Source organism: Neltuma alba, unplaced genomic scaffold (assembly GCF_004799145.2).
Source record: "Neltuma alba isolate B1F8T4 unplaced genomic scaffold, ASM479914v2 tig00011756_pilon, whole genome shotgun sequence".
Lineage (NCBI taxonomy): Eukaryota > Viridiplantae > Streptophyta > Magnoliopsida > Fabales > Fabaceae > Neltuma > Neltuma alba.
This window is the reverse complement of record NW_021636384.1, coordinates 279519-404493: the sequence shown is the minus strand read 5'-3', so window position 1 is coordinate 404493 and position 124975 is coordinate 279519. Positions and strand designations below refer to the sequence as shown.

Below are 124975 nucleotides of genomic sequence, written 5' to 3'. Positions count from 1 at the left end.
GTCCCGTCCCGTCCCGGTTTTGTCCCGGTCCCGTCGGGACCGGGACGGAACCGGGACGGGACGGGACGTCCCGTTCCCCTCCCCCTTTTTTAAAAAAAAAAACTATAATTTTTTATATGAAATTTTTTTATATTATAATGCTTATTTTTTGTTAGGCTTCTAAAGATAAAAACATTATAAAAAATATTATGTAGAAAACTCAATTATATAGTATAAAAAAGGTGTAAAAACAATACTGTAAAAAAAAATACGATAAAAAAAAACACTATATAATGGCTTTATGAATTATTTTATTGAGGAAGGAGATATTGTTGAGATAATATTACAACTTAAGAGTTAAAAATCACTATAAAAATAATTATTATTATTAATAAGTAAATTGAATAATCTAATAATAATTATTAATAAATAATTTTTTAAAAAAAAAATATCCCGGGACGGGACGGGACGGGACAACCCCGTCCCGCGTCCCGTCCCGTCCCGGTCACTGTCCCGTCCCGTCCCGTACTTGTCCCGTCCCGAAATTTTTTTTGTCCCGTCCCGTCCCGTCCCAAACTCACCGGAACCGGGACGGGACGACCGGGACGGAACAAATTGAACACCCCTACTCCTTAGTGACGCCAAATCTCTAACAAATTATACATATACATTGAGTTCAACGTATACACTTCCTCAGTGCTAAAAGAAGAAGAAAAAAATGCTCTGCCTCTGCATTTGATTTATATATATGATCTTTTGGAAACTCTCAATAGTTTGTTCCTCGAACTCTCTGGAGAAGCAGAGAAAGATGAAGAATGTGTACTTATGTGTCGTTCACTTTTTATATATCTCAGGATCGGGTTGTATATTGTGCACACACATGCTTTTTGGTTCTCACTCATGAATGAATATATAATAAAATTGTAATGGAAAAGCAACTGGAGAAATAATCTTAAAAATCATGATAGAGTAACTCTTGAGAACTCCAGCTTTTTAGGGGTCAAGTTAGTAAACATGGTATTCACACATAAGATGGGCCTGTCTTCTCCAACCGGACAAATGCTCCAGAAAATGTTACTCTATTTTTTGAAGCAGAAAACAGGGCAGTGAGTGGCCCTGCAAGAGACTTTCTAAAATCGATTGGGTTGGAAGTTCAATAGTTCCTTTGCCCCGAAACTGACCCGCAGCGCAGAACCCATTGATATTGCGGGCGGGAAGGCAGACCAAGATCACATGAGGGTGCTTAATCATATTTTATTTAGGCCACTTCATCCATCCTTGCTAACTCAAATGGCGTTTGCAAGGTTATTTGAAAGAAGGACTACTGGCGGAATAAATATTAAGGATGGAATAAAAAGAAAAAAAACTATAACGACTTTATTCAAAATTTGATAAAATTTTAAAAACTGGTAAACTAATTTTCCCGTACTTCTATATAAAACGTTTGGTGAAATCCACCTGAAGATATAAGTAGGATGTCCATATCAACAAATCAATTTTTAATTCCTTTCCCAAACCCAAAAAAAAAAAAAACTTCTCAAATAAAATAAGTCAAAACGTGCTTATGATTTAATTTTTTAATTTATCTTTATTTTTTACTTAATTCGATTGCAATCTGTCATCTTAATTATATATATATTTTTTTCGCTTAACTCCGTTGTCGACTCATTTTGATTGGTATTGAAAAATTACTTTTTATGTCATTTATATGGTTCACTTTTTTCAATATTAATTTAGATTAAGTCTTACAACTCAACAAATATTTAAAGAGACATTTAGATCTTATTTAGCTCTTTTTCTTTTTGCCAATTACATCTAATTTAGCTCAAAGAATGCTTAACTTTGATAATTAAGGATGAGAAGAACATACCAAATTCAGGGATAAGTATAAAATATAATAAAGCAAAACGAAAAATAGAATAAAATTAAAATACTAAGTAATATTAAATCAATAGCAAAAGAGTCAAACGCACATATAAATGTTTGGTAATGAACTTCAAATTTGACGAACTCGAGCATTTAGCTACCCGAAAGGCGAAAGCGGAAAGGTAAAAGGCAGATGGTATTGGCGCAACCTCCATGAAAATGACCCGTAATTAATTTTTTATCCTTGTAATGTCATTGTATGTGCAAAAAAGTAGTAATAAAATAAAAAATAGGTGGAAGTGGATGTGGCTACGAACTTAAGGACAAAATGTTCTAAAAACCAAACGGACCAAACTGAGGCACTAGTTCAGATTTATTTGTTAGGCTCTCATCCATGTGTTCGTCACAAAAAATCCTTGGAAAAATATAATATTTCTCCGACTTTTAATATAAGACTTAATTAACTAATTTGAGTTGATTAAATATGCTAATTAAATTAGTTAATACGACATATTTTTTCCAGACCACCCTAAACATCTTTCTTAATTCATTTCCTTCTTCTCCTACTTGATTATTGTTGAAGAATATTAATAAGGTTAATTTCAAAAAATTGATAAACATATTAAATAGGTTTTATGTATAAAACTAATATTAACTTCCCAATTAAATCTTATACTAAGAACTGAAAAAGTATATATGTGTGTGTGCACTCACGTCAAAAGTCATAAATTAAGGAGCCTCTACTCAATTTTCTTATGCCTTCCCTCTTGATCCCTAAAGAAGCCCTCACCTGAAGATTGTAAAATGCTTCCCATAGTCCTGTTTATAAGCTTCTTAAGAAGAAATATGGTCTATTTTATCAGTTTTAATTTAGATTTGTCTTAATATATAATATATCTTTTAATTTTACTCTTAATTATTTATTTTCTCTCATTTGTCATGTTTTCTCATGTCACATTTTTTCACATAGTCCCTTTCATATTTTTCTCATTTATTATAAGGACATATTTAAAAACAAAAATATATTTCTAGTTTATTTATTATTTTTAACTAATTATTTATTATTCATGAATTAGTTATTTGAAACTTATAATAACAAAGTAACATGGATGAGATTTGAAGTTCAAAAAACGAAAATGATAATTCAATTTTGTATTGGTAAATTGATTTAAAACATGTATTAGTTCATCAATAAAATTCTTGGAAGATAAACTTCACAAAATACAAGCATAAAAATGTTGATGCGCCAAGCTTCTTTTATATTCTCCCCATTCTATTAACTGGAGTCATAAGCTAACCGTATCACCACTTTTTAACACCTGGACACTTCAAAAATAGCTCTATCATGACTATTGAAATACATGATCGCCTTGTTCTTTTGAATAGTAAGTTGTACAGTTTTTTTGCATTAAAACATACGTTACCATGAGAAAATAACAAGCTCATCACTCAAAGATCCACCATGATTCAAACAATTCAAACTCCAAAATAAATTTTAATACTAATTCCTAATGTAAAAGCTAGATAATTAATTTATAAATATTAAAAAAATTAGTTAATTTAGTTATTTATAATAAATGAGTATTTTCTTCTCTAAAATACCATTGTTAATCATGGGACCCGGTTTAAATGCTCATTACTTTGATGAGTACCCCAAGTTCATCAGACCTCGACCGTTCATATCTAATTTGGATAGTCCAGATTTGATTTCTTCTTTGTTTTTATTTGTTTAAAATAATTATTTTAATAGGTATAGAATCTAAAATAAAAATAATATCTCAACTATCATTTTCTTTAAAAAAATAATTTTTTCTACTTAAAATAGTTAATTAAAATTTTAAATGCGGACCGTGTAGATAAGATTTGGACGGTTTAAATCTGATGAGTTTAAGTGCTCATCACATTGATGAGTACTTGAATTGATTTCGTTAATCATGTACATTCGAACGAGAACTCTTTAATATGTGTAATTACCATAAAACTACTTTTTAAAAAAAATAAATATGAAAAAAATAAATTGAGATATTACATTTATAATTAAATTAAATATTTAATTAGCTCTTATATTTATGTCGGGCAGTTAGTGTGTATGTATTTATGTTTATACATGACGGACGAACTTTGGACCCATTCAAAGTCCAGGACATATACTCAAGTCAAACCATCTAGCCCACGAGGAATAGGCTGTCACACACAATATATCACAAATTCTCGAATAAAGTCCAATCATCAAAATAGATGGCTTCATATGGATCCGTGCTCGACAACAACCAAATCATATGGATCCGTGCTCGAAATCACAAATCATTAGTCATTCCACATTATTATCCAAGTTAAAGCATAATTTTGATGCTTTCAACACAAATCATGCTAAGTATCTTAAAAGTATAAGTAATATAATAACCTTGCGTCCCTATAGTTATGTAATAAAAAGAGAGAGACACTTTTTAGTAATAATAAAAGCATAATAGGTAAGTCTTTTTATTATTACATTCCTTTTTACTATCTTTAAGCTCCCAACATGCATGATTAAGACGAAATTTGAAACGTGAGGAACAATGTGGGAAACCTGATTTGATTTTTTTTTTAATTGATCTTTAAGTTTGCTGGTGTGCTTGTTGGCCCCCAACTTTTGAACATCTCACATATGTGTTTATTCTAAAGAAGATTGGATGTTATTGATTTCTTTTTTCTTCCCTCCTCCCCCCAAAAAATTTTTTTTTTATCCTTTCTTCATTTTTCTTATTATTTTCAATTTGTATGTCACCTAAATTTTTCACATATATGTGTGCATATATATATATATATATATAAAAGATATACAATTATATATTAAGTATTTTAATTTACATATCATGTATTTAATTTGCACATCAGATGTTTGTATTTGGCATTATTTATTTTATTTAATCCTTGGTGATTGACTAGGTTTATTTTAGATATGACTTGAACACTTCTTTTTTGGCATGAGCATGCATTTAAGATTTTTTTTTTTTTTACATTGGATAAGAATATAATCTAATTTTTTCTGCTCAATTTTGTTCTTCGGAATTGTCTCACTTAGAACTGTTGGCAGTAAATAGTCAATTTGAATTTTTTTTTTCACAAAATAATTATTGCAACAAGAAATTAGAAGTTGATACTATCTATATGGCAACAAATTTAAAAGATCTTTTTCGATTATAAATATCATCAAGAACCTGAAGCAAAACAGTATTGGACATAAATGGTGAAGCAATAATCATTTGCTTACTTATATAAAAAGAGAAGTTTTTTATTGCACTAAAAATAAAAATTTCATTATATATCACTGCTGTTTAGATGGTTTAAAACTTTACAATGTGTTTGAAAAATTTTTATCGTTAATTTGCAATGATAGATATAGATCATGATGTTAAAGATGAAGATCTTCTAGTACTTGGATTGCACTGGCAAATAGCTGAAGATCTGGGAGGCTAAACAAATAGATTTACTATGTGTTAGAAAAAATAAGTTTCCTAAAATTATAAAATTGCTAAACAAATCAATTCTAACTGACACTTCCATGAATATGAATTAATTGCTTTAATGGTTATATATATATATATATATATATATTTATAGTTCCCCTGCTCTTTCAACAAGCTAATTTACATAGATCAAGAAATAATAGTTATATCATTGAATGTGTTTCAAAACATATAAAATTTTCCAAACTGACCCTTGTAATAAACTTCGAGGGGCCAATGAAAAATTATTTACATGAGCAATAATAATTAGTAATTGGGGGTACATTAGGAAAAAAAAATTCATTAATAACCCTGTTGATCCCTTATAATAAGGACCAAAATTTTCTTCTAGATAAGGATCAGAGGAGTAAATGCACACACACACATATCTATATGCAGTAATCTCATTTGCTCTCTTGCGTAGTCATATTGGAGTTCTTAATGATGATGTGCAACATTGGTCTTATTAAATCAAGGCATAGAAAAATATGTGACGAAAACTATAAATTGATAAACACATCACTAATTAACTTAATTACGCAATATTTACTTATTGTTTTGAGTTTGTGTTTATTCAAAAGGTAAAACAGAAGTAGACTAGGGGAACACATTAAGTACGAAGACTATAATACACCACACATCATCATATCGTGATGATCTTATTTTCAGTTGACATCTCCAACATAACTTATACAAAGCTATGGAATGGAACTAGAAACATGTGATTTTGGCATGGCAAGCTCCTTACATACTTGCTCCATGGTTGGGCGAGTATGTGGATTTTCATTCAAGCAAGTAAAAGCTATTCTTGCAATCAACATCACCTTCTCAACCATTGAGCCTCGAGGATAAGGTAGCCTTTGGTCTAACACTTCCTTCAAATCCAAATCATGAGCAATAGTTGTTGGCACTGCACCGGAAGATGTTGACGAGAAACATGACATTATGAGATCCCTTGGATGCTTTCCCATAATTATTTCCAGAGCCAACACTCCAAAACTATAAACGTCACATTTCTCGGTAACTTCCATTGTGTAAGCAAGTTCTATACCAAAACCAAAAAGATTATCATGAAAAAAAAAACGTTGTAAATGATAAATTTTTAATTGTTCAAAAATGGAAACATGAAATATAACACCATGCAAACTAAAAGTAATGAAAATCACATAACATAAAAGATCCTTAACCTGGAGCAGCATAGCCAAAGGTGCCAGCAAATGAGGTCCAATTGGTAGAATCTGGGTACAAAAGCTTGGCTGTCCCAAAGTCAGAGATATGAGCCTCATAATTCGAGTCTAAAATAACATTTTTGCTTGATAGGTCACGATGAACTATCGAAGGTGAGCATCCATGATGAAGATAGTATGAAGCATTAGCCACACCTTCAACAACTTTGATTCTTTTTGTCCAATCCAATGCAATTGCTTGTGTCTCTTCACTTAGTATCTTGTCCATAGTATCTTGTCCAAGCTGCCTCCTTCTAGGAATTCATAAACCAAAAATGAGACCTTCGAATGCCAACAAAACCCATATAGCTTGACGATATTATGATGCCTAGTTTCTGTTAAGGCCCTAATCTCACTAATAAAAGCTTTCTGGTGGCGCATATCCCTGTCTGGTACTGAATGAAGCTTCTTCACAGCCACAACTTGACTTGTGGATAATTCTGCTTTGTAGACACTTCCAGATCCTCCCTCTCCAATGAGATATTTTTCATTGAACTCCTCTGTGGCTTCAATAATATTTTCATATACTAATTTCCCATCATAACTCCATATGGCAAATAAATTTTGAGTTTGCACTTCTCTTTCTTGACTTTTTGTTGTCCTTGCTTTGTGATGGAAAATAATATATGAAATCATGGTGAAAAATGTTGCTAGCATCACAGCTCCCAAACTAAAGGATACAACATAGATAACCACTTTCCTGCTCTTGGAATGGCTTGAGTCAAAATTTGTTGTTGGGCAAATTGGTAGGCCAGATAGACTACCACATAAGCCTTTGTTGCCTATTAATCTCTCCATTGTAGCTGTACGAAAGGCTGAAATATTTGGAAGTGGACCTTCTAATTTATTGTGTGATATGTCAACCATAGTCAAGCCTTTCAAATTATCAAAAGTTGAAGGAATTATTCCAGAGAAATTGTTACATGAGAGGTTCAATGTCTCCAGTTGTTGTAGCTCTCCAAGCATTGCTGGGATTCTGTCGGTAAATGAATTTTCACTAAGATCAAGAAACTGAAGATGTTGCAATTGACCAAAACTAATGGGAATGCTGGAGAACTTATTTCCACTTAAGTTCAGCTCCCATAATCGGGTCAACCCTCCCAGTTGTTCTGGAATTGAGCCACTTAAGTAATTGTTAGCTAGACTTAATTTTTCAAGTTTCGTCAATAATCCTATCTCAATAGGAATGTTTCTTGAAAGTTGATTGTTGCTCAGACTAAGTTCACTCAATAATGACAAGTGGCTCAATTCCTTTGGAATATTTCCTGTCAAGTGATTTGATGAAAAATTAAGTCGTTGTAACTTTTTTGCTTGACCTAGTTCTGGTGGTATGCCTCCCGACAAGTTATTATAAGAGATCTCAAGGTTTTCAAGGTTATGGCACTGCCCCCACATGGGTGACAAGTGGCCATAAAGTGCATTGCTACTTAAATTAACATAGTCCAAGTATGCATATATACCAAAAGCTTCCGTGACATTCCCTGTAAGTTGATTACTGTCTAGCCTGACTCTGATAAGGTTAGAGCAATTCTTCAAACTTCTTGGAATTGGACCAGTGAATTGATTACTAGTTATAGAGATATTTGTAAGTAATCCTCCAAGGCAAATGTCTTGAGGCAAATGACCTTTGAAATTATTGTATCCAAGTTGTAAGTTTCTCAACTTCCTAAGGTTATTCATTTCTGGTGGAAGATTGCCGCTAAGTTTGTTTTGAAGTAGATATAGTAAGGAGAGCTCAGTCATGTTGCCAATGCTAGAAGGAATGGATCTAGAGAGGTTGTTTGGTCCTAAATCTAGCGTGTAGAGCTTTGTCAAGTTTCCAATGCTTGAAGGAATAGATCCTGAGATTTGATTAGAATAAAGATAAAGTAGTACTAAATTGGACAAGTTTCCGATAGCAATAGGGATGCTGCCAGAGAGATGGTTATTTGACATGTCAAGTTGCACAAGTCCCTTGATCATTCCCATCCCATGGGGGATAGAACCAGAAAAATTGTTGTTTTCTAGGGCAACCCATGATAAGTTGGTCAAATTTGCTATAGCTTCAGGAATATGGCCACTGAAATGATTATCATTTAAGCCTAGAGCACCAATCCTAGTCAACTCTGTGATCCAACTTGGAAATGCTCCAGAAAAATTGTTGCGACCAAAATAAAGAAAGATGAGTGAGGAGAGGTTGGCAATACTTGTTGGAATGCTACCAGAGAACTCATTAAAGGAAAAATCTATATAACTAAGTTTAGAGAGTTGACCAATCTGGGGAGGGATGGTCCCATGAAATGAGTTGTTTTTTATATCTAAGAATTGGAGATTGGACAAAGATGAGAAATTGAGACTATCAAGCGTACCTCTTAGTCCAAAATCTAGAAGAGATATATTGGAAATGGAGTTGAGCTCATTGCATGCGATTCCAACCCAGTTGCAAGGATGACTGCTATTATCTTTCCACGACGATAACACAGTTTGGCTTTGGTGGTCAAGGCTGGCTTTCCACTTAAGCAAAGCATTTGCTTCACTGTTTAGTGAGATCATGAAAGAGGAAACAGGAGATGGGAGCAATGTTAAAAAACCAACTAATAGCACCCACCAAAGTGTTAACTTCTCAAAAAATTGAGATTTTTTGACTGGGAACCCCATGGCTATGAAGGAAATTTTAAACAAATTGAGAATGGTGTAAATGCAACATATAGTGAGAGATATATATAAGGAGATGAATTAACAGTCATTTATTCACTGACTTGACATCCTGAAAACTACGCTTGCATGCGTGTAAACTAGCTAATTAAGATATTTTAAACAGTAAATTATTTACAATGATTCAGATTCATTTGCCAAAATAGCATATGATGGACAAATCAACAACATGCGTGACTGTACATATAGTCAAGCTAATTGTGAACTTTTCTTGTGACCTGCAAGTTGGAGCAACTTATCAAGAAACCAGCTTAACAGCTAATCATGTTGCCATAGAAAACAAAAGTTAAAGACTATGAAAAGTAAGAGTGGATGGACCATTTTAATTTACTATAGGGCCAATGAGTTAGGGTGGAGGGGCCATTTTATTTAACAGTTGAAACATTTGGGCCATTCGAGAGAGACCTCATTTGAAGAGAAATTCTTGGAGGTTAACTTGTAAATTGGCAAAGTTTGAGCTGTAATTACTAAGTATCAATATTTGAAAAACGTTGATTTATAATTCTAATAAGTTCATTTGTTATTAAATCGATAGTTTCCTTGTCAATCAAAGAAGTTTCTCTGTCGACAAAATTATAGAGTTTCAGAAATAATATTAAATTGGCAAATACGTGAGATATATTTATAAATAACTTACGTATGGTATGATCCTATTTATTAAACATTTCTAACATATTTCGCAGAGATTAAGAAAAACTTTAAACTACATTAACTCTCAATTAAAATATAACAATTTGTTTAACTTTACCCTTATTTAATATATACACCTTACAAAAAGAATAATTATATACAATATAATAAATTAAGAAGAAAATATTACATTTATTATAACAATTTAATGAGGTGACTTATAAATAAAATCAAGAAAAATATTTTTTCTCTATCTTATAAGCAAATTATATAAATTTATATAGAATTCTTTATTTCCACAATGGCATTACTGTGCATCCTTTTTTGTTGGCTTTTTTACTTCTTATCATATGTTCTTGTGTGTTTAAATTCGGCATAAATTTATTTGTTAACAAATATTATGGTGTGAAAGAATGTAATACTTAATTTACATGACATGAAAAGTATTATATATGTTGGCACGAAAATGTGTCATATATTTATTAAAACTTAAATCTTTTAATGGATAAAAATATTTTATTTTTGCCCAAAAAAACAATCCCCAAAGGTCCATTTGCCATTTGGGATCAAAATGAGCAATCTTAGTTACAAATTTAATTTACACGAAAACAATTAAAATTTAAATAAAACCGAGCGAACTTAAAATTGATCTTTCTAGTGAGCCCCTTCCATCCTAAACTTTGTGGTTTGCCTCCTCAATTTTTTTTTTTTGAAAAAAAGTATCATAGCATTTTAACTTTCTTTCTCGCTTAGTATTTTAAGCTTCTCTGTTAAGTTTTTAATACATACTTTACATATAGTCTGAAATCATATTTCATATTGATCTTTTTGATATTAACTTTAAAATAATACTCCCCCGGTCCTATTCAATTACTAGTCACACAATATATAGAAAAATTATTTATGATAAATTCATATTAAAAACTAAACTAAAAATAAACTCCCTATAATCTTGCATATAAAAACTAGTTCAGAAATTTGTTTTGATCTCAAATATAAAATCTCAATTTGTTTTTTTCCCCAACTATTTAGCTAATCAAGCACTCCTCTTAAATTCCATTTATGTGTAGAAAGGACTGGCAAAAAGAAAAATTACGTGTAGAAAGGAAAGAAGAGAAAGAGTGATGGTGCTCTAAGAAAGACTTGGTCTTCTGAGGCTTTATTTTCAGCTTGCGCTTTCGACAACTTGAAAAATAACTCTTGGAAAAATCAACTAATGTGTGTGGGAGTTAGGGGCCTCTTGAATTAGTTAATGATCGATAGTACATCTCGAGAGAGTGATGCCCAAATCTGTACTTTTCTCATAGTTAGTTAATTATGTGTTCGCAGTTAATTTGAGTAGTTAAGCCCAATCTGCATATGAATTTTAAGGGGGAAACCATTTTACAAGTATGTGTACTTTTTCTCAATTTTTAATTTGGCACATGTACATTTTTTATTAAATCATCATTTAACTTTGCTTTGTGAGCCGTGTACTTTAACAAACACAGTGAAAGGATGAATGGAGGAAATAGCTAGATTTTGATTTTAACTGCAAAAAAAATCCAACATCGTGTGTGGCTGTGAATGTAGAAGAAATTATAAGCTAAGTGGCGACTTCCCGTAACTTACAAGCTCGGGCAACTTATATTTTCCAAGTGGAAGACTTTGAAATGTAGTAGTGGAGGGGCCATTTTAATTGGTGATAGACACATTTGGGCCGTATTACAAGGGAGACTTCATCCTAATAGAACTAGTTCAAACAGCATGATCTCAGTAGGCCCCAACATAAACTACTACCTGCATTTTTTAATCTTTTTTTTTTTTTTTTGCCTGAGACAGGAAACTACTGTTGAAAATGCAATTTAATGACTAACATATCATATTCGTAACTTTTTTTATTAAGTTTTTAATACATGCTTCACATATACTATGAAATTATATCTAATTTTGATCTTCATGATATTAAAATATACTAAAAAAATTGGCTTTCAGTGACGATTCTAAAAAGTTGTCTTTGAAACTTGACTTTTAGTGGTGATAATTTAAGTCGCAACTAAAAGTATGACCTTCTGTGATGATAATTGAAGTTGCTACTGAAAGTTGTGACTGGAAGTTTGAGTTTCTCCGGTAACTATTAAATTGGCCACTTAAATAAAGTGACTTTCAGCAACAACTTCAATTGTCATCGCAAAAAGTCATACTTTCGGCTAGTGTGACTTTTTATATTTCTTTCTCACTAACAAATATATATTATTTAAATATAATATTTAACATCTCAAAACATTAAATGTATCATTTTATAATAAAAAAATAAAATAAGGTAATGATATTCTATTTTCATAGGATTTATATTTAAATCAATACTTTTCTTAATAAAATGTATTATGCACTTACAACTATACACTATATACTCCTCTGATCTTTAATATATGATCTAATTTTAGAGTTAATATTAGTCCTATATGCAGAACTTATTTCATATGTTTATTAATTTTTTTGCAATTAACCCTATTGATATTCCCTCAATAATGATCAAGTAGGAGGGGAATTGAGAAGGATGCTTAGGGTGTTTTTCTTTTTTTTTTTTAAAATATCATATTAACTAATTTAACTAATATTTTTAATTTACTCAAATTAATTAATTAGGTCTTACATTAAGGATTAAAGGAGAGAGTATATGTATAAATGATTTTATTGCTTTAGTGTCTACCTAAAAACAATTGTTCTACTAATTTTGATAGATAAATTTTAATATATTGTATGTATATGTCTATAAAATAAATTGACAAAATGAATTTTAACAATTTTACAAATGATCAAAAGAAAGTTTTTTGACTAGGAACCACATAGCCATTAAGGAAGTTTTAACCAAATCGAGAATGGTGTAGAGATGAATTAACAACATTTGTTTATTGAATATCCTTACCAGCAAGTGGGTGCGTAATTGATGCGGCATGACGTTTCTCAAAACTACGCGCCTCTGTATGCAAACTAGCTGATTAAGATATTTAAGACATTAAATTATTTATAATGATTTCGATTCATTTGCCAAAACAGCCTATGGTAGACAAATCAACGTGTGCGACTGTACATGTAGTCAAGCTAATTGTAGACTTTTCTTGTAACTTGCAAGTTGGAGCCACTTAGCAAGAAACCAGCTCACCAGGTAATCATGTTGTTATAGAAAATAAAAGTGAAAGACTTTGAACGTAGGAGTAGATGGACCATTTTAATTAGTGATAGAAGCATTTGGGCCAATGTATTGGAATGGAGGAGCCGTATTATAAGAGGAGTCTTCGATAGTCAAATCAACAACGTGTGTGACTGTACATGTAGTCAAGCTAACTGTGGACTTTTCTTGTAACTTGCAACTTGAAGCCACTTAGCAAAAAAAACCAGCTCACTAGGTAATCATGTTGCTATAGAAAACAAAAGTGAAAGACTTTGAAAAGTAGGCGTGGATGGACCATTTTAATTAATGATAGAAGCATTTGGGCCAATGTATTAGAATGGAGGGGCCATTTTAATTAGTGCGAGACAGGCCGTATTATAGGAGGAGACTTCGTTAGAACATAAAATAGCAACACAATATGGGGTACTGTCACTCCCCAGACAAAGACCTTGGCGCCTTGTTTGGTTCACAGCATTGACATTTGATGAATTAGGATTGAGATTGAGATTATAAGTGAAAATGGGATTGATGCCTTTAAAGTTTAAGTAGCATTTAGTTAGGAGTTTTTAGATAAAATGTTTGTATTGATATTATCTAAAAATTAGTTTAAAAAAAAATCCTTCCAGTCCATAATATAATTTTTTCCACAAACTAAAGAATATTAGTTAAATCATTAAATATGTTTTGAATTGATAAAAGTTGCTTAGGATTGCTGAAGCTGTCATATATATTAAACACGACAAAATGAATAACTCCAGAGCCAATGTTAGTGCCAACTCTTCCAATGCTGTGTATCAAAAAGGCCCTTATGATACTGTTTTTGGAATGAAATGAAGGGAACATTATATGCTTCAATTTTGATTATGCAATTGTAATAAAAGAATTTCACTACATTCAAGCACTTTATTCAGTGCTTTTTATTCCAGTTACACAAAGTATATTATTGATGATTATTAAGTCATTTCTTTTAACTTTGAATTCAAAATAAATTACTTAGTCATCAATAGTATACCTAGGGCAGAAGGTAAAAATAATGCTTTTAAATACAAAAATAAATTTTTTCTAATTCGGTTATTTACTAACGTAGAAATTTAAAAAACTACATCACTGGATTACATGTCTCCCTTGAAATGATGTTAAAAATATAATTCTTCCTAATTGATGTTAAAATTGTTTCACTTGTCCCAAAATTAATGTAACAAATCATTCTTAAAAATAATATCAGAGCTTTTATTATGAACATCTATATTTATGAAATTTGTTACTTTAATTTATTTTATTGTTTATTTATTTATGGCATTTGATAGTTTGTCAAAAATAATGACAGATATGTGGAAGACATATACTGAAGGAACCCTGATCAGCCTTGCCACTTCACAAGAACTCTCCCATTCAAGGAGATATCAACAAGGTCATTACTTATGGAAAAAGATCAGATATTTGGCGGAGAGAAAATCCTAGGAATTGAGGAATCTATGATTTATATATATATATATATATATATATATAACTCAACTATTAGTTTTTTTATTATTAATTTCAAGACTACAAATTAAGAGAGAGAAACTATTTGTTGATTTTTAATAATAGGTTTTAACTGTTTTAAAAAGGCTTTCTTTCTTTTTGAGCTAATCAATCACTCCTCTTGAAGTCCATATTTTTACGTGCAGCTAAGCCAAGAAGAGAAATGATGATGGTGCTGTGTATATATTGACTAAAGATTAGTGAACAAGAATTGGTCTAGTTAATAAGAAAGTGGCTTATAATTCATAAGATTCTGAGTTGTTCAAATCCTGCTGCTGATGTGATGACCTTATTAGTGAATAATTCATAAATATATTCGTAAGCACTCTTTAAATGTGAAGATACGTCTTCATCCTAGTGAGTCCACAGGGCCAGCTCACTTAATCTCTCCAATACCAAAAAAAAAAATATTGACTGAAAAGTACAAGAATATGGTCAATAATTCCGAGCCTCTGCGTGCTCCGAGGACTTTACTCTCAACCTGCGACTCGGACGACATGAAAATTAAGCATTAATACGTGAGTAGTGGATGGGCCATTTATAAGAGAGACTCTTCAAAGATGGAAAAATCAACCGATGTCTGTGAGAGAGCGGGGCCTCTTCAATCAATTTATCACTGATATGCTTCATTGAGGATGCCCAAATCTGCACTTTACTCATAGATAATAATGTGTTCACAATTGTTGGCAAAAAACAAAAGTGTTCACAATTTATTTGAATAATTAAGCTTAATCTACATATGAATTTTATGATGTAATTTAATTCCTTCATGTTGTTAATTTTTTCGGTGAAACAATTCCTTCATGTTTTTATTAATCATCAACTTTTTGTTTTTAGTACTCATCATCCATATATAACAATTTCAGTACTCATTTTAAAATTTTTTTCATCATTTATATATTTAATACTCGTTTTCATGTTCGTTTAGCAATAACGTTTAATTTTTTTTTCAGTACTAAAACAATAAAATAAGGAGTACCAAGCTATCAAATATTAGACTGGCAAAAAAAAAAAAAAAAAGAAAGCTATCAATTAGCAGTACTTAAAATATTAAAAAACAAGAGTATTGAAAAGATCAAATATGCCAAGTTGTCATTTAATGTGTTTTTATCATTTTTGCCCCTAATTGATTTTATACATTGCATTAATTGAAAGGTTGACAACTTGGCATATTATCTTTTTTTTTCATACTTTCTGTCATTATTATTCTATTTCTCTCTCTTATTTAACCCCCTCATAAATAAAGGGTATACTTGAAAAGAAAAAAGGTTCATTTTTTGCCTATTTATTTTTTAACTAAATTTAACTATTTTCTTAAACCGTATAATTCAATTATCATGCTCTTATAAAAACGACCATAGGGAGTAATATACAAAATCAAAGATTTAGTTATTAATAGAGCACAATAATGCCATATAATTGGTATAACCAGTCCCATCTAGTGAGATAAAACTTATTGTTGTAGTAATTGTTTTTTATCGTTTAGCACCTTAGTGCTTTTCAAATTTTTGAAATTTAGAACTCTTAATAATCAATGCTCCATAAGGGCCATTGATGATATGAGTTAGATAGGTTAAAGGAGGCAAACCATCTCAAATTGTGGGTTGACAAGCTCATCTAACCCATTTTAATTTTTTCCAAATTAACCTATTTCAGTCTAGCAGGTAAAAAAGAAAAATAAAACCTGATTTACTAGAAGGGTTAAATTAAAGAAAAAATTAACATTCCAGTCTTATATATAAGCTTCAAATTTAAGGAGGCGTGTGGTTCAATTTATAAGCTTCAATTTGGGTTTGTCTTGATATTTAATGCATTTTTTTAAAAAATTTTTGCCTTTAATTATTTATTCTCTCTCTTTTATCATAATATCTCATCACATTTTTTCATATATCTTTTTCTTCTTTGTTCTCATTTATTATAAGAGCATATTTGAAAACAAGATTATATTTTAACTTATTTATTACTTTTAACTAATTTTAACTTATTATTCGTTATTTAAGAATTAGTTATTTGAAACTTATATATAGGACAAAAGGGAGTAATTAATACTCCATCCAGTCCTTATTATAAGCTTGAAATAACATATGGTCTGAAATCATATTTCATATTGATCTTCATGATATTAACTTTAAAATAATACTCCCCCGGTCCTATTCAATTACTAGTCACACAATATATAGAAAAATTATTTATGATAAATTCATATTAAAAACTAAACTAAAAATAAACTCCCTATAATCTTGCATATAAAAACTAGTTCAGAAATTTGTTTTGATCTCAAATATAAAATCTCAATTTGTCCCCCCCCCCCCAAATATTTAGCTAATCAAGCACTTCTCTTAAATTCCATTTACGTGTAGAAAGGACGGGCAAAAAGAAAAATTACGTGTGGAAAGGGAAGAAGAGAAAGAGTGATGGTGCTCTGAGAAAGACTTGGTCTTCTGAGACTTTATTTTCAGCTTGCGCCTTCGACGACTTGAAAAATAACTCTTGGAAAAATCAACTAATGTGTGTGGGAGTTAGGGGCCCCTTGAATTAAGTAATGGTCGATGGTACATCTCGAGAAACTGATGCCCAAATCTGCACTTTTCTCATAGCTAATTAATGATGTGTTCACATTTAATTTGAATAGTTAAGCCTAATCTACATATGAATTTTAAGGGGAAAACCATTTTACAAGTATGTATACTTTTTCTCAATTTTTAATTTGGCACATGTACATTTTTTTTTATTAAATCATCATTTAACTTTGCTTTGTTAGACATGTTCTTTAAGAAACACAGTGAAAGGATCAATGGAGTAAATAGCTAGATTTTTATTTTAACCGCAAGAAATATCCAACATCGTGTGTGACTGTTCATGTAGAAGAAATTATACGCTAAGTGGCGACTTCCCGTAACTTACAAGCTCGGGCAACTTATATTTTCTAAGTGGAAGACTTTGAAATGTAGTAGTGGAGGGGCCATTTTAAGTAGTGATAGACACATCTGGGCCGTATTACAAGGGAGACTTCATCCTAATAGAACCAGTTCAAACCGCATGATCTCAGTAGGCCACGACATAAACTGCTACCTTCATTTTTTAATCTTTTTTTTTTTTTTTGCCCCTGAGACAAGAAACTAATGTTGAAAATGCAATTTAATGACTAACATATCATATTCGTAACTCTCTTTATTAAGTTTTTAATACATAGTTCACATATACTGTGAAATTATATCTAGTTTTGATCTTCATGATATTAAAATTTATTACAAAAAACTGACTTTTAGTGACAATTCTAAAAAATTTCTTTTGAAACTTGACTTCTAGTGGCGGTAATTTAAGTCGCCACTAAAAGTGTGACCTTCTTTTATGATAATTGAAATTGCTACTGAAAGCTGTGACTGAAAGTTTGAGTTTCTTCAGTGACTATTAAAGTCGCCACTGAAATAAAGTAACTTTTAGCAACAACTCCAATTGTCATCGCAAAAAGTCATACTTTCTGTGAATGTGACTTTTTATAATTTTTTTCTCATTAACAAATATATATTTTTATTTAAATATAATATTTAACATCTCAAAACATTAAATTTATCATTTTATAATAAATAAAATAAAATAAGGTAATGATATTCCATTTTCATAGGATTTATATTTACATCAATACTTTTTTTAACAAAATGTATTATGTACTTACAACTATATACTATATTCTCCTCTGATCTTTAATATATGGCCTAATTTTAGAGTTAATATTAGTCCTATATGTAGAATTCATTTCATATATTTGTCAATTTTTTTTGCAATTAACCCTATTGATATTCCCTCAATAATGATCAAGTAAAAGAAAAACGAAGGGAATTGAGAAGGATGCTTAGGGTTTTTTTTTTTTAATAAAAAAATATATCATGTTAACTAATTTAACTAATATTTTTAATTTACTCAAATTAGTTAATTAGGTCTTACATTGAGGATTAAAGGAGAGAGTCTATATATATATATATATATATATATAAATGCTTTTATTGTTTTAGTGTCTCCCTAAAAACAATTGTTCTACTAATCTTGATAGGTAAATTTTAATAGGTTTTATGCATATGTCTACAAAATATAATTGACAAAATGAATTTGAACAATTTACAAATGATCAAAAGAAAGTTTCTGACTAGGAACCCCATGGCTATTAAGGAAATTTTAAGCAAATTGAGAATGGTGTAGAGATGAATTAACAGCATTTGTTCATTGAGGATCCTTACCAGCAAGTGGGTGCGTAACTGATGTGACTTGACATTTGTCAAAACTACGGGCCTCTGTATGCAAACTGGTTGATTAAGATATTTAAGACATTAAATTATTTATAATGATTCTGATTCATTTGCCAAAACAACATATGATAGACAAATCAACGTGTGCGACTGTGCATGTAGTCAAGCTAATTGTGGACTTTTCTTGTAACTTGCAAGTTGGAGCCACCTAGCAAGAAACCAGCTCACCAGGTAATCATGTTGCAGTAGAAAACAAAAGTGAAAGACTTTAAAAAGTAGGAGTGGATGGACCATTTTAATTAATGATAGAAGCATTTGGGCCAATGTGTTGGAATGGAGGGCCATTTGACTGTACATGTAGTCAAGCTAATTGTGGACTTTTCTTGTAACTTGCAAGTTGGAGCCACTTAGTAAGAAACCAGCTTACCAGGTAATTATGTTGCTATAGAAAACAAAATGAAAAACTTTGAAAAGTAGGAGCGGATGGACCATTTTAATTAAAAATGATAGAAGCATTTGGGCCAATATATTGAAATGGAAAGGCCGTTTTAATTAGCGAGAGAGAGGCCGTATTATAAGGGGAGACGTCGTTAGGACATAAAATGGCAGCACAAACTGCGTAATGGTCACTCCCTAGACGAAGACCTTGGCGCCTTGTTTGGTTCACAGCATTGACATTTGATGAATTAGGATTGAGATAGAGATTATAAGTGAGAATGGGATTGATGCCTTTAAAGTTTAAGTAGCATTTAGTCAGGAGTTTTTAGATAAAACGTTTGTATTGATGTTATATAAAAATTAGTAGGAAAAAAAATCCTGTCCATCATATAATTTGTTCCACCAACTAAAGAATATTAGTTAAATCACTGAATAAAGTGTTTGTATTGATATTATATAAAAATTAGGAAAAAAAAATCCTTCCAGTCCATATAATTTTTTTTTTCACAAATTAAAGAATGTTAGTTAAATCATTAAATATGTTTTGAATTGATAAAAGTTGCTTAGGATTGCTGGAGTTGTCATATATATTAAACACGACAAAATGAATAACTCCAGTGCCAATGTTAGTGCCAACTCTTCCAATGCTGTGTATCAAATAGGCCTTTAGGATATTGTTTTTGGAATGAAATGAAGGGAACATTATATGCTTCAAATTTGATTATGCAATAGTAATAAAGGAATTTCACTACGTTCAAGCATTTTATTCAGTGCTTTTTTTTTTTCCAGTTACACAAAGTATATTATTGATGATTATTAAGTCATTTCTTTTAACTTTGAATTTAAAATAAATTACTTAGTCATCAATAGTATACCTAGGGCAGAAGATAAAAATAAAGCTTTTAAATACAAAAATAATTTTTTTTAAATCGGTTATTTACTAACGTAGAAATTACTTAGTCATCTACATATAACATTTTCAGTACTCATTTTAAAAGTTTTTCATCTTTTATATGTTTAATACTCGTTTTCATGTTCGTTTAGCAATAACCTTTAATTTTTTTTCCCAGCACTAAAACAATAAAATATTGAGTACTAAGCTATCAAATAATAGACTGGCAAAAAAAAAAAAACTATCAATTAGCAGTACTTAAAATATTTATTAAAAAAAAAAGAGTATTGAAAAGATCAAATATGCCAAGTTGTCATTTAATGTGTTTTTATTATTTTTGCCTCTAATTGATTTTATAGGTTGCATTAATTGAAAGATTGACAACTTGGCATATTATCTTCTTTTTCATACTTTCTCTCATTATTATTCTATTTCTCTCTCTTACTTATCCCCTCATAAATAAAGGATATTTTTTAATCATATTTATAGGACACTTCCAGCATGTTTCACACAGACCAAGAAAAACTTTAAATTTTATTAACTCTCATTTAAAATTTAATAACTTTCCAATTTTATCCCTATTTAATATTCATTATATCTCATGTAAACAAAGTCAATACAATAATAAATGAAGGGTAAAATTGTATATCCATACAAAAAATTTCTCTCCATACCCTATAAATAAGACAAAAAAAGATCTTCTCTCTCTACCCTATATATAGGAGCAAAGGAGTATAATTGAAAAAAAGTTCATTTTTATATGTTTATTACTTTTAACTAATTTTACCTGTTTTCTTAAACCATGTAATTTAGTTATCATGCTCTTATAAAAAGGAACATAGGGAGTGGTATACAAAATCAAAGATTTGGTTATTAATAGTACACAATAATGTCATGTAATTGGTATAGCCAATCACATCTAGTGAGATAAAACTTATTGTTGTAGTAATTGTTTGTTATTGTTTAGGACCTTAGTGCTTTTCAAATTTTCAAAATTTAGAAATATTAATAATGAATGCTCCATAAGGACCATTAATATGAGTTAGACAGGTTAAAGGAGGCAAACCATCTCAAATTGTAGGTTGACAAGCTCATCTAACCCATCTTAATTTTTTCCAAAATAACCTATTTTAGCCTCGCTGGTCAAATAAGAGGCGCACGAGAAATACTTGATGGTTATGACTAATAACCATTAAGTATTGTATTCAAATACTTGATGGTTTTAAATAATTGTTAAGTATTGTTTTCAAATACTTAACGGTTTTAAAGAAAAAACATGAAGTATATTTTTGTGGAGGAATGTTTGACAGTTTTTTAATAGAACTGTCAAGTATTTTAAGAGAAAACTTGACTGTTATTAGGAATAACTCTCAAATATTCCCTTTTTTAAATCCCTAATCTGTTTATTTCGCCCAGACTTATTTGAAATTTTTATTGTCCTTTCTCTGCCGCGTGCTCTCCCTTAGCCTTTGAAGATTCAAATCTTCATTCCCTACCTAAGTTTTGCACTTTTCCCTATGATTTTGTGCTTCTCCACCATCATTTTCCTCTTCACCCCTTCAATGCCCTCGAGTTTGCTGTTCACTACTACAATCGTGCTCGCATTTTAGGACAATGTAGGAGGTGGTTCTGCTTTGTATTCCAGGTTTGTCACATTTCTTCTTCTTCTATAGTGTTTTAAAAATGTTTTGGGTTTATAGTGAATGCCATTTGTTTTGGTTCATCTCTTCTTATTCTTCTTCTTCTTCATTTCAATGTTGATTGACGGGTTAATTTGTTAGCTATTTTTTGTTTCAATGTTGGTTCATTTGAGTGGGTTATATGTCATTTACAAGTTTTATTACATTATCCGAATTGTGGGTTACATATTCTCATTATGGTTTGTGAGGTTTGATTTCTAGTTGAATGGAATCATTTCGGTTCTGTTAAAGCATTATTCCTAATGGTTTGAATGATTACATTTTACATAATATTATTTAGACTAAATTAAACTTTTATGAATAATTGTCTTGCTGGTTTGGTATTGAAAGATTTATTTTTTGAAATTAAAATGGTGGAAAGAGAAGGCATAAGGCCTCAAAAGTGCTCATTCTAAGCTATTATACTACCGAATTTTTTCCAATTGCAATGGGACATGATTGAATTTAGATGGCATTGTTTCTAAATTCAATGAAATTTGTTTTTAACATGAAGAATTAAACTTTCATACAAGCTAGTTGGAATTCAGTGGCTTTATTTTTTTTTTTTCATGAATGTTGTTATTAGTTATGATATTGTCATGTTGCTAGTTTGCTATTTATTAATTTTTTTTTGAAGTTAATGTAGTTTAAATATAGCACATAAAGCTTGGGAAATGCTCATTTTTAAGCTGTTATGCTGCCAAATTTTCTTTTCAAATGGAATGGCACATGATTTAATTTATTTGAATTACTAGTTGTTAATGACTAGAATTACTAGTTTTTTTTGGCTAAACCATAGGTATCCTTCTATTAGAAGCAATCCTATTCAAGGTACTGTCAGGCACTAAATGTGGGCATCTCTCCCAGTAGGGATTCGAGCCTTGGTTCGTCAAGTTGTGAGAGACTAGCCCCTTCTACTAGACCCAACCCCCATTCGTTAGAATTACTAGTTGTTAACAGTTGGAATAGTACAATTAAAATTAAAGAGGATAACATGTGATCAATTGTGACTCATTGATTTCCTATCTTTGTTTAATCCACTCAACATGTTTGAGTCACTCATCATATTTCCCTCCAAATGGTTAATGTTAGATAGGGACCATAGATAAGAAATGGATGTCTATCAACCACCTATCAAAGGAAATATTAGGAGGGCATAGAATATTTTATTAAGTTCACAATTGAGCATGCCCATAATCACAATAGTATTATTTTCCTTTGTGTTAAGTGTTGCTTTCTCAAGAGTGTTCCATCATCTGTTTGTGAGAGCCACATCATTATTAATGGAATTGGTCAAATTTATAAGTGCTAAACAAAGCATGGGGAGACAAGAGATGTGGGTAATAGTAGTCGAGGGCAAAGTGAAAGCAATTGATCAACTAATTTTGACACAAGTACATGTGAAGCTGACCGTCTTGAAGATATGACCAACACAATTGAAGGGGAGCTAGAGGATTGTCCAGAAATGTTTTAAAGGTTGAAGAGTGACGTGGAGACACCTCTATATGAAGGTTGTACTAAGTTCACAAAATTGTCTGTATTTTTAAAATTGTATAACTTGAAGGCAAAAAATGGCTGGAGTGACACAAGCTTCATAGAATTACTTTCACTTCTGAAACAAATGCTACCAAAGAAAAATGAGCTTCTAAGCAAAACATATAAAGCAAAATAGGTGTTGCACTTTGTCGGCCTGAGTTATGAGAAGATACACGCTTGTCCCAATGATTGTATTTTTTTCAGGAAGGAATATAAGCCACTAATCGAGTGTCCTAAGTGTAATGCCTCACGCTACTAAGACAACAGGAAGAGTCCAAAGAAAGCATTATGGTATTTTCCCATTATACCAAGATTCATAAGCTTGTATAGCAGTGAAGAAGATGCAAGAAATCTAAGGTGGCTTGCGGATGAAAAGATTAAAGACGGCATGCTTCGTCATCCTGCTAATTCTCTAGAATGGAAGAAGTTTAACATTAAGTATCCTGAACTTAGAAAAGAAGAGAGGAATCTACGCCTTATATTAGCTACTAACAGAATGAACCCACATGGCATGCAAACCACTACCCACAGTACATGGCCAGTGATTTTGTTTATATACAACCTTCCTCTATAGCTATACATGAAGCGCAACTATTCCATGATGTCTATAATAATCTCTAGGTGAAAGCAACCAGGGAACTACATAGATATATACCTAACTCCACTAATTGAAGACTTGAAGCTATTGTGGGAGAGTGTAGTTGATGTATATGATACGTATAAGGAAGAAATATTCAAGTTGAGAGTCCTGTTGTTTGGCATAATCAATGACTTTCCCACATATAGTAATTTGTTAGGTATAGCATTAAGGGGCAACTTGGATGTCCCATTTATGAAGAGGGCACAGATTCAATAAGGTTGAAACATGGTATGAAAAATTCCTATGTGGGACATTGCAAATAGTTGCATCGTGATCGTCCTTACTGGCATTTCAAAAAATATTTCAATGGGAATTCAGAAGAAAGTAAGGCACCTACACTGTTGATTGAGGAGGATATTTTTAATAAGGTAAAAGATATAGAGTGTAAATTTGGCAAACCTTTTGCCAAGCATGTTGGGACAAGCAGGTGGAAGAAGAATTCTATTTTCTTTGTGTTGCCATATTGGAAGATGCTGGATGTGAGGCATTTACTTAATTTTATGCATATCGAGAAAAATGTATATAAAACTCTTTTTGGGATGTTACTGTATATTCCAGGAAAGACCAAGGATGGCATAAAAGCGAGGTTAGACATGATTGAGATGGGGTTAAGGGAGGAATTGCCACCAGAGGATAAGAGAACCTGTACATTTCTTTATTCGGCCGCTCACACACTATCTAAAAAGAGAAAACTAGTTTTTGTGAGTTTTTTACTACAGTTAAAGTGCCGGAATGTTACTTTTCTAAATTAGCAACATTGTTTCAATTAAGGATTTGAAACTGAAAGGTTTAAAATCTCATGTTTACCATGTGTTGTTGGAAAACTTTATTCTAGTCGCAATATGAGCTATTTTACCTGATAAGGTACAAGGTATGATTGTAAAGTTATGTTTTTTTAGTCTCTTTTTGTTAAAGTGATTAATCCCAATAAATTGCTGAGATTGCAAACTCGAATTATAGTAACGTAGTATGAGCTTGAAATGTATTTTCCTCCTACATTTTTTGACATCATGGTCAACCTAACTATTCACTTAGTTAGAGAAGTGCAACTGTGTGGTCCATCTTATTTGAGATGGATGTACCCAGTTGAGTGTTACATGAAGATATGTAAAGGGTATGTGAAAAATCAGAGTCAAACAGAGGGTCGTATTGTAGAATGCTATATTTGTGAAGAGGCTGCTAAATTTTCTGCCTAGTACTTAAAAATATGAGTAATATTAGGATACCAGTATCTCGGTATGACAAAAAAATAGGCAGAGAAGGGATTATGAGGAGGAAAGTTGTTATTATCTCAGATCAATAGTGGAAGCAAGCACATCTCTATGCATTACACAACTCTGAAGAGATTGAGGATTATGTGGATAAGCATTTTGATGAACCTAAGAGAGATAATCCCAATAAACTGGTGTCACATCATAAAAATTTTCATTTGGAAATAAAGGATAAAAAAATTAGGATGAGGGTCAATATAGAAGCTAGACGGGGAGATGAAACAACTTTTGATATGAAACCCCGAAAAGGTCCGAGCTGGCATTTTCGTAATTATCGGTCTAGGAAGGGCAAAACGGGAAAATTTGAGAAAAATTCCAGAAAATCCCCAAAAAATAGAAAAAGTATAGATTAGAGGTTTTGGAAACTCAGTTGAGGCACGAAAGGTGGAATTTCAGTGAAAATGAATTATTACGGAATTTTCTGTAAACAGAGGTTTTTCGAGAAATTATTGGGGAAATAAAGGAAAATAATTATTTTAATAAGTTAGAAGCCTCAATAAAGTTGGGAGATTGATGAAAAATTTATCTAAATGTGTTTTTGAATTTGTAAAATTAGTTTTAGGTCTTGGAGGCTTAAGAATTAATTTTAGAGAATTTATTTTCTCTTAGATTTACCGATAAAGACCTAATCAGAGAAAATTCAAAATAAATACCTAGAGATGGTAAAAAATTATGAAAATTTCCAGATCATGCTCCCATATTAAAAGGTGAATTATCATGGAGAGAAATAAATTTTTGGAGGTCTGAAAAAATTATGAAATGTTACTAGTGAATAGTAACTGATAAAGTTTCAAATCGGTTTGGGATAGTGATTTGGTTTGTGGGCCATATTTTTGGGCCAACCCAAACCATTTTTGAGGCCCACAATGAACCCATTAAAAGCCCAATTTTGTGCACTTTCCAGATTCCACCATTTTTATTAAATAAAATGTGAAATTAAGAGATATTTTTGTGAAAAAATCTAGAGAAATGCCACATGAAGTGATCTGAATATTTTGAACATTTGATGGCTGCCACATACACCTCCTTAGGTGTCCAATTTTGTGCAAATCAGGAGGGTGAGGGCATATGGATTTTTTCTGTAAATACCCCTTGAAAATACAAGAAAATTGCTAGAAATTTGGGAAAAATAAGGGGAAACTCTATCACTGTTCATCCAGCCACCCTTGCACGAAATTTTGAGGTGTTTTAGGCAAGAGATCATCCACCTTACTCCAAGGAAACACTAAGGTATGTCCAAGCATCAATATCTCTAAGTTTTACATTGATTAAACAAGGATTTTTGCTTGGGAAAATGCTGGAAAAATACTGGAAAATTCTGAAAAATTCAGTTTGGATGTGTGATGCCTAGGAAAATATAGAAACCTTAATAATCAAGTGGAATAAGGAAGATTGAGTGGTGTATGGATTGATTTTTGGATGAAAACAAAGTTAGGGTTTAAGGGAAGGAATTTCGTTCAGCACTGTTCATGCAGAAGCAATTTAATTTTGCTTGATTTGATGATTCCAATGGCTTTAAAACATGTTTTTGTGTAGGGATATAATGTTGGAAAGTGTTTAAAATCATTGGAATCAAAAATAGAATTTTTGGAAGCATACAGCCCCCTATTCGGCCAAGAGGAGTTCATGGGGAAGGAGTTTGAATTTTAAAATTCTGATTTCACCATTGGATTCCTCATGAAAAATTGTGTAGGATTGAGTCATGAGATGGTTGATTCTAAAGGAGGAATCAATTTGTTAAAAATCAAAGACAAAAGGGGGGAAATTGTTAAGTAATGTTAAAGTGTTGGAACTAAGTTATCTTGTGATTAATATGGCCTATGTTTATGCTTGGTTTAATAGGCATTGAGAGGAGGAATTAAGGAGAAGCATTGCTCCTTGGAGGAATTAATTGGACGAGCTTTGCAAAGGTAGCTTTGAATTATAATTTGATTGTTTATCTTGCTTGTTTGTTGTGACTTGTTGTTGCTTGGATTTGGAGGAATTTAGTGGTGACTTTGATTGTTGATTGACATTAGTTATGCTTTGGCCAAATGCTTTGTGGTATGTCAATGTGGATGATATAATGTTCCTCTCCTTGCATGATATTTGGCATGAATTCCTATGAGTTGGGAATGAATTGGATTGCATGACATATCACAATTTAACTTGCAATGATTTACATGATAATTATAATTCATATACTACTGAGATTTCTTTGAAATTTCATTCATCCTATGTCATTTTATGCACTAATTAGGAAGTGGACCAAGCATGGATCAAGGCAAGGAATTGGTATTGGGATAGTGGAGCAATATGTAATTAATGTTGTTATGTTATGTTGTGTAAGGTATCATTGAACTTTATGTAATAGTTGTATCTAGTTATGGTTGTATCTAGTTATGGATGATGTTATGATGTGTATTACTTTATTCTCATGCCCTATTGTGGGAATTATGCATGGTATATTATGGAATGAATGTGGAAAAAGGAAAAGGGGAAATAAATCAAAGAAAGTGACAATTAGGGGATAGAAATTCACTAAAAAGTGCCAAACTTATGGCACATAAAATAATGAGCACCTGTGGAAATCTGGGCTTGAAATTTTACAAACAAATAGTTCTCCTTTTTATCTTTAAAACAAGTGGTAATTTTTTAAATTCGGAGTTGTGTGCTAAGAGTTATGCCCTTATAAAGTTGGGCAAAATTACTAGAAATTCGAAAATTTACCAAATAAACAGTACACTTTGATGAATTTTCTGGAATTATTCTGGATTGAATTGGACCTAATGATTATTTTTCATCCATAGAACTCTTAGCAAGCTTCATGTGAAAATTTAAATCACTTCGTTTCGATTTTTCTAGATTTAGTTATGAATTTTCAAAGTTGACCCATTTTCGGATGAATAGTGTACGGACAGGATGAACAGTGAAATCCTGAAATTCAAAAATTTTCATCCGGAAACATTACCAAAAGACTTATATTGGTTCCAATTGACATATAATAGATTATAAAGAGAAGTGTGACAACTGGAAAGTTGGTATGCCAAAGCACATAATAAACCATTTATATCATGGTTGAAAGAGCACGTGCGTTACAATTATAATGCAGATCCTAGTTCAATTTTTGAGAAAACAAAGTTCTTGGAAAATAAACAGAGCAAACATGTACTTTTTTCGATAAGATACCTCATTAATGGGTTCGCTTTCTATACTAAAAAGTAAGATTATCAAAGTAAAATGCAAAACATTGGTGTAACCCTTGTAGCTAATACCATGCATATATCAACTGCCAAAGATAAAATTCCTATCTATGCAAATAAGTCATACTTTAGGGTGATTGAGTATATTTGAGAGTTGGATTATGTTGGATTTAAGGTTGCAGTATTCAATTGCAAGTAGGTGGACAATAATAATGCACTGAGGGTTGATGACTTAGGATTCATATAGTTAAATTTGAATAAGGGTATAAAGAAGAGCTTTTCATTTTGGCTTCTCATGCTAGACAAGTTTTTTATGTTCCAGATCATGCTACAAAAAGATGGTCTATTGTCTGATTAACCAAACAAATGAATGGGGAGACGGGATAAGTGAAGATGATCCATTTCAAGAGACATCACTTAAAGATGTTTCAAATAAAGATGAATCCATATACGTCAGGCATGATGACAATAAAGGAACATGGATTTCAAAGAAAGGAAAAGTACTTCAGAAAAAGATAAAAACAACTCAAATTAAGAAGAACATACAAAAAGCTAAAAGTGAAAAGAGGAAAAGAGCTAGTTGACTATATATATTCTCTTTTTTATTGTTTGACTACACTTTTACTTGATTTGATTACGTTTGATTTATTTATGTTACTAATGACTTTATTTTATTCACTCATTTAATCCTTTATGCTTTAATTTGTTACAGATGGCAGATGATAGTAGATCTAGCACTGATAATCCATCTCAATCCACTAATGCCACTAAACAAGAGCAGTAGTTGTAGGAAGAGGCACAACATATACAGAAAGAGCTTTGTGTCATGAAAAAAGTGGCAAACCGGAAAAAGTTTGCTATGCAGTGAAATAAGAGAGGACAAGTTGTGAAAGCTAATAAGTTTATCAGTTATATTGGTGCTATGGCAAGAAACACCATGCCGATCACTATACAGCACTAGAGGAAGGTACATCGTGCAGTATGGGATGCTATCTGGCAAGATGTATTGGTAAGATATTATGATAGTTCAAATTTGCTTTTTTCATAAGATACTTCGAACTAATGGTTTGATTTTTGCGTTTTGTAGTCAGGATTTCACATTGATGAGAGTAAAAAGAAGCATGTTTTGAGAAAGGCTGGGACAGTACTACACTCATTTAGATATTTCGTTACAAAGAAATATTTGAAGGATCCTTTCTCAGCTGACGAGTACAGAAAGTGGTCAAACAAGAGGATTGACCTTCTTTTATTCAGTTACATCGTGAAAAGAAATTTCAAGTAACATTTATTCTCCATTCTAAAATGAATTGTATTTAATATTTAATGTATTCACCTAAATCTTCTTTGTTTTCATAGGAATTAAGTACCGAAAATAAGGAGAGGGTGAAGAAGAATGAATATCTCTATCAGAAAGGGCACTTGGGGTATGTAGGCCTCGAGAAAGAAGTAACAGAAAAGGAGAGATCAGATGTTACTATATCCCGTCAAATGCTATAGGCATTGTCCAAGCAAGATAAAGACGGACAAATTAATAATCCTCGAGTGAAGGAGATTATCGATAGGATGGTAAGTTTTAATATGCGTTCTTGTTTAATTAATACCTTAGAGTCGTAATACTAACAATGTTTGCTGCATAGAAAACTATGTCCTAAGAGGTTTCCCAAGAAAGAAGCAATCCATCAGATGATCAAGATGTATTAAGGATAGCACTGGGGACTCCTGACCACTCCTGGCATCCTCGTGGTGTTAGCTTCAAAGTCACGAAGTAAGCTTATTTTAGGGCTAGGAAAAAGCCCTTAACATCAAATGCGCCTTCTTCAGTAGAGTTTATGGAGTTGAAGGAGGAAACGTGTTAGTTAAAAGAGCAGGTCAAAGCATAAGGGCTCCTGATTGATCAATTGATCAAGGGCTAAGCACCATAGCCAGCTTTGAGTCTCAACCTGAGTGGGAAAGACAGCTGCACATTCCCCTCTCTATCTGAGGTATAATACTGCTTACGTTTATATTATCACATTCAATTATTTTCAAAATAAAGTAAGTAAAATGTATATGTTTACTTAGGGTGAAACGGACATCCAGTGTGGGGCAGATAGCCCTAAACATCATATCATCACCACAGGTTGCATGTTCAACTTACCGAGAGAGACTATGATTCATAATGTGGCTCGCCCTACTGATCATGTAAGCACACTGTTGAATTCTATGATAAATGGCAACCATGCCCTTCCTAGTCCATCCCAGATGCAGAGACAGTAGCCCAAGTAGTGGGTAGCTTTGTTGCTTGGCCTGGACGTTTTATTATGTCAGAACTGTCTAAAAAGGTGTGTATATATATATGTTGAAACCTTTAGCTAATTTAAAATAATTTATAAATTCTGTTTTAATTGCTAACTATATGTTTGTTAGTCTAAAGGAAAAAAGAGTCTATTGGAAAATCAGTCGTTGTTGTGTTCACTATAACATCCAAAATATTATCTTAATATTAAAAAATTTATTATTATTTCAAAATAACAATAAAATAATGTAAAACAATAATATTTTATTAAAAAAACACACAACTTTTCCACGGGATTCGGCGGAAAAGCTGAGGGCATTTAAGAAGAAGAAGAATTTAGGGGAAGGGGTCATCTATTGAAGAAAGAAATTTGAGGTGTGTGGTTAATAAATGAAAAAGAAAAATGAAGAGATGATTGAGTAGGAAGGATAATGGTAGGAGGAGAGGCGATAGACAGAAGAGAAAGAGAGAGCAAGAGGCAGAGAGGAAAAGAGAGAGTGAGCGTACTAAGCTGGAAAGTACATGATATGCTTTGAGGATCATTTAGGTACATAAAAATACTTCTTTTTATTAAAATTTTTTATGAACATTTTCTATATATTTAGAGCTTTATATTAATAGTATCATTATAATGTTTAAAGAAAATTTTGCAATTTGAGTACAGAGTAAGTAGTGAGTTTTGACAATATATAACTGCAAAAATTTAAAGATACATTATTAAGAAATTTTAATCGGTTTCTATTTATTTATTTTTTTGAGAATTTTAAACTAAGATTTTAGCTAAAAAATGTATTATTTAAGACATATAGAATGTTTTTACTAATTAGATTTGAGTTAAATAACTTAATTAGGTTATTTAATATATCACTGAGATTTTAATCGGTTTAAAATGTGAAATAGATTAAGGATATATTATTAGAAAATTTTAAAATTGAAAACTTAAGTTATAAATTGAGAATTTTACAAAATTAAATAAAATCAATACTTATTTATAATTTGAATGAGTTAATTGGGTGGAGGAAAAATGCTATTTAAAGCAAGAATTTTTTGGGTAATAAATATATGTATATATATTAATAATAATAAATTCTATGTAATTTAAGTTATTTATTTGTATGCATATTAAATTGTATTTACATTATTTGTATATTATCTTGTATTTCGAAGTCTGTCATTTGTGCTCTTATTCCTTAAATTATGAGGTTAAGCTTGGAGTAGAGATAACCGAAGTTAATTTATTTATATACATGTTTTAGATTGTAAAGTGTGTACTATGCTTTTATTTTCTCAAATTAATTTGTCAGAGTATGTCTATAAATAAAGTATGTATTTTCTTATATCATAAATTTTGGTTGAGTGGAAAATATGTTGATTTAATTATGCATGAGTTGTATTTTATTGTTAATTATGTTTTCTTGTAGTGCTAAATTTGATGTACTAATATTATGTTATTAAATAAAATGGAAATGTGTTGTACTTTGTTTGGAATTATACCATCTTACTTTGAAAAATTATGACATTTTTAATCTATATTGTGACTATGCATAGGGTTCAAATGTGGAGGTTGGGATTATGTTATGTAGAGGATAATTGTTCTTGAAGTCTGCGCGGCATGCCTACACTATTGATTATAGTGCTTGGCCTTTTGTTAGACCCCTGTAGTTCTTCCTTTTCCATGACCCGGAATTGAGAACGAGCTCTTGGGTAGATACCTCTTGTACCCTAGTCCATTCTTGGGCAGTATAGGCATAAGAGGGGGCCTGTTGCTTGATGTGAATGAGGTGACCTTTGGCCAGGTTACTCAGCACAAAAAGTTCGGGTCCTTGTCAAGGAGTCATAAGGAGGAGTAGGATGATAGGAGGGCATATTTCATGGTGTTATTGCATAAGTGTACTTCTGTATGAATTGTGTTGTGGATGGCAAGACATACTCCTTTCATGTAGTTATATCTATTAAAACATCATTTATTACTTAAATTATATTTAAGCACTACTTCACTAACTTGCCATCCTACTTGTGTATGTTATAAATTAATACTTGGTTACTGTGACTTAATTGTCTCAACCCATTATTCATCAAAGCTTTTTAAGAGAGCATCTAGTTTGGCTCGGCATAAAGGGAAGCAACTAGATGTATAAGCGAGGATAGCCTAGTAGCCCTCTTTTGGTTTAGGCATGTAATGTTATGCATATTGCCATCTTAAGGCTCATATTTTATTGACATATACTTACTTTTGTTTGAATGTTGGATGACTCTATTTGATGAAGTGCTGTTAGAATGGCTAGCGGCCACAAGATGTTGTCGCATATGTTGCTCTTATGGATTGATTATGTGTATGACTTATGGGTTGGGTTGAGCACCCTGTGTTTCTTATGCTATAAATCTTTGTAGGATAAATATTTATGATACAGCCATATCTGATATGTCACAAATGATCAATTGAAAGAAATTCTAGCTTATGAAATGGCTGGAACAAATACCTGTAACTTTTATATAAGATATTTCTCAAACCATAATTAAATACTTAATTACTTAGAATATTTATTATATTGATATTTTTGTTTGCGTAATTAGGTACCTTTACAAGAATTTCATTGATCCTGGCAACCTTGATGAAAAGTTTATGTTCATCAGTCTCCATACCTTTGCCAACCGCAGCCACTACAAAAAAACATGTATTTTATAGCGGTTAAATTATGACGTTTCTAGCGGTTTCACCTGCAAGAAACACCATTTGTAGCGGTTTGTCTAACCGCTAGAAAATCAAGTGTAAGGAACAGTTTTCTAGCAGTTATGGAAACTGCTACGCAACGTGGTCAAAACACTAGAAAATTTTTAGCGGTTAGAAAAAACAAGTAGGTGAGACAACATTTCTAACAGTTATTAACCGCTAGAAAATTTTGCAAAATATTTCTAGCTATTAAGGAAACCACTAGAAAGTTTGAGACGAAATTGCTTTTTGCCAGGAAACAAAATTTTTCATATTGGTGCCAAAATTTCTAGTGGTTGAAAACCACTAGAAAGTTTGGTACAAAAATCCACTTTTGTCGGGGAACAAAATTTTCAAATTGGCGCCAAAAATTTGTAGCGGCTCCTAACCGCTAGAAATTTGGTGCCAGGTGCAACCAAATTTGAATTTTGTGAAATTTTCCCTGTTTTTTTTATTTTCTAGCGGTTTCTGAACTGCTAAAAGTTCATGGATGGTGAAAAAAATAAAATCAAATTATTTCATAAATAGGTTATATTAGAGAATTTTTATTAATATGTATATTTACCAATGTATTAGATGTTATTTATTTTAATTTTGTGATAAATAATAGGCGACTAAATTATGATTGTGTTAAATGAATTGGATTGAATTTAATTTAATTTGATAAGATAGTTGAATTAGATATGAGATAATTTATAATATTGAACCTTCACTCTTATGTTGAATCGGTTGACAAGGGCACGACAAATGTGGAAAAGAAAAATCTGAAAGAAGAGGATAAATAAATATGTTAGTAAATTATAAATAAAGATAAATAAAAGAAAGTAAGATCTATAAAATGAATACCATCTTACTGTATAAAGAAGAGGAAGAAATCATCATATGAGAAAGTAAGAAGAAAAGAGAGAATTATAAAGAAGAAGAGGAGAGGAAGGAAAAGAGATGGGGTAAATGAATGAGGAGGTGATATGGTATTTATAGAGATCAGCGAGACATTTCTAGCGGTTTCTCACTATTTGCAGCGGTTTTATTGATTTTGTAGCATTTGTTTTCTAGCGGTTATGAAACCACTGGAAATTTGATTAATTTTCTAGCGGTTGTATAACCACTAGAAATTGCGAAGTGCTAATTTTAAAAAACTGAAATAATTTTAATTTGTAAATATTTATTTATGAAAAATAAATTATTTGAATGATAAAAATTTTTAAATGATAAAAAAATTTATTTATTTGCAATTTAAACCGCTAGAAATTACAAATTTTTAATTTTTAAAAAACTGAGCTAATTTTAATTTGTATTAATTATTTATAAAAAAAATTATCTAAATGATAAAAAATTTTGAAAATACTATTCTTGAACATCGTCCTGCTTGAAAGGAAATGTTAAAAAAGTTATTGTTAGAATTATAATATATTTAGAAAAAATTTAGTAATTAGTAGTTAATTATTTAACTAATTTAATTAAAGACATATACCTTATAATGGCCAAATTATCGTCTCCTTGAGGAAAGAAGTTTTTAAAATTCGTGGGTTGGAACGATTCGCTGTCGTAAGTAATGTCACTATCACCCATATCATAAAGATCTTGTGGCTTGAGGTGGACAACCATATTCCAGTCCCTATGCTTCTGGTCCTCGACATAATAAATCTGGTGTGCCTCGGAGGTAAGAATATATGGCTCATTATCTTCAGATTCCTCCATATGAATAAGTCTAGAGAAATTAACAGAGGTGATGCCCAAGTGGTCAGTAGCGAGTCCCCATGAAGTTGTCGTATTTGCCCAGGAGCACTTGAACAGAGTTACGGTGAAAAGCTGGTAACTTAACTCAATGATGTCAATTAGCTTTCCATAGTACGTAAAGCCTTTAAAGTGCATATTGCTGTCACTGCTGCTAGCGTAACATCTCGTCCCGAATGTCCCTCAAACTTCAGAGTTTTGTGTGAGTAATCCCTGATCACGTCCAACCATACAGAACTTGAAGCCGTTGACATTATACCCGGTAAACCTTCGTGCATGGTCTAACGGACTGAGGGAAAGAGCTTTGAAGTCATCTGTGTATGGGCTATTGTCATTACGTATTCGACGTGTAAACCAATCGAGAAACTCTTTGTGGACTCTTTTATCAATGTCAGTGGAACGCAAACATCCCCTTAGCTGCCGCCTGAGGTAACTTCTAAACTCACTATAGTGAAGTGTAATTTGTTAGAATAGTTAGTGTTAACAAATATAAAGTGTAAAAGTTAGTGAGCTTATATAATACTTACTACATAAAGGATTCAACTTGGCTGCAATTTATCAAAACATGTCTGTGTGCCTGGAGTTTCTCTGCGGGAGTGAGCCTGAAGAATTCATATCCTCCAACTGATTTCCTGACAAAAGGAAATAAAGTTGATATGGAAGGAGCAGGAGGAGAATCATCTACACGACATGGGCCGTTAAAAGATGTCTCCATGTCATCAAAATACCTTGAACAGAAAGTTAAGACCTCATCTCTGGAATAACCTTCTGCTATTGACCCCTTAGACCACGCCTTATTCCTAACATATGATTTTAATTTTCCCAAGTACCTACAGGTTAATATCCATTAATAATTACGAGCAAATGAAACAACATTGTCAAATTTAAAGAGGCAGGGATAAAAGATAATCTAGTACCTCTCTATAAGGTACATCCATCAATAGTGAACTGGGCCAGCAACCTTTACTTCTCGAACAAGGTGGACAATCAAGTGAACCATAACAGTGAAGAATGATGGAGGAAATATCATCTCCAAGTGACAAAGTGTAAAAATTATTTTATTTTGCAGCTGATCAAGCTTATCTGCTATCAAGACCTTCGCACACAGCTTCTTGAAAAATGAACACAATTCCACCAAAACCATTGATACATCAGAAGGAAGTGTGTTTCTCAAAGCCAATGGAAGTAACTGTTGCATAAGAACATGGGAGTCATGACTTTTTAGCCCAGTAAACTTTCATGCCTGCAATTCAATATATCTTGAGATATTGCTAGAATATCCATCAGGTACTTTTATGTTCTTCAGCGTCGAAAGGAAGATATCCTTATTCTGCTTCGTCAAGGCGAATTTAGCTAGTTGAAACTTGTCATTTTCATCAGGCCAAGCCTCTTCACGAATTCTTTAGGCCCGTAAATATTTTCTAGCTGCGATATGGTCTTTGGACTTTCCAGCTTCGTTGAGCAATGTATATAGCACATTATCGCACACATTTTTTCAATGTACATAACATCCAAACTGTGTCGTAGCAAATTAGATTCCCAATAAGAGTGAAAAAGATGCTTCTCTTCTGCCATTGCATAGGTTGCGTATCAGATGTCCCACGAGACTGTCGTCCCAATCATTCGGGATCCACATTCTTGCCAAACTCGACATCAACATCTTCTAACTGCCACAAAATATCCACGCCAGACAAAGTAACAAGAGGATCTCTCTTCTCCTATTTTCCATCAAAGCGAATCTGTTGCAATCTAAATCTGTGCTTGGAATCAAGGAACCGTCGATGTCCTATGAAGCACCACTTACGACTATATGGAAGGCGACATGATACGGCATCAAAATTGCACTCAGGACAGGCCAACCCAGTGTACATGTTCCAGCCGGACAAAGTTTCCAAGCTAGGAAAATCACTTATTGTCCACATCAAGGCTGCGCGGAGATTGAATAGTTGCTTGTTATATGAGTCACATGTCTTAATAGCATTCATCCACAGATCGATCAATTCGTGTATCAACGATTATAGGTGTATGTCTATATCATTTCCCGGTGCTTTCTTGCCAGGAATGATCATGGAAAGCAAAAAGGAGCTCTACTTCATACACATCCCGGTGCTTTCTTTCCGAAAGGATTAAAACCATTGGTTACCAACGCAAGACGTACATTTCTAGGATCACTGGCAAAGTCTGGAAATTTCGCATCAAATGTTTTTCACGCCTCCGAATCTCGTGGGTGCCTTAACCTACCATCTGGATTTTCCTCACTTTCGTGCTACCTCATGTGCTGAGCCATTTTTGATGACATATACATTCTTTGCAATTGTGGTTTCAAAGGAAAATATCTAAGGAAATAATGTATTAAAAATTTCAAATATTGAGTATTTAAAGACTAAACAAGTAACATATTATAATCAATTGTATTGAGAATTTCAAATATCGAATATTTAGAGACGGAATAAGTAACACATTATAATGAATTGTACTTGAGAATTTTGGCTGATTTCTTCTTCTGCTTTTTCCCCTTTCGTATCGAGTTATAGCGAGACGTCTTACATCTCATATAAATTTTCTTGTTTGCATCATCTCCCCAGTACAACATATAGTCATTTGGGCATGCATCTATCTTCAGGTAGTTCAAGTCAAGCTTGTTAATAATCTTCTTTGCTTCATAAAAAGATGGAGGGAATTCAGCTTGAGGGAAAGCATCTCCCAGTAATTCCAGTAGCATGGACATTGCCTTGTTAGTCATACCACACAAGCATTTGATATGATACAACTTCACCAAGAATGACAACTTAGAATACTTTGTGCACCCAGAATAAAGAGGGTTATTAGCTTCGCTCATGAGGTCAAAAAATTCTTGGGCAGTTTTGTTTCTAAGAAACTCCGATTGAGGCCCCTCTATTTCATCTTCATTGGGATCCTCACTTTCGTAAATGCCAAAAGCATCACGCACAGCATCTTTCACGGCATCGGCTTCTTTCACCTGAACTCCCATCTGTGAAACTACTAGAATTGACTCAGCAACCATTTTTGGTCGTTCCCTATGTAGTTGCCAAAATACATACTCTTGCGGGAAGGGCCTAAAGATCAAATGTTCTCTAACAATATCTCTGGGATGCCACTTCTTAAAATTACATTTAGGACATGGACATTGAATCTTACTGTTTATGGCAGCATTGGAGAAAGCAAAATCCAAGAAATAGTTTAGACTAGCCACGTATTGCGGAGTAGACCGATGCAAGTTGATCCACGATCTATCCATTACTAATGTTACTCAAATTTCATGAACAGATGAGATGGGAAGCTCAAAGAGAAGTTAAAATGAATTTCAAATAGAGTTCTTCAGCTTATAAAGGAGGCTACCAACGGATAGATAACGTTCAAATTTTTGTAGCAGTTTAAAACTGCTAGAAATTTCTAGCGATTCAAAAATTTTCTAGCAGTTTCAACGGATAGAATTAATGAGTCAGGAGACTTTTCTAGCGGTTATACATTTTCTAACGGTCAATAACCACTAGAATTTTGAAGGAGGGAGGGAAATTTGAATTTGCCAACGGTTACTCATTTTCTAGCGATTATAACCGCTAAAAATGTTGTTATTAATTTTCTAGCAGTTTATAACCACTAGAAATTTGTAGGAGAGGGAAATTTGAATTTCGATGTGACGGTGTGAATTTCTAGCGATTATTAACTACTAGAAATGTTTAACATTGCCCAAAATTTGTAGCAGTTTTAACCGCTAGAAAGTGTAAGTCAGAATAAAAATTTCTTCCGACTTTTGTAGCGGCTTTGTGACTGCTAGAAATAATTATCCTTCTTAATTTATATTAAAATTAAATTTAGTTATTATTTTACTTCTCACTTTAAGAAATTTCTAAATTATATTTTTACAGTTACATCAATTTTATTCATTTAAATCTAATTATTTTTGCCCAAATCTTTTTAACCCAATTTAATTTTTAGTTTCATGTAATAAATTGATATTTATTAAATTAAATTTTACAAAAATGACAAAATAAGAAATAGGTATTAAAAGTTATAAATAAAATTATAGAAATAAATAATAAAAGTAAACAAATAAATATAAAATTTAAATAAATATTCACATAAAACATAACATAATAAAGTCCAAATCCAAATAAAATCTTATACAATAAAAATAGGAAAAATCAGGGGTGAGGAGCAGAAGCAGCATCATCGTGTTCGTCAGGCGTTGGATCCTCCTGCTAGTTCTGCTAGGGGTGGATAGGCTACTGATCATCCTACGGCTGGACTGGCTGCTGGTCATGCAGTGGATAGCCTAGTGGCAAGCATATGTCAGGGATCTCGGAAATCAGGATGTTTGGAGTGAAACCGATGACCACATCACTCATAGCCATAGCAGCTGCCTTCAACTGGTCAAGCTATAAGTGGAACTGAAGATCACGCTCCTGCGTCCTGGCCTCCATCATGGCTGTCACCTCTTGCCTGATCTCCTCTTGCAGCTCATCTGACGACGAGGAACTCGACCATTTCACTACTGCGCTCGCCTGATGGGACGCTGCTGCTAACTGAGAGCTCCCCGCAATGTATGATAGGCCAGTGCAACCTGAGCGGGGCAACCTAGTTGGTGTGGGTCCAAGACCAAGCCTGCTAACTCGACCAGGGTGCTGCGCTCGACCACGGCCCGTTAAAAGTGAGGTGGTGGATCCAAGGCAGACCCCTGAGACTCTCGTAGCTCAGCATCGACCTGAGTCATCCACGCCTATCAAAATTAATATAAAAATATTAGTATGAAATAATATTTATAACGCAATATAATATTAATATTTAATTGCTTACTTACCCCCATCTCCTCAACCTCATCTGAAGCAGGAGACTCGTCTCGAGGCCTGTACAGAGTCGCCCACATCTCCCCATAAGTGGGCGTGTATCCTTGCTCCTGCCGCGTCTTTTCTCTCAGAAAATAAAATGAAAAAAAATTATTAATTACAAATTAAATATATATACACATTTAACAAATTTTTTCAAGTACTTACAATCTCGTCATAGGTGATAGCAAAGCTTCTGGATCCAGCCCTATGATGTACTGTTTGCTGCCTGACGCTCCTAGTGTTTCTTTGGGAAAGAGCCTAAAACAAAATGTAAACAAATTAAATTAGTCATATTGGACAACAAATAAAAAGAAATTATAGTTAATGCAATACTATCATACCATCTACTCAGTCGTCATCCTAAAATAAACATAACTTAACCAGTCTTGCTCTGGGACTCTACCAGGTACATCTGCTAGTATCTCCTACAGGGGCCTCATCCCGTCACCTTTTTTCTCCCACCACAAGTTAGCCCTCCTAGGCTCCTATTTTTCCACGCCACCCCAAGTCTCTTGATCCTATCCACCCTCAGCTCCTCTCCCAGTATAAATTTACTCTGTAATTAAAAAAATAAAAAATTATACTCATTTCGCAAGTATAAATAAAAAATTAAATAAATAACAAATTATAATCAAACAATTAAGTAAATCAAATAAAAAATATATATTCATTTAACTAATTTAAAAATATTACAAATTCAAAATAAATTAAATAAATAACAAATTATAATCAAACAATTATGTAATTTAAATAAAAAATATATATTCATTTAACTAATTTAAAAACATTATAAATAAAAATAAATTAAATAAATAAAAATTTAAAATCAAAAAATTGAGTACTTTAAATAATAATTATATATTCATTTAACTAATTTCAAAATAATATCAATAAAAATAAATTACATTGATAACAAATTATAATCAAAAAATTAAGTAACTTAAATAAAAAATATATACTCATTCAACTATTTTAAAAATATCATAAGTAATAAATTAATTAAATAAATAAAAATTTATAATCAAACAATTAAGTACTTTAAATAAAAAAATAATATCTATATTTAACTAATTTATAAATATTATAACTAAAAATTATATTACATAAATAAAAAATTATAAACAAACAATTAATTAATTTAAATAAAAATATATATTAATTTAACTAATTTTAAAATATTATAAATAAAAAGTAAATCAAAATAATAACAAGTTACAATCAAACAATTATTAAGTAATTTAAATAAAAAATTATATTTATTTAACTATTTTAAAAATATTGTAACTAACAAATTAATTAAATAAATAAAAAATTATAATCAAACAATTAAATAATTTAGAAATAAAATATATATTCATTTACTTGAATTAAAAAAATCATAAATAACAATTTTATATTACCTTCATTATTTAGCCTTGCTACTTCTTTTCCGGAATGATTCTCTTCTAATCTTTGACATAAATGGGGAACATGGTCCACTGCTGAGCAAGAAGGCACACATACTTATTATATAGCTAGCCACCTTTCTTGGTCGATTGCCCGAATTCGTTCAGCGGTGCAACCACCTGTTCGCTCATTGTCATAGACAACTCTCTCGCTGTCAGCCTCCTATAGGATCGGTTCCCCTCAGAGTCTGCAAAATTTAATTAAGAAATTAATTATATATTAATTAATTAAAACAATTTCTATATAAATTAAATATTTGTCAAATTAAAAAAATTAAATAAATACTTACCCACAAACTCTACTTCAAAACCAGTCTGGCATTTGGGAGGAGGACGCTGCTCATTATGGGGATTCTCATTCCCTTGAACCTGCTCCTCCTCCTCTTGCTCCTGCTCCTGTTCCTCATCACCAGCATGATTATGGGGTTCTTCATCCCCGGAGAAATGAGCCTTTTCGGTCTGCTAGATATCATCATGCTCCATGAAATCCAGAATAACCTCCTCGTTCAGGTCATAGTCATGAATGCTAGGAAATGGCTCACTAGCATCATGACCCTCACCACCACGATCCTCGCTGGGTCCTCCTCTCTCAGGATCAACTGGCTCCTTCCCTGGTCGACGAGTCATCCTAATAACAAATAATAATTGTAATGAAAAATATATTTTTCAACTAACAATTATTAAAAATAAATAATTATATCAAATAACAATAATTGAAAAACAGATATTCCTATATTTAATATTTGCTGTCAACTCATTAAAAAAAATATTTTTATTAACTCCATATAAACTAGTCTATTATAAAAAAATTTCTATTAATTGTAATTAAATAAAAATAGTCCATTAAACTCAATATAAAAAATATAATAAGATAAAGAAACTAAAAAATAACAACAAAAATTATTTATAAATAAACTGTTATTCTTACCTGAAAATATAGATGTGGATCTGGATCTGGATATGCTTCGTGGAGAGAATTCGGCAGAGTTTCGCTTCAAAATTTGCCAAACAGCGAAAATGACGTGGTGGGGGGTATATATAGGCAGCGATTTACTAGCGGTTCTTTTAAACTGCTAGAAAATGCTAGCGGTTTTCTTTTCTAGTGGTTTTCCAGAAAATTGCTAGAAATTTCTAGCGGTTTGCCACCACAACCACCTGTATGCAGCCACGTGTCACACGTCCTCGGGAAAAATAAAAACTTTCTAGCAGTTTTGGTGAAAACCGCTAGAAACTTCATTGAAAATACTAGCGGTTACAAAACCGCTAGAAAATACAATGACGGTTTGTATTCTCTAGCGCTTCCAGTAAAAAACCGCTAGAAATTAAACACTGCAAAAGTAGCGCCAACTTCATGCCGAAATGCGCCAACAATTGTGGCAGTTAGTTTCTAGCAGTTGGACTATTTGCATTAGAAAATTCTTTTACATTACTAGTGGTTCTCTAACCGCTAAAAATTGCAAAGACTATTTGCATTTTCCAATGGTTACAACAGTGTAACCACTAGAAATGTGGCGCCATCTTCCTGCCAAAACACGCCAACAGTTGTGGCAGTTATTTTCTAGCATTTTAGTAAACCGCTAGAAAATTATGGGGCCCACTGTTTTATGGGGTTAAAGCAGTACTATTTTCTTGCGGTTTGTGCGAAAACCGCTAGAAATGAACCGTTGGTAAAATGCCTTTTTTTTTTCCTTGTAGTGAGCCTTGATACAAAGCAAGACTTATTGAGGGATTTAACTGATATCTTCATTTTAAGGGCAGTAAAAAATAGGGACACTTTCTTTTTGGCACCTTATTGCCATGGGTAAGTATACTAAATTTTCTTAAATTTTTTTCTATTTTATAATACTTTCTAATTATTCTTATTGTCTTTATTGTATTTAGGGGACATTGGATGCTGATTGTGGTTAATCTCTTTAAGCCAAAAATTTGGTTTTTTGATTTTCTTAATATTTGACCAATTGACCATTTATATAATGACTGTTTAATAGGTATCTTGAACGTATTTATTACATTGAATTTAATTTCTTTTTTATCTAATTTTTGACAATCACTAACATTTAATTTCATTGTATTCTCAAAGCTCTGTGGCTATTCTACACGGATCAAGGCTTAGCATGCCCCCTAGTCAAAGTTGGCCTATTCGATTCCGTATTCCCATAGAAAAAAGTAAAGGCATTCATCACCATTAACTATTCAACTAAATATAGTTTATCATTATATCATCATTAATATATTTGCCTTTCCCTTTCTTTATAGTGCCCATTGTAACTAGACAAGAGCTCGGATTGTGGATATTGTGTCATGAAGTTCACGAAAGAGATACTTACGCACAATGCTGACATAATCCCTACTAAGGTAACATGTATTTATTCAAAATTCAATTTATACTTATGTTAATTATATATTTATACCTAACATCATCAATTTCTTTGTTTCTTGCATACAGTACTTTATGTATTCATATTGCATGCAATATTCATCCAGTCATGTTGAAGAAATTGTGGAAGAGTTTGTAATGGTATTATACCATCAGTGGGCACAGAATAGATAGATAAGAAGATTGGTATTTATCTTCTTCTTCTTCTTTTTTGTTATATTTGTCATTGTTCAATGTCTTGTGCTTTTGGTTTTGATACTTGGACAATTTTGCTATAATTTTTGTAAATAGCAAATTTTGGTTTTGGTTTAGTACTTGACAAATTTTGTTTTACTTTCTCTTGTCCAAGTTTCTTTTTATATACATTGTATGACTTTTGATTTCTTAAAATATAATGTCAATTTCTATTTTTAATTTCCTGGCTGGGTAGATTTATATATGCTTTTTGTTTTGTTGCTCCCTTTTGTTTTCAAAACATAGGCGGGCTGCTAAAAAAGTAGCAAGCAACCACCTTATTTTTTGTCTACAATATTTGATAGTTATTTGATATAACCATCAAGTATTGTAGGTATATTTATGGTTATATCTAATAATTGTCACATATACAATATACTTGACAGTTATAGCAAATAACTATCGAGTATATTGAACACATACTTGATGGTTATTGATCAAAACCGTCAAGTATGTTTATACTTGACGGTTTTGATAATAACCATCAAGTATTTGGCCGTAATATTTGACGGTTTTTAGTTAAAACCGTCAAGTATTGTATCAAATATTTGACAGTTATTTACCGTCAAATATTACCTAAACAAATATTTGACACCTCCATATTTCACGGTTATAAACCATCAAGTATAGCCAAAAATAACTGTCAAGTATTTATATTTTTATAGTAGTGATATTTTACACGTGAGTAGAATAGGAAAACACTTAAGTATGAAGACAATAACACATCACACATCACACATCATCACATCGTGATGATTTTATTTTTAGTTGAGATCTCCAACATAACCTATATGAAGCCATGGATGGAACCAGAAATATGTGATTTTGGCATGGCTAGCTCCTTACATACTTACTCCATGGTTGGGCGAGCACGTGGATTTTCATTTAAGCAAGTGGAAGCTATTCTTGCAATCAACATCACCTTCTCAGCCACTGAGCCTCAAGGATAAGGTAGCCTTTGGTCTAATACTTCCTTCAAATCCAAATCATGAGCAATTATTGTTGCTGCTGTACTAGAAGATGCTGATGAGAAACACAACATTATGAGATCTCTTGGATGCTTTCCCATAATTATTTCCAAAGCCAACACTCCAAAGATATAAACATCACATTTCTCTGTCACTGCTATTGTGTAAGCAAGTTCTCTAACAAAACCAAAAAGATTATCATGAAAAAACATTATGAATGATAAATTTTTAATTGTTAAAAAATGGAAACATGAAACATAACACCATGCAAACTCAAAAGTAATGAAAATCACATAACATAAAAGATCCTTAACCTGGGACAGCATAGCCAAATGTACCAGCAAATGAGGTCTAATTGTTAGAATCTTGATACAAAAGCATGGTTGTCCTGAAGTCAAAGATATGAGCCTCATAATCTAAGTCTAAAATAACGTTTTTGCGTGATATGTCATGATGAACTATCAGAGGTGAGTATCCATAGTGAAGATAGTATGATGCATTAGCCATGCCTTTAACAACTTTGATTCTTTTACTCCAATCCAATGCAATTGCTTGTGTCTCTTCACTTAGTATCTTGTCCAAGCTGTCTCCTTCCAAGAATTCATAAACCAAAAAGGAGACCTTTGAATGCCAGCAAAACCCATATAGCTTGAAGATATTATAATGCCCAGTTTCTGTTAAGGTTCTAATCTCACTCATAAAAGCTTTCTGATGACACATATCAGTGTCTGGTACTGAATGAAGCTTCTTCACTGTCATAACTTGACCTATGGACAATTCTGTATTGTAGACACTTCCAGATACTCCTTCCCCAATGAGATATTTTTCATCAAACTCCTCTCTGGCTTCAATAATGTTTTTATATACTAATTTCCCATCATAACTCCATATAGCAAACAAATTTTGAGTTTGCACTTCTGTTTCTTGACTTTTTGTTTTTCTTGCTTTGCGATGGCAAATAACATATGAAATCCAAACGAAAATGTTGCTAGCATCACAACTCCTAAACTAAAGGATACAACATAGATCAACACTTCCCTACTCTTGGAATGGCTTGAGTCAAAATTTGTTGTAGGGTAAATTGGTAAGCCAGATAGATCACCACGTAAGCCTTTATTGCCTGTTAATCTTTCCATTGTAGGTATAGGAAAGGCTAAAATATTTGGAAGTGGGCTATCTAATTGATTGTTTGATATGTCAATCATAGCCAAGCTATTCATATCAATAAAAAGTGAAGGAATAGTTCCTGAGAAATTGTTGTGTGAGAGATTCAACATTTCCAATCAATGTAGCTATCCAAGCATTGCTGGGATTCCCCCAGTAAATAAATTTCCACTAAGATCAAGAGACTAAAGTTGTTGTAATTGATCAAAACTAATGGGAATGCTAAAGAACTTGTTTTAACTTATGTTTTAATTCCCATAATTTGGTCAACCCTCCTAGTTGTTCTGGAATTAAGCCACTTAAGTGGTTGTTAGCTAGACTCAATTGTTCAAGGTTAGTCAACAATCCTATATCAATAGGAATGTTTCTTGAAAGTTGATTATTGCTCAACATAACTTCAATCTTTAATGATAAGTGACTTAATTCCTTTGGAATACTTCCTATCAAGTGATTCGATGAAAAATCAAGACTCTGTAACTTAGTTGCCTCAGTTAGTTCTAATGGTATTCCCCCGGATAAGTTATTATTTGAGATCTCGAGGGTTGAAAGGTTACGGTACTACCCCCATGTAGGTGACAAGTGGCCATAAAATGTATTTTTACTCAAATCAATGTAGTTTAAGTGTGGGTATAAGCCAAAAGCATCTGTGATATTTCCTGTCAATTGATTACCTTCAAACCTAACTCCGATAAAGTTAGACCAGTTCTTCAAACTTTTGGGAATTGGACCAGTGAAATGATTCCTATGTGCAGTGATGTTAGCCAGTAATCCTTCCACGTAGATATCTTGAGGGAAATGACCTTTGAAATCATTTTCTCTAATATGCAAGGATCCTAATTTCCTCAAGTTATTCATTTTTGATGGAAGGTTGCCACTAAGTTTGTTTCCACACAAATTTAGATATGTGAGCTCTGTCAAATTTCCAATACTAGAAGGAACAAATCCTAAAAGAGTGTTTCATCCCAATGATAGCATGGAGAGCCTTGTCAAGTTTCCAATGCTAGAAGGAATATATCTAGAAAGTTTATTTTGATAAACAAAGAAGTTGCTTAAATTAGCCAAGTTCCAAATAGAGGATGGGATTGAACCTGATATATTATTCTCTAACAAATGCAATGTCTTCATAGAGTAGAGTTTCCCTACTTCCCATGGAATTGGTCCTGAGATTTGATTGGAGAAAAGGTAAATATGGTGCAAATTGGTCATATTTCCTACAATGGTAAGAATGTTACGAGAGAGATTGTTTCTTGACTAGTCAAGTTCAACTACTTACTTTAACATCCCAATTTCACTAGGAATGGAACCAATAAGTTGATTACCTCCAAGTACTAAGAATTGGAGATTAGGGAAAGATGTGAAATTGAGACTATCAAGCGCACCTCTTAATCCAAAATTTGGAAGAGATATACTGGAAATTGAGTTGAGCTCATTGCATGAGATTCCAACCCATTTGCAAGTACGACTGCTATTATCCTTCCATAATGATAACACAGTTTGGTTGTGGTTGTCAAGGCGGGCTTTCCACTTTAGCAAAGCATTTGCTTCACTATTTAGTGAAGTCGTGAAAGAGGAAACAGGGGATGGTGACAACAATGTTAAATAGCCAACTACCAGCATCCACCAAAGTGTTAGGTTCTTAGGAAATTGAGGTTTTTTGAAGAGGAATCCTATGGCTATGAAGGAAATTTCAGACAAAATGAGAATGCTATAGTAAATGCAATGGATGTTAAGAGAGATATATATAAGCATATGAACTAGCAGTCATTTATTGACGATGTGATTTGACATTTCTGATACTTATACGTTTATGCATGTGCTTGTGCCATTGTATATAGACTAGCTGAATGAAGACTTTTATATGATAGTTATTTAGGTAGTATTAAGGGAATTATATTTTACTTGATCAATTTTATTATTATAAAAATTTAATAGATGTTTAAAAATTTATATTTTCAATAAATGTTAGTAGAAGACATAAAGAATTATATAATCTTAAGAATTAAAAAAATAGTTGTGCAGTTTAAATAAAAAAGATTTACGCCATGCATGTTATCATAATTTAATTTAAATTTTCAGATATAATTATAGACCCGATAAACTCATCATCTTTCATCAGAAAATTTAGAGGTAGGGCCTCTGGGAGAGGCTAGGAGAGGACATTAGATGAGAAAAATAGATAATTCTTAAAATTCTTCTTAGATTAACTCAGTTGACTTTTTGTCTAGTAAGGGACTTGTTGATGAAAAATTGAGAGAAAAAGGGAATAGAAGAAAGTTTATGTCATTGTAGCTGCTCAAGGTGTAATTTTTCCACCTTCTATAGAAATCCTTGATAATACACAAGGAACCTAGATGGTTCAAATGGTCAAATGGATATCTAGGAGAATTGAATCTGGATGGAAACGGAGAAGGCCTAGTTCCTTACTTCCCACATACTTCATCCTATAGTTTGTTAGGTCTATACTTATCTCAAAATTTAAATTAAATTGTGACAACATGATGTAAATGTTTTTTTATGTGAATTGCACAGATATTTTTATCTTTTGAGATTATATAGTTCTTTAACGAAATGAAAAAGTATTTCGGACTTTAAATTTAATTTTTTTTTTAACTATAAAATACTCTAAATCAAATTTTTAGTCTCAAATATATATATGTTAATGAAAATTATATTAAAACATTAAAGTAAGATAAAAAAAACTCAATTAAATCTAACTCAAATACCTACCTTCAATTTTACTTTTTAACTATAGAGGGATATTCTAGTCATTTAACAACTTTCTAAAATTCTTAATTAAGTCTTATTGTCTAATTAGGAATTTGTTGAAAGTGTAAGCTTAAATTTAAAATTTTGATATTTTTGCTTGATTTAATTGAGATTCTCCCCACCTTAATCTCTGCAGTAATTAAATAGATACATAAACATATATAATATGTTGGTTTATAGAGGATGACTAAAACCCTTTACAGTAGCTTTAGAATAATTTTAAAAGCAGCTCTAGAGAGTAATTGTTAGTAGTCTGTTGATAAATATTTGTGTTTATGATTATTGTAGATTATCATTGAAATTTTAAGAATAAATTTGTTGTAACTATTTGTAAACTGAAGTAACGAGTAACTATGGAAATTCTCCATATACACGATTGTGTGTGATTGTACCTTGTTGGTTATCTACTGAATTATGCAAGACTGAATTACATAAATACATGTTATGTGTATTCTGAATTTTTTTTAAGTGTGATTTAACATACATTTCGTTTCATTTGTTATTTACATTATTAATTAATTAATACAATAATTAATATTAATACTTGTTTAATTCCTTGTTAATTATAATAATTAAATCATAGAGATATTATAGTTATTCATATTTTTAACTTACAATTCCTATATGTCTGTGTGTGTATTTTTTATATCGGTGTGTGATTTGGATTTAAAATGTGTGTGTAATGTTTAGATTATTTGAATTGTGGTTGAATCTTTCTCAAGCATGATTGTATTATAATTACTGTTGCGAAATGTCCGAGAATTTTGTTTCTTTCAAACATGCTTGTAACTTGCGGGTACAGCTTCAAAATTCGGCCCATCTCAAATCATAACACCATGCACACATGCCTATATTCTCACACAGCCCCATAATCCTCTTGCACGAGCTTAATCCATGGCAACACCTCTTTTATTCTCCATTAATGTTTCGGGTAGCCATATGTTGAAATCCAGGAAAAATTTTCAGATTTAGTACAACGCCACCAGATTTTAATCATATTCGTTATGTATTTTATACAAATACTCCTCCTGTCTTTAATATGGAACCCAATTGTTGAGTTGATTTTTGTCCTAAATATAAGACCCATTTCTCATATTTATCAGTTTTCTCTAAGTTATCTCTATGAATACTCCCTCAACCATAATCAAGTAGATGAGGGAGAGTAGATATTAAGAAAGATGATTATGGTATTTTAGGAAAAACGTGTCACATTTCTTATAATTAACTAACTTACCTAACCTTTTTAATCTAATCAAATTAATTAAATGGGTCTTATATTAAGGACCGAAATAATACTATTTACTATAATATTACTAACTTCTAAGCATCACGTTATCTCTATGAATACTCCATCAACCATAATCAAGTAGATGAGGGAGAGTGAGTATTAAAAAGGATGATTATGGTATTTTAAGAAAAACGTGTCACATTTCTTATAATTAACTAACTTACCTAACTTTTTTAATCTAATCAAATTAATTAAATGGGTCTTATATTAAGAACCCAAAAGAATACTATTTACTATAATACTACTAACTTCTAAGCATCACGTTTGCTCTCCGTCAAAATTCGGACAGCAAAATGAAGAATTAAAAAAAATCATCCTTTCCACAGTAATATTCAACATGTAACAACATCACGCATGCAAGCGAATATATATCTATATATATACACACATCACCACAATGCTTCATTCTTCTCATTCAAACACTTAGCCTCTTAGAAACTCTCAAACACCTTTAATCAATGAAATCTAGAATTTTCAGATCTGAGATACAACCAACAAAGATTCAAACCATCACATGCAATCCCCTAAATCAATTTCTACAAGCTTGATCATTGTTTTTCACTTTCACAAGCTATATCTGACGCCATTTTTCCCCCCCAATCATTAACCCCTGTTTTTGTCAGCCAAAACAGAGAAGGAAACAATACATGCAAGCTACAAATCATACTCCATCATCATCAATAAACATCATTCTTTCATCATCCTCAAATTTCAACTTAAACCGAAAGCTTCTCTCACTAGAACCCAAATTTCTTCGAGCATCAACTCTTCAAACACACGGCAACCGAAGGAAAGAACGATGGGAGAGTAATCTTCGGACTCATCTCGTCCAGAAACGCTGATTGCATGCAAAGAAAGAAGCTCCGATCACCTTCTCCGGCCACACCCTCGCCTCTCCGTCTCTCTCTATTTCTTGGTTCCTCACTCTCTTTTCCAGCGGCAGATCGCAAAATGAAGGTGGAAGATGACCTGATGGCTTATATCAAATAAGAAGGGTGAGGAATGACCGTTATACCCTTCAATGAGTTTTTGTCTTCACTTTCTTCCTGTCACTATTTTTCTGTAATTGTAAAATAAACTCAAAAATTAATCCACAATATTTTATGTGGATTTTCCTTATCTAATAGTTTCCTTGACCCCAAAATTAATTTTTACGAAAATTTCAGGCCAAAAATCAATTCCTAACTATTTTTTTTAATTTTTTAAGAAAATAACCCTTAATTTCATAAATCAGTGGTCAACTGGACAAGCAAAATTCAATTAATTTTTTATTTATTTTACATGGAATTCGTTTTTTAGAAATAAATTATTTAATTATGCGTACAATTATATTCATAAAAATGTTAAAGGGGAAAAAAAGCATAATCAAGTTCATTGTAAACAGGTTTAGGCATTATCTCTCCTCACTTGAGAATTGAGATAGAAGAGTCTTTAATAACAAGGAGGATGCACTCCTTGTCTTACCGAAAAGAAAATGAAGGCATAATTTATGTAAAATATTTTCTTAAATAGAACATTAATGGAAACAAAGCTTCTTCCAACATTGTGTATAAAAATTCTCAAAGAGTTACTTATAAATTTTGATATAAGTCATAAGATGATTAAAAATGAAATTTAAACATTTGAAAAACAATATAACATATGGGGGGTGACTTTGGCATTAGCTTTATATACTTAATATATCTTTATCCAATAATCAAAACAGAACAAGTAAATTTTAAAATATTAATGATATTTTAAAATTCACATATATTGATTTGATTTGATTGAAAACAAACGCCGCAACTTTCCATATATTTGTTTTTAGATTTTATATAAAATAAGTGATATTATGATAATGAAAGGGTACAATTTTAAATTTTTTATGATTTTTAAATAAAATAAATTAAAATCGCACAATTTTTAGGGCTTTTTTTAAAAAAAACATTTTATCATTGTAATATATTATAATGTTACTCATTTTATTATAATCTAAAGACAAAAAGAAAAAAAAATTGTTTTGGCCAAAAGGAAAAGACCATTTGGGAGTTGGGACAACACACAGCATATTAGAGAGTGTTAGAGAGAGACATATTAGAGGCTCAAGTCCATATAAGTTTAATTTTTTTTCCTATAATGTATACTCTAATGTTCAGTTCAATATAATGATTATGCAGAAGAAAACTGTAATACTAATATGAAACAAAGAAGCCAACTATTCTTATTGACTTCAAGAGGTTTGACTTTGCTTTGAAAATACTACTATAACATAGAATTTTTTTGTTTTTTTTGACCTCGACTATAAGATAGAATTAGAATTTCGAAAGTTCTGAAAAATAATGTGACAGTGTTTGATCAGTCACCCTTGAAAGGATTTTTTTTACTAATGCTAGATTATCTATTTTAGTTTTCGTCTAAAATAAAAAATATATACACTTAATTCTCTGAGGTTTCAATTGGACTTAAAATATTCCTGATAAAAAAATAGACTTTTTTTTTTTTGCTTTTGGCAATTGGACAAAAGTTGTTGGAAAGATGACTTTCTTTCCACTTACTACATCAATACGAAAGTTATGGCTAGAAGAAATAAGATAGAAAAGTTAAGAGATATAAAGTATAAACATCCACTAACTAATCCAAAACAACCAGTACACGTAAAAGGGGAAAGGCCAAACAAAAAATAAATAATGGAATACTTTATCTTCCACCCAGAACAATATGCCTCATGACACTTATGTCCACTATTTTTATACTAGACAGTAAAAAGTAGTTATAAAATATTTTTTAATATAATTGCACTGCCCTTTTGACACACAAAGAATTGCATGGCCTAAATTTAAAAAATTTTATGCGGATCCTAAAATACTCATATTTTTTATAAAGGAAAATTTTTATTTATTTTATATGGATGATATTAACCCTTTATATAGAATTCGTTTTTGAAAAATAAATTATTTAATTATGCTTACAATTATATTCATCAAAATATTTAAAAAAAAAAAAGGAATCAAGTTCAGTGCAAGCAGGTTTAGGCATTATCTTCCCTAACTTGAGAATTGAGATAGAAGAGTCTTTAATAATAAGGAGGACACACTACTCGTCTTACCGAAAAGAAAATGAAGGCATAATTTACGTAAAATGTTAATTTTTTTTATAGAACATTAATTGAAAGAGAGCTTCCTCCAACATTGTGCATAAAAATTTTGAAAGAGTTAGTTACAAATTTTGATATAAGTCATAAGATCGTTAAAAATGAAATTTAATCAAATCTTTTGAAAAACAATATAACATAAATAGCGGATGACTTCTTCTTTTTTTGCCAAAAAAACAGGGGATGACTTAGGTATCAGCTTTATATACTTAATATATTTTTATCCAATATTTTAAAATTCACATATGTTGATTTGATTTGATTGAAAACAAATAGATTAAGTATAAAGAGTGGGTTGGGAGCCTCTAATAACGCACTGCGCCGCAACTTTCCAAATATATATTTTTAAATTTTTTTATCATTAGATTTTATATAAAATAAGTGATCTTATGATATGTTATGATAATGAAATGGTACAATTTTAAATTTTTTATGATTTTTAAATAAAATAAATCAAAATTGCACAATTTTTAAATATATTATAATGTTACTCATTTTATTATAATCTAATGACAAAAAGTAAAAGGGAAAAAACCATTTTGGAGTTGGGACAACACGAAGCATATTAGAGAGGATCAGAGGCTCAAGTCCATATAAGTTTCATTTTTTCCTATAATATATACTCTAATGTTCAGTTCAATATAATGATTACGCAGAAGAAAACTGTAATACTAATATGAAACAAAGAAGCCAACTATTCCCATTGACTTCAAGAGGTTTGACTTTGCTTTGAAAATACTACTATAAGATAGAATGAGAATTTTGATAATTCTGAAAAATAGTGTGACAATGTTTGACCAGTCACCCTTGAAAGGATTTTTTAACTAATTCGAGATTATCTATTTTATTTTTCATCTAAAATTAAAAAAAATACACTTAATTATCTAGGGTTTCAATCAGACTTAAAATATTCCTGATAAAAAAAATAGAATCAAAACATTGAAGTTCAATTTTCATGCTTAATTATTAAAATTAAAGAAAACGAGTTATTATATATATATTTTTTAAATTTTATATTGATACTAAATTAAATTAAACTAATATATATTGCTGATAAAATTTCTCAAATCATGTATGCTCTCTCCCCCCAAAAATATATTACCCACTTTTTTAAGCGCTTATCCCTCTTTGCAATACCATGTTCTATATTTTAGAATATTTTTTAAAATATTTTTATCCGTATCCCTGTTTAATGATTTTTCCCAACTTCTAATAAATAATTTTACTATCATGAAACATTTAATTAGAGGTAGATTTTGGAAAATAAAAAATAAAAAAGCACTTAGGAACTACTAATTTTCTTACTTTTCATCATTTTGACAAAGATACTATATTTATTGAAATAATAAATAGATGCAACTAAGAGAATGTGAAAAGGTTCCGATTTGCTGCCAACTCTCAATTCAAAGTCTTGAATTAATGTGCTACTAATTCAACACGGCAAGTTCCACTTTCATAATAATTTGTACTACACAAAAAGAAGGACATTTCAGTATTTTTGGTCCAAATAATTAGGTATGGGTATTACTATATAAAACGCTTGATGAAATCCACCTAAAGATATGAGTAGGATGTCCATCTCAACAAATCAATTTTTAATTCCTTTTCCAAACTTAAAAAAAAACTTCTCAAATAAAAAAGTCAAAACGTGCTTATGATTTAATTTTTTTAATTTATCTTTATTTTTTACTTAGTTTGATTGCAATCTGACCTTCTTTTTTTTTTTCCGTTTAACTCCGTTGTAGACTCATTTTGATTGTTATTGAAAAATTATTTTTTATGACATTCATATGGTTCATTTTTCAATATTAATTTAGATTAAGTCTTACAACTCAACAAATTACTAACAGAGATGTTTACATCTTATTTAGCTTTTTTTTTTGCCAATTACATCTAATTTAGTTCAAAGAATGCTTAACTTTGATAATTAAGGATCAGAAGAACACATCAAATTCAGGGATAAGTGTAAAATATAATAAAACAAAACAGAAAATAGAATAAAATTAAAATACTAAGTAATATTAAATCAATAGCAAAAGAGTCAAACGCACATATAAATGTTTGGTAATGAACTTGAAATTTGACGAACTTAAGCAGTTAGCCAACCGAAAGCGGACAAGGTAAAAGGCGGATGGTATTGGTGCAACCTCCATGAAAATGAGCCGTAATTAGTTCATTATTTGTACAAAAAAAGTAGTAATAAAATAAAAATGGGTGGAAGTGGATGTGGTTATGAACTTAAGGACAAAATGGTCTAAAAATCAAACGGACCAAACTGAGGCACTAGTTCTGATTTATCTGTTGGGCTCTCATCCGTGTGTTAGTCACAACAATCCTTGGAAAAATATAATACTCCTCCGATCCTTAACATAAAATTTAATTAACTAATTTAAATAAATTAAGGGTGTTCGTTAAATTAGTTAATATGATATGTTTCTTCTAAAACATCCTAAACATCATCTTTCTTAACTCATTCCCTTCTTTTTCTATTTGATTATTATTGGAGAATATTAATAAGATTAATTTGAAAAAATTGATAAACATATTAAATATGTTTTACATATAAGACCAATATTAACTTCCCAATTAAATCCTATATTAAGAACAAAAAAAGTATTCCTTTGATCCTAAATACAAAAAAAGTATTCCTTTGATCCTAAATATAAGATCCCTTTTGTAGTGTAAATTACACTACAAAAAAGTTCTTATATTTAAGATCAGAGGAGTATATATATATGTGCGTGCGCATCAAAAGTCATAAATTAAGGAGCCTCCACGCTAGGCTTAATTTTCTTATGCCTTCCCTGTGATAATTCACCTTTTAATATGAGAGCATGATCTGAAATTTTCCAGAATTTTTCACCACCTCTAGGTATTTATTTTGAATTTTCTCCGATTAGGCCTTTATCGGTAAATCTGAGAGAAAATAAATTCTCTAAAATTAATTCCTGGGCTTCCAAGGCCTAAAACTAATTTTATAAATTCAAACACACATTTAGATGAATTTTCCATCAATCTCCCAAATTTATTGAGGTCTCTAACTCAGTAAAATAATTATTTTCCTTCATTTCCCCAATAATTTCCCGAAAAACCTCCATTTACAGGAAATTCCGTAATAATTCATTTTTACCGAAATTTCACCTTTCGGACCTCAACCGAGTTTTCAAAACCTTTACTCTATACTTTCCATTTTTCAGGGATTTTCTGGAATTTTTCTCAAATTTTCCCGTTTTGCCCTTCCTAGATCGATAATTACGAAAATGTCAGCTCGGACCTTTTCGGGGTTTCATATCAAAAATCGTTTCATCTCCCTGTCTAGTTCTTACATTGAGCCTTATCCCAATTTTTGATCATTTATTGCCAAATAAAAATTTTTGGGATGTGACAGTTATCACATTTTCCCACACATTTTTTTATCCTTTTTTTATTTATTATAAGGGCATATTTGAAAATAAAAATATATTTCTAATCTATTTATGGCTTTTAACTAATTTTAATTAATTTTTTATTATTCGTAAATTAGTTATTTTGGTGCACTCAGCATTCTAAATTATTAAGTATAAAATAGTACTAAAAAATACTTTATGGTGCTAAATGTACCTGAAAATACAAAATACTTTAAGATATTGAATGCATATTAAAAAAATATAGCTGCACCTTTACCCATGTTTACTTTCCAACCATATTCCCAAACAGAAAACTAATTAGCAATTTTCCATTCACTCCTTCCTCTGATCTCGTATTTTTTTCTTGTCATTTTTTTGGGAGAATTACAATCAGGTCCTACAGAAGAGAAATAATTACTAAAAGGTCCCAATAACAATTTGAGCAGCCTGTAATGACAAGTGCTACAGTGGAGAATAACAACATTTGGAACTTGTTTTGTTATTTTTTTTCTTTTATGAGACTTGATTGTAATTCTCCTCTTTTTTTTCCCTCCAAATGGCAACATTTTGAAGCAAAGGAGGGGCAGTGAAGAAAAGCCGTTCCCTAAAAAAGTCACCGCTACTGGAATACTGTGGTCGGTACTTGAAAGATGACTGGTTAAAGCCATAGGATTCAGAATCCCAGCCACCACCATAAGGACTATTGAAGAAGGATGATTTGCTATAACCACCTTGCTTAAAAATAAATAAATATAAAAAACACAATAAATTAAAATATTATATTTATGATTAAATTAAATCTCTAATTAGTTTTTATATTTAGAACATGAAGTAGTATGTAATACATAACAGGTGAACTTTGGACCCATTCAAAGTCCAAGACACTCAAGTCTAACCATCAAGCCCGCAAGCAATAGTTTAGCATACACATCACAAATTCTTGAATAAAGGCCAATCATCAAAATAGATAGCTTCATGTGGATCCACATTCCACAACCAATACATTCCCAAGGCACTTGGCCATAACTACAAGGTTTCCAAATCACAAATCATTAGTCATTCAACATTATCATCCAAGTTAAAACGTAACTTTGATGCTTTCAACACCAATCATGTTATTATTGCTAAGTATCTCAAAAATGTAAGTGATATAATAACCTTATGTCCCTATAGTTATGTAATAAAAAGAGAGACACTTTCTAGTAATAATAAAAGCATAACAGGTATTGTAAGTTTTTCATAATTACATTTCTTTTAGCCGTCTTTAAGTTACTAACATGCATGATTAAGATGAAATATGAGAGGTGAGGAACAACACGTGAAACCTGATTTGACTTTTTTTTTTTTAATTAATCCTTAAGTTTGGTGGTGTGTTTGTTGGCCTCGAACTTTTGAACATCTCACATTTGTGTTCATTCTAGAGATGAGTTTCTCCTCTTCATGCTTAGATGCTATTGATTCCCCCCCTCTATTTCTTATCCTTTCTTCATTTTTCTTATTGTTTTCAATATGCATGTCACCTAGATTTTTTCACATATATGTGTGCATATATATATAGAAATGTAAATTATACGTTAAGTATTTTAATTTACATATCATATATTTAATTTGCATATCAGATATCTGTATTTAGTATTATTTATTTTATTTAATCCTTTGTAAGTGACTAGGTTTATTTTGATATAACTTGAAAACTTCTTTTTTGGCATGAGCATTCATTTAAGAAATTTATCTTTTTTAACATTGCATAAGACTATAATCTAATTTGTTCTGCTCAATTTTGTTCTTCAAAATTGTCTCACTTAGAACTTTTAGTCAATTTGAAAATTTTTTCGCAAAATAATCATGGCAACAAGACATTAGTAGTTGATACTATCTATATGGCAACAAGTTTAAAAGAGCTTTTTCTTTATAAATATTATCAAGAACCTAAAGCAAAACAGTATTGGACATAAATGGTGGAGTGATATTTAATGCTTACTTATATAAAAAGAGAATTTTTTATTGCACTAAAAATAAAAAATTTATTATACATCACTGCTGTTTGGAGATGGTTTAAAATTTTACAATGTGCTTGAAAAAATTTTACTGTTAGTTTGTGATGATAGAGACGGATATGCAAATGGAGATCTTCCAGTACTTGGATTGAACTAGCAAATCGCTAAAGATCTGGGAGGCTAAACAATTAATAGATTTACAATGTGTTTGAAAAAATAAGTTCTCTAAAATTACAAAATTGCTAAACTAATCAATTCAGGGTGACGCTTGCATGAATATGAATTAATTACTTTTCACTGGGTAACACACACACTAGTCATATATTGGAGTTGTTAATGATGATGTGCAACATTAGTCTTCTCAAATCAAGGATTAGAAAAATATGTAATAGAAACTATAAATTGATAACACATCACTAATGAACTTAATTACACAATATTTAATTATTATTTTGGGTTGGTCCATATTCAAAAGGTAAAACACAAGTAGACTAGGGGAACACATTAAGTATAAAGACAATAATATACCACACATCATCACATCATGATGATCTTATTTTCAGTTGAGATCTCCAACATAACTTATATGAAGCTATGGAACAGAACTAGAAATATGTGATTTTGGCATTGCAAGCTGCTTACATACTTACTCCATGGTTGGGCGAGCACGTGGATTTTCATTCAAGCAGGTAGAAGCTATTCTTGCAATCAACGTCACCTTCTTAACCACTAAGCCTTGAGGATAAGGTAGCCTTTGGTCTAACACTTCGTTCAAATCCAAATTGTGAGTAGCTATCACTACTACAAAAAAGAGTATTCACAACGCTAATTTACAGCGGTTATTAGCAAAAACGTTGTAAAAAATATGACGGTGGCATTTCTGTAATTATAGGCGGACTTTTAACGGCGGTTTTTTAAAAACCGCCGTAAAAAATACTTTTAACGGCGGTTTTTTAAATAACCGCCGTAAAAAGTCTATCAGAATTTTAAAATCCATCGCGCGATAGTTTTCACTTTTCAGAGTCAGAGCTCATAGTCCCCCATACCACATCCTCACTCGATTTTCTCCCTCCTCCTATATTTGTCGGCGTTTATCCATTGCCTCTATCATTTCCGCCATGTTCTACCATCACTGTCGCTGTTGCTGTTACCGTCACCATCGCCTCATCCTCTTCATTCTTATTTGTGAGTTTTTCACCTCCATTCTTTCTGTGGATTTTGTAGTTTTTGTGGTTTGATATGATTATTTTCTTTAGTTAAAAATAAGATGCTTAATCTGAGTTTAAAGAGATCTGATTTTTAACAGATCTGAGTTTTTGATTTTATCAGATCTGAGTCTTTGATTTTACCTTTATTAAATCTTAGTTGCTTCGATCTGGTGGCCGAAGGTGAAGCTAAGTGACGCTATGAAGGCAGGAAAGAATCTATATTTACTCCATCAAAATGCTTTTAACTGGCGAGAGATTTCTTTTGAGGCTTTGTTCTTCCGTTCCCTCCTAATCAGTATTTTTCAGTCACATATCACGGCGGTTCTTAAACCACCGTGAAATCCTCTACATTTTACGTCGATGGCATAGACGTCGGTCTCAAAACCGCCGTAAAAAGCTTATTTTAACCGCCGTTAAATGTATTTTTTGTAGTAGTGTGTTGTTGGTGTTGCACTAGAAGATGTTGATGAGAAACATGACATTATGAGATCTCTTGGATGCTTTCCCATGATTATTTCCAGAGCCAACACTCCAAAGCTATAGACGTCACATTTCTCGGTAACTTGCTTTGAGTAAGCAAGTTCTATAACAAAACCAAAAAGATTATCATGAAGAAAACATTGTGAATAATAAATTTTTTATTGTTAAATAATGGAAACATGACATATAACACCATGCAAACTCAAAAGTAATGAAAACCGCATAACATAAAAGATCCTTAACCTGGAGCAGCATAGCCAAAGGTGCCAGCAAATGAGGTCCAATTGGTAGAATCTGGATACAAAAGCTTGGATGTCCTAAAGTCAGAGATATGTGCCTCATAATCTGAGTCTAAAATAACATTTTTGCTTGATAAGTCACGATGAACTATCGGAGGTGAGCATCCATGATGAAGATAGTATGAAGCATTAGCCACACCTTCAACAACTTTGATTCTTTTAGTCCAATCCAATGCAATTGCTTGTGTCTCTTCACTTAGTATCTTGTCCAAGCTGCCTCCTTCAGAGAATTCATAAACCAAAAATGAGACCTTTGAATGCCAGCAAAACCCATATAGCTTGATGATATTATGATGCCTAGTTTCTGTTAAGGCCCTAATCTCACTCATAAAAGCTTTTTGATGACACATATCCTTGTCTGGTACTGAATAAAGCTTCTTCACAGCCACAACTTGACCTGTGGATAATTCTGCTTTGTAGACACTTCCAGATCCTCCCTCTCCAATGAGATATTTTTCGTTGAACTCCTCTGTGGCTTCAATAATGTTTTCATATACTAATTTCCCATCATAACTCCATATGGCAAACAAATTTTGAGTTTGCCCTTCTCTTTCTTGACTTTTTGTTTTCTTTGCTTTGTGATGAAAAATAATATATGAAATTCCAACAAAAAATGTTGCTAGCATCACAGCTCCTGAACCAAAGGATACAACATAGATCACCACTTTCCTGCTCTTGGAATGGCTTGAGTCAAAATTTGTTGTTGGGCAAATTGGTGGGCCAGATAGATTACCACATAAGCCTTTGTTGCCTTTTAATCTCTCTATTGTAGCTGCATGAAAGGCTCAAATATTTGGAAGTGGACCTTCTAATTTATTGTATGATATGTCAATCATAGTCAAGCTTATCAAATCATTAAAAAAATGAAGGAATCATTCCAAAGAAATTGTTACATGAGAGGTTCAACATTTCCAGTCGTTGTAGCTGTCCAAGCATTACTGGGATTGTTCCAGCAAATGAATTTCCACTAAGATCAAGAAACCGAAGCTGTTGCAATTGACCAAAACTAATGGGAATGCTAAAGAACTTATTTCCACTTATGTTTAATTCCCATAATTTGGTCAACCCTCCCAGTTGTTCTGGAATTGAGCCACTTAAGTGATTGTTAGCTAGACTTAACTTTTCAAGTTTCGTCAACAATCCTATCTCAATAGGAATGTTTCCTGAAAGTTGATTGTTGCTCAAACCAAGTTCACTCAATAATGTCAAGTGGCTCAATTCCTTTGGAATATTTCCTGTCAAGTGATTTGATGAAAAATTAAGTCGCTATAACTTTGTTGCTTGACCTAGTTTTGGTGGTATGCCCCCCGACAAGTTATTATAAGAGATCTCAAGGTTTGTAAGGTTATTGCAGTGCCCCCATGTGGGTGACAAGTGGCCATAAAGTGCATTATTACTTAAATCAATATAGTCCAAGTGTGGATATACACCAAAAGCTTCTGTGATGTTCCCTGTAAGTTGATTACTTTCAAGCCTGACTCTGATAAGGCTAAAGCAGTTCTTCAAGCTTCTTGGAATTGGACCAGTGATTTGATTTTTAGTTGCAATGAATATAGTAAGCAGTCCACCAAGGCAAATGTCTTGGGGCAAATGACCTTTGAAATTATTGTATGCAATATCCAAGAGTACCAATTTTGTAAGGTTATTCATCTCTGATGGAAGATTGCCACTAAGTTTATTTTCAAACAAACTTAGTATGGAGAGCTTTGCAAAGTTTCCAATGCCAGAAGGGATAGATCCAGAAAGCTTGTTTTCATATAATATTAGTTGGGTGAGATCTGTCAAGTTTCCAATGCTAGAAGGAACAGATCCAGAGAAGTTGTTCGTTGCCAATTCTAGCACAGAGAGCTTTGTCAAGTTTCCAATACTAGAAGGGATAGATCCAGAAAGGTTGTTTTGAAAAAGCCTGAGGTTGACTAGATTGGTCAAGTTCCCTATGGATGGTGGGATTGATCCCGATATTTTATTGTCTACCAACTCCAATTCTCCCAAAGCATGGAGTTTCCCGATTTCCTGTGGAATTGACCCTAAGATTTGATTAGAATAAAGATAAAGTCCTTGTAAACGGGACAAGTTTCCGATAGTAGTAGGGATGCTACTAGAGAGATAGTTGACTGACATGTCAAATTCCACAAGTCCCCTGATCATTCCAATCCCATGGGGGATAGAGCCAATAAACTGATTGTCATTAAATCTTAAGTATTGGAGGTTAATCAATCTACCAATTTGTGGAGGAATATGACCAGAAAAGTTATTGCCTCCTAGCTCAAACCATGATAGGTTAGTCAAATTTGCTATAGCTTTAGGAATATGGCCACTGAAATGATTATAACCTATGCCCATAACACTAATCCTAGTCAACTGTGTGATCCAATCTGGAAATGTTCCAAAAAGTTCGTTATGACTAAAATTAAAAATGGTGATTGAGGAAAGGTTGGCAAGACTTGTTGGAATGCTACTGGAGAACTCATTAGAAGAAAAATCTATACAAATGAGTATGGATAGTTCGCCAATCTTGGGAGGGATATTCCCATAAAATGAGTTATGTTGCAACTGTATGAATTAGAGATGAGGGAAGGATGAGAAATTGAGACTATCAAGCGTACCTCTTAGTCCAAAATTTGGAAGAGATATATTGGCAATGGGGTTGAGCTCATTGCATGCAATTCCAACCCATTTGCAAGGAGGACTGCCATTTTCCTTCCATGACGATAACACAGTTTGGCTTTGGTGGTCAAGGCTGGCCTTCCACTTGAGCAAAGCATTTACTTCACTGTTTAATGATAAGGTCATGAAAGAGGAAACAGGAAATGGGAACAATATTAAAAAGCCAACTAATAGCACCCACCAAAGTGTTAGCTTTTCAGAAAATTGAGATTCTCTGACGACAAGGAACCCCATGGCTATGAAGGAAATTTTAAACAAATCGAGAATGGTGTAAATGAAGGGATAGTGAGAGGGATATATAAGGAGATGAAGTAACAGTCATTATTTATTCACTGAGTATTCTTACTAGCAAGTAGGTGTGTAACTGATGTGACTTGACACTTCTCAAAACAACGCCTCTGTATGCAAACTAGCTTATTAAGATATTTAAAACATTAAATTATCTATAATGATTCAGATTCATTTGCCAAAATAGCATATGATAGAGAAATCAACAACGTGCGTGACTGTATATGTAGTCAAGCTAATTGTGGACTTTCTTCTAACTTGCAAGCTGGGCAACTAAAGAAGAAGAGAACAGCTTATTAGTGATCATTTTATCAAGAAAAAGTGAAAGACATTGAAAAGTGGGAGTGGATGTGCAATTCTAATTAATGACATTTGAAGAATATTATCGCTGAGACTTCATTAATTTATTTGTTAATAAATATTATAGTATGAAAGAATGTAATACTTAACTTACATGATATGAAAAGTATTTTATATATTGGCCCGAAAAAGTGTGATATATATTTATGAGAAAAGGACACAAAAATGACACTTAAACTTTGAAACCCCAAAATAGTTACTTGAATAAGTAAAATTCCAATTTAAGTACAGGTGACCAATTTGGAATTTACAAATTTTTTGAAATAACCATATTACCTTTTATTTTTTATTCTTTTTTTTTAAAAAAGAATTTGAATTTTACTTATTCAAGTAACCATTTTGGGATTTTCAAGTTTAAATATCATTTTTATGTCATTTTCCCTATATTTATTAGCACTTAAATCTTTTAATAGATAAAAATATTTTTTTTGCCAAAAAAAAAATCCCCAAAGGTCCATTTGCCATTTGGGATCAAAATGAGCAATCTTAGTTACAAATTCAATTTATACGAAAACAATTGAAATTTGAAAAAAACCAAACCAACTTAAAATTTGATCCTTCAAGTGAAACCCCTAAAATTTATATTTCGCTGATCGATCTTAAACTTTGTGATTAGCCTCCTCAATTTTTTTTTGGAAAAAAATTATCATATTGTTTTAACTTTCTTTTTTGGCTTAGCATTTTAACCTTCTCTATTAATTTTTTAATACAAACTTTGCATATGGTCTGAAATCATATTTCATATTAATCTTCATGATATTAACTTTAAAATAATACTCCCCCGGTCCTATTCAATTACTAGCCGCACAATATATAGAAAAGTTATTTATAATAAATTCATATTAAAAACTAAACTAAACATACACTCCCTACAATCTTGCATATAAAAACTAGTTCAGAAATTTGTTTTGATCTCAAATATAAAATCTCAATTTGTTTTTCTTCCCCAAATATTTAGCTAATCAAGCACTTTTCTTAAATTCCATTTACGTGTAGAACGGACTGACAAAAAGAAAAATTATGTGTAGAAAGGGAAGAAGAGAAATAGTGATAGTGCTCTAAGAAAGACTTGGTCTTCTGAGGCTTTATTTCCAGCTTGCGCCTTGGACGACATGAAAAATAACTCTTGAAAGATGGAAAAATCAATTAATGTGTGTGGGAGTTAGGGGCCTCTTGAATTAATTGACGATTGATAGTACATCTTGAGAAAGTAATGCCAAAATCTGCACTTTTCTCATAGATAATTAATGATGTGTTCGCATTTAATTTGAATAGTTAAGCTTAATCTCCATATGAATTTTAAGGGGGGAAGCCATTTTACAAGTATGCGTACTTTTTCTCAATTTTGAATTTGGCATGAAACATCCTGCCTTTAACCCCTCAGAGCATGCATTCGTAAGCGTTATGGTTCAAGCAGATCATGACACAAATCCGTGGATTTAAAATTTCAACATAATTACTCGAGTTACTATTCACTGTTAAATTTTAAGATTATAGGTCCAACTTCAAAAATTCATAACTAAACCCATAAAAATTGTATTGAGGTGTTCTAAAATTCTACGGAAAGCTGTTTCGATGATCTTTAAGGGAAAAATATCCAATTGGACTTATCCATACCCAATTCGTACAGTTTAATTCAATAAATATTACTGTTCATTTCATAAAATCTGGAACTTCCAAATTCTGTGCTTCAACTTTGGAAATTCGTATCTCCTTGTGTACACATCCAATTGAGATGATCTACCTCTCATTTTAAATTTTGGATATGTACTATGATTCTGCCTAATCTCTTGACTTAACTCATTCGTTTGATAGGTCAAACTACAGCTACAAACTCACTGCTCCAGGACCTATGTTATATCTCTTAACATCTCTTTACTTTAATTCTTTTTATTTCTTTGGCATACATAACATGGGCTTACTCTTTCCCATTCATGCTCATACACTTTCATTTATACCATAGATATTATAATTAATTACATGGCATCATTGGCATCCACAACATAAATTACATAGTAGGAGAATTACACATTGAATGATAATATCATTCATTAAGATGAACAATTCTCCATTTTCTTCTCCTTGCTTCTCATGCCATTATTGCTCATTGATTATTGACCTAAATGGTTGATTAGGAAGGGGGTGAGATTCGGGGGAATCTTAGTAGCAAACAATACCATATTAATCATGCTAGATGGATGCTAATGCATTACACGTAACTTGTTTATTTTCTTGTTAATTAGTGACATATTAGCATGCTTAAAGCTAACTTCTTGATGCATGGCCATGGAAACATAATCTACTCATCATGAATAGCAATTACAGCAGCTAAAACATGTCACAATAACATTCAATAACATGTACACGGCAACACACAAGCATACAACATCAAGCAATGACAATAGACAAGTTCACTACCTTGCACCTCAAGCTTTCCTCTTACTTTTCCTTTGACTCCTTTGACTTTCCAACCATGTGGCATTCGGTTAACATCACCAAACATCCCCTTTGATGTTCCAAAGGTCCTAAATATAGTCACATAGATCATACAATCTATTAGGACCACTAAATTACATAAAGTTCAAGACTAGCTCTCTTGAACCTCAATCCTTTCTCTTGCTTTTAGGGTTTTCTTTCTAGCTTCTCTAACATAAATCTCATCATTTACCATCCTTAAGATCTATTTCTTATCAATTAGGACCACTTTAGATGGCCTTAGATTCAAGAAGATCAAATCTGGAAATTATGTTTCGCGGGTACTGTTCACGCAGAAAACCCAGAATTTTTGTTCAACTTTGAAAATTTATAATTAATTCTAAAAAAATCAAAATTGAGTGGTTCCAAGTCTCACTAAAAGATACTTAAGTTAAATTTAAAGGAAACATAGTTTTAGGAACCAATTCTACGTTGAACAGTGCCAGAATTGTACGGAACTCGATACTCTTCCAAAAGTTCAACACTATTTCTAGATTTCAAACCCTAACTTTGAAAAATCACCATAAATCGTACACATATCCAAATGAAGTGTTCTACTCATAGATTTAAAGCTCACAGAGTGTACTTTAATCATACAAAATTTCAGAATCAGATTCAAAGAGAAACTAATTTGAAATAGGTATCAAATCAGATGCTATAACCACCACATACCTTGATCTTGAAGCTTGAACTTAGATGGACTTTCTCTCACTAGAAATAGCTCTTTCTCTCTCTAAATGCAAGAGCGGCAGAGTTTTCCCTATGGTTCCTTGTTTGGCCAAAAATGTGAGGGGAGGAGTGCCTATTTATAGTCAAAATTTTGGCTTGAATGGACCAAAATACCTTTGGTAGTTAATAGAAAGGGTAAGGGCAATTTTGGAATTTCAAGTTAACTTTTACATCATCATTGCATCATATTCTTGCATCATGCTTACCTCAACCTTCTAGAAGATGCCAAGTGTCACAAATGTGGTGGAGGAGAAGGGAGATTAGATCCTAGTCGTTGGATCAAACTTGATTCCTCCAAATTTACTTGGCCCACATTTCTCCGGCCTTCTTTATGGCCTTCTGGAGCTCAGAAAATTCTTTTGTCTACTCCATAAATTTCTTTTAATTCTAGAGAATAACTATGAATTTTCTTAGGCCACAACACTCCCTTTAAGCCTTGCATAAAATTCATTTACCAAAATGCCCTTTTATCAACATAATCAACTTTTTAATTTATTAAAACCATTCCACTGGCCTTTTGGTTGCGAGACTAATTTTATAAATTAGTATAACCTTTCAACCATTTAATCTCATTTTTGTATACATTTTTGAGGTCTCTTGCTATTTTAAATAATTACCTCAAACAATGTACTTTTTACTGGCCATAACCTTATAAATTCCATTTAAGCTGCCTCAGAGGTACTTTCGTCTTTTCTCTTCACAGAAGAGCCTTAGAATATTATTTCTCATTTTCTAGGATTTTCTTGGAATTCTTTGTATACTCTTCCATTTTTACCCCTATTGGTCATAACTTTCCGAATTTACGGTTTAGTCCCTACTTGAACTTAACTTCATACAATCCTCTCTTTGAGGTTTCTAACTTAACCTTTGACCTGTATCTACTCTCTTTTCTCTCTCTAGGCCTTCGAGACTTTACTGGAGCCTCTAGCCTTGATTATACTTGAGTCCCTGAAAACTTTTACTTTGCAGTTTAGTCCCTGAAACTGTTTTAATTTTCTTTCCCGTCTTTGGGACCTTTCCTAATAGGCGTCTAGTAGCCTATCCAATTTAGACTATTTTTGGTACTACTAGGCCTAAAAGTTCGGATATTACATGGCACACGTACATTTGTTTATTAAATCATCATTTAACTTTGCTTTGTTAGCCATGTACTTTAAGAAACACAGTGAAAGGATCAATGGAGGAAATAGCTAGATTTTGATTTCAACCACAAGAAATATCCAAACATCGTGTGTGACTGTGCATGAGAATAAATTATAAGCTAAGTGGCGACTTCCCGTAACTTACAAGCTCGGGCAACTTATATTTTCTAAGTGGAAGACTTTGAAATGTAGAAGCGGCGGGGCCATTTTAATGAGTCATAGACACATTTGGGGCGTATTACAAGGGAGTCTTCATTCTAATAGAACCAGTTCAAACTGCATGATCTCAGTAGGCCACGACATAAACTACTACCTTCATTTTTTAATCTCCTTTTTTTTTTTTGTCTGAGACAAGAAACTATTGTTGAAAATGCAATTTAATGACTAACATATCATATTCGTAACTTTCTTTATTAAGTTTTTAAGGCATACTTCACATATATTATGAAATTATATCTAATTTTGATCTTCATGATATTAAAATATACTACAAAAAAACTGGCTTTCAGTGACGATTCTAAAAAGTTGTCTTTGAAACTTGAATTTTAGTGGCGATAATTTAAGTCGCCACTAAAAGTGTGACCTTCTAAGCTTTCAGTAACTTCTGTCCCTTAATTACTTCTTCTCGTGCTTGCTTGGGCTCATCTTTCTGATGATAATTGAAGTTGCTACTGACTAAAAGTTTGAGTTTCTTCAGTAACTATTAAAGTCGCCACTTAAATAAAGTGACTTTCAACAACAACTTCAATTGTCGTCGCAAAAAGTCATACTTTCAGTTAGTGTGACTTTTTATATATTTTTTTCTCACTAACAAATATATATTATTTAAATATAATATTTAACATCTCAAAACATTAAATGTATCATTTTATAATAAAAAATAAAATAAGGTAATGATATTCCATTTTCATAGGATTTATATTTAAATCAATACTTTTCTTAATAAAATGTATTATGCACTTACAACTATATACTATATACTTCTTTGATCTTTAATATATGACCTAATTTTAGAGTTAATATTAGTCCTATATGTAGAACTTATTTCATATGTTTACCAATTTTTTCCAATTAACCCTATTGATATTCTCTTAGAATGATCAAGTAGGAGAAAAAAAGGAGGGAATTGAGAATGATGCTTATGGTATTTTTTTTAAAAAAAAACATATCATATTAACTAATTTAATTAATATTTTTAATTTACTCAAATTAGTTAATTAGGTCTTACATTGAGGATTAAAGGAGAGAGTATATATGTAAATGCTTATATTGCTTTAGTGTCTACCTAAAAACAATTGTTCTACTGATTTTGATAGATAAATTTTAATATGTTGTATGTATATGTCTATAAAATAAATTGACAAAATGAATTTTAACAATTTACAAATGATCAAAAGAAAGTTTTTTGACCAACAACCCCATGGCCATTAAGGAAATTTTAAGCAAATCGAGAATGGTGTAGAGATGAATTAACAGCATTTGTTTATTGAGTATCCTTCCCAGCAAGTGGGTGCGTAACTGATGTGACATGACATTTCTCAAAACTACACACCTTCGTATGCAAACTAGCTTATTAAGATATTCAAGACATTAGATTATTTATAATGATTTCGATTCCTTTGCTAAAACAGCCTATGGTAGACAAATCAAGAGCGTGTGCGACTGTACATGTAGTCAAGCTAATTGTAGACTTTTCTTGTAACTTGCAAGTTGGAGCCACTTAGCAAGAAACTAGCTCACCAAGGAATCATGTTGCTATAGAAAACAAAAGTGGAAGACTTTGAAAAGTAGGAGTGGATGGACCATTTTAATTAATGATAGAAGCATTTGGGCCAATGTATTGGAATAGAGGGGCTGTTTTAATTAGTGAGGGACAGGCCGTATTATAAGAGGAGACTTCGATAGACAAATCAACAACGTGTGTGGACTTTTCTTGTTACTTGCAAGTTGGAGCCACTTAGCAAGAAACCAGCTCACCAGGTAATCATGTTGCTATAGAAAACAAAAGTGAAAGACTTTGAAAAATAAGAGTGGATGGACCATTTTAATTAATGATAGAAGCATTTGGGCCAATGTCTTGGAATGGAGGGGCCCTTTTAATTAGTATGAGACAGGCCGTATTATAAGAGGAGACTTTGTTAAAACATAAAATAGCAGCACAAACTGCGTAATGGTCACTCCCTAGACGAAGACCTTGGCGCCTTGTTTGGCTCACAGCATTGACATTTGATGAATTAGGATTGAGATAGAGATTATAAGTGAAAATGGGATTGATGCCTTTAACATTTAAATAGCATTTAGTCAAGAGTTTTTAGATAAAATGTTTGTATTGATATTATATAAAAATTAGTTTAAAAAAAATCCTTCCAGTCCATAATATAATTTTTCCACAAACTAAAGAATATTAGTTAAATCATTAAATATGTTTTGAATTGATAAAAGTTTCATAGGATTGTTGAAGTTGTCATATATATTAAACACGACAAAATGAATAACTCCAGTGCCAATGTTAGTACCAACTCTTCCAATGCTGTGTATCAAATAGGCCCTTATGATATTGTTTTTGGAATGAAATGAAGGGAACATTAGATGCTTCAATTTTGATTATGTAATAGTAATAAAGGAGTTTCACTACATTCAAGCACTTTATTCAGTGCTTTTTCTTAGAAAAAGATTTCTTAAAACTTTTCAAAACAAAAAATAAAAAACACAAAAACAAAAACAAGAAAACATTTAAAAGTTGTTTTGGTTTTTTGGTTTTTAAAAACATGTTACTATTTTTTGTTTTTTAAAACAATCAACTAAAAACAAAATACCAAACAAGTTTTTTTATTTTTCTGTTTTTAAAAGTAAAAAATTGTTTTCAAAATAAGAAACCAAACAAGCCCTACATCATTGGATTACATGTCTCCCTTGAAATTATGTTAAAAATATAATTCTTCCTAATTGATGTTAAAATCGTTGCACTTGTCCCAAAATTAATGTAAAAAATCTTTCTTAAAAGTAATATCAGAGCTTTTATTATGAACATCTATATTTATGAAATTTGTTACTTTAATTTATTTTATTGTTTATTTATTTATGGCATTTGATAGTTTGTCAAAAATAATGACAGATATGCGGAAGAAATATAGTGAAGGAACCCTGATCAGCCTTGCCACTTCACAAGAACTCTCCCATTCAAGGAGATATGAACAAGGTTATCACTTGTGGAAAAAGATCAGATATTTGGCGGAGAGAAAATCCTAGGAATTGAGGAATTTATGATTAATATATATATATATAAAACCCAACTATTAGTTTTTTTTAATTACTACAAATTAAGAGAGAGAAACTATTTGTTGATTTTTAATAATAGGGTTTTAACTGTTTTATAAAGGCTTTCTTTCTTTTTTTAGCTAATCAAGCACTCCTCTTGAAGTCCATATTTTCACGTGTAGCTAAGCCAAGAAGAGAAATGATGATGGTACTGTGTGAATATTGACTAAAGATTAAGGAACAAGAATTGGTCTAGTTAGTAAGAAAGTGACTCATAATTCATAAGATCCTGAGTTGTTCAAATCCTACTGCTGATGTGATGACTTTATTAGTGAGTAATCTATAAGTATATTGTAAGTGCTCTCTAAATGTGGAGATACGTCCTGATCCTAGTCAGTGCACAGGGCCAACTCACTTAGTCTCTCCAATACCCCAAAAAAAAAAAAATTGACTGAAGAATACAAGAATATGGTCAATAATTCGGAGCCTCTACGTCCTCCAAGGACTTTACCCTCAACCTGCGACTTGGACCACACGAAAATTAAGCATTCATGCGTGAGTAGTGGATGGGCCATTTATAAGAGAGAGACTCTTCAAAGATGGAAAAATCAACCGATGTCTGTGAGAGAGTGGGGCCTCTTCAATTAACTTATCACTGATATGCTTCATTGAGGATGCCCAAATCTGCACTTTACTCATAGAAAACAATATGTTCACAATTGTTGGCCAAACAAAATGTGTTCACAATTTGTTTGAATAATTAAGCTTAATCTACATATGAATTTTATGATGTAATTTAATTCCTTCATGTTTTTATTTTTTCGGTGAAACAATTCCTTCATGTTTTTAGTAATCATCAACATTTTATTTTTAGTACTCATCAATTTTCAGGAATCATTTTAAAAAATTTTCATCTTTTATATATATTTAATACTCTTTTTCATGTTCGTTTAACAATAACCTTAAATTTTTATTTCAGTACTAAAACAATAAAATATGGAGCACTAAGCTATCAAATAATAGACTGGCAAAAAAAAAAAACTATCAATTAGCAGTACTTAAAATATTACAAAAAAGAGTATTGAAAAGATCAAATATGCCAAGTTTTCATTTAATGTGTTTTTATCATTTTTGCCCCTAATTGATTTTATACATTGTATTAATTGAAAGGTTAACAACTTGGCATATTATCTTCTTTTTCATACTTTCTCTTATTATTATTCTGTTTCTCTCCCTTACTTACACCCTCATAAATAAAGGGTATACTTGAAAAAAGTCCATTTTTTACATATTTATTATTTTTAACTAATTTTAATTTTTTTAAACCGCGTAATTTAGTTATCATGCTCTTATAAAAGGACCATAGGGAGTAATATACAAAATCAAAGATTTGGTTATTAATAGAGCACAATAATGTCATGTAATTGGTATAGCCAATCCCATTTAGTAAGATAAAACTTATTGTTATAGTAATTGTTTGTTATTTTTTAGGGAAAATCCCAGAAAAAGCCCTTGGAATATATCAAATCCCAGATTGGGTCCTTAAATTTCGAAAATGACAGAATGGGTCATTGACCCAATCTGTCATTTGTGAAATTCAAGCAAATTGACATTTTTTCCCCTGAGCAAAAGTGAGTAGTTATTCTCTAAACAAATCTAAGTAACGCTTTTACTGTTCTAGTGATTACAAGATTCGTTGTAGTTAATAATAAGGTACCTGACAATAATAAGATACCTGACTATGAAAAAATGAGTAGTTATTCTCTACACAAATCTAGGTAATGCTTACATTGTTCTAGTGATTACAGAATTAGTTGTAGTTAATAACAAGACACCTGACTATGAAAAAGTGAGTAGTTATTCGCTACATGAATCTAGGTAACACCTAAACTCTTATAGTGATTCCTTGAATCATTGTAGTGAATGAATAAATGAGGGCAAAATTGTCAATTCGCCTGAATTTCACAAATGACAAATTGGGTCAATGACCCATTCTGTCATTTTCGAAATTTAAGGACCCAATCTGGCATTTCCCATATTCCAAGGACTTTTTTTGGGATTTTCCCTATTTTTTAGGACCTTAGTGCTTTTCAAATTTTCAAAATGTAGAATTCTTAATAATCAATGTTCCACAAGGACCATTAATATGAGTTAGACATGTTAAAGGAGGCAAACCATCTCAAATTGTAGGTTGAGAAGCTCATCTAACCCATCTTAATTTTTTTTCAAACTAACCTATTTTAGTCTAGCTGGTAAAAAAAAGTAATAAAATAAAACCTGATTCACTAGAAGGGTTAAATTAAAGAAAAAAATTAACACTCCAGTCTTATATATAAGCTTCAAATTTAAGAAGATGTGTGGTTCAATTTATAAGCTTCAATTTCAGTTTATCTTAATATTTCTAACTTATTTATTACTTTTAACTAATTTTAATTTATTATTCATTATCTAAGAATTAGTTATTTGAAGCTTATATATAGGATTAGAGGGAGTAATTAATACTCCCTCCAATCGTTATTATAAGCTTGAAATAACTAATTTACGTATGACAAAATAATTAGTTAAAATTAGTTAAGAATAATAAATATATTAGAAATATAATTTTGCTTTCAAATTTACCCTTATAATAAATGAAAAAAAAAAAAGATAAAAGAGAATGTGTAGGAAAATATAATAAGAGAGAAATAATTAAGGGTAACATTGAAAAAAATGCATTAAATATTAAGACAAACTCAAATTAAAGCTTATAAAATAGACCAAATTTTTTTATAAATTTAAAATTTATAAATAGAATTGGAAGAGTAACAATGTAAGTGTACTTCAATATTTAACTTTTTAATGTCTTTCTAAGAAAAGCGAGTCCATTGAACATGATTGCCGTACTGATCTTAGGGGGCCTGTGGACAGGGAGCACTTGGGATTTAATCTCCTTTTTTTTTTTTGGGCTAAGCTCTCTGTTATACAAAAAGAAAAATAAATTTGTGAAACACACGAATCAACCATCAAAAGAACGCTTGGCCCAAAAAAAAAAAACTATCGAAGAATGTTTTAATTTAAACTTGTATATAAGTGCATGATCTATCAAAATGACTGTAAATATCCTCGTTTTGTATATATAAAGTCATATTACTTCCCCTACTTAATATATGAGTTAGTTAACTAATTTAAGTAAATTAAGAGAGCTTGTTAAGTTAGTTATTTATATTAAATACGTGATGTTTTTTCTAAGATATCACTACTAATCAAATATATTAGCTTTAACATTTAATGAGAATTTTAACATGTGTAACTATTACAAGGATTATCTTAAAAAAGAATATTAAATATGATAGATAAAGGGGACGAGGGTCTTAGGACTAAATTAAAAGTCAAATTAATTCCTATATTAAGGACCGGATGGATGAAACTTTTCGGGGGATGTCCATAGATTTATAAACCAAAGATTAACGACAAGTTAATGCTAACAAATAAAATAAGTCAACACACATACACTACTATAGATTTACAAATATTTGACGATCATTCTAAAAACTGTCAAATAAGAGGCGCACGAGAAATACTTAATGGTTATTACTAATAACCATTAAGTATTGTATTCAAATATTTGATAGTTTTAAATAACCGTAAGTATTGTTTCCAAATACTTGACGGTTTTAAAGGAAAACCATGAAGTATGGTTTCGCGAAGGAATATTTGACAGGTTTACAATAGAACTGTCAAGTCTTCGAAGATTCAAATCTTCATTCCCTACCTAAGCTTTGCACTTTTCCTTGTGATTTTGTGCTTCTCCACCATCATTTTCCTGTTCTCCCCTTCACTGCCATCAAGTTTATTGTTCGATACTACAATCGTGCTAGCATTTTAGGACAATGTAGGAGGTGGTTCTGCTTCATATTCTAGGCTTGTCACATTTCTTCTTCTTCTATAGTGTTTTAAAAATGATATGTGTTTATAATGAATGCTATTTGCTTTGGTTTATCTCTTCTTCATATTCTTCTTCTTCCTCGTTTGAATGTTGATTGACAGGTTTGTTAGCTATTCTTCATTTCAATGTTGGTTCATTTGTGTCGGTTATATGTCTTTTACAAGTTTTGTAGTGCTGGGTTACGCTATCTGAATTGTGGGTTACATGTTCTGATTATGGCTTGTGGCGTTTGATTTCTAGTTGAATGGAACCGTTTTGGCTCTATTAAAGCATTATTCCTAATGGTTTGAATGATTAAATTTTACATGAGATATTATTTAGCCTAAATTAAAATTTCATGAATAATTGTCTTGCTCGTTTGATATTGAAAGATTTATTTTTTGAAATTAAAATGGTTTAAAGAGAAGGCACAAGGCTAGAAAAGTGCTCATTCTAAACTATTATACCGCCGAATGTTTTCCAATTGCAATGGGACATGATTGAATTTAGATGGCATTGTTTCTAAATTCAATGAAATTTGTTTTTAGTATGAAGAATTAAACTTTCACGCAAGTTACTTAGAATTTAATGGTTTTGTTTTTCTTTCATGAATGTTGTTATTAGTTATGATATTGTCATGCTGCTAGTTTCCTATTTATTAATTTTTTTGAAGTTAATATAGTTTAAATGTAAGGCATAAAGCTCGAGAAAAGCTCATTTTTAAGCTGTTATTCTGTCAATTTTTTTCCAAAAGGAATGGACATGATTTAAGTTATTTCAATTACTAGTTGTTAATTACTAGAATTACTAGTTGTTAACAGTTGGAATAGCAGAATTAAAATTAAAGACGGTAACATGTGATCAATTGTGACTCATTGTTTCCCTATCTTTGTTTAATTCACTCAACATGTTTGAGTCGCTGATCATATTTCCCTCCAAATGGTTAATGTAGATAGGGACCATAGATAAGAAAGGGATGTCTATCAACCACCTATCAAAGGAATATTAGGACGATGTGGAATATTTTATTAAGTTCACAGTGGAGCATGCCAATAATCATGATAGCATTATTTGCCTTTGTGTTAATTGTTGCTTTCTCAAGAGGGTTCCACCATTCATTTGTGAGAGCCAGTTAATTATTAATGGAATTGGTCAAATTTATAAGTGTTGAACAAAGCATAGGGAGACAAGAGATGTGGGTAATAGAAGTCAAATGCAAAGTGAAAGATGTGGATCAATTAATTTTGACACAAGTATATATGAAGCTGATTGTCTTAAAGATATGACCAACACGATTGAAGGGGATCTGGAGGATTGTCCAGAAATGTTTTAGAGCTTAAAGAGTGACGCGGAGACACCTCTGTATGAAGGTTGTACTAAGTTTACAAAATTGCCTGCAGTTCTGAAATTGTATAACTTGAAGGCAAGAAATGGCTGGAGTGGCACAAGTTTCATAGAATTGCTTTCACTTCTGAAACAAATGCTAAAAAAAAAATCAGCTTCCAAGCAAAATAGGTGTTGCGCTCTGTTAGCCTAACCCATGAGAAGATACATGCTTGCCCCAACGATTGTATTTTTTTCAGGAAGGAATATAAGCCACTAATCAAGTGTCCTAAGTGTAATGCCTTACACTATTGAGAGAACAAGAAGAGTCCCAAGAAAGCATTATGATATTTTCCCATTGTACCAAGATTCAGAAGCTTATATAGCAGTGAAGAAGATACAAGAAATCTAAGGTAGCATGCGAATGAAAGGATTAAAGACGGCATGCTGTGGCATCTTGCTAATTCTCTAGAATAGAAAAAGTTTGATATTAAGTATCCTGAATTTAGGGAAGAAGAGAGGAATCTACGCCTTGTATTAGCTACTGATGGAATGAACCCATATGGCATGCAAAACAATACCCATAGTATGTGGCCAATGATTTTGTTTATAGACAACCTTCCTCCCTAGCTATGCATGAAGCGCAAGTATTTTATGATGTCTACGATAGTCTCTAGGTGAAAGCAACCAGGGAACGACATAGATATATACCTAACTCCACTTATTGAAGACTTGAAGCTATTGTGGGAGACTGGAGTTGATATATATATGATACATGTAAGGAAGAAATATTCAAGTTGAGAGCCATGTTGTTTAGCACAATCAATGATTTTCCCACATATGGTAATTTGTTAGGGTCTAGCATGAAAGAGTAACTTGGATGTCCCATTTGTGAAGAGGGCACAGATTCAATAAGGTTGAAACATGGTATGAAAAATTCCTATATGGGACACCATAGATGGTTGCATCATGATCATCCTTATTGGCATTGCAAAAAAATATTTCAATGGGAATTCAGAAGAAAGTAAAGCACCTGCACTATTGACTAAGGAGGATTTTTTTATAAGGTAAAAGAAATAGAATGTGAATTTGGCAAACTTTTTGCCAAGCATGTTGGAACAAGCAGGTGGAAGAAGAATTCTATTTTCTTTGTGTTGCCATATTGGAAGACCCTGGATATAAAGCATTTTCTTGATGTTATGTATATCGAGAAAAACGTATATGAAACTCTTTTTAGAATGTTACTCTATATTCCAGGGAAGACTAAGGATGTCATAAAATTGAGGTTAGACATGATTGTAATAGGGATAAGAGAGGAATTGGCATCAAAGGATAAGAGAACTCATACATTTCTTCGTCCCGCTACTCACATACTATCTAAAAAGAGAAAACTAGTTTTTGTGAGCTTTTTGCTAGAGTAAAGGTGTCGAAATGTTACTTTTCTAATATTAGCAACATTGTTTCAATTAAGGATTTGAAGCTAAAGGGTTTAAAATCTTATGATTGCCATGTGTTATTGGAAAACTTTATTCTGATGGAATACAAACTATTTTACCTGGTAAGGTGAAAGGTACAATCACAAAGTTATGTTTTTTTAAGTCTCTTTTTAGTAAAGTGATTAATCCCAATAAATTGCTGAGGTTGCAAACCCGAATCATAATAATGTTTTATGAGCTTGAAATGTATTTTTCTCCTGCATTTTTTCACATCATGGTTAACATAACTATTCACTTAGTTAGAGAAGTGCAACTGTGTGGCCTAGCTTATTTAATATGGATGTGCCCAGTTGAGCATTACATGAACATATTGATAGGGTATGTGAAAAATCAGAGTCGACCGGAGGGTTGTACCATAAAACGCTATATTTGTGAAGAGGTTGCTAAGCTTTCTACCCAATACTTAAAAAATATAAGTGATATTGGGATACCAGTATCTTGGTATGAGGGAAAACTAGTAGAGAAAGAATTATGGGAAGGAAAGTTGTTACTATCTTAGATTAATAGTGGGAGCAAGCATATCTCTATGCATTACACAATTTTGAAGAGATTGAGGACTATGTGGACAAGTATTTTGATGAACTTAAGAGAGATAATCCTAATAAACTGGAAAGTTGGTTTGTTAGAGCACACAATAAACAATTTATATTATGGTTGAGAGAGCACATGCATTACAATTATAATGCTGATCCTATTTCAATTTTTGAGAAAATAAAGTTCTTGGCAAATGGACTGAGCAAACATGTACTTTCTTTCACAAGATACATAATCAATTGGTCCACTTTTTATACTAAAGAGCAGGATGATCAAAGTAAAATGCAAAACAGTAGTATAACCCTTGTGGCTAATGCTATGGGTATATCGACTACTAAGGATAAAATTCCTATCTATGCAAGTATGTCATACTTTGGGGTGATTGAGCATATTTGGGAGTTGGATTACATTGAATTTAGGGTTGCAGTATTCGGTTGCAAGTAGGTGGACAATAATAATACACTGAGGGTTGATGACTTAAGATTCATACAGTTGAATTTGAATAAAGAAGGGTATAAAGAAGAACATTTCATTTTGGCTTCTTAGGCTAGACAAGTTTTTTATGTTCCAAATCATGCTACAAAAGGATGGTCTATTGTCTTGTTAACTAGTCAAATGAATGAGGAGATGGGATATGAAGGCATCGCATGTAAAGATGATCCATTTCAAGTGACATCACTTGAAGACCTTTCAAATGAAGATGAATCCATGTACATTATGCATGATCACAATAAAGGAATATAGATTTGAAAGAAACAAAAAGTGCTTCAAAAAAAGATAAAAGCAATTAAAATTAAGAAGAACATACAAAAAGCTAAGAGTAAAAAGAGAAAAGAGCTAGTTGATTATATAAATTCTCTTTTTTATTATTTGACCAAACTTTTACTTGATTTGATTATGTTTGATTTATTTATGTTGCTAATAACTTTATTGTATTCACCCATTTAATGCTATGTGCTTTAATTTGTTATAGATGGCAGATTATAGTGGATCTGCCATTGATAATCCATCTTAGTCCACCAATACCACTGAAAAAGAGCAACAGTTGCAGGAAGAGGCACAACATATACAGAAAGGGCTTTGTGTCATTAAAAAAGTGGTCAAAGCAAGGTCAATGAGGAAAAAGTTTGCAGTGGAATAAGAGGGAACAAGTTGTGAAATCTAATAAGTTCATTAGTTATATTGGTGCTATGGCAAGAAACATCGTGCTGATCACTATGCAGTACTGGAGGAAGGTATACCGTGCAATATGGGATGCTATCTGACAAGATATATTGGTAAGATATTATTATGATAGTTCAAATTTGCTTTTTTTTCATAAGATACTTCAAACTAATGGTTTGATTTCTATGTTTTGCAGTCAGGATTTCACATTGATGAGAGCAAAAAGAAGTATGTTTTGGGGAAGCTTGGGACAGTACTACACTTATTGAGATATTTTGTTATAAAGAAATATTTGAATGATCCTTTCTTAACTGATGAGTATAAAAAGTGGTCAAACAAGAGGATTGAGCTTCTTTTGTTTAGTCATTTTGAAAAGAAATTTTAGGTAACATCTATTCTCCATTCTAAAATGAATTGTATTTGATATTTGATGTATTCACCTAAATCTTCTTTGTTTTCATAGGAATTAAGCACTTAAAATAAGGAGAGGGTGAAGAAGAATCAATATCCCTATCAGAAAGGGCACTTGGGTATGCAGGCCTTAAGAAAGAAGTAATAGAAAAGAAGGAATCAAATGTTACTGTATCACATCAAATGCTATGGGTATTGTTGAGGCAAAATAAAGATGGACAAATTAATAATCCTCAAGTAAAGGAGATCATTGATAGGATGGTGAGTTTTAATGTGCATTCTTGTTTAATTAATACCTTAAAGTAACAATACTAACAGTGTTTGTTGGATAGAAAACTATGTCCCAAGAGGTTTCCCAAAAAAGAAGCAATCCATCGGATAATCAAGATGCATTAAGGATAGCACTAAGGACTCCTGACCACTCCTGTCGTCTTAGGGGTGTTAGCTTCGGAGTCACAAAGCAAGCTTGTTTTGGGGCTAGGCAAAAACCCTCAACATCAAACGCGCCTTCTTTGGTAAAGCTTATGGAGTTGAAGGAAGAAACGTGTTGGTTAAAGGAGCAGGTCAAAGCGCAAGTGCTCCTGATTGATCAATTGATCAAGGACCAAGCACCACAACTGGCTTTGAGTCTCAGCCCGAATAGGAAAGACAGTTGTACATTCCCCTCTCTACTTGAGGTATAATACTACTTGTGTTTATATTATCACATTTAATTATTTTCAAAACAAAGTAAATAAAATGTGTATGTTTACTTAGGGTGAGATGAACATTTAGTGTGTGACAGATAGCCCTAAACATCACACTGTCACCATGGGCCGCATGTTCAACTTACCAAGAGAGACCATGATTCATAATGCGGCTCTCCCTGCTGATCATGTAAGGATATAGTTGCATTCTATGATAGATGGCAACCATGCCCTTCCTGTGCCACTACAAAAAAATATGTCGATTGTAGCGGTTAGAGTTACACATTTCTAGCGGTTTTAACCGCAACAAATAACATTTGTAGCGGTTAACAAAACCGCTAGAAAACCAGGCGCAAGAAAAAATTTCTAGCGGTTATGGTAACCGCTACACATCATGGTCAAAACGCTAGAAACTTTCTAGCGGTTTTTAACCGCTAGAAAATGTTCAACGGAATAAAATTTATAGCGGTTTTATAACCGCTAGAAACATGCTAAACCAAATCTATTTTGCCGGGAATTAAATAATTTCAGTAGCGCGCCGAAATTTCTAGCGGTTAGAGAACCGCTAGAAATGTTTGGGAAATTAAATTTTCCTGCCAATTAAATTTTTGGAATGGCGGCAAAAAAATTTTCTAGCGGTTTGAACCGCTAGAAATTTTGGCGCAAAATTTAAATTTGACCAAATATTTCTAGCGGTTTGGAACCGCTAGAAATGTTTACCGTGCCAGAAAAAAATTTATGGTTTTTCATATTATAATTTTAAAAACCATTAAATAAATTATGTTGAAGAATTTTGTTAATTTGTATAATTAGTTATATGTTACATTTTATATATTTAAATTTTGTAATAAACAATATGTAATTAAATTATGAGTGTGTCAAAAGAAGTGAATTTAATTTAATAAGATAATTGAATTGAATATTTAATAAGATAGTTGAATTGAAGATGATATATTTTGTAATATTGAACCTATAGTGTTAGGTTGAGGAGTATTTGAATCAGTTGAGGAGGGCATGACAAGTGTGAAGAAGAAAAATCTGAAAGAAAAGGAGAAATAAATATGTTAGTAAATTTTAAATAAAAACAAATAAAAGATACAATGAATTATAAAATAAAATTCACTTACCATACAGTAAAGAGAAAGAAACCACCATATGAGATAGTAAGAAAAAAAAGAGAGAATTATGAAGAAGAATAGGAGAGGAAAGAAAAGAGATGGAGTAAATGAATGTAGAGAAGATATGGTATTTATAGAGATCAGCGACACATTTGTAGCGGTGTTTTTGTAGCGTTTTATTGCATTTTGTAGCTGTTATTCATTTTCTAGCGTATACATAACCGCTAGTATTTTGTAGCGGTTATTAACCGCTACAAATTATAATTTTGTATAATAAAATTGTAACGGTTATGTAACCGCTACAAATTTAATTTTTTTTATTTTTTTAAAATCTGAACGAATTTTAATTTATAGATATGTATTTGTAGCGGTTAATAACCGCTACAAATTATAATTTTGTATAATAAATTTGTAGCGGTTATGTAACCGCTACAAATTTAATTTTTTTTATTTTTAAAAAAACTGTACGAATTTTAATTTATACATATGTATTTATAGACGAAAATTTTTTTAATAATTATTTTGGATGCTGCTATTCTCCATCATCATCCGGCCTGAAAGGACACATTTTAAAAAAAATTGTTAAATTTATAATGTATTTGGAAAAAATTAGTAATTAGTAGTTAATTATTTAAATAATTTAAGAAAAGACGTGTACCTGATAATTGGCAAATTATCATCTCCTTGAGGAAAGAAGTCTTCAAAATTCGATGGTTGGAAGGGTTCACTGTCGTAAATAATGTCACCATCACCCATATCATAAAGATCCCGTGGCTTGAGGTGAACGACCATATTCCAGTCTTTATGTTTCTCGTCCTCGACATAGTAAATTTGGTATGCCTCAGAAGCAAGGATATATGGCTCATCATCTTCAGATGCCCCCGTATGAATAAGTCTAGAGAAATTAACTGAGGTGATGCCCAAATGGTCAGTAGCGAGTCCCCGTGAAGTTGTCGTATTTGCCCAGGAGCACTTGAACAGTGTGACAGTGAAAAGCTGGTAACTCAACTCAATAATGTCAATTAGCTTTCCATAGTAAGTGACGCCTCCAAAGCGCATATCGCCATCACTACTGCTAGCATAACATCTCGTTCCGAATGTCCCGCAAACTCCAGAGTTTTGTGTGAGCAATCCCTGATCACGTCCAACCGTACAGAACTTGAAGCCGTTGACATTGTACGCGGTAAACCTTCGTGCATGACCGAGAGAAAGAGCTTTGAATTCATCTGTGTATGGGCTGTTGTCATTACGTATTCGACGTGTAAACCAACTGGGAAACTCTTTGTGGACTCTTTTATCAATGTCAGCAGAACGCGCACGGCCCCGTAGCTGACGCCTGAGATAACTCCTAAACTCACTATAGTAAAGTGTAATTTGTTAGAAGAGTCAGTAAGAAACAAATATAAAGTGTAAAAGCTAGTGAGCTTATATGATATATATACTTACTGCATGAAAGGTTCAACTTGGCTGCAATTTATCAAAACGTGTCTGTGTGCCTGGAGTTTCTCTGTAGGAGTGAGTCTGAAGAATTCATATCCTCCAACTGGTTTCCCAATAGGAGGAAATAAAGTTGACGTGGAAGGACCAGGAGGAGAATCATCTACGCGACGCGGGCGGTTAAAAGATGTCTCCATGTCATCAAAGTACCTCGAACAGAAAGTTAGGACCTCATCTCCGGAATAACCTTCTGCTATTGACCCCTCAGGCCATGCCTTATTCCTAACATATGATTTTAATTTTCCCAAGTACCTGTAAGTTAAAATTGCATTAATAATTACGAGTAAATGAAAGAACAATGTGAAATTTAAAGAGGCGGGAATAAAAGATAATCTAGTACCTCTCTATAGGGTACATCCATCGATAGTGAACTGGGCAGCAACCTTTGCTTCTCGAACAAGGTGGACAGTCAAGTGAACCATAACAGTAAAGAATGATGGAGGAAATATCATCTCCAAGTGACAAAGTGTAAGAATAATTTTATTTTGCAGCTGATCAAGCTCTTCCGCTATCAAGACCTTCGCACACAACTTCTTGAAAAATGAACATAATTCTACCAAAACCACTGATACATCAGAAGGAAGTGTGTTTTTCAAGGCCAATGGAAGTAACTGTTGCATAAGAACATGGAGTCATGACTTTTCAACCCAGTAACCTTTCGAGCCTGCAGATCGATACACCTTGAGATGTTGCTAGAATATCCATCTGGTACTTTTATGTTCTTCAACGTCGAGAGGAAGATATCCTTGTTCTGCTTTGTCAAGGTGAATTTAGCTGGCTGAAACTTGTCGTTTTCATCAGGCCAAGCCTCTTCACGAATTCCCCAGGCCCGTAAATCTTTTCTAGCTGCGAGATGGTCTTTGGACTTTCCAGCTTCATTGAGCAACGTATATAGCACATTATCGCACACATTTTTTTCAATGTGCATAACATCCAAACTGTGTCGTAGCAAATTAGATTCCCAATAAGGAAGAGTGAAAAATATGCTTCTCTTCCGCCATTGCATAGGTTGCGTATCAGATGTCCCACGAGATCGTCGTCCCAATCGTTCAGGATCCACACTCTTACCAAACTCGACATTAACATCTTCTAACTGCCGCAAAATATCCATACCAGACAAAGTAACAGGAGGATCTCTCTTCTCCTGTTTCCATCAAAGCGAATCCGTTGCAATCTAAGTCTGTGCTTGGAATCAAGGAACCGTCGATGTCCTATGAAGCACCACTTGCGACTGTGTGGAAGGCGACATGGCACAGAATCAAAATTGCACTCAGGACAGGCCAACCCAGTATGCACATTCCAGCCAGACAAAGTTCCCAAACCGGGAAAATCACTTATTGTCCACATCAAGGCTGCACGGAGATTGAATAGTTGCTTGTCATGTGAGTCATATGCCTCAACACCATTCGTCCATAGGTCGATCAATTCGTGTATCAACGGTTGCAGGTATACGTCAATATCATTTCCTGGTGCTTTCTTGCCAGGAATGATCATGGAAAGCAAAAAGGAGCTCTGCTTCATGCACATCCAAGGTGGTAGATTGTATGGAATTAACACCACCGGCCAGATACTGTAACTTGTGCTCATGTTTCCGAAGGGATTAAAACCATCGGTTGCCAATGCAAGACGTACATTTCTAGGATCATTGGCAAAGTCTGGAAATTTCGCATCAAATGCTTTCCACGCCTCCGAGTCTCGTGGGTGCCTTAACCTACCATCTAGATTTTCCTCAGTCGCGTGCCACCTCATGTGCTGAGCCATTTTTGATGACATATACATTCTTTGCAACCGTGGTTTCAAAGGAAAGTATCTAAGAAAATAATATATTAAAAATTTTAAATACTAAATATCGACTCAATTTAAAAAAATTGATGACATAATCAATTGTTTTAAGAATTTCAAATATCGAATATTTAGAGACGGAACAAGTAACACACTGTAATAATTTGTACCTGAGAATTTTAGCCGGTTTCTTCTTTTGCTTCTTGCCCTTCCGTACCGACTTATAGCGTGACGTCTTGCATCTCGTACAAATCTCTTTGTTGGCATCATCTCCCCAGTATAGCATACAGTCGTTTGGGCATGCATCTATCTTCTTATAGTTCAAGCCAAGCTTGTTAATAATCTTTTTTGCTTCGTAAAAAGATGGAGGGAATTCAGCTTGGGGGAAAGCATCTCCCAGTAATTCCAGCAACATGGACATCGCCTTGTCAGTCATACCGCACAAGCATTTGATGTGATACAGCCTCACCAAGAATGACAACTTCGAATACTTTGTGCACCCAGAATAAAGAGGCTTGTCAGCTTCGGTCATGAGGTCAAAAAATTCCCGAGCAGTTTCGTTTCTTAGAAACTCCGGTTGAGGTCCCTCTACTTCATCTTCGTTGGGATTCGGGCTTTCGTGAACACCAAAAGCATCACGCACAGCATCATTCACGGCATCGGCTTCATTCACTCGAACTCCCATCCGTGAAACTACTGGAACTGACTCAGCACCCATATCTAGCCGTTCCCCATGTAGTTGCCAAAATACGTACTTTCGCGGAAAAGGCTTAAAGATTAAATGTTCCCTAACAATATCTTTGGGATGCCACTTTTTGAAATTACATTTAGGACAGGGACACTGAATCTTACCATTTACGGCAGCATTGGCGAAAGCAAAATCCAAGAAATAGTTTAGACCAGCCAAGTATTGCGGAGTCGACCGGTGCAAGTTGATCCACGACCTATCCATCACTAATAATGCTCAAATTTCGTGAAAATATGACACAGGAAGCTCAAAGAGAAGTTAAAATGGAATTCAGTTGGAGTGCTTCAGCTTCATGGTCATTTTTTTGTAGCGGTTACAAAACTGCTACAAATTTGTAGCGGTTTTAACGGAAATTTTCATTTTCCAGCGGTTATTAACCGCTAGAAATTCAAAATATCGGTTACAAACCAAAACAATTTTCTAGCGGTTTTGTAACCGCTAGAAAAGTTCGCGTTGTAATGAAATTCGGTTGAATTTTCTAACGGTTTTAGAACCGCTACAAATATTTCGCCGTGATTTTCTTGCGGTTTATAAACCGCTAGAAATGATATTATTTTTAAATATTAAATATAAATACTGAGCAATAAATTAATAACATTACAAAAATAAATATTTATTAAATTAATAAATGATTATAGAATTATTTTGATTAATTAACATGTTTAACGTGTTTAATAAATTGTAATGTTCATGTTGTAATAAATAAATAAATATTTCAATATTAATTAATACTTGACATAAATAAAATTATAGAAATAAATAAATAAAGAAAACAAATAAATATAAAATTTAAATAAATATCTAAATAGTATATAAAATCATAAAATCAAAATTCTAATAAAATCCTATACAATGAAAGCAAGATAAATCATGGGTGAGGGGTAGAAGCAGCATCATCGTGATCATCCTCTGCTGGATCCTCCGGCTGGGGGTGGGCAGGCCGCTCAACCTGCTGGGACTGGACTGGCGGATGGGGGGGTAGGGGCGGGACTGGTGGCAGGTGTAGGTCGGGGATCTCAGGAATCGAGATGTTTGGAGCTATACTGACCACCACATGACGCATAGCCGTAGCAGCTGCCAAGAGCTGGTCAAGCTGCGCTGGAGCTGACGATCACGCTCCTGCAGCTGACGATCACGCTCCACGATCCTGGCCTCGAACTCTTGTCTGAGCTCCTCTCACAATTCCTCTGAGGATGAGGAACCCGGCCACTTCGCTCTCGCACTCGCCTGAGAGCTCCCGGCAGTATATGAAGGGCCAGCGTCACTTGAGCGGGCCAACCTAGTCGGTGTAGGTCCAAGTCCAAGCCCGCTAACTCGACCAGGGTGCTGCGGCCGGCCACGACCCTGCTAAAAGTGAGGCGGTGGGATCCAAGGCAGACCCCTGAGACTCACGCAACTCGGTATCGACCTGAGTCATCCGTGCCTACCAAAATTAATATAAAGAAGTTAATTATAATATAATGATATTTACACTGTGATATTATATTAATATTTAATTTATTACTTACCGCTATCTCCCCAACCTCATCCGACGCACGCCCGTCTCGAAGTCTATACACCATCGGCCACATCTCGCCATAAGTGGCTGTGTATCCCCGCTCCTGCCGTATCTTTTCCCTCTGTAAATGAAATCAAAGAAATAATTAGTTACAAATTAAATACATATACATATTTAATAAATTTATTTCAAGTACTCACAATCTCGTCATAAGTGATCGCAAAGCTCCTGGATCCAGCCCTATGACGTATCGTCTGATGCCTGACGCTCCCAGCATTTCTCCTAGAAAGAGCCTGAAGCAAAATGTAAAAAAATTAAATTAAATTAGTCAAGTCGGATAAAAAATAAAGAAATTATAATTAATACAATATTATCATACCATCTGGTCAGCCGTCATCCTAAAATAGACGTAATTGGACCAGTCTTGCTCCGGGACTCCACCAGGTACATCTGCCAGTATCTCTTGGAGGGGCCTCGTCCCGTCACCTTTCTTCTCCCTCCACAGGTCGGCCCTCCTGTTCTTCCATGCCATCCCAAGCCTCTTGATCGTGTCAGCCCTCAACTCCTCCCCCAGAATAAATTTACTCTATGATTAAAATAATAAATTAACTAAATAACAAATTATAAACAAATAATTAAGCAATTTCAATAAAAAATATTTAGTTTTTAACTAATTTAAGAATATTATAAATAAAATATAAATTAATCAAAAACAAATAATAATTAAACAATTAAGTAATTTAAATGAAAAAATATTTTTACTCAACTAAATTTAAAATTATTATAAGTAATAAATTAATGAAATCAATAACAAATTATTTTCATTTAACTACTTTTAAATAATTTAAATAAAATATATATATTCATTTAACTACTTTAAAAATATTATAAATAACAAACAAATTAAATAAATAAAAAATTATAATCAAACAATTAAATTATTTGAAAACAAAATATATAATCATTTATTTAAATTAAAAAAAATTATAAATAACAATTTTATATTACCTTCATCATTTCCCAACCTTGCTGCTTCTTCTCTGAGGTGATCTTCTTCCAGTCCTGCACGTAGATGGGGAACAGCGTCCACTGCTGACCAAGGAGGCGCACGTACTTGTTGTACAACTGGCCACCTTTCTTCGTCAGTTGGCCCAACTCATTGAGCGGCACAACCACTCGTCCGCTCGTCGTCATAGACAGCTCTCTGGCTGTCAGCCTCCTATAGGACCTGTTCCCCTCAGTGTCTGTAAAATTTAATTAAGAAATAAATTATATATCAATGAATTAATACAATTTCTATATAAATTAAATACTTATCAAAATTTAAAAAAGTTAAATAAATACTAACCGACAAATTCCACCTCAAAACCAGCCTGACGTCTCGGAGAGTAGGATGCTGCGCAGCCTGGGGATTCTCATTCCCCTGATCCTGCTCCTCTTCCTCCTCGTCAGTAGCATCAGCATCAGCATGGGGTTGCTCATCCCCAGTAAAATGAGCCTCCTCAGTCCGCTCAATATCATCCTGCTCCATAAAACTGAGGATATCCTCCTCGTTGAGATCGTAGTCATGAATGCTGGGGAATGGCTCACCAGCATCATGATGAACCTCACTAGGTCCAGCTCTCTCAGGATCAACTGGCTCCTTTCCTGGCTGACGACTCATCCTAATAACAACAAATAGTAATTATTTATAAATAAAATAAAAAGAAAAATTATTTATAAGCCACAACATAATAAATTAAATAAAATAAAACATAAAATAAAAATTATCTATCAATAAATTACTACTTTTACCTGAAAATAAGGATCTGCAACTAAACGAGAACTCAAATATATTTTGTAGAGAAAATTCAGCAGAGCTTCGCTTCCTGAACGATTGAGGAAGTGAAAGGGGGGTATATATAGGCCGAGCATTTCTAGCGGTTTTTCCCAGAACCGCTAGAAAGAGGGGGGGGTATATATAGGCCGAGCATTTCTAGCGGTTTTTGTCAAAACCGCTAGAAATTTCTAGCGGTTCTGGGAAAAAACCGCTAGAAAAGCCTAATGGTCACCAAGCGCCTCGGGAATTTACAGAAATTTCTAGCGGTTCATGTAAAAACCGCTAGTAATTTCTAGCGGTTTTTACATGAACCGCTAGAAATTTCTAGCGGTTTCTAGATGAACCGGTAGTAGAAATTTCTAAACTCCTCGGGAAATTAAAACCTTTCTAGCGGTTCATGTACCAACCGCTAGAAATTTTCAGTATCTAGCGGTTTATTGGCCTGAACCGCTAGAAAATAAACACTACAATTTTGGCGCCAAGTTCCCGCCAAAACCCAGGAAATTTTCTAGCTCTGAATTCTAGCGGTTAGGTAATAACCGCTAGAAATATGCGGGCAATGGTCAAACCGTCTGTAATTTGCAGCGGTTTTTCTAAAAACCGCTAGAAATGTTTGAATTTCTAGCGGTTTTGTTGAACCGCTAGAAATGTTCCGCTGCTAATTCAACATTTTCTTGTAGTGTGCTCACCCCAGATGCAAAGACAATGGCCTAAGTGGTGGGCAACTTTGTTGCTTGACCTGGACGTCTTATTACGTTAGAACCACCTAAAAAGTGGTGTGTGTGTTTGTGTGTGTTTTGAAACCTTTAGCTAATTTAAAATAATTTATAAAATTATGTTTTAATTGCTAACTACATGTTTATTAGTCCAAGGGGAAGAAGACTCTATTAAGAAATTAGTCATTTCGTGTTCACTGTAACATCCTAAATATTATCTTAATATAAAAAAATTTATTATTATTTCAAAAAAAATAATATAAAGTAATAATATTTATTATTATGAAATAACAATATTTTATTAAAAAAACCCAACTTTTCCACCAAATTCGACGGAAAAGCTGAGGACACTAAAGAAGAAGAAGAATTTGGGGGAAGGGGTCATCTATTAAAGAAAGAAATTTGAGGGGAATGGTTAATAAATGAAGAAGGAAAAATGAAGAGACAGTTGAGTGGGAAGGATAAATGGGAGGAGGAGAGGTGATAGACAGAAGAGAAAGAGAGAGTGAGAGGCACAGAGGAAAAGAGAGAGAGAGCATACTGAGTTGGAAAGTACATGATAAGCTTTGAGGATCATTTAGGTATATAAAAATACTTCTTTTTATTAAATTTTTTTCTGAATATTTCCTATATATTTATAGCTTTATATCAGTAGTATCATTATAATGTTTAGAGAAAATTTTGTGGTTTGAGTACAAAGTAAATAGTAAGTTTTGACAATACATGACCGTAGAAATTTAAGGTATACTATTAAGAAATTTATATCGGTTTATATTTATTCATTAATTGGTTTGAGAATTTTAAACTAAGATTTTAGTTGAGAAATTAAATTTGAGTTAAATAACTTAATTAGGTTATTTAATATATCATTTTAATTGGTTTAAAATGTGAAATAGGTTAAGGATATATTATTAGAAAAATTTTGAAATTGAAAACTTAAGCCATAAATTGAGAATTTTACAAAATTAAATAAAACTAATACTTATTTATAATTTGAATGATTTATTTGGGTGGAGGAAAAATGTTATTTAAAGCAACAATTTTTTGGGTAGTAAATATATGTATATATATTAATAATAATAAATTCTATGTAATTTAAGTTATTTATTTGTATGTATATTAAATTGTATCTATATTATTTGTAGATTATCTTGTACTTCGAAATCTATCATTTGTGCTCTTATTCCTTAAGCTGTGAGATTAAGCTTGGAGTAGAGTTAACCAGCGTTAATTTATTTTATATGCATGCTTTGGATTGTAAGGTGTTTACTATGCTTTTATTTTCTCAAATTAATTTGTGAAAATATGTCTATAAATAAAGTATGTATTTTCTTATATGACAAATATTGGTAGAGTGGAAAGTATGTCGATTTAATTATGCATGAGTTGTATTTTATCAAGAATTATGTTTTCTTGTGATGCTGAATTTGATATACTAGTATTATGTTATTAAATAAAACAGAAATATGTTGTACTTTGTTTGAAATTATATCATTTTACTTTGAAGAATTATGATATTTTTAATTTATATTGTGACTATATAAAGGGTTCATATGTGAAGGTTGGGATTATGTATTGTGGAGGATAATTGTTCTTGAAGTCTGTGCAATATGCCTACACTATTGATCATAGTGTTTGACCTCTTGTCAGATCCCTGTAGTTCTTCCTTTTCCATGGCCTGGAATTGAGAACGAGCTCTTGGGTAGATACCTCTTGCACTATAGTTCATTCTTAGGTGGTGTAGGTATACGAAGGGGCCTGTTGTTTGATGTGAGTGGGATGATCTTTGGTCGAGTTACTCAGCATAGAAAGTCTAGGTCCTTATGAAGGAGTCATAAGGAGAAGTATGGTAATGGGAGAACATATTTCATTATGTTATTGCATAAATATACTTTTGTATGAATTGTGTTGTAGATAGTGAGACATACTCCTTTCATGTAGTTGTATCTATTAAAGCATCATTTATTACTTAAATTATATTTAAGCACTACTTTACCAACTTACCATCCTACTTTTGTATGTCATAAATCAATACTTAATTACTGGGACTTAATTGTCTCACCCTGTTATTTATCAATGCTTTTCAAGAGAAATATCTAGTTTGGCTCGGCATGAAAGGAAGCAACTGGAGGCATAGGTGTGGATATCATAGTAGCCCTCTTTTGGTTTGGACATGTAATGTTATGTATATTGCCATCTTAAGGCCCATATTTTGTTGACATATACTTACTTTTATTCGGTTGTTGGATGACTATATTTGATGGAGTGATGTTAAAATGGCTGGAGGCCACTAGACTTTGTTGCATGTGTTAATCTTATGGATTGAATATGTGTATGACTTGTGGGTTGGGTTGAGCGCCATGTGTTTCTTGTGTCCTAAGTGTTTGTGGGATGAATGTTTATGATGGGTTTGTGGGTGGTTACTATGCCTCGGGTTCTTATTGTACTTGTTGTTAAACTCATGGGTGTTTTATGTATCCTGAGTCCCTTGAAATGTTTTTGAAATAAGACAAATTCTTTATAACTATGGTAATATTTTAACACTCTAACCCAATTCTTTTTCTACCATGGTTATCATTTTAAATTTGTTTTATAATTTTGTATTAAGAAGAGGTCTTTTCATTCACAAAAGAAGCCCTCTAAGCCTACTCCTGTAGTGTCATTAAGATATTGAATATGTCTTGAGGAATATGCAATTGGGCGAAGATTAGAACATGGCTACTACTTTGATGATTCCTCTCAATTTTGAGCCTGGTTTATGGTACAGCCGTATCTGAGTTTGTCATAAATGATCTATTGAAAGAAATTCTGGCTCATGAAATGGCTAGGACAAATGCCTGTAACTTTTATATAAGATATTTCTCAAACCATTATTAAATACTTAGTTACTTAGAACATTTATTATATTGATATTTTTGTTTGGGTAATTAGGTACCTTTACAAGAATTTCATTGTTCCTAGAAGCCTTGATGAAAAGTTCAAGTTTGTCAGTCCCTATACCTTTGCCAACTATAGCCTTGATATGAAGCAAGACTTATCGAGGGATTTGACTGATATCTTCATTTCAAGGGCAGTAAAAAATGGGAACACTTTCTTTTTGGTACCTTACTACCAAGGGTAAGTATACTGAATTTTCTTAAAATTTTTATTTCATAATATTTTCTAATTGTTCTTATTGTTGTTATTGTAGTTAAAGAATACTAATTGTTGATTGTGGTCAATCTCTTTAAGCCAAAAATTTGGTATTTTGATTCTTTTAATAGGGATCTGACTAATCGACCATTTATACAATCACTGTTTAACAGGTATCCTGAATGTGTTTTGTCACATTGAATTTAATTTCTTTTTTCTATCTAATTTTTTATAATCATTAACATTTAATTTCATTGTATTCTCAGAGCTCTGTGCTTATTATGCACGGTTCAAGACTTCGCATGCCCCCCGGTCAAAGGCGACCTATTTGATTCCATGTTCCCATAAAGAAAAGTGAAAGTATTCATCACAATTAACTATTCAACTAAATATGGTTTATCATTATATTATCATTAATATATTTTCCTTTCCTTTTATTTATAGTGCCCATTGTTACTAAACAGGAGCTTGGATTGTGGATATTGTGTCATGAAGTTCATGAAAGAGATATTTGTGCATAATGCTGACACAATTCCTACTAAGATAACATGCATTTATTCCAAAATTTAATTTATACTTACTTTAATTATACATTTATACCTAACATTATCAATTTCTTTGTTTTTTGCATACAGTACTTTACAAATACATATTGCATGCAATATTCATCCAGTCATGTGGAAAAAATTATAGAAGAGTTGGCAATGGCATTATACCATCAATAGGCACAAAATAAATAGACAAGAAGATTGGTATTTGTTTTTTGTTTTTGTTATATTTGTCACAGTTCAATATCTTGTGCTTTTGGTTTTGGTACTTGGACAATTTTGTTATGATTTTTGTAAATAGCCAATTTTAGTTTTGGTTTAGTACTTGATAAATTTTGTTTTGCTTTCTCTAGTCCAAGTTTCCTTTTATATACATTGTATAACCTTTGGTTTCTTAAAATATAATGTCAGTTTCTATTTCTAATTTGCTGGCTAGATTGATACATATATATATATATATGTTTTTTGTTCTGTTGCTCCCTTTTGTCTCCAAAACACATGTTGCTGCTAAAAAAGCATCAAGCAGCCACCTGATTTTTTTGACAAAAAGGTTCATAATACTTGACGGTTATTTGATATAACCATCAAGTATTGTAGGTATATTTTATGGTTATATCTAATAGCCATCAAATATACAAAATACTTGACGGTTATAGTGAATAACCATCGAGTATGTTGAACATATACTTGAGGATTATTGATCAAAACCGTCAAGTATGTTTATACTTGAAGGTTTTGATCAATAACCATCAAGTATTTGGCCTCAATACTTGACAGTTTTTAGTTAAAACCGTCAAGAATTGTATCAAATATTTGACAGTTATTTACCGTCAAATATTACCTATGCAAATATTTGACGCCTCCACATTTGACAGTTAAAAATCATCAAGTATCGCCAAAAATAACTATCAAGTATTTATATTTTTATAGTAGTGATATTTTACACATGAGTAGAATAGGAAAACACTTAAGTATGAAGAAAATAATATGCCACACCTCACACATCACACATTATCACATCGTGATGATCTTATTTTCAGTTAAGATCTCCAACACAACTTATATGAAGCTATAGAATGGAACCAGAAATATGTGATTTTGGCATGGCAAGCTGCTTACATACTTGCTCCATGGTTGGACAAGCACGTGGATTTTCATTCAAGCAAGTAGAAGCTATTCTTGCAATCAACATCACCTTTTCAGCCACTAAGCCTTGAGGATAAGGTAGCCTTTAGTCTAACATGTCCTTCAAATCCAAATCATGAGTAACTATTGTTGGTGTTGTACTAGAAGATGTTGATGAGAAACACGATATTATGAGATCTCTTGGATGCATTTCCATAATTATTTCCAAAGCCAACACTCCAAAGCTATAAATGTCACATTTCTCTATCACTTCCATTGTGTAAGTAAATTCTATAACAAAACCAAAAAGATTATCGTGAAAAAGCATTATGAATATGGAAACATGAAACATAACACCATGTAAACTTAAAAGTAATGAAAATCACATAACATAAAAGATCCTTAACCTGGGGTCTCATAAACAAAGGTACTAGTAAATGAGGTCCAATTGTTAGAATCTGGATACAAAAGCTTGGCTGTCCCAAAGTCAGAGATATGAGCCTCACAATTTGAGTCTAAAATAATATTTTTTCTTGATATGTCACGATGAACTATCGGAGGTCAGTATCTAGAGTGAAGATATATAGTTTGAAGCATTAGCCATGCCTTCAACAACTTTGATTCTTTTACTCCAATCCAATAGAATTACTTGAGTCTCTTCACTTAGTATCTTGCCCAAGCTGCCTCCTTCCAAGAATTCATAAATCAAAAAGGAGACCTTTGAATGCAGGCAAAACCCATATAGCTTGATGATATTATGATACTTAGTTTCTATTAAGGCTCTAATCTCACTCATAAAAGCTTTCTGATGACACATATCCTTGTCAAGTACTGAATGAAGCTTCTTCATTGCTACAACTTGACCTGTGGATAATTCTGCTTTGTAGACACTTCTAGATACTCCTTCCCCAATGAGATATTTTTCATCAAACTCCTCTGTGGCTTCAATAATGTTTTCATATACTAATTTCACATCATAACTCCAAATAGCAAACCAATTTTGAGTTTGCACTTTTGTTTCTTGACTTTTTGTTTTCTTGCTTTGTGATGGCAAATAACATATGAAATCCCAATAAAAAAAATGTTGCTAGCATCACAGCTCCCAAACTAAAAGATACAACATGGATCAATACTTTCCTGCTCTTGGAATGACTTGCGTCAAAATTTGTTGTTGGGCAAATTGGCAGGCCAGATAGATCACCACATAAGTCTTTATTGCTTATTAATCTCTCCATTATAGCTGTATGAAAGGCTGAAGTTTTTAGAAGTGGGCCCTCTGATTGATTGTATGATATGTCAATCACAGCCAAGCTATTCATATCAACAAAAAGTGAAGGAATAGCTCCTGAGAAATTGTTGTGTGGGAAATTCAACATTTCCAATCGATGTAGCTCTCCAAGAATTGCTAGGATTCTCCCAGTAAATGAATTTCCACTAAGATCAAGAGACTGAAGTTGTTATAATTGACCAAAACTAATGGGAATACTAAAGAACTTGTTTCCACTTATGTTCAATTCCCATAATTTGGTCAACCCTCCTAGTTGTTTTGGAATTGAGCACTTAAATGATTGTTAGCTACACTCAACTGTTCAAGGTTAGTTAACAATCCTATATCAATAGGAATATTTCTTGAAAGTTGATTGTTGCTCAACGTAAGTTCAATCGTTAATGACAAGTGACTCAATTCCTTTGGAATACTTCTTATCAAGCAAATTGTATGTTATATGTATTTTGAATTTTTTTTAGTGTGATTTAACATACATTTCGCTTCATTTGTTATTTACATTTTTTATTAATTAATACAATAATTAATATTAATACTAATTTAATTCCTTGTTAGTTATAATTAATTAAATTATATAGATATTATAGTTATTCATATTTTTAACTTACAATTCCTATACATATATATATATATATTTGTGTGGGTGTATGAATTGGATTTAAAATGTGTGTGCAATGTTTAGATTATTCAAATTGTGGTCGAATCATTTTCAAGCATGCTTGTATTCTAATTACTATCGTGAAATCTCGGAGTATTTTGTTTCTTTCAAACATGCTTGTAACTTATTTTAATTATTCAATAAAATATTTTAACTATTTTCAAACCTGCTTATATGCCTTGTGTTTGTTGTGCATGATAAGCAATGGTAAGGGGCTAAGGAGATGATGACGATACAATATGATACAGTGACACTTTGTGTACAGTGATTGGTCTCCTGTAAGACTCCACTCCTTGGCACATGGGACAAAGACTTGTACATCCCACATGACACGAAACATGGGGAAACAAATTGTAGCAGGGGAGCTAATGGTACAGACGGGGATCAAGACAATCCCGCCCCATGTCCTATCATCCCAAAACTATTCTGGTTTCAGTGGATTAAAAATAATAGTTAAATTAGTTAATCATAAAAAAATATGTATTAGTTCTTTTAAAATATTTTCTTAAATAATTATTTGAATTGAACCTATCATTTAACACAAACTCTCTAAACACATACAATCAATAGGATTAGTTTGAATAAATAAACAGAACAAAATGAATTAAAATCTTATATTTAAAATCAAATCAAATTATTATTAGCTTTTATATTATAGACTAGAATTAGTATTATCACTATTGTTAAAATAAATAAATAAAACTTTCCACGCTTCTGCACATCAGAAGGAATGAAAGAAGGATTTGTGAGAATCGTTCTTTTTGGGATTTTTTTGCCTAATATGCTGAGTTTTTTTTTCTCCCTTTTTTCCCTTTACATTCTAAATTCTTAATAAAATTTATTGTGTCTTTCTCTACAATACTCACTAATTGTAATATGTGGTCCTTCAAAAGCTAACTATCCTTTCTTTGTCATCCTATATTATTACTATTAATTTCCTAATTTAATTTATACATCATGTATATATCCTGCTCATGTGAACTTCTAGGTACAGATTGTAAAATCTTTTACCCCAAAGCATTATAAATTCGTCATAAAATCACTACTATGGTAGAAAAGGAAAGCTGTTAAAATGAACTACCATAGTAGAAAGAAATTCGCATATTTTAGAAATTGACTTTCAAACTCGGGTCAAACCCAAACTCCGTTGCATGCAACTAAAAATCATTCATTAACATCTACTGGGCCTCCGAGCCTCCGGCCCGAGTAACAACATGCATCACATCAGCCCATCCAAATGGTTTCTAACACAATAAATCAGAGTTTCATAAGACACTAGAAATGGCCTCCAGCCAACCAAATAAGGAGATATCATTCTCTCCAGTTTACAACAAGGCCGGGTAATCAAAATATTTCAAAAGGGATCCTAAACGTGGCAATATACAACTAGCTATACATATGCAAAGGCTAGAGGCCTAAAGCTAACCCAGCTCAAGCCTCTGCATCTCTTCCCGATGACACACGCCCGAAACCTTCACCTGAAAACATTGTAAACCACGGGGTAAGACAATGTCCTAGTAACCAATCTTTCCAATTCAAGGTACTACTAAATAGGTGCTCGTGAGGTGTCAAGTGGGGCAGTTCACAAGTAATATTATAAATGATAGCCACAACAAGTAATGCAAGTGCAATGATGCAATCCCATTAACCATATCCCTCACTTTAGGGGATCTTCAAGAACCGAAGCCGGCCTATCCCTCACTATGGGGGACGTAAGGAGCCATAAAAAGCCTATCCCTCACTCTGGGGGACGTAGGGAGCCAAAAGGCCTATCCCTCACTATGGGGGACGTAAAGAGCCAACCATCATGCATTAATAGAGGCCTTACCATGTGGTAGTAACAATCAAAACTCTCACCAATTCCCAATTCATGCATCATGCTCAAACCATAATCAAAGAGTAAATAATCATTTCACAAATTACTTCTTTCAGTGGCCTATCTTTCACAAGTTACAAATTCAATCAATATCAATTTAAACCCCACAAGACGGTTTTCCTTTTCAATATACAACATACACTTTGAACACAGTTGTTATTCAGAGCACAAAACATAAATCCACTCACAATACCACAAAAGCATGTACAAAGGATTGGAAAGTGGTTACCTCTCGCCTGAGCAAGGAATAACAAACCGATAACACGGCCCCGTGCACCAACAAGGCTCACAACCGGTCTACACAAGCACACATCCAACATGTATTAGCTTTCAACTAATAATGTGGTCAAAACAACACTTGGGGACACAAAATTCCTAACTCCAACCAAACTCTACCCAACTTAAAAGGGTATAACCATCAAGGCAACACTCCAAGGTCATAAAAATCCATTAAAACCTTAATTCCTTTCAAATATCAATTAAAACTCATAACCTCAAGGACCCAATATAGGAATTCAACACCCAAACATCCCATTAGAACAATTGAAGTCCTAACAACATTCTAAACCGATTAAACATCCAATTTAACCCTCCTTAACATAACCCAATTCACAAAACTCAAAATCAACCTCCACATTATCATCCTCAATCACAAACCTCCCATTTCCATAAACCCTAAGTTCAAAAACTCCAAGTTCTTCAAATCCAAGAGAACTACACCGATTAAATACTTAGACTAACCCAAAGCAATCAATTAAACTCAAAACAGTCGGTCAAAAACCTCAATTCCATAACAACCTAGAAAACTCTAGGGTTTCACCATAAATCCTCAGAAATTCCAAGAAAGAAAGTAGATTAGAGGTTAAAATCACTTACTTGAGGTAATGGATCCTTAGAAACACCTTTCCCAAGCCACAACACTGAAACCCCAACAGAGCTTCTCTCTCCTCCTTCAAATTTTCTAATTTTCGCAGAACCAAACCCTCCCGTGATTATATAGATTCGGCACCTTTCGCCGTGGCGAACCCATAACTTCGCCGCGGCGAACTAATCCCGAGAGGGATTACTTTCTTGGAAGCCTGACTTCGTCGAGGCGAAAGCTTCCCGAGAGAAAACTCTCGCTCGCCCAGAAAACCTTCGCCGCAACGAAACCTTCCCGAAAGACAATCCCCCCTGGAACTGCTGGTTCGCCGCGGCGAACATACCCTGAGAGGGGTCTGTTCACCTATTCCTCCAACATACCTTAATTCCAACCCAAACACCAAGATCAACATTAAATCACTAATCTATCCTCAAAATCAACCAAAAAGAGGCTATTAAAACCTGCTAAAACTTAGGATGTTACACAGATAAATAGTTTTGGAAGATTTACCATATTCTATTGGTGATACTCGCATTATGAAGAAATTTTCTAAATTTGGCAAAAAAATAACTATGTACATGCATTTTCTCATTGGTCGTCATCCTCCCGCCCTTGTAGTTAAACTTTGTGAAAGTCCTTTTCTCTATAAAAAAAAAGAAAAAAATTGTGGCTAACAAATCAAAGAACAAGGAGATTATTTGCTAGATCAAAAGGAAGTGATGACGCCTAGTACTGATCAAAACTAAGAATGGTGTAACAAACAGATACTATCTTTCCTACTTTGATGTAAAACCCACTTAACTAATTTGAATAGATTAAGCAAAGTAGTTAAATTAGTTATTTGTCTAAAATATGTATTGGTTTTTCTAAAATACCCTCTTAAATAATTTGGATTGAAACAACCTTGTGATACAAACTTCCTTAATATATACAATTAGTAGAGTTAGTTATTTGAATAAATATGAATTTGGATATTATATCTAAGACTAAATTCAACTTCCTTGCTAGTTCTTTTTAAAAAAAAAAAAAGACTGGGAGTTTACAAGATTATTTTATTATTTTTTAATTATTTAATCAATATGATTCACGAAAAGTTTCTCACTGACACTCATTGATAAATTCTTTATGCTTTATGAAATAACTTTTGGGGATGGGAGAGATCTTCATACAACATTGAATAATAATGATAATTATATGTGTATAATAAATATTATATCATGTTTCTGCCTTCTCCTTCCTCAACAGTAATGCTCCGTTTGGATGGAGAGAAAAGTTGAGAGGAAAGAAAATGGGAGGAGAGAAAGTGGAGAGAAGAGAAAACTAGAGAGAAAATGTTATCACCTCTTTTGTTTGGATACACGAGAGAAAAGAAAATAAGCAAAAGGGTAAATGACCAAAATATCCTTATATATAAGAATATATCATATTTAAAATCAAAATCAATATTAGAATAGCAAAATAATATTAACGTTAACATGATCAAAAAATTTATAATCAAATAATTTGATAAACATATAATTTCATAATTTTGTATTTTAAACCAAATAATTTTAGAGAAAAATATTATTTTTGAAGGTTACAAAGTGGATAATTTTTAAAATGAAATATAATTAAAAGAAATATATAAATTAAACATGATCCAATATTATTAATAAATGCTAAAAATAAAAGGATTAAAGTAAAATACAATAGCCTCAGAAATTGATTTCATGAAAATGCCCAACATTATGATCATGGAATATTATTAAAAAGGAAGGGAAAAAAAAGAGTGAACCTATCATTTACATCATAAGCATAATGCTAAAAGGTCTATGTTCCTCAACCAAAAAATAACCAACAAACCAATGCATGACTAAAATCATAACAAAAGTTATATGTTCCCTAAACAAGAGTCTGAAATATCACCATTCTGCAAAAGATCTGTAATTGTTAAACTAACAAAAGGCCAAGACTTCACTGAACCCCGGCATTAGTCATCATTCTAAGCAATGTTTGTAGTCGTATATGAGGTGGAACACCAAAAAAGTTTAGCTTGCGTCTTTTATTATTACACAAGAAGAAGTAACATTTCAATTTATGCTCTTCAGGTATTCCAATTTCTACAATTGCATTCCACACTTCCCCTTCATTATAATGACGAGGCCTACTCTTTTCAAGTATTGAAATACCTTTTTCAGCTATTTCAACATGTTTCTTAGCAATTTGAGCATGCTTCTCGGTAACAACATTGCCATCTCGTATGACATCAACTAGTTCCTTTATTCCTACTGTTATTTTCTTACACCTTTCTTCAATAGACGAATCCATTGAAGCCTTACGCTTTTGTCCTCTAGTTGATATAGTTGCTACCGATGCCCCACATGTTGGGCTATAGTCCAAATTAACTTGTGAGTCTGGTGAATTATTTGGAAAATCACATTCAATCTCAACATTAGTTGCACCTACAATAGAGTTATTTAATTGATTGACCTCTTGATCCCATTGTGCGACCCTTTCCTTGGGACATTTGGAGTATTTTCCGATTGCCCTATTCGCACTAAACAACTCATACAACTTATCATAATGTAATACTGGGGTATTTTTCCACTTTCTTGCATTTGGTTTTTTCTGCAAAGACAAAATAAGATATGTGAATCTCATGTCTTGTAAATAAGTTTAAATTATACAATCTACTTACCTCGATTAAATCATGCCAAACTTGATTATTAGCTTCAAATAATTTTGTAATAGGACTCCATGAGAATCCACTCAATCCATTAAACAAATCGTAAAGTTCTGCAAATCGTTGTGATAAAGTCTTCTTCCTATTTTTCAAATGCTGCTTGGTAATATAAGAACCAAAAGTGTTGTTAAGTGTTTGGACCATATTATCATATGCAAATGTTGAAAATGTGCCATCTGGACGATTTCCTTTCATCATTTCTTCCAATAAAGCATCAATAAAAGATTCATCCATTTCAGGAGTCCAAGGAAAATTATCCTTTGTCAATTCCTTTCTTTTTTGTGTCATTGTTCAATCTACATAAAAAAAATAGTAACAAATCATAATTAATTTGGGATTATATAATCAAATACATGTCAACTAATGCAAAGAAAGCAATACAAGGCAAGATCAAGTTGATACTTATACAACTTAAATAACTAGTCAAAACACATTTGTCTAGTGCTACACGTCAACTGATACAAAAAAACACATACTTCAAGCAATACAGGTAAGATAAATTTCATAGTTATACAACTTAAATAAATAGTTCAAATCACAATCTATGTGACATATGAGTTGAGTAGTCATGCCACATATGAGCTGCTATATTATCCTGTAAAATTGATCATTGTCTATAGTCTTCCTCTTGATTGTGTGCAAGTTGATTGTCTATGTTGGTATTGCGTGATAGTTCATGATCAACTTTAGAGATTAGGTTCTCATCCGGGTCAACACCCATCAAAAAATTATGTAATATGCAACAGGCCATCACAATGTCAACCATTGTTTCTAATAGAAATGTGGCTCAGTGCCACTACCAATGATGGGAAATCTTTTTTTTAAAACCCCAAATGTTCTTTCAATAACATTTCGCAAGGATGCATGTCGATGATTAAAAATTTCCTTTGCATTTTATGGTGATCTTGCTGAATATTCCTTCAAATGGTAACGAACTCCTCTGTAAGGTGTTAGTAGATCATGCTTGAGTGGGAAGTCGGCATCCCCAAGATAAAATTTTCCTGCAAAATATAAATTAGTCAATAAGCCTAAACAGGCATGTATAAGATAAAATAAAACAATAATTTGTCATTTCTTATTAACCTTGAGGAATTATAATTTTATCTTCTCTTGATAAAGTATTTTTTAGGATTCTTGCATCAGAGGCAGTTCCTTCCTAACCAGCTAAGACATATGTAAACTTCATGTCAAACGAACATGCAGCAAAAATATTTTGAGTAGGGTAATCTTTACATCTTCAAAATCGAGCAGCTTCTCTCTAGGTACTTTGCTCGAATGTGAGTTCCATCTATAGCTCCAATACAATCCTATTATAAAATTTGGTCATACATAATATATACATTTTAAAATTCAAGAAGCATGAAAAAATATAAAACATACCTTAAAATATAGGTAGAATCTTTGATTAGTAAGAATTTCCAAAGGAACTTCTAAGCCAGAAGGTTGGACGAGATATTCGGCCTTAAGAGAAACAATAGCTCGTAATACATTATGAAAATGACGTTTCCCCAAACCGATTAAAGTAAAAAGCCATTGTTTTATTTCTTACATTATGTGTTAATGTGTAGAAATTTTGCCACCTGCTCTTCAACCTTAACATTTCTAGAATCTTCAACTCTACCACTGTTTCTAAGTTTGGCACATAATTGTAGAAATGCTTGTGATCCCATACGAATAACATCACGACATTTATCTGTCTCTTCTAACTGTCTCATAAATGTCCTCTGCATGCTCTCTCTTTCAACATTTCCATAACTTATAGGCTTATCAACTATTGTTGCCATCTCTCCCGACCAACAAATTGCATGTACAATATAACAAACAAGCTGTACAACACACATTCGTCTACGCCATTCCCAATCTTGTAATACATGATTCAAGTTCGTCAACTTGAAATTTATCAACTCTTTAACTTCATGCTCAAAATCCAACATTTCTTCCTCAAGATCCTTGTTCAATTCTTCATTATTACAGTTGCTCATCTATATAACAAATTACATAGATTAATAAAACATACTCATGAACCCTTTCTCATTTGGTTCAAGACATATGCATACATGAACATGACAATTATTTCAAGCATACTCATTAACCCTTCCTCATATGTAAAAGGAATTTGTCACATTGCTACCATCAAGGGGAAAAAAAGTGATTATAGGATGGCTGTTGTTAGTGTTCTAACTTGGGGGATGTATTTATATACATGTGTATAAGAATATGGAATCTGAAACTTTACTAAAATGCTTCCAGATCAAGTGCAAGGTTATGTGAATCATTGGAGATATAAATATACATGTGTATAGGCATGTGCTGTTATGGAAACTCAATACTATTACTGTTTAGTGTCTCTAGATGATGAACAAATATTTTAAGTTATTAAATTTAGTCTACAGAGAAAATATATTAATTCACAATTGCGACATAATAGATAGAACATACATAGCTTCGAAACCAATGTCATTCCAAATCCAAAACAGAACCATAGCAAAAACATTCCCGCAATCATAGACATGGATAAGAATCAATCTTGAAGAGAGAGAAAGCAAAAGCATCAAGTCAACATCAGGGAATCAAAATTATCTCCCAATTCCACCAACTCAATCAGAATTGCAGGAAAACCATGAAATTTCAGTAGCAGTAGTACAAAGGAATTATTTTCTCTCCTAACTCAAATGTGAAATCATGAGTCATGATGGATACGGTCCATGAATTAGAATGGTTGAAAGGAAAAAAAAAAAGTAGAAAGTAAAGGGAAAAGATGGAGCAGGGATAAAAGGAAATATTCACCTGATAGTCAAAGCAATGATGGAGCTACGATGGCGTTTTTGACTTGGTCCTTGCATCTGTATTAAGAATAATGATTTTGAGTGGAGTTCAGGATGGGCAGCGCGGCTAGGTATGCGCACAAATTTTCAAAATAGAAAAAAAAGGAACGCGCGAAGGAAAAAAGGCAAGTACGGAAAAATGAGTTTTCTTCCCATTTTCTCTCCATATGTGGAGAGAAAAGTTGGAAGAAAAATAGGGTAGGTCCTATACCTTATTTTCTTTCTAACTTTTCTTTCCTCTCATTTTTCCTCCCCTATCTAAACAAGGAAAAACACACTTCTCTCCCTATTTTCTTCCCTAGTTTTCTTTCCTCTCTCTTTTTCTCCCCATCCAAACAGTAAACTAAAGGATACCAACCCTTTAACTGCTTCATTGTTCTACAACCACCACATTATCTGATACATTACATTGGTCATTGAATGTGCCACAAATTTAGGTTCTTTAGCATAAAATGAGTACTGAAAATGACTAACCTTATTAGGAAATACCAGCACGCCTCATAAATCAACCACCCATTTAGAATGACTGTAAAACTTTATAAAAACAACTTTTCAATCGTAATTTATAAAATATAAAGTACATATCTAAAAGAAGTTTTATTTCAAACTACGTATCCAATCATAATCCCAAACACTACTACAAATTTCATAATATATGATGCCTAATATTTAACGGTTAAAAAAAACCGTCAAATATTATGAGGCGGAAATCAGATAAACCATTACTTGATAGTTATTTTATTATCGTCAAGTATTATAGAAGAATATTTGACGGTTATATAATAATATTTTAACTTTTATTTTTCAAAAAAATAATATATTATTTGACGGTTGTTTATAAATGACAATCAAATGAGTTATCAATCTATTTGACGGTTTTGTAAAAAAACCGACATATAATCTTTTAATTATGAAATTTTTTAATAATATTGATTAATGAATCAGTTTTCTCAGGCTTCTTCTCTTCTTCCGCCCGACACTTTTCCTCCTTGAGCCCTATTCCCTCTTCCTTTATTCCCTTTTCACTCAACATTTCTTGGCAACAGATCTCGCGACAGGTCTCGTCACTGCACCCACTACTGATTGTTCTCAGCCATGGTCTCCTTTCCATTGTCAAGTTTGTTTTCTATTGTTTTACCCATCCCTGGTGGCTCCATCATCTGCACACAGTATACCTCTAGCCTCTCTCCAAGCTTTAGTCTTCTTCTGCATCCACGTTGACCTCCTCCTCCCTGTCGTCAGCATCATGGCTTGCGTTCTCACTAGCGATTCGCTCCAAAATGTTCCCTCAGTTAGGGAAACACAAGGTTTATCTCTCCTTGTCACTCCTCTCTATTTGCTATTATGATAAAAGGAATTAAGCAGATAAATTTTTTACAGCTACTTCTAATTCATCTTATATTTATCATCTTCTACTGTGAGATTTTAGTTTTGGAGGTTTTCTTATGTAGATTTTGGATTTAGATTTCATATACTAGATTTGTAATTTTTATTCACTATGAACATGGAGCTGGTAGCTCGAACCACAACTACCAGTTTCTTGAATCTTCAAAACCAAAGGATGCACACAAACAGAGTTTCTTTGGTTCAAATCATTATGCTGAGTATTATATTAATTAATTCAGATAAATGTCGTTTAGTGCGCTTTCTAGTAGGATGCTTATCTTAGGGGAAATTATTGCTGAATGGATTATGATGGGAGGGATTAATTAGGACCATATTCTTAAACCAATGTGTAGCGCTCTCAAAAAGCTCCCACTTTATCATCATTTATATGTTGTGAGTTGGTTTTTGTAGTGGTGATTCATAGACGCGACGTGAAGATTGATTTGTCCATTTCTTGAATGTAATTTCCACTTCAAGGTTCTTAGTTTGAAATAGATTTCTACTATGAATTTTTGAATTGAAACAGAATCCAAAGTCTTTAATAAGCACCATAAACATAAGCTAATAATTGTGTGCTAATGTGATCCTACCACATAAAATTCTATGGCTATGAATTGTCTAATTGTTTGCTTGTCACTCATTTCTTCTTTGATCAATTTGCTACTACATAACCATTGTCCATTGAAGCTATAACTTTCCCCCCTTCTTCCAAGGTTTGTTTGATAGCTGTCAAAAAGTTTGACAATCACAATATGTTTGCAGAATGTTTGGAGAAATCAACAGCCATCTAATGTGCAATTTCAGCAAATAGCTTAGCTTTAAGGCATTTCGTGAATGTTAAGTTTGTTACATTAACAGTTATTGAAGATTGGTATTTGCAGTTATGGCAAATTGCTTGGATGATTAAAAAGTGGAGATTGAGGAAGAGAAGCAAATGGCATGTGGTAAATTAGATTGTTTTAATTAATGTATATAGAGAGAGTGCAGCACAATGAAATAAGATTATTGATTGTAGGAGATTTTTTTAGTTGATTTGTAGAATGTGCGTACTTGCAAATTTTTCTATCTCCAATTTGTTTAGTGCAAGCACACCATGCCATGTGGTATGCAGAATTTTCATTTGCACCACCTGAATAGTAAGAATTGACATTCACGTCTTCATTAATGAATATTACTTTACATTAGACAAATTATGCTATTCTTATTTGTCTTGTCATCCTCTCATACTTTGGTTTCTCTTCTGGTAATTTTTGCTAAGAAGGTTGTAGTTTGTTCTTTGTTCTTTTAGCAGTTTTCATTTGTGGCTTTTCTCACCAAGTAAAACAACCTATTAACCAATTTCAATTTGTTGCTTCCAGGTGTTGTGCGTGATGTTAGCATTTTGTTCTCATCCCTTTGGCATTTTTAGTTTGCTTTTATACCATGTTTTGTTGTTTTATGCTGCATTGTATTGCTTCGTCTATTAATAAAGCAAGTATGTATTTAGGTAAAAACAAAATAGAGAAAGAAATTGAAGAAATGATAGTTAAGTTTAGAAAAAGACCAATTTTAATCCAGTACAATAGAACTTATTTTTCAAGTATTTCACTCAACTTATTGTTATACTTTATTTCTGATGTATCTAATTTAGCTCTTTCAGGTAGTTTGAGGCAGCATAAGCCGGATTTTTTTGGACATCACATTCACCACTTTTATATTGAATATTGCAATGGAGCTTGGACTATAATGCTTGATCAAGAACCAAGTTTTAGGAATTTTTATTATTAGAATTTTGTTTTAGAATTCAAAAAATTTATGAGGATGTTTTTCTGTATAGGGAGTTCTCAAGTGATTGATTTCTTTCAAATTGTATGATGTTTGTGTATAATATATTGGATTTTAAATTCTATAAATAAAATTTTTTTATTTAATATCATTTTCTTGTTATTATTCAATGATTATATTTTATATCATAACAAATATTAACAATAAAAAAATAGAAACAAATGATTAAAGATAATTATATAAAACTAAAAGGAGCCACCTTATTTGATAGTTTTTAACCTTATTTGACGGTTATTCATTAAGAACAGTCAAATAAGGTGGCCTTATTTGATAATTATTGACAAAGAACTGTTAAATATTATTTGACGGTTTTAAACAAAAATAACCACTAAATATTTTTACTTTTGTGGTAGTGAAACAAGCACTCAATCCCATGCAATCATCGTCGTCGAACAAAGACCTTGAACTAAGGGGTCAAACATCTAATAAACTTGTCTCTTCAGCAGCATATGGATCATGTTCTTTGAGTCGGACTCAAGCATGACCTATCCAAATTCGAAATCCCATGCTAGTTGCAGCCCTTTGTAGATGTGGCCCACTCTTCAGCCTCAAGTACTGTACCTCATCTTCCTCCTTCTCGATACGGTAATGTCACGTATCAATATCATATCAGTCCTTCCCTCACAAGCCCAATTATCATCCCATGGAGCCCATTAATTTCATGCTCATAGTCCAAGCCCATTTTATGATTCAGCCCATACGTTCAGCCTCCTCGCTGGTAGTTACGATTATGCTATATATATATATATATATATCACTCCAATCCTTATTATAAGTTATTTGTAAGGAAAATTTTTTGCTCTGAACATAAGTTACTTGTAAGGTATTTAATGATTGTTTTCTAATTTTATCCTTACTTAATTCTCATTAAAAAGGAGAAAGATGAGGATGATTTGTAAATATAGAGAGGGAAAAGAACCTCTTTTGGCCACAGGGAGGAAATAGTATTAATTGCAAGTCTTACAAACTTATCAAATCAACAAAGCAAAAACCAAAACCGACCCAAAGTATCGGGAAGTAAAACAGAGAAACTAAAAAGAATTGGGTTGCCCCATCTCTACTGCCCCTTAATTTTGCCCTAGTTTCATTTTTTTTTTCTTTTTTAGTTTTATCATTATATTAATCTGCATGAAGTGAGTAAAATTTTGATATCTCATGAGTCAAAATTGGTGTTGTTTTCAATTTCTTATGATTTTTCAAAGAATTTGTATCTAAATTTAAAAGAAACAGCACCAATTGTAGAGTGCATTTTCTTTAAAAAAATCATTAAAAAATTGAAAATAGCATCATGTTTTACGTATGAAATATCAAAATTTAACTCAGTTTATATAGAATATAACGACAAAATTAAGTAACACTACTAGAAAAGGTGATTAATGTCAATCAGGGAGGAATTGTAACAACGGTTAAAAGAAGGACGTATATACGGGGAATGTAATTTTGATGATTTTCTATGACAGTTATTAGACAAGTCCGAATGTTCCTTTTCTACATCGGTTAAATTCAATTCAATAACTATCATAGATTTTCTATTAACAACGACGTTTAGCATATACTCAACGTAGAAAAAAATTTTATGCACCATATGTTTTGTCATTTAACCTCCCTGCAATTGCAAATTATTATAATCAATAATGATACTGTCCATCAATCATATGTATGCACCAGGCCAGAACCGATAACTCAAATGTTCAGAACAAATAATATAACCAAAAATTTGAATCAAATGATTAGTGAAAACTTACTTAAAGGGATGACTTAATTTTTTAAAAAAAAATTGGCAAAGTTTTTCCTATATAAGAAGCATTCTCATTCAAAACTTAACAACAACATACACAAGACAACAAGTATCTCAAGTATCACCAAATCAAAATATTAACCATGCACTCCAGAAAAACAAAGAACCAAAATCAATTTGTATACTTTTGGATTCAATATTCCCATAACAATTATGTAACAAGATTAAACTAAATAAAAATCGACTCCATTGCCAAAAATGTGTTTCAAGACTTACGAAAAATGAATACCCAATAGTCTAAGAGCATCTAACACCATAGAAATTCATATAAAAATGTTTTAGAAGAAAAAAGGAGAGGAGAGAAGCTACCTCATGCAAAGATGACGACAGTAAGCAAAGAAAATGGTGAAAAAGTCAACTACAACAATGGATTGGTTGACGACAATAGAAAATCCTGCGGATGCACTGAAGAAGACAGTGTGAAGCAATTTGGAGAGAAGGGTGAAGGGAGTTGTTACAGCAAAGAGTGAAAAGAAAAGGGGAAAAGTGAAACTATAAAAAGTATATAGGGCCTATCTAGGGCTTTTTAAATTACTTTTAATGATGGTTTTCACTTATAACTGTTGTTATTTATGACTTTTTAGTTTCATGTTTTACCACACTATAACACTTTCTATGAAAGTTATTTGTACAACTGTCATGAAAAGTTTGAATTTATCTACAAAATTGTCACCGTTTTTTTTTTCGCACAATGGTTGTTTTTGTAACCAACATAAAATGGTGAAGTAAAAGGCTATTTTTGTAGTGGTTTGGAAAGTGTGAAAAAATCAAAGAGCAGAAGATGGGCTAGCAATTAGCAAAGATGGGGCAACCGATGCCCCAAGTCCAAACTAAAGCTAGGAAGTATAAGCAAGAGCAGCAACAAAGACTACCAATGATAAATTTTAGTAAGGATAAATTTGAAACACTATTTTGTCACTTTAATGTATTTTTTATGTGAAAATGCTTATAATAACAACATTTCAAAATGCATATTAGGATTAAAGGTATTATTGGCGGGAGGAATAACCGGTTAAAGTAGAAAAATATTAAAAATAGTTTAAGCGCCTTTTGAAATCATTTTTAATTTCTCAAAACACTTAAAGCAAAATTTGACGTGCAAAATAGTTTACTTTATATAGAAAGAGAAATTTTTTTATTGTGCAGAAAATGAAAAAAAGTTAAAGAACACACACACACACACAGATATAGATATTCAAACTTCCAATATTATACGTAGTCCTCACACGCTAACATTTCCAGCGGGTGGTCTTTGTTAACCTTATCAAAGTTATGTTATTTCACCACATTTTCATTTTGTTATTATATATTTTGTTGAATTAATGCATATTTGGAGGTACTTATGATACAAAAATGCGCATAGTTGATACTTGTATTAAGGTTGTGGATTTTTTCTCAATCATGAATATTTTGCCCCTAATTCATCAATTTTGACTTTATAGTTTGTCTTGTTTTGTTAGATGCTTTTAACATCCCATTTGAATTATTTTTGGAGCCATTTGAAGCAGTCATTAATGCCCATGATTAAGAAAAAATCCACAACCTTAACACAAGTATCAAATACTAGTACTACACCTTTTTATTTTATCTTAATTATACGAATCTCTCATCTATTTTAATAACATACATTTTAATCCAAATCACTAACACCATTAAAAAGTATATTTTTTAATTGAAAACATATTAGAATAAATCTTGTTTACCAGTTTACTGGTCATTATATTGAATCTCTAGTTTATCTTTTATTATTAATATTTTATTAATGATATATTTAATATTTTTACTAAATTAAGATATAACTTCATAGTTTAATTGAAAATAAATATATAATATTACAAAACATTTTCAGCTAACACATATTTAACAAGCTACATCACAAGTATGTTTTAATAAATAAACTAGATTAAACATTTAAATTTATTGTAAAATAAAAATTGTATTTATAAAATTAATTGAATTTATAATATGGTAATTGATTTAATATTGTAACAAAAAAATTAATATATGTGTTAAAATTAATTTTTAATTTCAAATATCATATGTTATTAAATGATAATTATTAAGTAATACCTGCGTTAAGGAGGGGCATTTTGTCAAAATAATAGGTCAACCCTATCATTTAATGGTCAACTAATGATCGAGTGAATGAAAATTAAATTTTAAAACCAGAAGAGAGGTTTGTGTAAGGGAGACTCATATAGATTTCCAAAATAAAAGGGAACTCTCTGTAATTTAGATTAAATAGAGCGGAGAGTGATGTATTTTACTCGTATTATTATTACGGAGACTTTTGATTAATGAATTTAATAGTATACAAAATACTCCTTCTAGAGCTAAGAAGTGTAAGAGATACGTGAATAATTTGTTTTAAATTAAATATAAGACATTAGTTGGCAAAGAAAAAAAACAATAAGACGTTAATATTTTTTGCCTTCTAATTTTATTGCTTTTCTCCCAAAACTACCTCTATGTTGATTGCACGAAACATTGATTGATGTTTGAAATAAAAAGTTAATTTAACAAAATTTGAAATGTAGTGGAACAACCTCTCTCTGGTCTCCTGTACATCTACAGAAGATGATTGGAATTGGTACAGGAAGAAGGTGAACAGCTGATGAGTATTGTGATTCTTTTGTAGATACCGCAAACATTTAGACATGTTGCCATATTGTGGGATTGATGTGTGATTTTAATTTTTCAGATGCCAAACAGAGAAATACTTCATCATTTGATTGGAATTGACTTTGGGATAAGGTCTTGATCTTTGATCCTTTCTCAACCATTCATTTTTTAATATAACAAATATTTTCTCCAATTCTAAATACAAGAGTTAATTAGGAGATTTTTTTTTTTTGGTTTTAAATATAAGAATTTAATTATTTTTCTTCTCAAATTTATAATTTTTCTAAAAAACTATTTCTTTTTTGGGGGGCCAAAGTCATATTATTCTTATTGATTATACATATTAGAGGGTATTCATTAAGATGGTACTTTCTAATGTAAATGACTAAAATGAATAAATGATATTTTTTTAAAAAATCAACTCATATTTTTTTAAATAATTAAATTAACTAGTTTGTTTAATGTCTAAAAATTAATTATCTAAGTCATATATTTAGAATAAGGGTAAAATTTTTGTTGGGATTTTCTTCACCCAGCTCATCAAGATCTGTTAATGAGTCATGTGAGTCCCCTAACATAGCTCATGATAATTTTTTTAATAAACTGGTGAAAATTTCTCAAAACAAATGTATGTGTTCAGCATTAATTCCGCAAAATGTAGGATAATCAAAATAAATAAATGCACAATCACAATTGAAATAGTTTGTCAAATTAATACAAAACAGTTGCGTATTATAAATGCTAAAATATTTCATTCACCTTCATATACTCATTTGTTTAACAATTTGGATCAAACTAGAAAGGAGCGGCCGATTATTTATTGCGTTCTATATCATCGTCCACATAAATAGCCTCGACATTACTGTTAATTGGTGTTTGGTACCCTCCTCTTATTGGAAGCGGCTTCTCTCTACTCTTTCCCTCCTCCACCTTTATCATTAGGGAATAGGGATCAAGTCTCAATAGTCAAAACTTAATATTTTAAAAAAAGCTTACTCTTTTTATACCAAAAAATATTATGATCTTACTTTAAAAAAATACATAAATAAATCTAAACTATTAAAATCTTATATGAACAGTTCACAGGAGAAATATACTTTATAACAGTATATAGTAATAAATTGTTTAGATCAAATTTTAGCAATTTAAATTTATTTATATATTTTTTTAAGTGAAATTATAATAATTTTTCGAGAAAAATAAACATATTTTTTAAAATATTAAGCCTAAACTATTTGATACAAGGAAAAATCATAAAAAAAGATCATCAAAATAGGAAAAGTTGTAAATAGAGACTAATTATAATATTATTATAGGTTTTGACAATAATTTTTATGAAGTGATCCCTATATGCAATTTTTTAATTTTTTAGGGTCTTTTTTGTGATTTTTTCTTGATCCAATGGTGAGGAGGATGGAAGAGGGGAGAGAAGTTCCCTTGTTGTTTGGCCTCATAAAAATTTTAGGAACGGAGGAACAAAAATTTTATCACAATTCTTCCCTTTGGATGCCTAGAGCCCGAAAAACGGGCCGAACCCGTCGGGGCGGCCCATTTAGACCCTGAAATTATGAGGACCGGGCTTGAAATTTTTTCTCTCAAATAGGAAATAAGCTCTGGAGGACTGAGGATTTAAAAGGGCTGACCCATTTAGGCTCTTTTATAATTTTTTTGTTTTTTTAATTTTTTTTATATAATTATGATATTGTTAATTTTTTATATTGTTAATAATATTTCAAATATTTAGTTATTATTATCATTTTAAAATTAAATTTTACAGAATGATTTGATTTATTTAGTTTTAAACAATAATTTATCTAATTAAATTTCTAAAAAATGGGTTAATTTGGATTTTAATAATGATTTGATTCATATTATATACGTTGATATTTTTAAACTAAATATATATATTTGATAATAGAGTATTTTTATATTTATATAACTTGTGATTCTATAATTTGAATTAGAAATTCATGAGTTTCAACAACAATGTTTCTCACATTAAAGTAAAATAATAGCTAGATTGTAAAATTTAAAAGTAAAATTCCTATAAAGAAGAAAAACTTGATGTTTTTGTTACGAAAGAAAAACATACTTATGAAGAAGAGTAATTGATTATAGTGATGATGAAGTTTCAAAAGATTAATGACAATGTTTATTTATTACACAATTGCATTATAGATAAAACTTTTGGATGTTGTTATCTTGTTAATAAATGTTTTAAATGTTCTTGGATGTTGATGGATATTTATATTTATATATGATGATATTTTGTATTTGTGACTTAATTTTATTCATATTTATGTCTTTTATTAACAATTTCATTGGTTTATTTTTATTTTTTATAAAAAATATGAGAAGTATAAAAAATAGCATTTTTCCTTAAATAGGCCAAAAACCTGCGGGCCAGCCCTGAGTCCTGTGGCTTAAGGGCCGAGCCTAGCAAATTGGGATATTTTTGAAACTTGAGCCCTGGAGGGCCAGCCCTTTTAAGCCTACCAGCCCTGAAAGGCCGGTTCTGGAGGACCGAGCCGGCCCTGATTCCCACCTTAGATGCCATCACTTGACCATTATGCCCTTGCTTAGTTTTATGATGAGGAAGAAGGGGCTTGTGAGCCTGAGATGACAACATAAGTTTCTTTTTTTTATTTTACACGATTAAAAATGTTAATACTAGTTAAACTTGACTTTAGAATTTTACGCATCCAAGCATGACGGATGATACAACCATTAGGCAACTTGCTATTAACAGACTTGTTTTGGTTATTGGAGCGGGGGAACTTGCGTAGAAACTGAGAATCAGATTCTAGGCAAAACATGGGAAATGGCAAATTTTTCTAGTGATCTTTCCCGAAAATACGTATCTGAATAATTGAGATTGTTTTATCATAAAATTACCTAATTTTCTTTGGAAAATGTGTCTGAATAATTTAGATTGTTTTATCGTAATAATATTTATAGTTGTTACTGCATATGTATTGTAAATATAATTATCAAGTATAATTCTACATAAATATATAACTATAATTATTGAATATAGATTATTATTTATTTATTACTATTAATGAGGTATTATAATTATATTTATTTAATTTTGATAATTATAAAGCAATAATTTTATTTGTTAAATGTCCATTATAATATTCCTTTAGTCCTATTTAGAAGACAGAGAGAGAAGATTTTTTTGTCTTATTTATAAGTTACTTCATTTAATTTTTAGTATGAATGTACTGTTTTGTCTTTAATTTATCATAGAGTACATAGTTTCTTTTTTGAAAGGTGTATATAGAGATAAAGTTAAAATTTTGTTGTATTTTAATGGAAAGTTATTGTAGTTAAAGATTTTTTTTAGTTTGTGTGAAACATACTAAAAGTGGTTATAAATAAGACCCAAAAAGTATTATTTTATTGAATATTTTAGAAAGTTTTAAAAGACAACTCAAATAAAAAGACAATGTTACATTCCTTTGCTCCTATTTAAAAGACATTTTCAATATTTTTTGCACAGGTTAAAAAAAGCCTTAAACTATATTAGTTCTCTCCTAAAATATAACAACTTTTTAACTTTACCTTTTATTTAACATGAAACATCTTTTCTAAATAAACCGACAAACTTAACTTTTTTATAGTAACTTTAAGAAATAACTTTTTATAACCAAACCATGTTAAATACAAATTCAAATTATATCACAATCATATACACTAATTAATTATATAATAATGTTATCCGTGACGAAAAAGAGTAGCACCTAATCACACATTCTATCACTCATAAAAGAATTTTTCTTAACTCATTCAAATACATACTATGTAATAAAGGATCAATCTTATCTAATATGGTTATAAAACAACATATAATATAGCTCATAAATCAACATAGTGAGAATTAAATCTTAATTCACATTTTATAATAAATTCATAAACAAATCACATGCGATCCTAGGCCTCTGGCTAACTACCAGCACGCATACCACAACAGTACAAATCAAAGGACATAAAACATAATAATGCAGGAATCAATTAGACACAATTTATCCTAAGGTTGCAATATACAAGAAACAACATAACTCATAAATTGAGAAGACGCTGTAAGTTGCTAATGTCGCTTTACTCCTCCTGAGCCTTTCTTGACGTCACTTCTTTAAAGGTTTCACCTGAAAAATATTAAACAATAAGGACGAGACAACGTCTCAGTAACTAAATCCCTACTTATCACATACACTAGCATAGGCTAGCGATGTGTCAAATGGGATACACAGAGTTAATAGCAGTTAATAAACATTTATTTAATGGTTAAACTCACAATAACCATCTAAGTCAAATATTTATGCCAATCTCATACAGTTGATAATTTCAAAAGAGATAACATACTTTTCATTTAATTAAAAGATATAAATATCAAATGAAGATTCCATGTCATTTGCAATTCATGGACCCCAAATCCATTCTTATATCCTCTTTATTTTTGCCAACTGGACCGATGGACTAAATTCTTTCCATTTAACTGGCTATTCTGACAAACTCACCACACGAGTAATATAGATTAGCCAAAGACCATATTGCACTTGGTAGACCATGGATCCCCCCTTCAAAGAACTAGTAGGGTCGGGTTTCGTAGGCCCTCGAAGAACTAGTGGAACAATAATAATGGCTAACCATAGAGCTCTGTGTAAAGGCCAATGCCATGTGGCAAGTATATAAATCTCAGTAACTCCAATCATCTTCATCTCCCACCCAAACTAGATGCACAGGATTCACAATAACACATTTATATGTGTAATCAACTGAATTCCAGAGTAATACTCATAGTCATAATTATTAATTTCTAACAACACAAATGATTTCAACTCTTTTCAAAATAGCATCCCACAATATAGTTCATACAAAACATAATATACATATACAAGAATTCATTATAAAACCACTCACCAACTTTATACCAGAACGTACAACGGATAAAAATTTGATTATCTGGGCTCCTAACTAACAGTCTAGTACAAACGAGGCCCGTACTCAAAAATGTCATAATAGTATTTATATCTACAATTAAAATTAAAACATTATCTCTATAATATTAGAGTAAACAACTCACAAATTTCTAACATTTAATTCTCCCTCTAATACTTTCAACTGTTACTTAAAATTCTAACTCAAAAGGTTTTTTCTAAAGTTTAGGATAAGAACATATATACGAGGATTTATATTCAATTCCTAGGTTCCTTAACTTATATTATCTTTAATTATCAAATTATATCATTTGAATCACCAAATTCATTACCTAGATAGAGAACCCTCAATTTATAACTTATGTTCTATTTTCAAAGAACTTAGACAACAACTTCAATATAAGTCAATTTATTCTTACTGTAAAAGTCTAATTATTAATCCAACCATTGAATTTAATCTCTTACATGTCACAAATCTACTCTCTAAATTTCAGGTGAATCCAACAATGAATGAATTTAAAAAGACTAATGTGCTATCTAGTATTCTATCTACCAAATTCTTTAAAAAAAAAAAATGAATGCACCTAATAACTTGTAACTTAGAGATCAAATTGGTGATCCAACTGTTGAAATTAACGAGGATGAAATCGAGGACCAACTAACCAAATTGCAACCGGATCTAACAATTTACGAACTCATCATAAGCAGCACTTTACTGAGACTATCTCAATCTTGTATGAAAATTATTTAACTCAAGAAGGTTATTGCAGAAACACCCCAAAGATCTACTTATTTTCGTACCAATATATAACTTTTTGGGATTGCAATTGTGAAGGTTATTGGCAATTTTGTTCGATCTATTCCTTCGATGGCTTTGGCTGGCTCTGTTTAGTGGTGGCACGTTCAAAGCAATAGGGAGAAAGTTCTTTGTCCATCTAGTGCTGCTGCTTGCTTGGTTGTTATTGGTCAATTTTCCCCTTCCCTCTACTATGTCTTCTTTGCCATTGTCTATGGATGTTTCTGTAACAATGGGTCTCTCCCACACTCTCTCTTGTACAACTATTTTGGATGATTTCTTGCCGATAAAAGGGTTGGGTCCTAATGGGTAGTTCTTTAAACCCCCACCCCATATGATGGCCTTGTTGCTACTCTCGGCGTCTTTCTCTCCCGTGGGTTTTGGTACGCTGGTTTTGGGAGGTGGTAGGTGACTGTGGTGACGGGCTGACGGCGGCTCTGTACTTTCCTGGTTCTTTTGTTCAAGGTTAGGGCTTTGTTTTTGTGGGCTTAGTTGTTTGGGCTTTTATTTTTTTATTGTGCGTTGCTGTTTATTTTTCCTTTGTAAGTTTCTTCCTTCTTACTGGAATATTTTTCCTCAGTCAAAAAAGACTTATAAAGAGAACAAAGAAAAACATTTTTTCTCTACCTTGTAAATAAGAGGAGTATATTACTTTCATCAGTGGTAGATACTCTAGCTTAATTATTAAAAAAAAATGTTACTTATTATGCAAAATATTTTTTCTTCCCTTCTCTTTTGAATCAAGCAACGTAACACAAAAACTTCCCTTCTAATCAATCCAAACAGGGAAAGTTAGAATGTGCCTCCTTTTCTCCCATTTATTGAACCAAATAGACCCTTAATCTTATAGGTTTCATTTTGATCTCTTAATTTGAGAAGAGAGTAGTAATAATAATACATTATGAATTTCTCCTTCATGACAACTATCACAATAAATGCGACCTTGTTTATTAGTCGAAAATGCATTGTCACCTTTTTTATTTTGGTGGGAATCCAATCTCACACCGGCAAACCTATAAGCATCAGCAGAGAAATTAATTGGTTTTGACAGCTAAGAAAAAGAGGAAGGAAACAAACTATATATATATATATATAAACCTAATAAGTGAACAACAAAGAAAATGGGTGGATAAATAACATAATGTATCAAAAGCTATGGAAAGTTTAAGATCCATTCATACAGAGTCCAGTCTGTTGAGCACGGGTTGATTTACCTTTAAGGAAAGTGATTCTGCTTCTTCACTTTATAATTATTATTCTTGTTTGTTTTATTAAAGATGTTTGACATGTGAAAACTTTAACTTTTTGCAAAAGTTTTAAAATATTTTTTTCTATGGGAAAAAAGTTTTAAAATATTATAACATGTGCATTTAAGTTTCAAAATATTCTAATATGTTCATTTTGCACTGTAAATTTTTTTTCCATATATAACTTTTTGCACTTATATTTCAAATTCAATTTCTTTGTACTGTTAATTTTTTTTAAAAAAATTCTTCACAAATTAGAATTTTGCTTGTAAAAGGCCACTGAGATCATTTTCTTTCTCATCTGAGTAATGCTACAGATGAAAATTATACTGAGAATGAGAAGGGAACCGGTTTTAATACTTATAATTTTGATGAGTACTTTAAGCTTATCAAATATGAATCGCCCGTATCTTATTTAGATAGTCCATATTTGATTTCTTTTTTATTTTTATTTATTCAAAATCATTATTTTAATATATATATAATTTAAAATAAAGACAATTTCTTGACTATTATTCTTTCAAACAATAATTTTTTATATTTAAAAATAATTAATTAAAGATTTTAAATCTAAACCATTTAAATCTAATATAGACAGTTCAAATATGATGAGTTTATGATGTTCATCGAGATGATGAGCACTGAAATTAGTTCTGAATGAGACGAGACCAGGTGAGTCTAAATTTGCCAGGATTTGACCTTATTAGCCTTATTAAAATGGTAAAATTTCTTCGCAAGCAAAAATATTAACTGTAATCATATCCCTTTTAAATTCCAAAGTCCTATATCAGCATTCATGCACGCTCTTCCTCATTTAATTTCTTGTTTTGGTATATAAAGTGAAGAAAAATTGGATATAAAATAAAGTAAAAAATCTATAACAAGAAGTAACTTTTATATAGTTTTATTTTAAAAACTAAATGCATCTACAACGTTTAAGGAATAATTCAGATTATTCACTAGCTATGAATAATAAAACTTATAATAAATTGTATATTACCTAGTGATATTAGCAGTATATTGATGAATATAAAAAGGTAGTATAAAATAATAATTAAAATATAATCCTATAGATGTTTTAGGGATTTTCTTAGGCTTGGGATTGAATGAGAAACAACTAAAGAAACTGCCACTGGCTCCATAAATGAGGTCCGGGTCCTGTTCAAGCCAGTTTTGTTTTGTTACTGGTAAGGCCTTTTAGGCCCAATGAGCATGAGGAATTAATTATGCAGTTGAAGTGTTTGGTGAGAGATGATAATAAATTAAATAAAAATAATAAATTTTTCATGAGAAATTTTTAAAATAAATTCATCTGAAAGAGAAAAAGTTACTGGCAGCAGTTGTAAACCAGTTTTCACTGAAAATAATTTCCGAAGAACATTTGTGCAAAACATTTCTTCGCCTTTACTATACTAGTTCTGATGCTTAATATAAGAACTAGTTTGATTTTCAATTTGATTTCAAATATAATAAATTAATCCATTTTATCTATTTTTTTGAAGTAGTCTTTGTAATAATTGTACATGTTAAATATTTCATCAAAAGATACTTGATCATTAAGGGTATTTTAGGAAAGACAACCCACATTTATTACAAATAACTAACTAAAATAATTTTTTTAATATACTCAAATTAGTTAATTATCTCTTATATTAAAAAATGGAGGTAGTATGTTATTTTGCCACCAAAGGGTTAAAGAGTACTAGTATTGTTATTGTATATGTTTGTACCAATCTTTAACCCATTATTTGGTATGAAGGAATTGAAGAGGAGGAAAGGAAGGAGAAAATCTTAATGTGTTCAATTTAAAAAATTTAGGAAAATGGGGTCATAAAATTTTGGTAAAAAATTAATAAAAAATTTTTAATCCCCCTTCAATTTTTTAAATTGATTTCGGTAAAAAATTTTCTTCCCTTCCCTCACTTTCAATTCTCTCATACCAAACAGATTCTTAAGAGGTCTTGAAGTTATATGTTCACAAGTCTGATATATAATACATAAATAATTAAATTGTGTATATAAAAAAGTTTTTTAAAATTAGTTTAAAATAACGATTTTGTAAAAAAAAAAAAAAGCATTTTTTAAGAAAAATCTACTTATTTAATATTTATGGAGAGAATGAGGAGAAAGAGAGTGTGAGTAATTAATGCGTTAATATATTGTATAACTAGGATTGGCAAAAATAGAAAAAAAAATTTAGATATTCTTTAAGTGTTTCATATAAATAGAATCATGTATGTATACCCAAAAACTATATCTTATATATGTGATGAGAGAAAATATAGTAAAATAAAACAAATTAAAATATATCAAGGGATGGTTTTATCACTTGCCCCGCAGAGCTCTCTGCCATCTCTTTTTATTCTTCCTCCATACTAGAAATAATTTACTTAATTATATTTAAATAATTTATTTAGAAATAAAATGAACAACACTATATATATGTGTGCATTCTTTATGTTTTATATAATTAAACGTATACAAATACAAACATGTCAATATTAAACGTAAATCGTTTTCTGGTTGGAAAAAAAACTTAAATCGTCATGCTCCTGTTGAAAATATATATATACTACCTCTAGTTCTTAATATAAGAATTTATTTGACTTTTATTTTGATCCTAAATATAAGACCCTAATTCACTTTGTCTTTCATATTTATACTTTTTTTTTCAAGATTCTCTTTCTAATAATGATAGTTCCTACCAATACACTTGATTAACAAGGATATTTTAAGAAAGAAAATACCAATTTATTACAAATAAATAACTTAACTTATTTTTTTAGTATTCTCAAATTAGTTAATTAGTTCTTATAATTAGGATCGGAAATGGTATATATATAAATGCGCATTATTAGTCCCGTTCAACTCAATAGTCCAGACTCGTCACCAGATGGGACATTTTTTTTTTTTTTGGGGCCTGAGATGGGACATCCTTTGTTGGTTTAAAGTTTAAACTTCAAACTTTTGACATTGTGAGAAGTTGCTATTTCAAGTTTGTCGAACTAATCCCCCAAATCCATTTCTAAAAACTGCCACACACATATGTCATTTCAAAAAAGCGAATGTGGCAGGATATTTCAAAAAATGACTTCGAATGTAGTTTTACCGATTCCTTTTATAACATTTAAATAAACCATCCATGTGTTGACAAGAAAATTGATTAAAATTACTTAAGAACAATAATTAAATGTAGAGGCTAACCAATAATTAATGAGATTAAAAATAAAAGAAGATATTATAAATTTAAATATATGCTATTAATATCTCTTGTGAATAGAATCACGTTATCAATTAAAAAAACAATTCGTGTGTGTGTATAGAACCAAGGGAAAGTTGCATAAAACTTTATTCGTTTGTTCTTTAATAGAATTAGGTCCTTAATAATCCAACTTTTCGTTTGCAATAACAGGTGTAAGTCTCAAAACAAGCTCTAATATATTAATCAAACATTGCCTCATGTCCCAAATGTAAGAGTTAGATATACATCTAATTTGAGGAGATTAAAAAAATTAATCAATTTGGTTATTTATAGCAAATATGTATTTCCTGACTTAAATTACCTTTTTTAAGCATGGGCTTTAGTGTTACCCTTAATAAGAACGCCTTACAATCAATAAGAATATTTTAAAAAAAAAATTATAAATTTGGGGGATAAAAGGGATTGAGGTCTTATATTTAAGATAAATTTCAACCTACCCACTAGCTCTTATATTAAGAATATGAGGCAGTAATATATCATAGAATATTAAATTATAAAAATGAAATTAATTGGAATTGTGATGATGACAGAAAAAATTGAAGTTGTGCAAGAGCTGTGCTTACATTTCCAAATTGAATCAGTCTTGGTGGAATTTTACTAGCCAAGCTGATTAAAAATAATGGTATCCTATAAAGCATTTAAATCTAAAACCTTATAAAACAAATTACTTTAGGCAATTAATTAATTAAGAACTCTTTGTGCAGTTCTCTCCTCTTCAATATCACAAGGCCAAAAGCTTGCAACTTTCAATTATATGCTTTGATCCACAGCAACGTATAAACTTGCAGACACTACCGCTTCACTTGTCTGAATCACCACACTATTATCAGACACATTCCTCAGAACATAACTTGGGAAAGTGTCGCCTTCGAAGCTCAATGAATACTGAACATGTTTGATAAGGTTAGGGAAAAGCAAAACATCATTAAAATCCGCCATTAATGAAGTCCCATTCGCTTGCACTGTCTTCTTCGCCACAGTACTCTTCAGGTTCATCCCCTTCACAACGTTCCTGTCCACCACAACCTGATCAACTTGCTTAAAATTATTCCCACTCGACTCATCCAGATGAACGTTTTCAACCCCTTTGTCAGACCCAGCAAACATATTGTCAACGATGGTTACTCCATTGACTACTCCGTTGACCGATTTTAGGACAACATTGGCATCTCCGAGGAAGAAAGTACCAGAAATATGAAGCTGAACTGGGTCTTCTGCAACTATACTGGTGTAATCCATGTAAGAATTTAAAACCCTAGTTTGTGTTAACCCAGCAAGTTTGAGATAAATCCCTGTGCCTCCGAAGCCAGTGGCTTTGTTATAGCAATGCACGCCGGAGATTATGTTGGCCTGACCGGAGACCATTATTCCGATGGCAGCGGAGAAGATGACGACGTCGGTGACGGCGTTGTCGTTGCCCTGGAGGTTGATTCCTGTGCCGGTGAAGTTCCTTTCGCCTTTGTCGCCGCCGGCGGTGATGTGTTGGCCGATGAAGGAGTTTCTGATGTAGGTTTCATGGCCGCCTTGGACGAGGATTCCGTTGGTGGTGAAGTGGGTGACGTAGCAGTTGTCAATGCCGATTCTGAGAGAGTTGATCACTGAGATGCCTCCTCCATGGAAGTTGGAATCCAAGAGAATGTCCTTGAAGGTGATGAACTCGTAATTGTAAGATGAAGAAGGGGTAGTCTTATC

At 32.0% G+C, this 124975-nt stretch overlaps 2 protein-coding genes, 1 long non-coding RNA gene and 2 pseudogenes across 3 annotated transcripts in view; 1 reads left to right on the top strand and 4 right to left on the bottom strand.

Annotated features, from left to right (window-relative positions):
• Nucleotides 1-5910: 5910 nt before the first annotated feature.
• Nucleotides 5911-9236, bottom strand: LOC114717604 (MDIS1-interacting receptor like kinase 2-like; annotated as a pseudogene).
• A 35521-nt stretch (nucleotides 9237-44757) lies between these two features.
• Nucleotides 44758-47820, bottom strand: LOC114717602 (probable leucine-rich repeat receptor-like protein kinase At1g35710; annotated as a pseudogene).
• Nucleotides 47821-60391: 12571 nt separating this feature from the next.
• Nucleotides 60392-104364, bottom strand: LOC114717601 (MDIS1-interacting receptor like kinase 2-like). Its single transcript, XM_028902813.1, has 6 exons — nucleotides 104161-104364; nucleotides 103961-104041; nucleotides 102027-102465; nucleotides 65923-65928; nucleotides 60702-61304; nucleotides 60392-60561 (listed from the first exon to the last, which is right to left on the bottom strand). Exons 1-6 carry the CDS (start codon nucleotides 104362-104364, stop codon nucleotides 60392-60394), a joined length of 1503 nt encoding a protein of 500 aa, XP_028758646.1.
• Nucleotides 104365-106385: 2021 nt separating this feature from the next.
• Nucleotides 106386-108706, top strand: LOC114717576 (uncharacterized). The gene is made up of 2 exons (XR_003737725.1): nucleotides 106386-106522; nucleotides 106648-108706. It is a non-coding gene; the product is annotated as an uncharacterized LOC114717576 (long non-coding RNA).
• Nucleotides 108707-123846: 15140 nt separating this feature from the next.
• Nucleotides 123847-124975, bottom strand: part of LOC114717631 (polygalacturonase QRT3-like) — a 3719-nt gene continuing 2590 nt past the window's right edge. The window contains exon 3 of the mRNA XM_028902840.1: nucleotides 123847-124975. This exon is cut by the window's right edge and continues 81 nt beyond it. Within this exon, the coding sequence (XP_028758673.1) occupies nucleotides 124034-124975 (942 nt within the window). The 3' untranslated portion in view covers nucleotides 123847-124033.

What these genes read in the sequence shown, in the direction of transcription:
- LOC114717601 (XM_028902813.1), bottom strand. Translation starts at nt 104,364, where the DNA reads ATGGCAACAATAGTTGATAAGCCTATAAGTTATGGAAATGTTGAAAGA. An exon ending in GATTCTACCTATATTTTAAG is followed by an intron (nt 102,466 to 103,960) that starts GTATGTTTTATA and finishes TTGTCTTTGCAG; the next exon opens with AAAAAACCAAATGCAAGAAA. An exon ending in CTTTGGCTATGCTGCTCCAG is followed by an intron (nt 60,562 to 60,701) that starts GTTAAGGATCTT and finishes GTTTTGTTATAG; the next exon opens with AACTTGCTTACTCAAAGCAA.